Raw genomic sequence first — 134,139 nt, forward strand, 5'->3', positions numbered from 1 at the left:
AGGACATGTACACCTTCGACGCCTCCGAAGAGGCGGCTCGGCAGACCTATGAGCTGGTGTGCGGCGCCTACCGCAGCCTCTTCGACCGCCTCGGCCTTCCCTTCGTCAGAGTGCAGGCGGCCACGGGCAGCATCGGCGGCACCGTGTCCCACGAGTTCCAGCTGCCGGCAGACATCGGCGAGGACAGGCTGGTGCTGTGCCCCACCGGACATTTTGCAGCCAACGTGGAAACGCTAAACGGGGAGCAAACGTCTTGCCCCACATGTGGGGAAAAACTGACCAAGACCAGAGGGATCGAAGTGGGGCACACGTTTTATCTGGGCACCAAGTACTCCTCCGTCTTCAACGCTGTCTTCTACTCCGCCGACAACAAGCCCCAGCTGGCAGAAATGGGCTGCTACGGCCTGGGCGTCACTCGCATCCTGGCAGCCTCCATCGAGGTGCTCTCTACGGAGGACAGCATCCGCTGGCCGAGCCTCATCGCGCCCTACCAGCTCTGCTTGATCCCCCCCAAGAGGGGCAGCAAGGAGGAGGAGGAGGGAGCGGCGCTGCTGGAGCGGGTGTACGACGAGCTGGCCGAAGCGCTGCCCCACCTCGACGGCGACTCGGTGCTGGATGACAGGACGCAGCTGACCATCGGCAAAAGGCTGAAGGACGCCAACAAGCTGGGTTACCCCTACGTGGTCGTCGCCGGGAAGAGGGTTTGCGAGGACCCGCCGGTCTTCGAGGTCTGGGATCAGAACGCTGGCCAGGTTTTGTTCCTCACCAAGGAAGGTGTCATTGAGTTGCTGAGTAAAGTGCGAGTCCCTTAAAATCCCCATCTCTGATCTCTCATCTTTGCTGCGCTGAGTTTATTGGAACGACCCCAGTTCCTTTATCAAGGGTGTGGAAGCTGTCGGCGATGGGTCTGGGCGAGCAGAGCCCAATCTGGCTCACGTCAGAGCCGGCCATGGTGTCTCGCAACTGCACCGGGGGCGAGCTGTGGTCAGCCCACATTCCCCCGTGGGTCCAGGGATGTTTTTCCCACTGGCTGCAGGCCCCGTGACCTGCCTTTGCTGGTGTGTGCGGCCTCCTGCAGCCGTGGGAGCTCTGGCAGGGCCGGGCCCTCACAGACCGGGCTGGCGACGGCCTCCGTCGAGCGCCCGCAGCAGCAGAGGCTGCAGGAGCGGGGATGGGAGGGCTCCCTCGCCCTTTTAAGGCGCTGAGTTCTCAGCATGGGGGATTTTCAGAGGAAGGAAGGTGCCATTCCTCCATTTGCATCTTCTCTTTGGAGACACCCAGGTTCCGTGAAGCTTAATCTTGATTAAAGCAAAGTGGTGAACTGGAGAGCCATGTTCACCGTAGCGCTGCAGATCTGCGGGAACTGAGGCGAAGAGCGGCGTCGGCCACCCGCGTCCCAGTCCTGCAGGTCAGTCCAGCTGGCGAGACTTGGGAGGTGACCGCGTGGTTCCAGGTGGTAGAAGATGGAGAGGGACTTTACACAAGGGTGTGCAGTGATCGGACAAGGGGGAATGGCTGTAAACTAAAAGAGGGCAGATTTAGATTAGATATTGGGAAGAAATTCTTCACCATGAGGGTGGTGAAACACCGGCCCAGGTTGCCCAGAGAAGCTGTGGCTGCCCCCTCCCTGGCAGTGTTCAAGGCCAGGTTGGATGGAGCTCTGAGCACCCTGGTCTGGTGGAGGATGTCCCTGCCCATGGCAGGGGGGTTGGAACCAGATGATCTTCAAGGTCCCTTCCAACCCAGACCATTCTATGATTCTGTGATGCTAAGATCTTTGTGAAAAAAATAACCAAGAAACGTGGCAATCTGGGGACCCGCAAAGCCCGGGCGTGAAAACGTCCAGGCCGTGTTGTTGCTGATGGGGTGCGAGTGGCCCCGTCGCGCGGGGTGCTGGCACCCGCCCGCACGCGGCCGCTGCGGTGTGGGGCTCGCAGCTCCCCGCCATGCCAGCGGCACCGGCCGGTGCCATCGCCCCCGGGGCCGTCCTGCCCTGGGCAGCGAGCCCACTGGGGCAGCGCCGGGCTCGGAGATCAGAGGCACCGCAGGGTGTTGTGCGGGGCCCGGCCCGGGGACGCCACCGGGCCCAATGGCCGCTGTCCCGTGCAGCACCCGCGCCGCCCGCCAGCCCCGGGGCTGGGGCCCGCCCCCGGGGGCGGGGCCTGGGGGTGCCGGGGCGGGGCTTCGGGGTGCTGGGGCCGGGCCTGAGGCGGTGGGGCGGGGCCAGAGGACTCTGGGGCCAGGAGTGAGGGCGCTGGGGCGGGGCCTGGGGGCGCCAGGGGAGGGCTTGGGAGAGCTGGGGCGGGGCCTGGAGGCGATGGGGGCCGGGCGTGAGGGGGGCGGGGCGGGGCCTTGGGGTTCTGCGGCCGGGCCTGAGGCGGCGGGGCTGGGCCTGGGGGCGCCGGGACGGGGCGTGGGGGCGGCGGGGGCCGGGCCTGAGGGTTCTGGGGCCGGGCCTGAGGCGCCGGGGCGGGGCCGCAGGCGCGGGGCGGCCGGGCGGAAGGCCCGGAGTAGCAGCATGGCGGAGGCCGGGCCGGGCGGCAGCGTGCCGCGGTACCGGGGCGCTCTCCACCCCGACAGCTGGGAGGAGGTGAGGCGGCGGGGCCGGGGCTGCGGGGGGCGGGCCGAGCCGGGCCGGGCCGGGCCGGGCTGAGGTGTGTGTCCGCCCGCAGGAGCTGGAGGCCATCCCCATGTTCATGAAGCGGTGCCCGGCCGAGATCGACGCGGCGCGGCAGCCCGAGCTGGCCTGTCTGCAGTCCCTGCTCTTCGACGAAGATCAGGGCCCCGCAGGTGGGCGGCGGGGCGGGCCGGGGGGGGGGTCTGCCCGCCTGCCCCTCGCTCAGGCCCTGCCCCCCCCCTTCCCCTGCAGAGCTGGCCAGGATGTACAAGAACGAAGGGAACGCGTACTTCGGGGAGAGGGACTACGGGAGAGCCGTGGTCGCCTACACCGAGGGGCTGAAGAAGAAGTGCGAGGACCCGGAGATGAACGCCGTCCTGCTCGCCAACCGAGCGGCCGCACAGTTTCACCTGGGTGAGGGGACGTGCGCCGTCCTGCCCCGCACCGGGGCTCGCTCTCCCTCCCCGCTTTGGGCTTGCCTTTACTGTTTTTGTGATACGGCAGACTAAATAGCTTATTCGTGGGAAAAAGAGACCTCGAGCCGCGAAGGCCTGGCTCACAGCAGAGCACGGCTGCACGCAGGGTTTGTGCTTCCTTCCGTGCAACGCTCACCTGCTGCTGGAGCCTTGGCTCCGGGAGCGGGTGAAGCCGGTGGCTTTTGGTGCTGAACAGATTCACAGGGTGACTGGAACCACAGGGGAATGCCCTGGCCCCAAAAATCTGTCGAAGCGACACATTCTGTCGCTCCTTCCGGGCTGTGTCCTCCTCCAGCTACCACCCCTCCTGCCAACAGCATCCGCGCAGCGGGGAGGGTGCTCTTGGCCTTTTCATGCTGGTGGGTGTTGCAGCTGGCGGGTGCTTTGCTCGCACTTTTGTTACTGACCCCTTACCTGTCCGATGGATTCCTGCCCTTTCACCTCTTGCTCTTAATTTGCTCTTTCTTCCTCCACTCGCCTCACAGTGACTGCAGCAATAGTGAATTAAGCTGGTTTGTCACCTCGGGATCTGCTTGGATTTTAAATACAAATGAAAGATTCTGAGCAGTTTTGCTTTCTTCGTAGGTAACTACCGCTCCGCTCTCAATGATGCCGTCCAAGCGAAAAAGCTGAAGCCCACCCACCTCAAAGCAATCGTAAGAGGTAAGAGGTAAAGCCCCTGTTACTGTGTGGAGAGCAAGGAATGCTGTTTCAAAACAGCTTTGCACATGTTAGTTTGACTTTCTGTGCTGTTACTGTTACAAGCCCTGGAACCGACCGTTGTTGGCCGCTGCTGTGTTTCTCTGCCTGTTTCTGTGTGTCAAGTAACAGTGTTTATAAACTTAAATTACTCACAGTGTGCGTTCATACTTTGTTTCAGGACAGCACTTCTTGCAGAAAATGAAAGCTGTTGCTGTACCAGATCTCTTCTCCTGTTTTGTTATTGCTGTTTCTCCCTAAAACAGAGCTCTGTGCTTCGCTTTGGGTTTTCAGTCACAACACTGTCTTTCTGCTCTTTGCTCTTCAGCTGCTGTGTGTGTCCAAGAGGCATTGGACCTGTTTCTGCAGAGCACAGCGTAACTTTCACTGTTTCCACAAATCTAGCTTTTGGGGTTTGGTTTGTTTTTTTCCCCCCCAGCCTTTCCCACTCCGTGGAAATGCCCACTTTATTTTTCCTTATGAGACAAGCACTGAAATGTTAATGATGATGATAAAATTTTGCTTGTAACGGACACTTCTAGCATCATTCTGCTGATTTCCGTGACTAGACGAGCAAGTGATATGAGAGCTGCTGAAATATTTCAGATTTTCTTCTCAGCCAAAAGATCTGCTGGAAGTCCACGACTGGCCATGACCCCGCAAGAGAATAGCGCGTGCTGCTGTGTGTCCCTCTTCAGAGCACGAGGGCTAACGCTGTCTTCATAATCACCACTTTGCGTAGTGGTTGTGTACTGACTCCAATACTGGAAACTGAAAATCTTCATCCTTCCAGGAGCTCTCTGTCACATGGAGCTAAAGAATTTCTCTGAAGCAATAGCATGGTGTGAGGAGGGCTTGCAAATAGATTCCAAAGAGAAAAAGCTTGTGGAAACGAGAGTCAAAGCGGACAGATTAAAGGTAAATATTGAGACAGTCGAGCATCTACGATGCTTGTTGCCTGCTTAGTGTCAAGAAGCACGTTGGGATCCTGGGTTGGAGAGTGCTCCGTGCAAGTTCCTGCACAGTGTAGTAGCCCCAGACAGAAGGGAGCGGTGGTTCCGCGTAGCGTGTGCTGTTGCGATGAGTTGGGGAAGGAGCTGGCGGGAACCCTTGGGAGAGCTGAGCGGGTTTCTGCGCTCGTTGGCAGCGTGGAGCGGTGGTGGGCATTGTGTGTGACCGTGGCGCAACCTTTGCTTACATGTAGCGAGCTGAGGAGCGGGATGCCAGGAAAGCAAAGGTGATGGAGAGGAGAGAACAGTGTCGGAAGGAAACTCTGCTTGCAGCGATAAAGGTGGGTCAGTGAGGGGGGCTGGTTGTGTGTGGTTTGTTTTGTTGGCGTTTTTTTAAGAGCGCTCTTGTTTGTCTCTAAGAGGTTGTTCTCATACACAGGCTTTTGGGGGCTAGAGCCAAAAAATTTGCTTAAAACCATGATTCTTCTTAGCTGTGTGGCTCTAGCCTGAGCCCCCAGGCCTGTTTCCATATTTTAGGTAAGAGCTAATGCAGAACACGAAGCCAGTGTTAGGAGATGGCCTGAGCATCCAAGAGAATGCTCTGGCTGCTGGGCTGTAGCGTCACACTGGCCCAGTGAACCTTGCTTTCTTCGCTGCTGGCGGGCATCACGTCAGTGGAAGGATAGAAGATAACCATCCAGTAGGGTGGAGGAGAGAATCAATCCCGGATCCTCTCCTTCCTCAGCAAATGTTTGGGCTGTGTTAAAATGTTCTGGGCTGTTGCACGAAATCTGATCTCGTATTCTGCAGCTGTCTGTCCAAAGGAAAGGGTGAGCTTTCTGCAGTTCTCCGAAAGAGTGGAGGTTCTCGGGAGCTGGTGCATGTAGTTACACCCTGAAGTTACGCCTGCTAGGTCCCAAAGAGCAGGATTTCAGATGCATCCCTTTCCCCACGTTTTCTCAGGCTCCTCTGGATTCCCACCTCTCCTCATCCGTTTCATGAGGAGTCTGGGTGTCTGGCTGAGGTTCTGGATTCTACTGGGAAGGCCAGTCACCCGAGTTTGACACTGTAGGAAGGCTTTTGATGGCATGTTTAAGAACTGATTTATTAATACAAATGACGTAGTTTGTCCTTTCACTGACTGCTAATTTTTTTGCTCTTATTCTTCCCACCATACCCGTTTGGTTTTTGGTTGGGTGTTTTTTAACTTCCTCCCCTCCAGGAGAGAAATATCAAGCTGGTTCTTGAGCCTTCAAATGAAGAAGAGGAAATATCAGATGGCCTGGCTGAGATATCCCTGGATGGGTTCCACCCTGACAACGCTACGGGGGCAAAGGTGCACTTAGATGCTGATGGCAACTTGAACTGGCCTGTCCTCTTCCTGTACCCCGAGCACGAGCAGACAGACTTCGTTGCGGCTTTTCATGAGAACTCCAGGTAAACGCACGGTCAGCAGCGTTCTTGCGTGTAGGAGATGTTTGGGTAGATGAGAACAGACAGCAAGTGAAACGCTGCCATGCTGAGGAAGCAGTTCCATGTTTCTAATCTAGTAGCTGACCCTGCTTTTGAGCGGCACGTTGCGCTGGGTGACCTCCTGAGGTCGTTTCCAACCAGAGTTACTCTATGATTTGCAAGTGCTGCTTTAAAATATGAGGGCTGAAGTCTCAACGTTACGTAAATGTGTAGCGCAGAGAAACACATCGTATTTAGCCAGTGTGATTAAAGGGGCTTGCAGTGCAAGCTTGGACCGGTGACCAGTAATACCAGTGACCCATCTGCATGCGTGGGTTTTAGAGGTTCATTGAGGCGCTGTTTCGAAGCGCTCCAAACCTGGGGTCTCGGAAAGAGGATTAATCTTAAAAATTATAAAAAGCTTCCGAAGGGGACCTCTTGTAACAGCCAGTGACCCCGTAGTTTTGCTTAGGGCTTACAGCAGGGCTGACTGAGGTGCTGCAGACCTTTCAGACCAGAAGCAAGTGACGGGCAAGGTGGGAATCCTGCTTTTCTTGATATTGACTTTAGTTTCTGGTCTTGCAATGTTAAATAAACTTGGAATTTGTAACTTTTTTTTTGTGCATATTCCCCAGGTCTACCAAGAAGTTTAGGACTTAAAATTGCAGTGCAAGCAGATTAGTAAAGTTGTGGTTGTTACATGGTAGCGTTCACTACAGCTTTTCATGACCAAAGGAAGTGAAAACGGGTTTGCCACCAGCACTCCTGAAGTACCAAAATAAACAAGCCTCTGACACACAAGCAGATCCTGGCACTCTGATCTGATGAAGCGTGGCGCTGGTGGGACCGTGTAGCAGGAAAATCAATTTTAGACGAAATGCGGGGTGTTTGTTTTGACATCTTTTTTTCAGTGTGAAAATGAAAAGTTAAAAATAGTTTGCTGTTGGACTGCTCAAGTTTGAAACCAACAGCAGGAGTTACATCGAGGCCTTGGTCTCATTGGGAAGGCAGTGAGTTTGAAGGGAAGAAACTATTAGAGATCTAAACTTGCTTTCTGGTGTATTTTCACCATCGTTCAAATGCAACTGTACAAAACGTTGAAGCTGAACACTGCACCTAAGCTAACCAAGTCTTTTTTGGCTTTTAGGTTTATTGATCATTTAATGGTGATGTTTGCTGAGTTGCCTCCCTGGGATTTGGAAAGAAAATACCTGCCCAGCAATCTTGAGGTGAGAAGTTTGATTTTCCTGCTATTTCAGGATTGTTGTGTTGTGGGTTGGTTTTTTTTTTTCTGGAATGAGAAAATACGCAGCGTTGAATGTCCGAAAGCAGTGGCATCGTTACCTTTTCACCGTACATGGGTGTGAAATAAGGGTTTGGAGAGCTACATTCACTTCTAAACACAAACATTTTCCAGATGCGCTGACATGGACACACAATTCATTAACGAAAACGAAATTTCTTTTGTCTTCCACATATGCTGTATTTGATAGAAGGTATTTATAGATATTGCTTACATTCGCGTCTTCATAACGATAATTAAGATTTAGACCATCAAGCTGGTTCGGCTGTTGGGTTTTTTAACCGCGTTGTTGTGAAGTTGCTCAACACAAATGAGAAAATGTTATTAAAAAAATAGGCTGTTTGCAGAGCTAACTGGAGGTACTTAAACACTTGATGCCATCAAGACAACATATATCAATTAAGACTGTAGCAAAGGTGGGGTGCCAGTTGGTTGGGGCTGCAGCAGGTTTGGAGAGTGTTTCTGAAATTGTGCACAGAAGGGTACAGATGTTTATTTTTCATTTTCCACTTCAGTGTCACGTGCACCAGGCAACAGTGCAGCCCTGACTGCAGTCGGCAGAGATGTCCAAAAGGACAGTGGCTGTGTACTTCACCAGAGTAAAAACTTGGATTATAGCTCTGTGTATGTGCAGTCTAAGGCGCTGTTGCTGGATTCAAGTCTCTTAAATCTCTTCTTATTTTATTCAAGTATCTTTAAGCCTGCTCAGTTTAGCTCATACCATTGCTGCATTTCACCTGTTAAAAAGCAGCCCTTACATTTGGAATGCTTCTCTGTAAAGCGTGGGAATAGCCACTGTGTTTTGCCTTGCTGCTGCCACTGCCAGCAGAAGCTGAGCTGGTTTGTACAGGGAGGATCTGGGATTTGCGCACAACAGTTCCTACGTTACTGAAGTTAGCGTCTGACACAGTCAGTTCAAGGTACAGAAGTTTGATAAACCTCTAGTGTTTATATATATATATCTATATATGGTGTGCTGTTACTGGCCTTTCAACAGCTCAGTAGTTTGCTTAGATTAAGTATTTAATAACCCTCCCAATTTTTTTCTCAGCTCTACTTTGAAGATGAGGAAAGAGCAGAAATGCACGAGCTGAACCCGGAGCACACGCTGCTACAAGTGCTGCAGCACCAAAGGTGAGGCGGTCCTGTTCACGTCCAGGGAGAGCACGAAGGCAAGAAGTATGAGCTTGGGGCTTGAAGTGCAGTTTGTTCTCTGATTTAATAGTCCTAACACTTGGTAACTCTTCCCTGATCTAATAATCCTAACTCTTGAAGGTGTAAGGCAGTGCGACTACATGGATTTTGTGCCTGGCTTTAGCGACTTATGTTTTTTCCCCACCCAAAAAAATGAACAACTCTTTCCAGGACTGGATGGAGATGGGAAGGGGAGTCGGGCTGCACACAAGCCACAGCACAAAAAGCCACAGCTGTTTCAGATCCCATGTACGAGTAGATGTAGTGCTACTTTCAGAAAATTAAAAAAAGGCAGCAGCATATAAAGAGAACATGTTGAAGGTTAACAACGCTCTCGCTGTTACTGATGCTGCGTGAGCAGCCCCCAGCACAGCACGCAGCGCAGTTTCACTCTGAAACCGACTTTGAAGTGTTGTGCTGGTATTCAGAGAGAAGAATTTGCTGTTTGCTAAGCCAAAAAATTGCTGTCAAGCCCGTGCTATTGACTTGCACCAGCTTGTAGCTGGCTGGAGAAGGCCTGCTGCGCCGCGCTCGTGGCGTGGTCTGCGGCGTGGGAGCAGAGCTGCGGGCCCACGGCTGCGGGCTGTGCCTGAACTGCCGCTCCGTAAAACTTGGCAGCGGGCGTGAGCCCTCAGGTTTCAGGCTGTAAGGGCAGCCATGAGAGGAACCTCCTTCCAGAGGGAGAGTAACGGCTGTTTTAGAAGTAGCTGCTGGGAGAAGAGTTGGTTCATAAACCGCTCCTCCTCGGGTGCGTGTAACCCCGGCCACGAAAGGCTCTGCTGACCAGCGCAAAAGCTCGTCGTCGGCTGCGGGGAGGTCGGTCTCGATGGAGCTGGGTGGACGTTGCTCGCTTTGCGTGACGCTTGGCCAGCTACAGGGAAGCCAAAGGACTCCTTTTAATCTTCGCAGGTATTTTGTAAAGGCTGGGACTCCAACGGTTTTGGCATTTGTAAAGCGTTCTCGTTTCTCTAAGAAGTACTTCTCTGGCAAGAAGGTCCATCGACTGTAAGGAGCAGGAGTGAAACAGGAGGAATGCGGTGCAGGAGGCTGCTGCTTGTTACCCCAGCTACAGACTGCGAACTTCTGCCGGAGCAGAAAGACCTCGCACGCTTCAGGGGAGCGATAATCTTGGCACGCAGGGAAACTTCCAGGAAAGTGGCGCAGGAGAACGAAGGGCTTGCAAGAGGGGTTTATTTGTTTAAAAAGAAATCCAGCTGGCTCGCAGAAGGTCTCCTCTGTGATAGGCTGCATGTGGTTTTGAAATAAGCCTGAAGCAGTGCCAGACACTGGCTGCAGTTTGAAGCAACGGCAGCTGGGGATGTTCTTACTTACCTGTGAAAAATGGCTGGTTTCCCTGGAGGGGGGCTGTAGCTGCTGGGGTTTAACAGCAGTGGTCTGGGGAGGTTCCCGCCTGTTGCCGCGGGCTGGGTGCAGTCAGATTCCTGCCTGCAATTCAGCAGCTGCTGGGTTTTTTTCACCGCTTGGCTCTGCTGCTGGCCAGGGTGAAGCAGAGCTCGCTGTTCAGAGCAGTGTGTTTTACTGACCCTTTTGCTGCCTTACTGATCGTCCTATATAACCTGGAAATAAATATGTCTCTTTTAAGTAGACTGACTTCTGCCTAAGAAATGAGACAATAATTCTTCTCGCCTCGTGAAATACTACAAGAGAATAACAAACAGTAATTCTAAACCTGAACGTAACGACCTTACCCACCACCCTGCCTGGTAAAGCCAACACACAGGGTCTTCTGCACTTCTGTGTTCGCTTTCAGCATTTAATTAAAAGTAATTCTAAATCTCTCGTTTCTTCTGCAGTATCTCAGTGACTGCAGAAATACGCTGCAGTTTTAGACACGTCGAATGCACGGGGCGTTAAAAAGCTGTTCAGCCATAAACGCTTCTGCTTAGACCACGGAGGATTTTTCTCACTCCAGAGCTGGATTCCGACAGCTCTAAAGAAAGAATTTCCGCTGCGCTGTTCCTAAATCTCTGCGCTGTGCACAAAGACAGTAAGCGCATCTCCAGCTGAGGGTGCTGAAATTTAATCTCCGAAGCTCGGGGTCGCTGGACAAGGCGGCGGGACGGCTCGCTTTCCCCGGAGCGTTGGCTGCATGCAGCCAGCCCTCGCCCCGCAGCGCCCTGCTCTCACAGGGCGCGGAGACGGGCAGCCAGGCGGTACAAGGTGAAGCCGTTGCACGCGATGCAGCAGAGGTTGCAGAGGGAGGACAGAGCGTGGTAGAGGGCGAACTGCCGGGACAGCCGCCCGTAGCTGGGGTCGGAGGCGCGCAGCTGCCTGCGGGAGCTGCTGCTGGACACCCCGACCTCCTGGCCGAGGCCGTGCCTGTGCTCGATGAGGTGCACGTCTGCCACGAGGTCGGCGGTGACCTTCCCGAACCACTGCGTGTTCAGCACAGAGGCAGCGACGCAGACAAAGAGGACGATGATCTGCAGGGGAGCAATGCCCGCCGTGAGCGTTTCACATGCGCGGTGGGTTAGATATCTCCCCCAGCCCCTCTTCCACACAAGGCTCGCTGCAACCTGGATTCTCCCCAGTTCAGGAAAGATGAGGAGCAACTGGAGAGAGTCCAGCGGAGGGCTATGAGGACAGTGAGGGGACTGGAGCACCTCTCCTAGGAGGAAAGGCTGAGGGAGCTGGGCTTGTTTAGCCTGAAGAAGAGAAGGCTGAGAGGGGACCCAATAAATGTCTATAAATATCTGCAGGGTGGGTGTCAGGAGGATGGGGCCAGACTCTTTTCAGTGGTGTCCAGTGACAGGACCAGGGGCAACGGGCACAAACTGAAGCTTAGGAAGTTCTACCTGAACACGAGGAAGAACTTCCCTCTGAGGGTGACGGAGCACTGGCACAGGCTGCCCAGGGAGGTTGTGGAGTCTCCTTCTCTGGAGATATTCAAGACCCGCCTGGACAAGGTCCTGTGCAGCTTGCTGTAGGTGACCCTGCTTCGGCAGGAGGGTTGGACTAGATGACCCACAGAGGTCCCTTCCAAACCCTACTATGCTGGGATTCTGTGGATGCTAACTGCTCTTTTAACCAGAGCCATGTGCAGATCTCGTCATTGTTTGCAAACCACCCTCGGCGGAGCAGAGCGGAGCGGGACCCCGCAGCAGGAGGGATTTGGGCGACGGCCAGCTCGCGTTTGAAAGCGGGAGGCTACCTGGGTCGCCTCTTCATCGCTGAGCAGCTCGCTGGGGTGGTGCATGGCAAACAGCGTCAGGTTGAGGAAGGCGCAAGCGGAGCCGATGTGGAAGTAGTAGGGGAAGAGCTCGCGCTGGATGAAGCCGAAGGTGTGGCGAGGGAGGCGGCTGCTCATCACGAACCCTGCAAGGGGGGAAGAACGGGTCGGTCGTGGGGCAAAGCCCCCTCCCCTGGGCAGAGAGCCACGGCGATGTGCACGGACCACAACCTACCAGCCACGAAGGTCACCCAGACCTGCATTCCCCAGGAGGTGGAGAGGAAAACCAGGTGCAGCAGTTTGATGGCGTTGGAGGGCTCTGCGTTGGTCGGTGTGGTGTCCTGGCCGGGGATGGGTCCCTCCATGTCAGTCACGCTGCCACCAGAGTCTGCGCCGAGCTGCCGCTGCTGCCGTCGCCTTGCTGGACCCGGCAAACGTGGTTTAGCTTCACAAGGCGCCTGGTTTGGGAAGAGCTTCAGAGCTGGCGCAGCCCCAGCCCCTTCCCAGCCGCCCACTGCACACCCAACCAGGCTGCAAACCCAATTTTCAGTCCCCTTATATCTGAGGGGCAGGGCCCTGCGTCAGCCCCTGGTAACCGACCGCTGCGGGTGGACTTTCGGCAAAGTCCAGCCAAAGCCCCATCTGACCCCTGGGAGCGGGAACAAGCAGAAAGTCAACAGAAAGGGGAAAAGCAAGAGCCCTGGCAAAAGTGCTGCGGGCATCAAAGAGGCCTCTTGGCCAGCAAAAAGTCTGCCTGTTTAAAAAGAGCAATGGCTTCTGCAGACCTTAACCAAGAAGCCCGGGGGCTCGAAGAAGCTGCCCAGCTCCGGGGCTCACCCCACCGCCTGGGGCCCCACGCTGGCACAAGCCCCGGAGCCCGGGCAGCGGCGGGTGGAAGGAGGCCCTGAAGGAGCTGCCTGCTCCGCTACAAGGAGCGCTTTGGAAATTAATGAAAACAAAGCTGCTGGGAGCAGCCCATCAATTCCACCGCCTGCTTTATTCCTCCTGCTCCCCTTGGCCGGCGGCCTCAGGGCCTGAATTACAGCAGGGAGAGCCTGGAGAGAGGCGCTGCCGTCTAATTACATCCTGCTCCCCCTGCGAAACGGATAAATGTGTGCCGTGGGTTTGTGTATCAATTCCAGGTATTTGTTTAGGCATCTAGAAAATCAGGGCCTTGGAACCTCATCGTGGACTGGAGGAGGTGCTCCGCTCCCGCCTGGAGTGCTGGCCCCTAAATCCCCAGGAATCTTCAAGGTCTCTTTGCCGAAAGCTTCTTGGCGTTTCTGGGATGCTGAACTGGCACCGGCGCGGTGCATCTTGAGGGGCTCAAACAGGGGTCTCTGGGAACGGCTGGCAAGGGCAGGCTGCTCCCCGCGGGCTCCGGTGCACCCACGGCCAGGTCCCTCCTCCCCTGGGAGCTGGCTGCGGCAGACGGGGGCTCCGGCGATGCTCCGAGCCGCCCGGTCCCGCGCTCCACGCTGCCCCGTGCCCCAGGGCCGGCGGACGCTGCGGGGCTGCGGTTTTTCTCCCGCACGCCCGTAAGCCGCGAGATGCTTCACACCATCGCAGCTCTGTCGTGCTCCCGGGTCGCTCCCGCTCCGTCGCCCCGCACCCCAGGGACCCGGCCGGGTCGGGCGAGGGCTGACCACGGCCTCGCAGCGGGGAAAAGCACGATACTTAAGGGGAGGTCAGTTAAAGTTTAACGTTCGGGCGAATACGTCATTCCCTGTGCTGAATCAAGCAGCAGCAGTTCCTAACGACGAGTAGAAAGGGTGGCTCGCATCCCGGTGATAAAAAGGCAGGATTGCTCCGGGTTTTGGGAGATAAGAGGGCTCTAGAAAACTTCAACGTTTCGTGCCACGCTCAGCTGGAGGCGGCTTTATCCGGTGGCGATGGCCTTGCGTGGAGATGTGTCCGATCGGAGATGCGGTGGAGATGAGGAGTTTATGGCAGGAGGCTCCTGCTGCCTACAGACCTGGTGGGGAATTTGGGTGGCAAACTGCCTTTCTAGGGACTGGGTGTTGCAGAGAGGGGAGAAACACGCTGGGTGCCTGGAAAAGACCCCGTGCTCGCTTCTGGTACCCCACAGCCTGATCTCGGCAGTGCTGCTGCTTGCTCAGGGTTAAGCTCTGCAAAAGCCTTGCTGGGGGGGGGGTTAAAATCCCGCCGTGCCCAAGGGGTTCATCCCTTCCCAGCAGGCAGCAAGCCTTTCACAATCCTCAACGCCATCAGCCAGCCTCCGGCTCTGTCAGCCGGGAAAGCCTGGGAGGGGGCTCCCAGCCAGCCTGCGGCCGAGGGCAGAGGTCCCCTGGGGCGGGACGGGTGGGTAGCACTGCCACTGTCACCCACCCTGCGCTGGGGTGGCTTTCCCGGAGCATCCAGCGGAGAGGCAGGCTGGCGGCGAGGTCTTTGCTGTGGTCCTAACCCCATCCTCTGCTGCTGGGGACCTCAGAGGAACTGGGGGGGAGGCAACCCTGGAGGTACTCGGGTCGTTAGCGCTCGGGGCAATTAGAGACAGCCTTCAAGGGTCCTGCACCTGGGGAGGAACAACCCCATGCACCAGTACAGGCTTGGGGCGGACCTGCTGGAGAGCAGCTCTGTGGAGAGGGACCTGGGTGTGCTGGTGGATGACAGGTTGACCATGAGCCAGCAGTGTGCCCTGGCTGCCAAGAAGGGCAGTGGGATCCTGGGGTGCATTAGGAGGAGCGTGGCAGCAGGTCGAGGGAGGTTCTCCTCCCCCTCAACTCTGCCCTGGTGAGGCCCCATCTGCAGGGCTGCGTCCAGTTCTGGGCTCCCCAGTTCAAGAAAGATGAGGAGCTACTGGAGAGAGTCCAGCGGAGGGCTACGGGGATGATGAGGGGACTGGAGCATCTCTCCTGCGAGGAAAGGCTGAGGGAGCTGGGCTTGTTCAGCCTGAAGAAGAGAAGGCTGAGAGGGGACCTTAGAAATGCTTTTAAATATCTGCAGGGTGGGTGTCAGGAGGACAGGGCCAGACTCTTTCCAGTGGTGCCCAGCAACAGGACAAGGGGCAACGGGCAGCCTGCTGTAGGTGACCCTGCTTCGGCAGGAGGGTTGGACTGGATGACCCACAGAGGTCCCTTCCAACCCCTGCCATGCTGGGATTCTGTGACGCTGTGGTTCAAATGAAGCCTTTGAGGCTCTGGGCTCCGGCAGCTCCCTGCCACTGCTCCATGTCCTCAGCAGCCCTGCACATACTTAGGGAAGCAAAGCGTGGCTGTGGTTTTTTGCTGTTGCAGTGCCCCTGGGCAGTTTGGGGGTCACACTCGAGGTGTTGGTGCACCTGACGGATGGGGACGAGGTGCAGCCCCCCGGGTCTGCCCCTGCCGACGTGGCAACGCCTCCGGGCAGTCCCCCAAAGCCCCCGCGAACGGCTGACACCCCCTGCCCACAGCATGCAGCCCGGCCTCGCAGGACCCCCCGCGTCCGCCTGAGCCCCCCAGCAGCAGCTCTTGGGGGGGTGACCCTGCGCAGCCCATCCCCCTCCTCGCCCGGGGGACGCGACCCCTGCCCGGGGCGTGCTGCGGCTGTGGGACCCCCCGCCCCGCGCTCGCCGGTGAACCCCCGGGGCAGACACTCACCCCGAGCACAGAGATTTATTTTTTCCTTTTAATGCACTTCTGTTGTCACTCCTTCCACGGCCCCGCGGGGCGGGAGCGCAGCCCTGCCGGGGAGCGGGATGCGACGAGCGGGGTACGGCACCGTCCCCGCATCACTGCCCCCCTCCCCCTTCGCTGCCCAGAGGGGAACCAGTTTCCCCCATAAATAAACAGTAAAAAAAAAAAAAAACCCGGAAAAATCTATTTTAGGAAGACTTTGGATCGTAGGAAGATTCATGTAGCGTTATGTGAACTAGAAAACCAAGTCCTGTACATCAGCTTATAAAATTTCTAAATTAAAAAAAAAAAAAACAAAAACAAAAAAGGAAGAGGAAAAGGCACGATGTGTCAGTGCAAAGAGCGAGGCGGTGGAGTGATCCCCCTCCACCCCGGCCCCTGGGACCTCCCTCGGGCCAAAGTCCCTTGGGGGCGGGTGCCACCATCCCGTGTCCCCTTCTGTCGCCGAGGTGGCCCCTTGTCCATCCGTCCATCGGCAGGCTCGCTGCGGTTCTGGAGGTCCTACAGCCGCACGATCAGCTCCTCCTTGTTCTTCAGCAGGAACTGCTCGCAGGCTTTGAAGGTGGCGCAGAAGTTGGAGGACAGTCCCGCCACGTTGGTGGTGACATAGTTGAGGTACCCTGGCGTAGCCTGGTTGTAGTAAGCCACCTGTGTGGCACAGGAGATGGTTAGCAGGGGTGCATGGGGATGGGGGAGCCTCCCGGATGGGGTGCGGGCGGCACAGCCCCACGGCACGGCCGCAGCATCCCACCTTGCTCGTCTCCTCCGACTCCGGCCAAATGCAGAAGCCCGAGCACAGCGTCTCCCCCCGTGTGAAGCTGGCGCTGGCGGGGTGGGTGGGCAGCGTCACCGACCGAAAGGCCACCACGTAGGGGTCCCTGGGGACGAGAGAGCCCGGTGAGCCGCCGCAGCCCCGACGGCGGGGAGCAGGGGGTCGGGGACGGGGACGTTACCCCTTGCTACAGGGTTTCCGTCGGGATGCCAGGATGACGAAGTCCTGCGGCTTGTTCTCACAGCTGACCGTCTGGCTCACCACGTGGTAGATCATGTCGTCGTCGTCAACTTGCTGGACCAGCTCGGCGCTCCTGCGAGGCAGGGTGGGACTGGTCAGAGACTGTGACTCCCAAGCCCCGGGGCTTACATATTTACAGCCCACCACCACACCCAAAATATTCTGGAGGACCCAAAATCGATGTTTTCTGCAGCAGAGCGCAGCCACCAGCCCAGGCGGAGCTGGGAGAGGGGCTCTTGGAGCTCTCTAGGAGCTATCACGGCTCCGGGGCAACACTGACTCCCAGGAAAGCCCAAAGGGACGTTCTCCATCCTTACGTTGAAGGTCGCGGGTTTGGGAAGGGCCGGGTGCCCCCGGGGAGCCCCGCAGCACTCACGCGTAGTGGCTGTCCCACTCCGGCCGGCGCCGCAGGTCGGAGAGCAGCGAGAAGGCTCGCCCGGCGGCGATGAGGACCGACATCTCGATGCGGAAGGAGAGGAACTTGTCCTCCTCCAGCGTGTACATCCGCACCTGGGGGAGCGCAGGGCACAGGCTGGGACGCGCTCGGCCACCGCCGAGCCCCGGGTTGCAACGCTCTGGGGGCGAGAGGCAGCTCGGGGGGACGGGGCAGGGTTGGGCACCTTCTCCTGCTCCCTGGCGAGTGCCCAGTTCGCTTTGGCCACCAGCGTCTTCAGCGCAGAGACGTTGTTGTAGCTCAGATAAACCTGGGGCAGGGGCAGCACGTCAGGGGCAGGAAGGGGGGGCCGGAGGCGGCGACCACCCCCGCGGGGCAGCACCCACCTTGTTGCTTTGGTCCCAGGGCACAGAGAGCGGCACCTCGGTCTGTTTGCAGGAGACGACGTATTTTCTGCGGGAAAGGAAGGATTTCCCTTATGGTGGGACACAAAGCACCCACAGACTGTCCCCGTAGTCCAGTGCCGAGCCCCCCTCTCCTCCCTCCTCCATCTCTGCGTCCCGCTTGCTTTCTCCACTCACCGGTCCAGCCGAATTTTTTTCCTGGCGCTGGCTTCTCTGTACCTCCTCTCTCCTTCCTGAGAAATGGGAAAAGCACATGAGGTTAACAGGAAAAGGAAGGGGGGGAAAAGATATCTTTTGGGGAGTGGTCAAAATTTCTTCAATATTGGGATCCGAGCGAACTGTGGATCAGGGCACTTTGAAAGGCGGAAACAACCCAGGAGGTTTGCATTCTTTCCCCTAAATTACAGAGAAGATGAGCTCAAACTTGCAGGCAATATTACATTAAGCCTTGCATGGCCAATACATCTCCATCTCTGCACGGGCAAGTGGTTTCTTTTGTTATTAGTTATAGGGAGCAGTCAGTTTAATTCACTCGCTATCGAGCAATTTGATTGCCATCATCATAAGATGGCTTTTGTTTTGCCTTCCAGGGCCAAGCAGGATTCCTGGGGGTCCCAGGCCACCGCGGCGAGGAGAAGACAGCCCGGCCTGTCCCGTCCTTACCCCCGGCTCGGGTGCCACCATCGGCAAGGTGCAGGTCTGGCCCTCCTCGTCCAGCACCACGAAGGTCATGAAGGCGCTGTTGATGTGCCTTCGGCTGATGGACATCTCCTGGCCGTACGCCTCGGCGCAGACCCCCACCTCCATGCTGGGGGGAGAGGTGGAGGAGAAGGGGTGAGGACGCGGAGAGCTGCCAGAGGGTGGGATGGGGACCCCCCGCCCGCCAGCACCCACCTGTTCTTGAAGGCGTTGTTGACGATGGCTTTGAGCACCAGGCGGTCCCCGACTTGCGACGGTCCCCGAAAGTGGAACATCTCGATGGTCCTCAGCGTGGGGTGGGCATGGCACAGCCGGCTGCGGAGGGCAGGGGTCACCCCCAGGCCGCAGCACCCCGACAGCCCCAAGCACCCTCCCTGCCCCCACCAGAGCTGAGAAGACCCCCAAAAAAGTCACCTCTGGCTTTCAACTGCCAAAACCAGCCATGAGAAGGGACAAGAAGCAGCGTGACGAGTGCGAACCCCTCCCCGGGCTCCTCGAGCACCGTGCTCCCGTGGGACTCCCTGTACAGCATCACCCGGGGTGGATGTGCCGGGGACCTTTGGAGGGTCCCTACAACCCAGCTGTGGCCCGACCCGGCTGGACACTGCTCCGGCCGTGTGTCCCCTCCAGGCACGCCATGCCCCCCCCCCAGCCCCGAATCCCCGTCGGGTCACCTGGCTGCAATGGTGGCCACGTTCTCCATCCAGGCCATGATTTGCCCACCAAAGGTGTTGCCCTGATGGTTGGCGTGCGGGGGCAGCACCAGCTCCACGCTCTCCACCCGTGTCTTCTCTGCCGGCACTGCCACGCTGCCGTCCCGCGTCTCCAGTTCTGGCATGGCGGGAGGATGGGGCTCAGCGAGCCGGGTGGTGGGACACCCCGCTGCTGGCGTCCTGCCAGCCCTCAGCTCCCCTCCCCACAGCCACCCCCCTGGCACCAACCCTCCTGCACCTCCCAGCTTGGGGGTGTGGGGCGGTGGGGCTGACCCCCCTCCATGGCAACCACCACCCTCCCTGCCAGCAGCCCGCCAGGGAAGGAGGGTGTCACCGGTGGGGCTGTTTTGGGGATGGAAGCCCAGCCCGCAGGAGACGGTACCGGTTTCACGGGGGCTGCGGGTGAGGAGGTCCTTGAGGGTGTCCTTGTGGACCAGGCGCATGCGTCGGCGCTCGGCGGCGATGCTGTGCTCTATCTTCTCCTCCTCCGTCTGCGGGGTCAGCGGCCGCAGCTTCACCTGCGAAGCGGGCGCGGGCAGGGTGAGTCCCGCAGGTGGGCACCGATGCTGAGGAGCCATCCCTGCCCACCCTGCAGCAGCGTGCCCCGAGCAGGGCCGAGAGCCCAGCACCCTGCCGTGCACCCCACAGACGGGGCGGGTAAGGGACCACCGACCCGGCCGTGTGTGGAGAGCCACGAAGCCGTGGTGGATGGCCAGACCCAGCCCAGCCAGGGGCCGCTCACCTTGCTGCCGGAGGGTCCCTGTGCCACGAAGGTGGCATACGCCTTGCAGATGCTGCGGTGCTTCCCGCTGCGCAGGTCCTCGTAGCTCACCTGGATGCCCACCTGGGAGAGGGGGCACCGCTGAGAGCCGGCTCTGCTCCCCGGGGACCCGCGTCCCGCCAAGGACCCCCGGGCCAAGACCCAGCAGGAGGGGATCGAAGCTGGGAGCCGCGGGAGGGTTTGGGTGTTTGGCTGCGGCGAGCGGGCGTGCGTGGCTGGCGGGGCTGGGGGGGGAAGGCAGGGGGGTGGCACACCGACCTCCATGCTGGAGTTGAAGGCTCGGTTCACTTTGGCTTTGATGTTGACAACGTGCCCAACGCTGAAAAACAGAAAGAGGAGAAAGCGTGCGGGGGGTTACCGGGGGACGACGGCCGAGCGGCTCCACACCAAGGTGCCACAGCGTCGCGGCTCACCGCCCGCCATGGCTGCCCGGGACGGCGGGGACATGCCAGGATGGCTGGCAGGACGTGGGGACAGCTTCCCCCCAGCCGTGGGAGCCCACGGGTCTCCAGCCTGGCGGCAAGACATCACCCCAAGCATCCGCGTGCCAACAGGTCCCCGGGTCCGGGGTGCTGCCGGGACACCGGAGGGCTGCCGAGGTGCCCGGGGCTCGCTTGGCACCCCCGGCCATGCAGGCATGCAGGCTCCTGCCAGAGCAAACGGCTCCTCCAGCCTCGCACGCACTGTCCTGCGCGACGGCAGCATCCATGGGGCTCCCCACGGGCCTTGGGCAGCCCCGAAGCTGCAGGCACCTTGACTGCTCCCCTCACTCCTCCTCTCCAGGGCCTCCCAGCAAGAGACACCTTGGGATACTGGGAGGTGGGAGGAGGTGGGATCCAGCCAGGGGCATTTTGCACCGTCTCTCACACGAAGCATCTGCTGGCAGCAAACTGCTGCTTGCAGAGTCCAGGAGCTCTCCTCTGCGCCTTCAGTAGGCTTCAGAGTAAACACACAGACAGCTTCAGCTCTGCAGCCTAACCTACCCCAGGCTGGTGACGACCAAAATGAGTAAATGCAGCTTACTGGCGATATCACCAGCAAAGAGAGTCTTTAACAAATGTATTATTCAATCAGGAGTATTCCTCATCCCCTAAAAAAGGCCAGTGCTAGGAAATATCTGAAGGGTGGGTGTCAGGAGGATGGGGCCAGACTCTTTTCAGTAGTGCCCAGCGACAGGACAAGGGGCAATGGGCATAAACTGAAGCACAGGAAGTTCCATCTGAACATGAGGAAGAACTTCTTCCCTCTGAGGGTGACAGAGCACTGGAACAGGCTGCCCAGGGAGGTTGTGGAGTCTCCTTCTCTGGAGATATTCAAGACCCGCCTGGACAAGGTCCTGTGCAGCCTGCTCTGGGTGACCCTGCTTTGGCAGGGGGGTTGGACTAGATGACCCACAGAGGTCCCTTCCAACCCCTGCCATGCTGGGATTCTGTGATTCTGTGAAACTCCATGGAAAAACGAACCCTGGGACCACCAGCACAGGTTTGCACCGCAGAGGGCTCAAAACCAGAAGCGAGGAAGAGTCAGCGCGTGCTTCAGCGCTGCACCTTCCCCCTTGCCCCCCATGCACGGCTTCTGGCTTCAAACGACCGTAACTATCTCAGCGACTCGACGCGCTTCGCACGTTGGCTCTGGCTGGAGCAGGCGCGGCGGGAGGCTGGGACGGTGCCTCCGGCCGTCCCCCGGCACGGACCCTGAGCCTGGGCATGCCGAAACGTTAGCGGGGTTAGGCGAGCAGCCGCGCCGCGTCAGTGGGGTTAACGCTCCCGACTCGCGGCAGCGCTGCGTTAGGGCTGCAAACCTCCGTACCGGACACCGCTCCTCCCGTCCCGCTGCCCAGGAGGGTTTACGCACGGCTGGCTGGGGCAGAGAGAAAAAAGCAAGATGGAGGGAGAGGGTTAGAGGCGATGGAAGCAGACGCTCCGGCTGGGTTTGCAGCGAGGGGCGGGCAAGGGCAAGGGCAAGCCCTGGCTGTCTACGTTACAGCCCCCAAAATATTTTATCTCCTCTCTCCTTATCAAATGGCACAAGTGGGTGCCATAAAGGCCACGTGAACCTACGTGAAATCCTCCAGGGAGGCTGCGCTTCCACGCAGCGGGGCTGAGGGACGGGGAGCATCCGATGCCCAGACAGTGAGTTTTTAAGTCAGTGATGCTCTGGGGGCTCCTCGGTGCCCCCCGCCACCCCCAGCACTTCCCGAGGGGGTCTCTTCCTCTCGGCAGGAGGGTGGCAGAAAGCACAAAGAGCCGGGCTGGGGGGAGAGGGGATGGCAAACAGCACGAGCCGGGAGCAGCACGAACCCCCCGGCCCCTGGGAGCCGTGCCCCGCTCACCCCCGCGGCGGGGCGAATGCCTCGCGGGGTTCGATGTGAAGCTCGGGAGCGGGCGCAGCGTCGACCCCGACGTGCCACCCGATGGGGACCCCAGCCTCTGCCACCAGCACCGCGGCGTCTGGTGGGACATGGAGGAAGGGGGAGCTGGACTTTTCCTGGAGACGACGGTGAAACCCAAGAGTGAGTCGGACTTCTCAGAACCAAACAACCCAGCCTGGGACCCCCGCGCCAGCCCTGGGTGCCCGCATCCCCTCTACCAGTCCCCCGCAACGCGGCCGTCCGGGGCTGTGCGTCCGGGTGGGCACCTCTGCGGGGGCAGTGACCGAGGGGACGCCGGGGCAGGATTGGGAGGGGGTTTTGGCCCGGCAGAGCTCAGCCTGGTGCATCTCACGGGGCCATGTGCAGGGAGGTCCTGCTCCCTGCCCGGCCGATTCGCGAGATTGGAGCTTTGCAGAGCACCAAGTCGGAGCCGTTTCTTGAACCAAGCCAGGGAGGAGCTGGGGTCAGGGGGAATACCGGGAATCCATCCCAGCAGGAGCTCCCCAGGCCACCAGACAGCGGATAAATCAGCGCAGAGAGCCGGACCCTCAACCCCTGGCTGCCCCGTGAGACTGGCATCTCCGCCACGTCTCCTCCCCTCCCACACCCACTGCTCCCTGCCCCGGCTCCAGCCCCACCGCCCGCGTCGCACCCAGCAGACCGGGAAAACCCCCCTGGTTGCACCTGCCCCGCTGGGATTTACCTAATGGTGTGCTCAAAATAGATATCGTCCATGGAGGCCGTGACGCACGGGCAGCCGGCGTGTCTCTCGGCTGCGAAGGAAAAACAAGCCCCGTCAGGCAGGTTCCTCCGCCCCGCAGCGGCGAGGGTTTGCGGGTGCTCGGGGGGTTTGGAGGGTGCGCGGTTACGAGGAGGCGCGCTGCCCCGTCGTTTGCCTGCCCTCGGTGCGTCCAGCCGCTGCGGGGACGCACGGGCAGCCGATACCATCTCCCCGCACGCAGCGAGTATTTCAAAGCCGTCTTGTCGTTCCGGCTTTCCCTTGGGACTCTGGGAACCTCGTGCTCGGACCTCACCAAACCACACTACGGCGCCTGCTCCCCTTTCCCCGCGCTTGGAGACGGTACGGGGTTTGGGTGGCCGGGTGTCGGTAGCGGGGGGACCGCAGGGGTGGTGTCTGCGAGAAGCTGCTGGAAGCTTCCCCCGTGTCCGACAGAGCCGATGCCAGCGGCTCCATGAGGCACCCGCTGCTGGCCAAGGTTACGGTGGTAGCACCTCTGGGATAACATAGTCAAAACGGGGAGACCTTACAGCAGCTGCCAGTGCCTGGAGGGTCCTACACGAGAGCTGGAGAGGGGCTGTGACAAGGGCATGGAGTGACAGGACAAGGCGTGATGGCTTTAAACTGACAGAGGGGAGACTGAGGTTAGACACAAGGAAGAAATTCTTCACCATGAGGGTGGTGAAACACTGGCCCAGGTTGCCCAGAGAAGCTGTGGCTGCCCCCTCCCTGGCAGTGTGCAAGGCCAGGTTGGATGGAGCTCTGGGCAACCTGGGCTGGTGGAAGGTGTCCCTGCCCATGGCAGGGGGTTGGAACTGGGTGATCTATAAGGTCCCTTCCAACCCAAAGCTTTCTATGGATGAATCTATGAAAAAAAAACCAACCCTGCACAAATTGCAGCAGGGTAGAGGAGTGAGATGATGTGAGAGCAACACCTCTGCAGACTGCATGGGGGGTGCAGAAGGAGGGCAGGACGTGCTCCAGACGCTGGAGCAGATTCCCCTGCAGCCCATGGAGCAGCCCATGGTGAGGCAGGCTGTCCCCTGCAGCCATGGAGGCCCACAGAGGAGCAGATCCCCACCTGCACCCTGTGGAAGACCCCACAGCAGAGCAGGGGGATGCCCAAAGGAGGTTGTGACCCCATGGGGAGCCCCGTGTTGGAGCAGGCTCCTGGCAGGACCTGTGGCTCTGTGGGGAGAGGAGCCCACGGTGGAGCAGGCTCCTGGCAGGACTTGTGATCCCGTGGGGGACCCAGAGTGGAGCAGCCTGTTCTGAGGGGCTGCACCCCGCAGGAGGGACCCCACGCTGGGGCAGTTCATGAATAACGGCAGCCCATGGGAAGGACCCCACGCTGGAGCCAGGGTAGAGAGTGAGGGGGAAGGAGCGGCAGAGACAACGCGGTGAACTGGCCGCAGCCCCCGTCCCCCGTCCCCGTGCGCCGCTCGGGGGGAGGAGGCAGAGAATATGGGGGTGAAGCTGAGCCTGGGCAGAAGGGAGGGGTGGGGGGAAGGGGTTTTTAAGATTTGGTTTTATTTCTCGTTATCCTACTCCAATCTGATTGGTGATAAATTAAACTAATTCCCCCAAGCCGAGCCTGTTCTGCCGGTGACAGTAACCGGTGAGTGATCCCTCCCTGCCCTTCTCTCCACCCAGGAGCCTTGCGTGATGTTTGCTCCCCCTGTCCCGCTGAGGGAGGGACAGAGCCGCTTCGGTGGGCACCCGGCGTCCAGCCAGGGTCAGCCCCCCCACCGTGACCCATGGCCGTGGGTCCCCATCCAGCAGAGCTCTGGGGACGTCACCAGCCGGGCCTCGCCGTGCCCCGCACCCCGGGCAAGGAGAAGGGCAGCGTCTGGGACAGAGCAGGCGTCGATTCCGATCTGCCCCCGAGCGAGCGCGCGTGCCGCAGCACACGTCTTCTCCTCCCTCTCCCATCCCGCTCCGGTTTGCTCTCTGCTTACTCAGCAAACCAGCACGACGCGGGTCCCCGGCTGGCGTCAGCTCCGAGGGACTGGACCATGGGACACGTCGCCCGCGAGCCGGCTCCCGGCCCGGCAGGACGATGGCTGCGGCGGGAGAGGACGGCTTACCGGAGAGGCAGGCGGCCGTGTCGATCCACTTGAGCAGCTGGCCGGCGCTGAGCTCGCCGCGGTGGTTGGTGTGGCAGGGCAGCACCAGCTGGCTCATCTGCACCTCGGTGGGGTTGCGGGTGGGCGAGGGGCTCGCCATGGCCCCTGGCACCTCCTCCCGCTCCCCTGGATCCCGGGCGCGCGGCGGAGAGGTCGAGCCCTGCGGGGATGAGAGCTCCGTTTACCCAAACGGGAGGAAAATCCCCTGAGAACACGGTGACCCACGCAGCCCCCCTCCCCGTGCAGAGCCCGCGAGACCCCCCCAGCCCTGCCCGGCCCCGGGCACCACCGAAACCCAGCCAGCCCTTGCCAAAGACCTGATGCCCGGACTCAAAATGAAAAAACAAATCCCTGTAAAAAGAGTTCCGTGGGTGACGGCTGCAGGTTTCCAGGACGTTTATCACCCAGCCTTGCTGCTGTCTCCCAAAAACCGTGCGAACCCCCCTCCCAAAGTCAGCCAGTTCTCGGGGAAGGAGTTTTGCAGCCCTGACGGCTCCATTTCCAGCGTGCCGCGGCAAAGCCTGGTTTTGCCCTCCCAGGGCAGCGATGCTCCACACCCTCCGCCAACACCCGCGCTGCCGAAGGAAATGCCGAAAGCGTTTTTCCTGGCAGGTCCAAGCAGGGGAGGGGGAAGCACCCTCGGCTTGGGGTTGTTGGCGCAGTCGGCTCTGTTCCTCACGGGCTTCTGCCGGGCACGGAGCCGCTCCTGCCCGCCGCCGCGGCGGGAGGCGGTTGGGAGAGGGAGGGTGTTGTTGCGACCGTGCCGGGGAAAAAAAAAATATAGCTGATTCGATGTCAAGTGAGCCGTGTTACACAAGGGGTGAACTCGGTCAGCCCGGTGAGTAATGGAGGAGACACGAGGAGCCGTCTGGGCTTCGTCACAGCCCTTCCTTCCGCTTTCTGCTCCTGCTCGCAGCACTTGTTGCGAGGGCCCCGCTGCAGCTGCGTCTGCGCCCCTCGGTTTGCCCAGCTTCTTTTAAAGCCGGGTTTATGCTGAAAACTCCGCTTTCCCGACTGCCTCACCGCCTCTCGGAGCAGCGCATTCCTCCAGCGGGTCTACCCTCTGTTTCCATAGCTACTGGTGCACCACATCCCAGGAACGGCACCAACCTCGGCGTAGCCGAACGTGGCGAGCAGAGCCCATGGCAAAGGGCCCCCCCCCCGCGGTGAGACGGACCCCCGGCCGTCGCCGCCCCTCCAGCGGGCTCCGAGCCCCTTTGCGAGCCTCCCGGGCTGCTCGCCAGCGTGCCGAGGCGCCCGGACAAGCTCTGCGGAGCTATTTCGGGAAGCCGGCAGGCTCCGGGGTGCGAGCCAGCAACGCGCGGAGCTCCAAAGCCGCCGGCCGCAAGGCGAGCAGCCGGCCCGGCCGCAGCTCCTGCCGGTCATTTTCCCTTTTCTAAATTTTAGGGAAAAAAGCAGCGCTGGGCAGGAAGAGCCGTGACCTGGCGGCAGCCAGCGGGAGGACGGGGACGCTGACGGGGAGCCGGTGCCGGGCTGGGAGCAGCTCCCGGCGCGGCCGTGGTTAGTAGGCACCGGCACAACGGGGAGCCCTGGGGTTAGCTGCACGGCACGGGGGGTACCTGGAGGCCATTGCAGCAGAAGCTCAAGATCTCTTCAGGGGCTACAATACTCTCCTTCACCATTTTTAAGAGACACCTGGAAAGCAGAAGAGTGGCTGTGGTTATGGCAGCCCCGGTCAGGGTGGAGGGTGCCCGCAACCGTCTCCCGGCCGTGTGTGTCGGGTGCCGCGGAGCCGCCGTCTGCCGCAGCCGCCTGCGCATCCAGTTGTCACACCCTGCCCCCGTGCCCCTCGCTGACGTCCCTCCCCACGCCACCGGCACCCGGCGCCTGCCATTCCTCGGGGGGTCAGGTCCGGTGCTCACTCCCAGCTATTTTGGGGTGCAGGATGGAGCCCTGGTCGCGGGGCGGCGCGGTGACCCATCCCTCGGCCGGTGACGCTGTGTCAATACTTTCCATGTCACTACATGTGACAGAGGGCCGTGTCTCGATGCTCCCCCGGCCAGCGAGGTGACACTGCCATGGTCACAAGACAGCTGGGAACGCATTTTTGGCGGCGGGCAGGACTCACGCTGCGCACGGGTGGTACCGGGGACAGCAAATGGGAAGCAGCCGTCACCGGCAACGCCTCTGCACCCTGCACCGGCCCCTCTGCCTGCGACGCCCCGGCATCCCCCAAGGGCATCAGGTGCCCTTGGGTGCCCGCAGGCCCCCTGGCCACTCGCACTGCGAGCGGGTCCCGGCTGGTCGCAGCGGTGGCACGGGGGTCTGGAGGCGGCAGCTCCCTCCTCACGGCGCGGGACCGACCCATTTCGGCAGGGGGTCAAAAAAGTGGAAGCTGCAGATTTGCCTCCCACTCCATCAGCCCTTCGCGGGAGCTGGTGTTGAGGCACGGCACGGCGCGCACCGATGGCAGTGATACGAGGGTGCTCAGAGCACCAGGGCACGCAAGCAGCACCGCAGAGCCTTCCCAACACCTTCCCAATGCCTTCCCAATGCCTTCCCAACACCTTCCCAACGCCTTCCCAACACCTTCCCAACTCCTTCCCAATGCCTTCCCAACACCTTCCCAACTCCTTCCCAACTCCTTCCCAACACCTTCCCAACTCCTTCCCAATGCCTCCCCAACACCTTCCCAATGCCTTCCCAACACCTTCCCAATGCCTTCCCAACACCTTCCCAACTGCTTCCCAATGCTTTCCCAACACCTTCCCAACACCTTTCCAATGCCTTCCCAATGCCTTCCCAACTCCTTCCCAACATCTTCCCAGCTGCTTCCCAACACCTTCCCAATGCCTTCCCAACTCCTTCTCAACACCTTCTCAACTGCTTCCCAACTCCTTCCCAACACTTTCCCAACTCCTTCCCAACACCTTCCCAACTCCTTCCCAACTCCTTCCCAACACCTTCCCAACTCCTTCCCAATGCCTTCCCGCCTTCCCCAACGCCTCCCCAATGCCTTCCCAATGCCTTCCCAACGCCTTTCTGACTCCTTCCCAACACCTTCCCAACACCTTCCCAACTCCTTCCCAACACCTTCCCACTCCTTCCCAATGCCTTCTCAACTCCTTCCCAACTCCTTCCCAAGCCATCCCAATGCCTGCCTCAGCAGCACCGGGCTTTGCTTTCCCCAGTCCCACAACATCTCTGTGTTTGCCATGGAGGGCTGGGAGCTCTCACAGCTCACCCACCCGCTGCAGGAGTTAATCTCCTCTTTAGCAAGCTGTGTTTGCTCCCCGGGCTCGCTTTATTGCAGGCACAGGGCGGTGGCCAGGGGTGACCCTGTCACACCCCACGGCCACGGCAGCCAACGCCGGGTGGAACGCGGCTCCGGCTGAACCTCGGAAACCCAAACCTGCTCCTGGCTCTGCGCTCTCTGATCACGACCGTGTCACCTTGTCCCCCGCGTTGGGTTAGCGGGTGGGGGAAACAACCCAAGCCATCTGCTTTGCATCCAGCCCCCCCCTCCGTTCTTTCCAAGGCAGCTCCAGACCAAGCTCCCAGCCTGGGGTGCAGGGTCTGCCCGGGGAAGGGGAGCGCCCCGGCCATGCGTCCGGAGACCCGAAGCCATGCAGCCGGTGGGTGTTTATAGTGTTCGGTTATCGAAACGAAGCGAGCAAGCGTCTGTCCTCATTAAAACCTTCAGCCTCACTCAACTGTCACATTTTTAAAGCTGTTGACTGATGCAGCCCTCAGGTCACCATGGCAACGGGATGCAGTACCCAGGCGATGCTGCTCTTACTCTGTCACCCCTCGAGTGACCCACTTCTACCCCAAAAAAACCCAAAGTTTGCCTTCGATAAAAACCACCCTTCCAGCAGAATATTTCTCTTGCCTCCCGCCACGCTTGCTTCCTGCGCTGCCGAAGGCGCAAGGAGCCCTCAGAGCAAACCGGGGGGGCGGCGCGGAGGGGGAGACGCCCCAACGGCTCCCCAGATACTGGGGGGCAGAGACCCCGCGGCCGCCCACCGCTCTCCCATACCCCGGCAGGGGGATGTCCTGCAGCACTGAAGCACCCACGAGCTCTGGGGGTGGTCCCTGCTGCCGGGCTGGGTGCTGGCCTCTCGGGAAAGCACCGGGGGACCACCGGCCCGGGGGACCCTCCGCTGCTGAACCCCCTCAGGTCACGCAGCCCCCGGACCGATGCCGGGTGGGGGATGCAGCAGAGCGGTCGTTCCCCCAAATCCTTGGGCCTGCTGAAAGTGGGGCGTTTGCTTTGGCCACCCCCAAGCAGCAGAATGGAGGGATGGGAGAGGGGGAAGCCGGGATGGGGGTCCCAGGCGCCGGGCTGTGGGGGGGCTGTGGGCAGAGTGGGGCAGCCCCACGCCTCGAGCCGCTCCCACCTGCCCCCCAGAGCTCTCCCACCGCCCCACCGCCTCCTCCCGAACCCCAAACCCTGCTTTCCCTCGCCTGGCTCCGGTCTCCTATCCCTGCCCCAGCCCCTCGGCGCACCCCCACCCCTCCCTGGGAATACGTCAAGAAAAACCGGGGGAGAGGGGTGGGGAGGAAAGCGGCGACAACGAAGTTCTCATGGGGGATTATTGGTGTATAATTGAGCGATATCCATGGTAACAAGCAAATCTGCAAGCGTTAAAAAAAATGAACCTGACCTACTTTGGGAGATTCTGCCATCTTGGCAGGGCAGCGAGGGCTCCCCTTCCCCCGAGACCCGGCCCACCAGTCCCACCGCCAGCAGCAGCCAAGCCCCAGCGCTGCTGGAGACGGGGCGGGCAGGCTGTGTGCAAGGAGGGATGTCCCCTCCAGCGGGACCCCCACCACGGAGCGGTGGCGGCGATGCCCAGCTCCGTCACCCCACGTCAGCCAGGTCGGAGCGGGGTCCCCAGGACGAGCCCCGCGGCGCTTGCTCGGGTGCGGGGTACGGGGTGCCAGCTCCTTCGTGGGGCTGTGGGGATGGTGGCCCTGCTGGGACGGGGGGGGCTGAATCACCGGGTCTCGGTGGGAACCTGGGAGAGCAGCCAGCCCAGCAGAAAGGCCAGGGCACCTTGTGAGGGTATTTTTGGGACCGCGCGTCATGCTTTCCCTAGGGCTTCATGGAGCAAAGCCAGGCGCTGGGCCAGGAAAGTGCAAACCAAGGGCCAAAGGCATCGGGGGGCTGCGAGGGGCTGCCAGTTCTCCATCCACCACCCATGGGAAGCCTGCACTCACGGCGAGCGCGGCGGGGACCCTTCCAGCCCCCTCGCAACCCTCTCCACCGCTTGCTTCAATGCTGGGTGAAGCATCCCCAGCCCTGGCCATTCCCACAGCCCCCAGCCCCATCCATACCCCTGCCCAGCCGCGCCCTGCAGCTCCCGGGAAGGTCGGCACCAGTTTGCTGACATGGGGGGCAAAGTCCCCCCCCTCAAGGGAGCGTCCCAGGGGACAAAAGTCCCCTGATACTGCTGCCTCCAAGCCAGGGGTAGAGCGAGGACACACATCACCTTGTTACAGCTGCAAACACCGCCAGGCCAAAATTCATGAGCGTGGGGACACCCAAGAGCATAGCCCAGCCTGGGCACCTTTTCCCTGCCGCCCACGGCTTCCCAGGGGAGGAGACTGCCATAGCATCAAGACCACCACAGTCAAAACCACTACGGTTGAGGCCACCAAGTTGGAGACAACCACAGTGGAGATCGCCGTGGTTGACCCCACCACAGTGGAGACTACCATGGTGGAGACCATGACGGCGCGGTGGTCTCCAGCGTGGTGGTCTCAACCCCAGTGGTCTCGACTGTGGTGACCACCATGGTGCAGACCACCAGGGCAGAAACCACTGCACCACCATGTTGTCCACCTTGGTGGTCTCGACCGCTGTGGTCTCAACTGTGGTGACCACCACAGTACAGACCACCAGGGCAGAAACCACTGCACCACCATGTTGTCCACCTTGGTGGTCTTGACCATGGTGGTCTCGACCATGGTGACCACCATGGTGCAGACCACCAGAGTGGAGACCACTGAACCACCATGTTGTCCACCTTGGTGGTCTCGACCACGGTGGTCTCGACCGTGGTGACCACCACGGTGCAGACCACCAAGGTGGAGACCACCACAGCATCGTGCCACCCGCCCCGTCCAGCCACCCACGCTGCCGCAGCCATCCCCAGCACATCCCTCTGCCCTCCCCACCACACTGTCATTCCTGGAAGCCCTGTGCCCACGCTTCCCAAATATCTGACCCCCTCCTTTTAAGTCAAAAAAGGCTGATTCAATCCAACCCCCCCCCCCCGGCTCTCACCCGCTATCCCCATCGCAGTAGAGCCGCAGTAAGGCTCGCCGCAAAGCCCAAGGGCAAGAGGGCATCAAAGTGGGGGGACACGAGGCGCTTCCACCCCAAAGCCCCCCAGCACCGAGGGAAGCCGGGACAAGCCACCACTCTGGTGCGGAAGCCACCGCAGCAGTGCTGGACACTGGCTCCCGCTCACCCAGCCCGGGGGGAAGGTTCCCCCCTCCTCATCCCCATCGTCCCCAGCCCTCCCCGGTCCCCTCACCTCAGCCAGAAGAAGCTGAGCATTTGCGGGCAGCGGCGAGGAGGCGACGGCGGGCTCGGAGGAGAAGTGGCCGGACACATGCACGCGTGGCCGGCTCCGGGCGCAGGCGTCGAGGCCAAGGCTGGCGCGGGGCCCTGGGACGGGGCCAGCGAGCGCACATACCACCCCCCCCCCGCTTCCTTAAATATAATCACGCATAACTTCTCTTAAGGTAGCGCTTGGCGGATCGGTTCGTGTCTGGAAAATGGCCGGTGCCACGGAGGCTTGCGCGTCGGCCGATGCTCCGCGGCGGGAGGCACCGGCACGCTGCCGGCTTCCTTCCGTCTCTCTCGGGGAGCAGCCCCCGAGACCGGGTCCTGGGTCCCCTCCCCAGCCCCATGCATCACCCCCCTTCTCCACCCAGCGAGGGGTACGGGGGTACCCGGCTGCTCCCCCAGCCCGCTCAGCACCCCAACACCCAAACCTGCCTGAAAATATTTGGGTTTTCCGCGGAGCCGCAGGTGCCGACGCTGGGCTCGCCGGCCAGAAAAACCTCGGCAAACTTTTCCGGAGCGGCTCCGATCGGCACAGCTGCTCCCTGGCCCTGCTGCCTTCGAACAGTGCTTGTGATAAAAACCTTTTTTTTTTTTTTATTAATAACAAGGAAACAGAATGCAGATCGCCGTGTCACCGCGCTAAGCCTCCAGCCTACCGGGGAGGTGTTGTTCCGTTTGTCTTTTATTTACGCACTTTCATAAGCGAGTCTCGGTAATCAGCGTACCAGAGCTTGATCAAAGCTCCTCGCAGGCACGGGCACCACAAGCGCTGCTGCTGGAAATTCCGCCGGTGAAATAATTCAATAAATTCAACAGGAGAGAAAGCCTCACTTATATTTTTAGTAAATCAGCATAATGAAGCGCTGGAATGGGGCAAACACTTGTGGCAGGCGCCGAGCGCCGGTGGCTGATGCGGCGGGTGACCTGTCCCAGCACGGTGACGGAGATTCCCTCCGGAAGAAGGGACCTGGCCTCTGACTGAGGACCTTCACCCCACGGAGCGTTCTCCAATGCTCCATCGGCTTCCTCAGAGCGGGGAGGGAGCGCCTGCTCCACTTCCCCCACCCCACAACCTCCTCCAAGCCTCACAGGTAACTTTGCACACCCAGAAATGCCATTAACTCCAAAAAAACCACCATTTCCTTTACACTTTCCCTTTCGGAGGGCAGAGATTATGGTTATTTTTCGGCGGGATGGTTTTTCTCCCCGCTCGCAGCAGCCCAGGCGCCCTGTGAGCCAGGCTGCGACACGCGTCCCCCCGCCGATCCCCCCACCGCCAGCGCAGAGGCCCCTCGGCACGCCGCGGCGCGAAGCCGAGCTCACCCCGTCGTCGGGGACCTCCCGCTCCCTCCGTGGGACCGCTTCTCTCCGCACCCAGCCATCACGACCGGCGGGAGGTTCGCTCCTCGCGGGCAAAGCGCTTCGTCCCCCTCCCCGAGCCGGGGGGAGCGGCACAGCCAGAAATACTCCGGACGCTTGACCCCGCGCTCGAGCCTCCCAACGAAAGGCGCCGGGAGAGGGTTGATGGTTTCCAGGCCCAATTAGCACAAAGCTGTAATTGTGGCCGTGCCCCCTCCCCGGCACGCTTCGCCCCGGCACACGCCGGCTCCTCCCTCCCGACCCACCGCCATATGCCCGTCTTTTACAGCTCTTCGGTGCGTGATGCTCGGAGAGCGGATAATTAGCTAAATGAATTAATTGACTTTCATACTCGTCATTAGCAAACGGTGGCAAGCAGCGATTCTCCGTGGGACGACTAAAATTTCTTGGGGACCGGGGTTAAAATACTGCGGAGTCGCTAAGAGTAAATAGGGAGGCCTGTGCGCAGTGCAGGCGGACGGCGCCCGGTTCCTTCCCTCGGCCGTAAGAGCCGCCCCGCCATTAACACCAACAGCGAAATGGGCGGGAAACAGGGAGGAGGAGGAGGAGGAGAAGCTTCCAGCTCGGGATGAAGTCACAGAATCACAGATTCCCAGCATGGTAGGGGTTGGAAGGGACCTCTGTGAGTCATCTAGTCCAACCCCCCTGCCAAAGCAGGGTCACCTACAGCAGGCTGCATAGGACCTTGTCCAGGCGGGTCTTGAATATCTCCAGAGAAGGAGACTCCACAACCTCCCTGGGCAGCCTATGCCAGGGCTCCGTCACCCTCAGAGTGAAGAAGTTCTTCCTCATGTTCAGATGGAACTTCCTCTGCTTCAGTTTGTGCCCATTGCCCCTTGTCCTGTCGCTGGGCACCACTGAAAAGAGTCTGGCCCCATCCTCCTGACACCCACCCTTAAGATATTTATAAGCATTTATGAGGTCCCCTCTCAGCCTTCTCTTCTTCAGGCCGAACAAGCCCAGCTCCCTCAGCCTCTCCTCATAGGAGAGATGCTCCAGTCCCCTCATCATCCTCATAGCCCTCCGCTGGACTGTCTCCAGTAGCTCCTCATCTTTCTTGAACTGGGGAGCCCAGAACTGGACACAGTGCTCCAGATGGGGACTCACTAGGGCAGAGTAGAGGGGGAGGAGAACCTCCCTCGACCTGCTGGCCATGCTCGGGAACAGACGGGTGGCCTCCAGCCGGCCCCCCTAACTCTTTCTGCACCCGGTTACCGGAGGGCTTGTGGCGGGGAGGCTGCTCGCAATCGGAATTGGATGTTGTGAGTGTTAATTAAACCATTAATTACCGCCGAGCACAAACAAGAAACCCAAGTGACCTCTTGGTTTCACGGCTCCTTGGAAGGACGAATCTCTCGCTGGCTGGCGCTGGGAGAACGGGGCCGCGGCCCAAGTCCGGTTGTCGCTGGAACTCTAGTTCTTCACCCGTCGGATCCTGGTGGAAAGCAGCACCCGGGGTGCTCTGCCCCAAACCGCCCTCCTGCTGCGGGACGGGGCAGCAGCACCGCGACATGGGGACCCCCCCTTCGAGGGGGTTGCGGGGCTCTGCCGGGAGCCCCCGTTCACGGTGCGTGGGGCACCCGCGCAGCACCTGGCCGTGATGGGGACCAGCGGGGGGGGGGGGGGGGAGGGACAGGACTCCCTGGAGAAGGACCATGGGGGGGTCCATGGGGACAGGGACAGCTTGGGGGGGGGCACAAAGGGACGGGGACAAGGAGGGGGGAGCTGTGGGGTACTGGCGCCGGCCGCTCCGCCGCGCGCCGCCAGGGGGCGCCGTTGTTCCGAGCGGCCGCGCTGCGGCCCCCGCTCCGGTTCCCCTCCCCCGCCCGCGGCCGCCCCGGCCCGGCTCGGTTCGGCTCGGCCCGGCTCGGCTCGGCCCGGCTCGGCCCGGCCCGGCCCGGCTCGGCTCGGCTCGGCTCGGCTCGGCTCGGTTCGGCCCGGCTCGGCTCGGCCCGGCCCGGCCCGGCTCGGTTCGGCCCGGCTCGGCTCGGCCCGGCCCGGCTCGGTTCGGCCCGGCTCGGTTCGGCCCGGCTCGACTCGGCTCGGCTCGGTTCGGCCCGGCTCGGCCCGGCCCGGCTCGCTTCGGCTCGGCTCGGCTCGGCTCGCTTCGGCTCGGCTCGGTTTGGCTCGGTTCGGCCCGGCCCGGCTCGGTTCGGCCAGGCCCGGCTCCGCTCGGCGTCCCGCCCGGGCGCACAGGCGCGGCCTTTCCGGCGCTCGCTCCCGCCCCGCCGACGGGGCCCGAGGGCCGGAGGAGGGCGGGGGAGAGCGCGGGGCGGGGGGACACACGGAACCCTCCGGCACCCCCGGGCCCCTCCGCGGGAAGGAGGCGGGAGGGGCAGGGCGAGCGCTCCGCCAATCAGCGCGCGGCGGTTTCAAGAGGCCCCTTCCGCGCCCCGCCCACCCCGGCGCGCTGCTCGGTGCCGGCGGGGGGGGGGGGGGGGGGGGGGCGGCCGCGGGGGTCCCGGTACGGCCCCGCCCGGCCTCGGTCGGCCCCGCCCGGCCCCCTGCACACCCCGGCAGCCCAGCGGGGGGGGGATCCCACCGCATCCCACCCGGGCCCGTGCCCGGGCCCGGGCCCGTGGGGCTTCGGGCTGGGGTGGTTCTCACCCCTTGCTTACGGCCGGGGCATCCCCCAGCCCTTTATAAATAATGCAATGTTATTAATTATGCAATTTAATTAATTACGCGCACGCAGCGCCTACCAGCAGATCGCTGCCGCCTGCCTTCGCAGAGAGCTTTCTGCTGGCGGGGCCAGGGAACGGCCGCGAGCCCCGCGCGGGGCCACGGCGGCGGCGATGGCTTCGGCATGGCAGCCAGCGGGCCCTGGCCTCCCCCCAGCCCAACCGGTGGCGGAGCTGCGCGGGGAGACGGGAACCCCCGAACCCTGGGTGGGCGAGGCGGGCGCCTTCCGAAAAATAACGGGCAGCCGTGGGGCCGGGAGGCGGGTGGCAGCACCCGCCGCCGCGGACGACAGACGGACAGACGGACGGATGGATGGATGGATGGACGGACAGATGGATGGATGGATGGATGGATGGATGGATGGACAGATGGATGGATGGATGGATGGACGGCGCTGGGTTCATTTGGATGCGAGCCATGCGGAGTGCATGAAAATCTCGCCCCGCCAAGGAGGGGTTTCTTGCTGCTGGCTGGTTTGGGGAGGGGGGGGAAATAAAAGCCTTATTGGAAATTTCCGACGCCGAATCTGGCCCCTCTCGTGGCTGCTTTGCGCTCCGGGAAGGCTGTGGAATGGCGGAGTTATTTTCAGGGGGGTACGGGGAGCCTGTGGTGCTGGGACCCCTTCTCCCATCTTCGCCGCCGGCAGCTGTCACGCCCCAGGGTTTGGCTTTCCCATGGGAAAAGGCAACGCCGGGCTGGTGACGACCTGGAAGTGAAAAAAAAAAATCCGTAGTTTGGTCAAAATGAAAAATCAGAATGCAAAGTGCAGCCAGGCAGGGGCTGCGTGGCCCTCGTCGGCTGCTCCGGGAGCTCGTGGGGCCGTGGCAGCTGAACGTTTGCTAATGAGCAGACCCGTGCGCGAGTGCAGGGCGAAACGAAGGATGGATGGGGTTGGTTTTTTTTTTTCAGTTTATTTATTTTTACAGGTGGTGTTCCAGCAGAATGCTCCCCGTGGGCATCGTCGCCAGCGATGAACACCTGAAACAGCCCCGGGTGGGAGCCGGCGGGCAGCGATGGGCCGGCGGTTTGGGGAAGGGGCCGGGAGAAGGGGAGCTGCTCGGGGAGGTCGGGAGAGGCCAGCTAACCGCCCCAGCCTTCTGGCACCATCGCGAGCCCCAGCGGCTTGAGGGGGCTGAGGGGTCCCTTCGGCCCCCGGGCAGCCGGGGCTGGGTGCGGGGCTGTCGCTGGCCCAGGCCAGAGGCAATAAAGCGCCTGGAGTGATGCAGCAAAACAGGCTGGAGTCGCGTGTCGAAATAAATCATCCACGGAGGCAAGGCGGGGAGGAGGAGGAGGAGGCTTTCTGCTCTCGCGCCTCCCTGCATCGAACAAAGCCCCAGAAACCCCGGGCGGGCGGCGGGAGCCAGGCAGGACACGGCCGCCCCGTGGTCCCGGCCGCCCCAGAGCGGAGCCGGCCCTGGCCACGCTCCCGGGAGCTGCTTTCCCATCCCTCCCCAGCTCCCTTGGCTTCGCCTTCTGGCAGGCAACGCGCAGAGCTGCCAGGAGTGATAAAATGGCTGTCCCCCAAATTTATGGAGTTTATCTGTGAATAACTCTCGGAGGTGAAGCGGCCGTCGAGCCGGGGAGGAGGAGGGCGTTATTTCAGGATAAACTCCCCCAGGAGCGATGCGGGGGTGTCCGGGCACCGGCAGGGACGTGCCACCTTCCCCCCAGCCCCCTGAGCTCACAGGGATGGAGCCCCGCCGGGGTGAGCTCCCTGCTCGCCCGCGCTGGGGGAAGCCGAGGGCTCGTTCCCCGTCCGCGGCGTGTTTATTAGGAGCTAAGACACCAAGAGGCTTGGGCACGTCTCCGTCGCTCCCGCGGAGCGTGTTTCGCGCGGCGGAGATCACTGCGTTTTCCAGCCGCACGTGCGTGCCCGGGATTTCCACGGCCGGGCGTTCCATTCCCGTGGCGAGCTCATCTTCCCCCCCCCCCCCCCAAAAAAAAAAAAAGGCTGCACGGGTGGGCTGTGGAGCAGCACCCCGACCTCTGGGGAAGCACAGCTGAGGCTGAGCGGGCTGGAGCCTTCCTCCCCCCCCGCTCTGCTGCAGTGACATCCATCCCGAGCTCCTGAGCCTCTTCTAATTTTGGAGGCCGTCAGCAAAGCGGGCGGTGTTGCAGCCAAACGAGACTGCCAATGTTTCCTTTAAAAAGCTGCTCTCGCTCCAAAGGACTCTTCTAGACAGTTTGGCTTTTAATAGCGGGGTGCAACGTCGGCCCAGCTCGCGGCCGGGGCTCTCCCAGCGTCGCGGGGTGCAGGAGCCAGGCGCACCCGGCGTGGGCCACGGCCGTGCACCGCGTGGAGCCCCTTCCCAGCTCAAAGCGCTCGACGCCCTCGCAGAGCTGAGCCCCGCCGTCCCCGCAGCCCTTCCCTCCCGTCCCTCGCCCGCTCTCCGGGGGGAAATATTTGAGGCAGAGGCGGGTTGGGTTCAGCCCCGCGTTGTGCAAAGAGCTCGGGGGAGAAGCAGGGGCCAGAGGAGCTGGTGGAGAAACGGGAGCCGGCGAGGTCAGCGCGCCGGTGGGTGCGAGCGCTTTGAAACACCCGATGGCTGCTTCGGTGTCACCAGATTCGGGAAAATGAAGTGTGAAAAATGAAAGCGAAAAGATAGGAACCAACCCACGGCTATTTATTCTAAAAATACTGACCTAAATACTTAAGCGCAGATATAAAAGTGGTTGTCTTTGCCGATTTCCTTTATGAGACTCTCCCGGTTTGGTTATTATCTCGCTGAGAAACCAAGAGACGAGGCTTTTCGGAGACACCGATGCCGTGTCGCAGCCTGGCACGCCCGAAACTCGCCTGAAAGCCCAGCTTTGGAATCCATTCATTAAGCTAACGAGGCCCTGCGGTTAGCAGCCCACGCCTCCGCGCTCCAAACGGGCGAGGCTTCGGCTGGGTCTCTGCGACGGCTCCCGCGTTTCTCCCCGGGGTGGGAGGACGGCGGCGGGGGGGGGCACACCACGGGCACTGCGACGCCTGTCTCCCTCTCTAAAGAGATTTGGGGGCGGGGGGGGGCATTGGGGCAGTGGCCCTGGCACGAAGCATCCCTTGGCTTGTGGCGTGGGCACAGCTGGGCTATAGTTCCATCCGGGCTGCTGTTCCCATCCGGGCTGCTGTTCCCATCCAGGCTGCTGTTCACATCTGGGCTGCTGTTCACATCTGGGCTGTTTTCCCCCCCCCTCTGAGCTGTTGTTTCAGGCAGTCGCGAGCCCCTGCCTCCTCCCTGACGGTCCGGCAGCGGGCAGGGCAGGGGTGCGAGGAGGCTGCCGGCAGTGCGACGGTCCCCGGGGCCAGCGAGGCGGCCGGCGTCACGGAGGAGCATCGCTGTCCCGTGGGCAGACCCCCAGTCAGATATTTCGGGGTTTCCCACATCGCTGCGGATGGTGGGGCCAGGTACCGGGGTGGACCGCGAGGAAAACTGAATTGAGGGGTGCACGGGCCGGCGTGTGGGGACCCCTGCGCAGCCACGGCCCCCGACGTGGCACCGGGACCCCGCTCTGTGCATCCTTCCCAGGGGAGGCTGCGGAGGTGCGTTAGGCGCGGAGGCAGAGCGGGTGGAGGAGCAGGCAGGAGTGCTGGGTCAGCAAGTCGTGCAGGCCAGACGCGAACGGTGAGCGCTCGAAGGGAGAAGGAAGAGACCACGCTCAGAACAGCAGAGGTGAAAGCCGGGGGGTGGGGGGGGGAAGAGCTGGTCACAGCGTTTCCATGCGACAAGGCAAAGGTGCAGGCCAGGAAAACACAGGCTTGGTGACAAGGTGCCCTTTCTGAGTTAGGAAAAGGGGTGCTCAGCGCAGCAAGGGTGCACAGGGGCGAGCCCGATGGGCGCTGCATTGCGGCGTCACAGCGAAGCAGTCCTGTGCCCGAGGACGGGTGGCCCAGCGCGGAGGCCATCCCTGCAGGGCAGCGGGCAGCCCGTAGAGGAGGGAACCCCGAGATGGGCACCATCCTGCTGCCTGCACAGGCAGGTCTGCTGGGACCCCCGGGAAGGTCTCTGCTGCCCCGTCGCCGCAGGGGACCCGCGGGCTGCCGGCGGGGAAGCGAGCCGGCCGCGCATGGCCGGGCGTGCGAGCGGAGCCAGGGCACGGCCTCCGAGCAGCAGGAGCTGGCTCTGAGCCCTCGGGGGATGCCGCAGAGGCGAGTGTCCCCCAGGACGCTGGCTGCTGCCTAGGAAGCGTCTCCTCCAGCTCCGGAGAGAGATCCCCCTTCCTCCCAGAGAGCTCCCGGGAGGAAACCCTCGTGGGCAGCGGAGCCAGCTGGACCACAGCTCACCCCGCAGCGGCTTTTTGCCGAAAATCAGGCTGCTGAAATAAGTACGTGACCTGCCACCGTGCTCACAGGGGTTTGCAGCTCCACACGCGCCGCCGGCACCCGTCCACCCCGGCGTGGGAGCCCCGGTGGGGCCGGTGGCAGCGGGGGGGACGTCTGCTCCCAAAGCCAAGGTCACCCTCCGGCCGGCTCCGCGCAGCAGCCCCGGGAAGCGGAGCCGGAGAGACGCTGGCGCCCGTTGCAGGGTGCTGGTGGGGGGCTGGCTCGGGGCTCTGCCGGCCGCGGGTATCAGGCAAGGACAGATGGGAGCAGGGACAGATAAGGGACTGGGTCTGGAGAGGGAACGGGAGCGATAAGGGCCCAAGGCACTGCCCCAGCGGGGCGAGGAGGCTCGAGGCTGGACCCGGCAGAGCTGGATTTAGATCCTGCAACGCAGCCAGCTGCCCGCTCCCCAACAAACCCCCTCCCCACTGAGGGGTGAGGAAACCACTGACGTTAAATGCAGATACTCGGGGCAGTGGGGCTTCTGCCCGGCTCCCGAGGCAGCCGACAACCGCTGCTACCCCGGCAAGGCTGCGACCCTGTGCCCGAGGCCTGCTGACGCCGGCGGCGGGTGGCCCAGCGCAGAGGCCATCCCTGCAGGGTGGCGAGCAGCCCGTAGAGGAGGGAACCCCCAGACAGGCACCATCCTGTTGTCTGCAGGGGCCGCGGGCACAGGCAGCTCTGCTGGGACCCCCCGGGAAGGTCTCTGCTGCCCCGTCGCCGCAGGAGATGCGGGCAGCACTTCTCCGTGAGCCCTGCAGCGGCCTCGCCCCACGCCCGTGCTCTGCTTGGCCCCACGGAGCTGCCACCGGGAACGGGCAGGGCCAGGCACAGCCCAGCACGGCGATGCCGCCGTCACCGGTAGGAGCCAGGCTGGGGGTTGTCACCATGCGGGACAGGGCCGCAGCTCCTGCCTGCTGGTTTGCTTGGGGAGGGGGTGTTTGACTGCAAAACCTCCCTTGCAGGAGATGCGGGCTAGCAGCAGGGTGGGTGGGCACCAGGAGGACCTGGCAGCGGCAGGCGGTGGGCAGAGGCGACGTTTTGTCAGGGCTGCAGGGTGACAGGGCTCCGACATTTTGGGGTTTGCCTTTGAGCAGCCCTGCCCGTCCCTCGGGAGTCCATCGCACCCCGGAGCGCGAGTCCGGGGCTCGCCCGTCGCCCGTGCTCGTCCGACGGGGAAGTCCTGCGCCCCGGCTGTTCTCTTTGGTGCTTTCTCCTTTCGAGCCTTCTACCTCCGTTTGCCTCCTCTGCGGCGACGGGCACCGGCGGAGCTGAAATCCCGGGAGTGCCAGCTCTGGGAAGGCAGCGTCGTGTCCCAGCCTTCCCAGCGATGGAGCCGCGTCTCCCATGGGTGCTCCGGCTGCCGGCAGCCCGGGCTGGCGCGGGTACTGCGGGTGAGGAGTGGGAGCCGCCACGCAGGGAGCTGCTGGGGAATCGCTGCCGCGCTTTACATTCACGGCCCATCTATTTTGCAATAACTACACCGCGATGTTCCCACGTAGGCAAGCCTAAGCTAGCATAGATAATGAAATGGGTTAAAGGAGACAGGCGGAGGGAGAGGAGAGGAGCCAGCAACTGGTAGTAAATCAGGGAGAGAACGGGGTTACTTGAAATTCAAGGGCTCAGTGGCAGGGCGAGTTTGGTTTATGCCGAGAGGCACGGGGTTTAGAGGAGGAGACGCGGTTCGGGGAGACAGAAGTGTCCCCAACCTGTCTGTGTCCCCGTCACCCCCGGCCTGCTCCCCCCCGGCCCCCCGTGCCAGCGGATCAAGCACAGCCGAGGGCACCCGCCCCGGGTGGGTAAGGGGCGGTGGGAGGATCCTCGGGGAGCTGCTGGGTGCTCTGCTCCACGGGGAGAGGTCCCGCCGACCCTTGTCAAGCTCGTGCCCGGGGGGACCCAGCCGCTGAGACTCCCCCACCTTTGGCACGGGTTTCGAGGCAGTCCAAACAAGCTAATTAAATCCTGCTCTGCTTAATCAGAGCCATTGAACACCAGTCAGGAGAAATTAATCCCGTGTTTTATTAGACGCTGTCTGAAGCCGCGTTTGGCACCTCATCCTCGGTTCTCATCTCCTTCTGGGGAAGGAAGAAGGACATCTGCGGGGAAGAGCGAGGGTGCAGCAGATGGCAGCAGGGATGATTCAGGGGCTCGAGGAAGGAGCTGTGACTCCAGCGGTGTCCGGGGGGGGGGGGGGGAGGACAGGGGGGACGAGGTACTCCTCCCCGCATCCCACAGCCCTTCCCCAGGGGCCGAGAGCCTGCGAGCCAGGCAGGCATCCCAAAAATACGTGTTCCTCCGCATTGCATGCTAATGGCTCCGCGCGATAGGTCCCGCCGCAATGAAAGCACGCGGAGCGTTAATACGCAACGTGGAGAGGCCACTCTTCCCACAGCTGCTCCCTCCCAAACCCGTCCTTCCTGCTGCGCATCCCTGCCCGCGGGGATCCCACCGGGCAGCGCCCGGTGCCTTCGTGCCTTCCCCTTGCCGTGCCCAGGGGACGCTGCCGTTATCCCCCGGCACCTTCTCCTGCCGTCGGGCGCGGCGGAGCGGGCTCTGTTCGGTGCCCACCAGGCGGGAGCTGCGCGACGTGGCCCCGGCCAGGGAGGCACCCGGCAGCTGGGAGAAACCCGCAGGCGGGTGGTTCAAACAACCAGCCGGGCTCCTGCTTTGGCGTTTTTAATCAATTCTGGCGCCTTAATTACTGCAGCCCAAGAAAAACTCCCGATCAAGAGAAAGCCCGGCCGAGTAAGGTAGCCCACAGGTCGCTCCCCGAGCGCTCGGTAGCCTCAGGACGTCGTCCTGCGACTCGGCGAGACGGAGCTGCTGGCTTCGGGTGTGGGGATTTCGTTCTTTTCCTAAATTTCTTGTCGTAACTTGCGTGAAGACTTTGCAGAGCCATTTAATTGCATTCTGCGGTGGTGATGATATGAAATTAGTCTCCCTTCTGATCTTTAGCTAAGCTGGTCCAAGGCACCGGCTTATAATTTGCTCTAATCGTCAGGTCACGGACGATGCGAAGGCAGGGGCTGGTACCCAGTGAATTCACACGGGCCGGGAGTTTCTGCCCTCGCCGTGCCGGCGTTTGCGGCTGGCAGGTCGGGCTCTGCCGCCCTGGGATGCCAACACTGGTACTTTCTTTTGGTGCCGGTTATGGGAAGCTTTCCATCCACTGCTCTTCTCCATCTCCCCTAGCAACAGCCAAGAACCAGAGCTGGTCCGGAGGAGAGGAGGGAGAGCAGAGGCAGCTTCCCGGCCCCCCCAGGCTGCTCTCTCCTCCGGCGGTCTTGGAGACGTCTCCCCGGCTGGGGACCTGCAACCGGATCGCTGAAGGCACCTAGGGAGGCAGAGACCCCGGCTCCCGAGGTGTTTCCCTGGGTTAGTTTCACCTCCCAGACAACCCCCGGGGTCCGGGAAAGGAGGTGGCTGGGTTTTGCCTACTCGCCTATCCTAGAAAACAAATCAGTGAGTTAAAGGAGAACAAGCTCCCGACGGAGAGGAGTGGGGCAGGGCGAGTTTGGCCCTGCTCGGGCAGGCCCCGTGGCTACGGGCGCTCAAGTTGGCAAAGGCGGGGGGGGGGGTCGGTTCCCCTCAGGGCTCCTCACAGCCTGGCTCTGAGGTAACCGCTCGCAGCGGCGGGGCTGCCGTGCGCGGCGCCGGGCGGGACCCGTCGGGGCCGGGTTCGGAGGCGGTGGCTCCGAACCCGGCCCCGACGGGTCCCGCCCGGCGCCGCGGCCAGAGGCAGAGCCCGCCCGGGCGCAGCGCCGCGCTCCCCCTCCCTCCATCCCTCCTTCCCTCCCTCCCCTCAGCCGCCCGGCGGGCGGTTTCAAGGCTCCCCCCCCCCCCCCTCCCCGTTCCGAGGTCTCCGCGGCGCCGACCAATCAGCGGGCGCTGCGCTCCGCGGCCCGCCGCCTTAAAGAGCCACGGCGCGGCGGCCGCCTGCCCGCGGGCTGAGCCGGGAGCGGGGTCGGGGAGGGGCTCTAGGACCGCGCAACCGCCGCTTTCCCTCCCCGCCGCGGGAGGCCGCCCGCCGCCTCCGGAGGGGAGGGGAGGGGAGGGCGTGGGGACGCGTCGGCCCCGCCCTTGCAGGGCGCTGATTGGCTGGAGCGAACGCCCGTCGGCGGTGGAAGCGGGGGGGGGGCGGGGAGGCGGTGCCCGGCGCGGCCACGTTCGGGTGCGCGGCGAGCGGCGGGCGCAGCGATGGGGGCGCGGCGGCGGCCGGCGCTCTGACAGCCCCCCCGGCGCTCCTTCCGCGGCGGGCGCAGCGGCGGAGGCAGCGGAGGAGGCGGCCGCCCCCCCCTCTCCCTCCTCTTCCTCCTCTTCCTCCTCCTCGGCGCGGACCATGTTCGCCAAAGGGAAGGGCTCGGCGGTGCCCTCGGACGGACAGGCGCGGGAGAAGTAAGCGCGGCCGAGCCGGGGAGGGGGGGGGGAGCGGGGCGGCTTTGTGCTGGGGGGGGAGGGGGAGGGGTGTGTGTGTGGGGGGGGGTCGTGCTCTGTGTCCCCCCCGCCACCCACCCGCCGCTCGGCTGTTGCAGGCTGGCGCTGTACGTCTACGAGTACCTGCTGCACGTCGGCGCGCAGAAGTCGGCGCAGACCTTCCTGTCCGAGGTGAGACCCCCCACCCCCCAAACCCCCCACCCCCACCCCCAAAATCCCCCCCCTCCCTCAAACACCCCCCCCCCGCGCCCTTTGTGCGCCGCCGCCGCGCGCACGCCCGCCCTCCATCTTGGCGCCGGGGGGTCGCCGCGCGCGGGGGGGGGGGGGGCCCACGCCCACCCGTGACCAACCCCCCCCCCCCCCCTCCATCCCCTCGCAGATCCGGTGGGAGAAGAACATCACGCTGGGCGAACCCCCCGGCTTCCTGCACTCCTGGTGGTGGTGAGTACCGGGGGGGGCGAGGGGAGCACCCCCGTGGGGGGGGGGAACGGAGGGGGGGGGGGGTGCAGCGGCCCCGCGGGGTGAAGCCCCGACGGGAGGCAGCAGCGGGGCGGCCCCGGGGGAGCGGGCGGGCTGGGGAAGCAGCCGTCGGGGGAGGCTGGGGGGGGGGGTGTAGCGAGGCCTGGAGAAGCCCCCCCAGCGCCGCGCCTGTTGCCCTTTCGACGCCTCCTACCCCCCCCCCCTCGACGTGGCCCACCCGGGGGCAGCTCGGGCACCCCCAGCGCCGGTTTGCCCGCTGCCGTCCCGGCGGGGCGGGGAGCCGCTCGCCTCCCATGACCCCCCCAAGTTAGTGACTGCCTTCCCCCCCCCCCATCTCCCCGGCCCGCAGCGTGTTCTGGGACCTGTACTGCGCAGCGCCCGAGAGGCGAGACACTTGCGAGCACTCGAGCGAAGCGAAAGCCTTCCATGACTACGTGAGTAACAAGTTTCTGATCCCCGCGGTCACGGCGCGGCGCGCCGGGAGACGACGGAACCCCCTGCCAAAAGCATGGGTGTTGTGTTTTTTATTTTAACCAACGACGTTCTGATTTGACTGAACGGTATTTCATAATGTTGCAATTATGTAAATGAGCTCAGATGCTTATCTTAAGCACTGGAAGGCGTGCGGGCTGCTGGTGGGGTGAAGGAGTTTCGCGTAGCGATGGACGACGAAGCGTTTGCCGGAGGATGGACGGTGTTTCACGCCTCGCCGGGTGGGCAGGGGTTGGGTCGCGGTGGGGAGCGGGAGGGAAATCCCCCCCCCCCAGACACCGTGGGGATTTCCAAAGGCCAAAACGTTCCCCCAGTGAACATCTCCCAACCTTGGGCAAGGCTGGGGGCTTCTGAGCCCTCCCCTGCGCCCGGCGAGGCGAAGGCTGGCGGTGGGGCTGCAGACCCCCTTGGCTGGCAGCGCGCCTCTCGCCTGTCGGTCTTTCGGGTCGTTCTCCGCAGAGGCGGCGGCATGACCCAGGGACGACGCTCCCGGGGCTGGAGGTGCCTCCCGAAAAGATTTTTCTCGGCGAGGGCGCGCGTGGCGTGTCGGCTCCGGTGGGCGATGGGCGGGCTGCCCGCTCCCCGTCCCGCGCGCGTCGCCCGCGTCCGCAGGGATTTGCGTCGAAGGATTAGTCACCTGGCCGCGGGCTTGGACCCCAGTCAACTGCGTTCAAACCCTGTAGCAGGAGCTGGTTTTGTCTGCTCCGGGGAGCCTGTGGTATGGAAACCATTTTTCCTCCCTTCCCGAGTGCCTCGTTGCCTCAACATGCCTGGGTTGGGGTGCACGAGGGTTTGCTGGCGAGCAGCGCCGGGCAAGTGTCTCAGGGACTTTGCGGCTGGGTCATGGGGGAAAGTGAGGTCTGTCTGTCTGTCCGTCTCTCCCTGCAGCCGCTTTCTGCATCGCTCGGTTTTACTGGGTCGGATTAAGATGGTGAACTCCTGAACCGAGGGTCAGCGCTGACAGCCAGCGGCACGTCCACCAGCGCTTGGCTCTGCGTGGGCAGCTGCTCGCTTGCGGGGCGTTTCGGGCCAAATTCTCCCATTTTTGGAGCCCGGTTGGGACAGCGGGCTCGTCAGGAGCAAGGCGGAGGTAGATGTGCCAGGGGGCAGAGCCACAGGTGAAGATGACATGAGCAACCAGGAGGTGGTAACGCTCCATTCACAGCAGCCTCCTCATCGTGTCGGAGGATTTAGTGTATTTAGAGAAATTAATCTTTTTTTAGCTTGGTAATAGTTCTGACAATAGGCCTGAGTGCATTAGATGATTCGCATAAACTTCTTTAATACGTGTTGCTTTAAGGTTACAGTAAATAGACACAATCCTGATTGTTCTTAATTCTCGGTGTAACGCAGTTTTGTAACAGCCCCAAGTGCTTTTACCTTTTGGGTTTTGCTGCGAAAACGCGCGAGAGGACTTTCCCTCCGCTGTGCCTTGGCTTGGCGGCACCGGTTTGGTTTCCCGGGGCGTGTTTGGGCCCCCAAACAGGGGTTGTGCTTCTCCTCCCCGGCGTGGCCGGTGGCGGATGCCCACGGCACAGTCCCGCTCCGAGGAGCCGTGTTTCCCCGGCTCGGCGTGTACTTTACAGGGCGAGGGACCTGCCCGGCCAAAACTTAAATATTGACCAAAGAAGCGAATGATAACCGGGGGAGTGTGAGTAGCGCCTTGTTTCTCGCCAGCGTCCGTGCCGGGGCGGGGTGCCGGCGAGCGCCGCAGCCAAAATGTGGGTTTTTATCGAGCGCCAAGCCCCACAACCTGTCAGTGGCGCGTGGCAGCTGAAACGGGGTACGAGCCCCGAATGGGGCTGGACCAGTGAGTCAGGAACCGCTTCAGTGGTGGTTGTGGTTCAAAATAGCCCGATGCAAGTCCTGCCCCAGGTTGGTAGAGCGTCTTATTTACACTTGGCCAAGGATGGGCAACCTCAGCGCGGTGTAGCCCCAAAATACGCTGTTTATTTACCCAGAGGTGATGTATTCACCGTCCCGCTCTACGGACAAAGCCGGGATGCTCCGGGAGCGGCGCGGCGGTGCCGGGCCAGCCGGGGTTTGGCGCGTCGGCGGCGCTGGAGGGGTGCTCGCCCGGGAGACGCGGCGTGGGGAGAGCCGTGCGCCTGGTTAGCGGAGTGCTGGCGGCGGGATTGCCGTGCTGCGTCATTCCCAGCGTAACCGTGTGAAAACGGGAGCAGCGGGACAAATCGCCGATTTCCCCCTCCAGTTTTTAATATTGAACTCTTTTTGTTGGGGGGGGGGAAGGAGAAATCCCACCTCTCTTTTTTGGAAGGACCCTTGAAAGTCATGTGTTCTTCCCGTGGCTGAGGAATACTGCTTTTTACCTTTCCCCCCCCAAGGTTTTTCTCCTGAGCTGGGACAAAAGGCTGTTGGGACTTGGTAGAAAGGCGCTTGTTGGGAGCGGGGATTCAGCTGGCGCGGGCGGGAGGAAAGCCGTGCTTCTCTTTCCTTCCGTCTCCGGTACGGCTGCGAGCCTGTTAATGCAGCTAACGAGTTGTGCTGGTCGGAGGGTTGTTCGTCGGCCTCTCCCATCTGTACCAAAAGAGTTTATCCCAGCCAACAGCATCTGTTGACTCTTCGAACTCAACCCATAGCCGTTGACTGGGGCTCCTCTGCCCGGCGAAGCCCCGTGGTGAGCGTGCTGGCGTTACGGCGCGCTCCCGGCGCCGGCGAGCTTGCAACGGGATCGCTCGGCATGACAGGGGATTTCAGCCGCCGCGTTATCTGGGAATTGGCCGATGGCTGGTCGCAGTTGAGCATTTCAACGCCGTGAAAGCCAATACAATTTGAGTTAGCGGTGATGACTGCCAGTTTAAATACCGCAGTGAATTTCTGTCAAAGAGCTAATACACAGGAAGGGGAATTGCAGAAAACTTGATCACCAGAACCACTTCAGTCGATTTTGGCCTCGAGCTACAGAAAATGAACTTAAATCTAGTTGACTGTTGCTACATACTTTTTGCGGTATTGCTCTGCCTGCGCGGCCAGCTCGGAGCATCAGTGTGCAGGAGAGAAAAATCAGGGTAGCCTTTGGCTGCTGGAGACTTTGACTTCATCCTTTCCCCTCCCCTGCTCCCTCCTGAGAAGGATCCGCGCTTGGGAGCCTTTGAAATGAGGTTTTCTTTGCAGTGCAAGATCTAGGGAGCGGTGGCTTCAGCTTGCCGTTGGAGCAAAGCGTTGATTTATTTTATTTAACTTTGGGAAGCTGCTGCAGTCCTTTCTAACTTGGGTCTGGAAGGATGCTGTGCTGCAGTGAGGGAGGTGGCGGTTGGTCTGGGAAAAGATGGGACGGTTGGGGCTTGTGTCCTCCCATCCTGGTTGGGGACAAGCAGGGCTCCTCGTTTTTCGCCACTGAAACGGTTCCCCTTGGATTGAGATCTCGGCGAGGGGGTTTCTGAAGCCCCTGGAGATGGATGGATGTAGCATCCAGGCTTGCTGGCGCTGGCATGCAAGACGTTGCTCCGTGGGGTGCGTGGTGACACCCAAGGGGCTGGGAGGGTTTGGCTGGTGGGGTGTCACCCAGACACTGGAGTGCAAACCCCAAACCCAGCCGTTTCCCCGCTGTAAGTGCGCTCCCAGCCACGCTTTGGAGGTGAGGTGTGGGAGGTGGTCCTCTTCTGCCCGTGGTGTCCCAGTTGGCTGCAGGATGGGTGCCCTGTCCCAGCATCGCTGCCTGGGCATCCCCGGGCTGCAGGGGTGCATCTCCTCGTGTTCACAGCATCTTCTGCTCGCCGGGGTCTGTGTGGCCACCTCATGGTTTGACACCTAGGCAGGCAAGATGGCCATGTGGGAACCCTCCTGGGAGGAGATGCTCTGCATGCATGATGGGTTTGGTGTGACTGTCGCCTCTGCTGTGCCAGGCTGTCTTCTTGCTCCAGGGCTAGCAAAAGCTGCGAGACTCCTGCTCCAAGCACTCATGGCTGAGTGGGTGGGTGTGGGACAAGCGAGTGTGGTGGTGGTGGTCCAGGAGTGCCTCTGCGGGTGTGGTGGGACTGGTGGTCCAAGAGTGCCTCTGCGGGTGTGGTGGAGCTGGTGGTCTACGCGTACTTCTGCAGTGGTGGAAGTCCATGCGTGCCTCTGTGCACATGGTGGTGGTGGTGGTGGTCCATGCATGCCTCTGCATGTGGTGGTGGAGGTCCATGCGTGCCTCTGCGTGCGTGGTGGTGGTGGTGGAGGTCCACGCGTGCCTCTGCAGTGTGCCCTGTGCAGTCCATATATTAGCAATGTATTGCATAGGAGAGCAGGCTTTTTTTGGGGCAGATTTGTCACGACGCAGGGACAGGGGGTGGGAACAGCTCTGCATGGTCCCTGGGCACATGCGGCTCTGTCCCATCTCCGTCTGGGACCGTGCTCCGTCTGGGCTCCATCCAGCTCCGCTCTGCAGGGACAGGGTTCCCCAGTAGGTAACCGGAGAGAGGAGTTTCCTTCGGGAGTGGCAAGCTGCCAGGAGCAGCTGCAAAACTCCACATCACTTCAAAAAAAAAAAAAAAAAGAAGAAAGAATAAATACAGAAATTCCCTTTCCCAGCAGCGCACTGGGCTCAGCCTTTCCTCCCAGTTCGTGGTACTGGTGTGTCCATCCCGCCTGCGAGCCCAAATGTCCCTAAACCCTGCTTTTTACTGGATTAGTTTGACTTTGTGTTTTAAATAATATCGGCTGTCGTGATGGAGCAACCTCCGCTTCCCGCTGTCCGGTGACGGGACCGGGGCGTTGCGGAGCGGCACCTTTCCATGGGAGATGCCGGCGGAGAAGCTGCCGGCGCGAAACCGGAGGTCAGAGCCCAGAGCTTGTGCCTTAGTCTTTGACTGGGGAGCCTAAATATTTATCCTGTTCTGTCCCTAATGAAAACAAATTGTCAACAGTTGTTCAGTAACTGACTAAATTAAAATCTGTAATTAGTCAATTAGATTAAAGAGTTGGCACAACCTGATTGTATCATGCTGGTTAGGTTATTAAGAGAAAGGGTGTGATTTTTAATTACTGAATGCTAATTTTGACAGTTTCAAATGGAAACAGACGTTCCCCCCCCCTCCACCCCACCCCGAGTGCCTCTGCAAAAGTAAGGCAGGGGATGGGTTTTATATCAACAAATGGTGTGAGGATGCAAAGTTTCTCCAGCTCCGATCCGGAGGGGTTTCTGCGGAAGAGCCGGGGCTGGGATGGGAGGGGAGGATTGCTTCAATCCTGGCTGGCGACGGGAGGGCGGGCGGGGGGTTGTGCCACGGCCGGGACCCCCCCTGGGTGCTGGGGTGGGTGCCTGGGTGCTCCCTGGGGAGGTCCCTGCTCTGCCGTCCCCATCGCCCATCTTGGTGCCTGTGGGCCAGCGTGCCCTCCCCTCCAAAAAACCGATGTGCGGCCACCAGGCAGACCTGAATTTCTTTTTTTTTTTTTTTTTTTTCCATTTTCAGTGGGGGTTTTTTGTGTTGTTATTTTTTTTTTTAACCCCACCCCCAGAGCTTGAACGGGGCCAGCTCCCCGGTGGCAGGCGAAGCCCCCGGTGAGGAGGAGGAGGAAGGCCACGCGCGGCAGCCCGCGCCATCCCATTGTTTGCCCCGCCGGCGCTGCGGCCACGTGGGCGAGCGCGCTGAGGCCGGCGAGGGGACCCGGCGTGCCGGGAACGGCCGCCCACGGCAGATGCTCGGCTCCGGGGCGAGCACAAAGCAAACCCCCCGCTTTCCGGGGTCCCCGCGGAGGAACAAAGAGGGCGAGGGGCCCATGCTGTACCGGGGACGCTGGCCGGTGGTCCGGCGTGGGGGGGCTGCGCATCCCGCGGTGGTGGTGGGGAGGTTCGTTAGGTCAGGGCGCCGCGTGTTGGGTACGAGTGAGGCTTTCCTGTTCTCCTGATCATTTCCTTCCTCACCTTGGAAACTTGGATTTTCTCCTACCTTTTGTTCCCTATTTTTCTCTTGTAAAGCCGTCCCTGGATCTATTGGAAACAGCTGCCAGAGCGGGCGAGGGGCTCCGGCTCTTTCTCCTCTTCCCGCGGCAGAGCAGGCATCGCCTCAGTGGCACCCGGCCGGGCAAAGCCCTCACTGCCGGGGGCTGCTCGGGAGCTGCTGCAGCAGCGTTTGGGCCTGGGTTTCCTTGTGAGCGGGGCAGCTCGTGCTCCCCCAGTGCATCCCGCCTGGGGGTCTGCGCCGGCTGCCCCCCACGAGCATCGCACGGCCGCCTCGCCAGCATCCCGCTCCTGCGTCGGGCTGTGAAGCTCCTGCTCAACCCACCAGCACGTCCCACCTTGTCTCCCAGCAGCTTCTCCCTCCGAGCCCTGACCCTGTCGGGTCCCCTGCGAGACCCCCCCCCTGAGGCTGGGGGGCTCGGCGGGACGGAAGCAGCGCTTTCCTCCGGGCTGGCGGGGAGCGAAAACGGCTCTTTGCCAGCAAACAAACACCTCGCCTCCGCCTTGCTTTGGGCTTGGTGGTTGGGGTTTTTGTTTTCTTTGCTTCTCTCGAAACTCTTGCGGGAGCCGAGTTCAAAGCTCCAGCTGCGCAGTCAAGGGGGGGGAGTTTCCAAAATACGGGGTGGCTGCTTGTGGGTGCCGCTTCCCACGCGTGGTGGGACCCAACCGAGCCCCCGCCACCTCCCTGCTCCTGTCCCCGCATCCTGCGGTGGTGACACCCGTGCCCGGCTGGGGCGAGGTGGGCACCCGGGGGGGCTTGGGGTGAGGTGTGGGGGTGATGGGGCACAGATTCCCCCACGGTAAGGCTGCCTTTTCCTTTGCCTCAGGTTTGTGTGGTTAAATCGTAGAATTTTTTGGAGAAGAGGAGAAATGCCCACTCTCCTGCATGAGTTTAGTGCTGTGTGTGTGGAGGCTGTTAATGTCAGAATTAAACAAAATATATATGTGTATGTGTGTATATAAGCAATTATATTTGTGTAATACGAAAAATTAAGATATATATATGGATATAGATAGATAGAAGTACGTGTGTCTATGTATTTGGCACGTGGTTGGGGCGGCGGGGCAGAGTAGTGCTTCCCTCCTGCCATACTCTTCCTCCTCCATGGCCATCGCCGCCACGACCGGTGGCTTTTCCCGAGGTGATTTTTCCTCTCCACATTCCCCAGCCATGCAGGCAGCTGCGGGGTCCGTCCGTCCGTCCGTCCATATGTGAGGCAGCGCCGCTGCAGCCTGCTGCCTCGAGATAAAGTCCAAAGGAAGACCTCTGGCTGTGTCTTAAGCTAACATTTTTCTTTTTAATTTTTTTTTTTCCCCCCCCCCTTAATGTTTCTGCGTCAACCCTTGAGCATTTGATCTGGTGTCTCTCCTTCCCGGGGTGCGGCAGCTTTCTGTAGTGAAAATGAGCTCTCGCCGCCCCTCCTGCCTCAAGCAGGGCCTGGGGTGGGGGTTTTTCCCTTCCCTTTTTCCCTGGATTTGGGCTGGTTTCTTCTGACCTCGCAGGGCTGAGCTCACGCCTATAATTGGGATTTTTCAGCTACAAACCGAGGCAGAGGATGCGCTGCTGCGGCTCAGCTTTGCCGGTGAGCGTGACCTGCCCAGCACGGCTGGGGTGCCGGCGTCCCATGGCGTTCCCGCTGGGCACGCCAGCCCTGAGCCGGTCCCGCTTACCTGACGTGGGATTTCCCCCGTGTCCCCGTCCTGCCCCAGCTCCCCCCCGTGCGGCTGCCATCGCGCCCGGTCCAGCGCCCATGGGCGCCCGCCAAGGCAAGCAGCCAGCTGGCCCCCCCTTTTCTCCCCAAACAGGCTGCTGCGAGGGTGTCCCAAGCCTTGGCTTCGATTATTTATTAATTTTTGGCAACTGTGAGGGGAGAAAAGCCCCTGCCTCCCCCCCCGGGCAGCTGGCGGTGCCCGGCTCAGCCCCCCCGGGCAGGCAGGGAGCTGCTGCCTGCCCTGAGCTGTGCCTTGCAGCTGGGCTTCTGCGCTGGGGAGGGGCTGGGAGCGGGGTTTGTTGCTTTGGGGTTTGTTGCTTTTTTATTTTAAGTGGAAAAAAAAAAAAAAAGGTGGTGTACGCCGAGGAAGGGGGCAGGGCGCTTCCTCGCTGGGCGCCCTGGTTTGGGGTGGGCAGATAAGGCTGCGGCGTCCCGCTTGGCTCCGCTCCCCTGCCAGAGCCTCGCGGAGCGTCCTCCTGGCCCTCCCCGGGGGCTCATCCCTGGGTTTTGGGGGACCCCCGGCTGGGATAAGGGCAGCCTGTGGGGTGTGGGGGCTGCTCAAGCCCACACGTCCCCCCGCCCGGGAGCGATGCTCGAAGCGAGGAGGAGGAGGGAGAGGTGCTTCCCTCCCGTCGGCTCCTTTCTGCGGGAGAGCCGTGCAGCTGGCGGGGTGTAAATCACACCCGGCCTCCCCCCGCGCCGCTGCCCGTCTGCCCGCCGGGAGGTGACGGCTGGTGGCAGCGTTGGGGTGACTCCACCGCTGCTTCGGCCCCCTCCGGCGTCCCCGGGGGCTCTGGGAGGGGGTCTGCTGCCCCCAAGCAGCCGAACCTGGGGCTGGTGATGGAGACTCTTCTGCTGTTGGGGTCTTCCTCGGCGAGGCGTGAGCCCGGGAGGTTGGGTCTGGTTTTGTAAGACCCTGGTGGGGTTTGGTTTGAGGCAGGGACGGCCACGCTTGGTCTCATCGTAGGGGGGGTATTTTGGCAGGGCTGGGCTTGGTGGGGCATTGCTGGGGATGGAGGTGGGAGCTCGCAAGTAGGCAAAGCCTGGGTCCACGTTGCCCGTGGGCATCCTCAGCCCGTCTCGAGGGCTATTTTCCATGAAAAAACCCCAACCAGCTGGTTTTGTTTTATCCTGGGCATCGCAGCACCGAAGCATGGGTGCTTCACGCCTTTGCTCATCTCCTCTGGAGATAAGGTCCAGGCTGGGGCTCCCAGGGCTCATTCCATTGTTGAAAACGCGTTCACTTGCTTGTCCTGGAGCCCTTCAGGGTGTGGTGGCACGTCCGGACAGCTTGTCCGTCCTTACCTGCAGTCATCAAGGAGTTTTCAGCATGACTTATATAAAGCCTTTGTACTTGGATTGCTCCACCATGCTGCACAATGGCTTCTTTGTCATCCTGCCAGCTAATTAATTTTAACTTTTACCGTTGCTCCAGCGCGGTGCACCGTCCGCCTGGTCCATTTGAAGCTTCCCCGTCCCCCCCTTAAGTGTTTTCCAAGCAGTTTGACTTGTTGCTGCTGAACATGGGAGGAATCGTCTGGCCCCGCTGGTGCTCATCTTCTGGAGAAGGAGCTGCCCTCGCGCTGCTGCCAGGGCCAGGGGTGGTGAAGAAAAAGCCATTAGGAGGCTCAGGTTTTCTCCGGTGGCTTGTTTCTCCTGGCTGGCAGCTGAAGGTGCCCCTGGAGAACATCTTCTGATGAAAATAACAGGCTCTCGCTCCCCGGCTGGTGATTGGCACCGCGTGCATCTCGCAGCCGGAGGTGAAAGCCTTGGCTGCGTCTTCAGGACAAAAGATCTCACGCTCGGGAATGTCCGTGCGCTGGGACGTGACGGTGATTATTTCTGGAGGGTCGGGCTCAGGCTGAGTGCTGGAAACCAGATGTTTTTCCCTTGCACCCTGTGAGCAAACATCTGCAGCGGGTACCACCGCAGCATCCCTGGGGCGGGGGGGAGCTCGCCGTTGGTACCCTGGGGATGCTCACGGGGCAGCCGAGCATCTCCCCGGTGCTCCCAGAGAAGGCCCAGGAGGGATGTGACACCAGCTGGGCGTCCCCAGCCCGGTGGGGTGGGACGAGCCGGGGCATCGCCTTTCCCAGGGAGGAGGGATGGGGATCGCCGCGTGCGTGAACACCGGCCGAGTTGGCAGCGATGGGGTTCGGGCGAGCGGCGCTGCGGTGGAGAGGAGCTCCGCTCCGCTCGGGGTGGGGACGGTGGTGGGTCAGGGACTGTGGAGCTGCCACCTTTGTCTTTAATCTGGTTATGAGGACGGCTATTAGAGATAATGAGTTTTGCCTGTCCCCGCCGTTGTAATACAAGAACCCAACTGTCTTTCACCACCGCGAAGGTCACTCATCTTTATTTCTGGTTGTAAATTTTGCTGGTTACAGATGTTTGGGGTTGACGGACATGGCTAATTAAGTTTCTCCCGCCAATGAGTTGGCAAGGCGCAGGGGTGCGGGGGTGAGGTCGGAGGGCAGGACCGGAGCCGGGTGGCAATGCCAGCAGCCCTTCGGCACGGTGGCCTGGCCGTGAGCCCGTCTCACCGCAGCCCCGGAGCAACGCGGGGCTGGGTTTGCACGGACCCTTGCGCCTCTCTTGGTGATGATTTTGGAGCAGGCTGGTGGGAAGAAGGCGGCTTTGGGAGCAAGTTGCCACCTTGCTGCCCTCATCTGAGAGGATTTCAGCAGGAATTGTCACACCTGCTGTCCCCACCCTGACCCGAGGGTGGGAAGGAGGGGGGATGCCGAATGAGGGATCCCCAATATTTTTCCCATCGAGCATCTTTTGCACCAGCGGAGGCTTTTTCTTTCCCAAAGAGGTTTTTGATGGAGGGATCGATGGTGTGCTGGGTGGCACAGCCGATACCCCGCACCGAATCAGCACACCGGTGGGGGGGTGGGAGCCCCTTTCCCTGGGGCACGATGCTGGTTTGCTGCCCGGTGCAAACCCCAGCAGGCAGGAGCCGGCTGCGTGCGCTGCCCGCACGCTTGGAACGCAGCACGTGCTGCCGTGCCTCCCCAGCTCCGCTCCCCCCGCGCGCCTGATTTATGCCGCTCCACATTTTCTCCTCGTTTCCATGCCTCTTTCTCCCCTCCCTCCTTTTTTTTTTTTCATTCCCCTTGTGCTGCCTGTGCATTGCCTTGCTCCTTTTTTCTTTCCCTTATTGCTCGCAGGCCTCCCCGTTATCCCAGAAAGCTGTGATTTTTTGGGGCTCCCTGCTTCAGTGCATTCAAAATGGGCGTTTATCCCCCCAGAGGAGGGGACCGTGGTCCCCATCACACCCTGCTGGGACATGGTCCCTGGGTGGCGAGGGGGGTATTTTTATTTTTATTTTTATTTGATTTTATGGTCGCGGAGCGCAAGCTGGGTGTTCACGCTGGGGATGCTCCTGGCCCTTGGTAGCTGCAAAACCAGTGGGGTGGCCACGGGTGCCCATCGCCTCCGTCCCGACGCCGCTGCCGGGCGCAGCGCCGGCCATCTGTCCCCTCCTGCGCGGCGCCGGCCTGCCGGCCGCTTGCCCGGCGTCTGCAGGGCCGCGAGGGCTGGTATTTACCGCAAAAAAAAAATTGAAAAAGTCCCAGTTTTGCTTTGTTTGCCCCCGTTTCATATGTATAACCTGAGTTTTGGTGGGGTTTTTTTTGGTTTTGTGTTGTGTTTGGTTTTTTTCCCCCCTCCCCGCTTGCCGTGCCAGGCGCATCGAAAGTTTGCTGGGTCTTGCGTGCGTGTGCGGATGCCGAATAATTTTATTAGCCGCCTGGAAGGGAGCCAGCGCGGCGTGCATCGCGCGGGAGGCGGCTGCTGGGGCGCTTGTTCTTTTATTTCCCTTTCCCAGCTGCCCCCCCCCCTTTGCCTCCCCTGGTCTCCCGCAGGTCGCCGCATCGGCGTTATCCTTTTATTTTATTTTTTTTACATGCATTTCTTTTCTTTTTTGCTTTCTTTTTTTTTTTTTTTTGCTCCTTAAAGGGTTAAAAACGATGGGGAAGTTCAGCTAGCACTTGCAAGATATGGTTGCCTTAGCAACAGGCCTCCTAATCTGGTAGGTGACCTGAGAGACTGTGGAAGATGCAGGGGTTGGTTTGGCATTTCATTATTTCATGAGGCTGCGGCTCTCCAGCTGGTTCCCTTCCCAGCGCCGCCGCCGCGGCTGCTCCCCCCGCCGCCGCCCCCGGCATTCCTCGGCAAAGCCCGGGGAGGGGGGGTCCGACAGCACCCGGTCTCCTCCCCGGGCGCTGGTGGGTCCCAGGAGCTGGTGCCCGGGGAGGGGGAGAGGGCTTCCCGCAGCCCAGGTGCTGATTATTCAACTTTGGGGTTGCAAAGATGGTTTCCTGCCTTGCCTTCCCTCCTTCCGAAGGATTCGCCGTCGCGAGCTGGTGAAATAATCCGTGCGTCCCTTGGTCCCGCTCTGGAGAGCTTCCCAACCCCAGATTTCAGGGTCTGCGCTGCTCGGTCGGGGCGAAGCCCGGCCGTGGGGCTCTCGCATGGGGAGCAGGGGCTCCAGCGACGCGCTGGTGGGGCTCGGGCAGGGCAGCGCGGGTTGGAAAAGGGGATGGGGATGAGGTGCAGGGGTCCCACAGGCGTTTTGGGGAAGGAGGGGTGGGTTTGGGAGGAGCGTGGCAGCCCTGCTCCAGCTGCTTTAGGCTGCTCTGAGCTCACGAGGCCAGGCGAGGACAACCGGCACGTACCCTCATATGGGTGGGCCAAGACCTGGGTGTTCCGGTGCCGCAGCCATGGCTGCCTTCTCTTTTTTTTTTGCTTGGAAACATCCCCAAGTTGGCATTTCCCAGCGCACTCCCTTTTCCCTCGCTGTCGTGACTGCTCCGTGCGACGCGTCGGTGGGTGCCCACCACTCCTTGTTGTCTAAATTAAGAAACCACATCAGAAAACTTCCCTGCCAAATATTTGACCTCACCGAATCTCCAGGTGCCGTCGGGCGGGCATTCAGGCTCTCCCGCTGGCTCAGTCCCACGTGGGATTCATGCTTACATATAAATGCTTACAAATATCTCAAGGGTGGGTGTCAGGAGGATGGGGCCAGACTCTTTTCAGTGGTGCCAAGTGACAGGACAAGGGGCAACGGGCACAAACTGAGGCACAGGAAGTTCCAGCTGGACACAAGGAAGAACTTCTTCCCTCTGAGGGTGACGGAGCACTGGCACAGGCTGCCCAGGGAGGTTGTGGAGTCTCCTTCTCTGGAGGTATTCAAGACCCGCCTGGACAAGGTCCTATGCAGCCTGCTGTAGGTGACCCTGCTTCGGCAGGGGGTTGGACTGGGTGACCCACAGAGGTCCCTTCCAACCCCTGCCATGCTGGGATTCTGTGATTCTGTGGGATTCGGACGGGCGTCTCTCCCGCCCTGCAGCGCCCGTCGGCACAAAACCGCCGCAGCCTGGTCCCAGCCGTCGCTGAGCTCTTTGCCGGGACGGCCGAGCCGCGCTCTGTGCACGAAACGGGGACGTTCTCCTCCTCGCCGCGCGATGCCGAGGGGTAACCACTGCCCTTGGCACGCAGCCTCGGCGGCTGGGCAAGGAGACCCCCGGGGAAGGGAGGTGTCCGAGGGGCCGAGCTCCCTGCGGGCACCAGCGGGATAACGGGGCCGGGATAACGCCGGGAGCATCCCGTTCTTTTGTTTTCCCCCCTCCCGCTGCTGCGCGGTGGCAGCTGCCTGCGGACGCCGGGGAGAGCCGCCTTTGTTTATCCGCCTCTCCGGCGGAGCGAGGGCAGGGATGCGCTTGGATCGAGGTGCCGATCTGTCATCGCCCGGGTTTTATGCATCCCCAGGCAAGGAATCAGCGGCGCAACGCGCAGACTTTTTGTTACTTATCGCCGAGCTCTGTGCGGAGCGCGGCTGCTGAAAGCAATCTGGTGTCTGCGATGCCCAGATTTATGGTTTCCCAGCCTCATGCTAGGTGTTGGCTTCCACCGGGAAGCGAAAAAACCTGGTTTGAGCCATTGGTGGAGGATGAGAGGACCGCGGCGTGCCGCAGCGTCGGACCTGGGCAGGTCTGGTCCCCAAGCTGGCGAGTGCCCCCAAACCCATCATTGCCCCAGGTGGGACAGCATCTCCCCTGCTCCGTCGTAGCTGGTGGACACAGGAGGACCGATGTCCCAGGGAGCCGAAGACCAGTTTGGCTTTCCCTCCGGGTCTCCTCCACTCAGGACACGTTTCTCTGACCCCCTGCCTGCCCCACCGGGGTGGCAGAGACAGGAGCTGCCCCTCGGTGGGCGGGGGACGAGCCATCGAAAGGGAGCAAATCCAGGTGAGCCAGCAGAATCCCTAGAAAGCATTTTTTTTTTTCATCGCTTCATCCCTTTTTTGCCACCCACCCCGCATCTCTGCTTTGTGAGGCTTTCCAGGATTCGTGCCTCTCGGCGCGGATTTCGGGCAGTCGGCCGGTTCCCCAGGGATGGACAGACGGACAGACTGCCGGTCAGCGGGCACGCACCGCCCGTCCGCAGAGCACCACACTCTGCCTTGCCAGGAGCTCCCCGGTCTCAAGCACAGGATTATACTTTTTTTTTTTTTTTTTAAAGAAAATCAAAAATTCCCAGGGAAAATTTAAAAAAAAAAAAAAGTGCCGTCTCCCCCCCCCGCCTCCGCCCTGCTGAGAAGCGGCTCTGCGATGGCGGCTGGAAAGCGGAGCCGTAAGTGTTGCGCGTGCCATCTGCTCCGCTTGGATCGCGGGAGCGGCTGGAGCCGGCGCAGCCTCGCGGGGAGAGGCGGGGGGGGGCACAGCGCTTGCTGGGGTGAAGATGGGGTCCCCCCTGCCCCAGCGGAGAGCTCAGTGGTTCTCTGGGTAGGTTTGAAGCCCGGGCTGGGTCTGGTCGGAGGCGTCATGTGGAGGTTGGACCCCTGGGAGGGTCCTCAGCCCCCTCCTTTGCACCCAGGAGGAGCTCTGTGGGTCATCCCTGGGATGAAGATGGTCGTGAGGTGGGATGAGGCCTCTCAGAAGGAAATGGGCAGGGTCTGGGTGCTCAAAACCTGGGGGTTTTTTAAGCATTTGCAGCTTCGCTGGCTGCCTGAGTTGGAAGCGTGTGCTGGTGACCGGGTGTTCTGCAGCTTGGGGTGCATCTCGTGGGGACCCCGGGCGATCACTGTCATGAGAGCAGCTCGGCATGACACATCTGGTCCTCCCAAAGGACCTGCCAAAGGAAAGCTCCCTCCTCAGTACGGGAAAACTTCAGCCATCTCTAAAAAGACAGAAATGCATTTATTTGTGGGTTTGCTATGGGAGCGTCTCTGGGTTCCCACACAGGTTCCTCCACAGCTGGCTCTTCAGCTGGGGCCGCTGGAACAGTTGGCTTTCCCTCTGCTTTACCTGTTTTTTACAAAATCGGTGGTTTTTTGAGACCTCCCAACGGGTCAAGCTGGCGGATGCAGAAGTGGGGTGCAGAGGGAGCCTGGGCTTGCTCCCTCCGAAGGCAGCAGGGCTTGCTGCCTGTCCTTGGCGGCCGTGCCGGAGGCTCTCGCCTGCCCGGGGGGCTCATGCTGGTCTGTGGGTGTTGGGTTGTTCTTTACGAGGTCGTCAAGAGATGAACATCTCCAAAATGTGTGATATCCAACCTGGGAGATCAGTTTTGACTGCAGGTACGGCGACTGTGCTGCATGCAGCCATGAATTGCCCCTTGGCTTGGCTCCACCACCAGCATTTTTGGTGTATATATGTAATTTTTTATGTGTGTTAGGAAAGGTGCTCAGAGGTAGGAGACTCGGAGCGGGCGCCCGGCGCTTTCCCCCTCTTCCCATGTAAAACATGGTCGCTCCTCTTTGCCTGCTTTCGGTGCTGATAGAAAAGGCAGCGGCGGCGTGGGTGGGTTGAGCTGAGGGAGAAGGAAAAAAACTCCCCAGACACAACCGGAGGGCTTGGAAGGAGACATGGGAAGCCAAGGAGCAGCTGAAACAGCTGGGGAAGGCGTCTAGGCCAGCGGTGAGCCTTGCTGGTGGTGCAGAAGGCTTTTGGTCTCGCTGGGCTTCAGGGCAGGGTGGAAGGAACCCAATTCAGCGTTTCCCTGTGCGTGGTCAGACCTTTACGGGGGGGTTCTGCGGTTCAGCCCAGGCTGCGGCGAGACCTCGTTAGAGCCCAGCGCTTTATCGGGGAACCTGTTTGGAGCCCCAGCTCAGTCCCGTGAAGGTTACGTTCATGAGACGCGTCCTCCTCACCGAAACCCGGCGTCTGGGTAGCACCGCCGTGCCGACAGCGCGCCGGCTCTGCGGAGACGCCCGCTGCCGTAAGCCATCCCACCTTGCCGGGCGCTAATCGCCAGCGGTTCGAGGTGCGGTGCTCCGGTGGCTACCCCTGAGCTGAGTGCTCGGAAATTCGGTAATTGGGCTGGAACAATTATTTTTGGCTTTTGCAGAGGGAGAGGCTATAAATAATCACCCTGTGAGCTGGTGCCGTGACTCTGCAGCCTCCGTGGGGGGGTTGCGTTGGGTTTTTTTGTTGGGTTTTTTTTTTGTTGTTGTTTCTTTGCTGCCGTCCGGCTGGCTTTTTCTTGGCGGCTGAGAGTGGGAGACTTATCTGCAGAAAATGCCATTTGAGTTGATTAAAGGAACTCCTGCCATTGGCCAGAGCTGCCAAACTTTCTGCAGAAACGGTTACGCGTTCTGAGAAAACCACCCCCGGGGACCTGGCTCCCCGGGCTGCAGCCGGGCCCTGGGGCGGTGGTGGGGGGGAGGAGGAGGAGGAGGAGGGCTGCCCAGGCTCGCTGAAGGAAAACAAAGTGGAAAGCAAAGGATGCCGGTCTCAGCAGCATCGTACCGAGGAGGACCTGCTGAGAAGAGGTGCGGAGGAGGCAGCAGTGGTGGGCACGCTGCTGTTCTTGCACCTCTCCGATGGCAGCAGCTTGCACAGCCTTCAGACTGAGGGCTTTTGGTCATTATGGAGCCAATGATGAACCCGTTATGGGTTTCAGGCAGGGACTGATCCGAAAACCTCTGCGTCCTGGTACCCGTCCCGCAAGCTCCATCCCAACACCCATCCGACGCACATGGGAGCCAAATCACAACAGCCTTAGCAGAAGCAAACAGCATCTAGTGCACCTTCTTTTCTAAGCCCTCTGTCACATCTAAAATAAATTTGCATCTAAATTGACAGGCTGGTTTTAATGTCTTCTGGCTATGTAGCGCTTAAAGGCCCAGGCTTCCCTCGTAGGTGGGCGCGGGGCATCGTCCCCGCTCGTGCAGGGTGCTGGCGTGGTGGTACGGAGCAGTCCCGAGGCAGAGGAGGGAGAGGCATGGGGTGACTGCTCGCAGGGAAGCAGGAGATTAGTTTTTCCCTTTTTTTTTAAACATATTATTGAAAGGATTGAGACTGATAGGCTGGTGGGTGAGGGTGGCCGGCGCTGGGCAAGCCGGGCTTCCCTCCGGGGATGCTGCTCTGTGCCGGGCTGCTGGCACCCTGCGCACCGTGCAGTGCCCTGGGTTGGTAGGAGCGCGTCCCACAGCCCTCTCCTTGCCTGCCGGCGATGAAAACGTGTCCCCGTTGTACGTGCAGGCTGCCAAAGACAACAGGCGTAAGGCACCGATGTCCTGGTACCGGGGTTTGGGGAGCATCGCTGGGGCTGGAGCTCCACCAGGGACCAGAAGACTGAGCGTATCGGGAAGGGCTGCGTAGAGCCAAGCATCTCCCGAGCAGTCTCGCTGTGGCAGCTCTTCTTCGCCATCCATTATTTATTTGATCCTCTGCAAAACAAATTCGCTCCTCGGCACTGATTCTGATGACAGTGCTCATTTGACAAAAGAGGTAAAAGCAACTGGTTTTGTTCCCAGTCTAGAAGACTTTACCGTAAAGGTGTGTTTCCCTGCCGCCTTCTCCTGCAGCCCCTTTCGGTGTCAGTGAGATAAATCCGCGGGGTTTTAGGGCGGTGATGGAAATTTTGGAGTCTCAAATACCGAAACGTCGAGTGATGCGCTTCCCTCTTGATCCCCGTCTTCCCAGGACCCGCGAGGGTGGTTGCTGTGGCTGGACCAGGGCTGACCAAGGTGCTTGCCTTGCCTCGTAGCTCACAGCTGAGAGTTTCTCGAGAGCAGAGCCGCCTGGACAAGGTCCTCTACAGCCTACTGTAGGTGACCCTGCTTCGGCAGGAGGGTTGGACTAGATGACCCACAGAGGTCCCTTCCAACCCTGAACATTCTGTGATTCTGTGAAAAGGGGCTTTGTGGGGTGCGTTTCCTCGCCGCGCACGCTGTAGGAGGGCAGCTCTGCTTTGCGGGTGCACCAAGAAGTACGGGATTGGGGTTTGGGGCCGGCAGGCTGCTTTTGGCAGGGTTACTGGGGGTGACCTCGGTCACGCCAGTGGGCGAGCCAGCTCCGCTTGGCTTGCACCGAACAAGCTGGAGCGGTGGGCTGAACGCCGCGCCGGGAAGTTTGGAGGGAGGAGACGGCGCGTCGGAGCCGCGTTCGTCAGGATGGAAATAACTGTCAGCCCCATTCAATCTGTCGCCTTGTTCCCAGGGGACAATTGCAAAACAGGATTACTGGTACTTAAAAATTCATAGAAAACGTTTCTTATCACAACGTCATAATTGTTATGACTCAGAAGAGTAGAATTGCCATTTTCCTGTGCCTTTTTCCCCCTTCACTTTTCTTGCACGCCGAGTCCCTCACTGCAGCTGCGGAATCGTCAAAAAATAAAATAAAATGAAAAAAAAAAAGCCCCACGAACCAGGGCGATGCTTTATTTTATGCTAACTGCTGCATTTGACTTGAAAATGATGTCCCACTGGGTCTCGTGGTCAGCATATTACGGCGTGATGGATGGCTGTCAGAGCGGCGGTGGCTGGCAGATTGCGATGGGTGGAGGAGAACAGATGCCCGGTGACTTCAGGGGCTTTAGCGGAGCCCAGCACTGAAGACTGGAAAACAAAAGCAGATGGGAGGGCTCTGCTTGGGCTGACTATTCTTCTCCGGCCGCGTGTCGGGGAGGAGGGCGCGTCGGGCGGCCGTGTCCCTTCTGTGCTGCTCTCCGCGCTGGGCTGGGCCGCCCGATGAAGCCATGGGTGAGCCCCACTTGACCCGAGGCCTGAGTGCACGTGTGAACCATCACTGCAGATCTCCAAAGGGCAACCTTCCCCTGAAGGAAAGCTTGCCTTCATGGAGTTCGCACTCTGTTTGGCAGTTCCTGTGAACCCTTGGCCCTACTGATGGATCCGAGGTGAGAGCCGGGCAGGCTCTGGTGGTTCCCCTTCCAGAGGGTGGCTGCTGGCATGTCTTGTCTTCTGCATCGTGTTTGTCTTCGGAGTTGGGCAGGACCACATGAATTTGAGCCAAGGAGGTGGAAGGAGAAGAGTTGAGCCTTCTCCGCTAAACCGTGTTTTGGATAAAGCCCTTTGCAAGTGCTATTCTGCAGCCCCTCGTCTACTCCCTGTCCTGTCTCTCCTGCAAACTTTCCTATGCTTTCTACCCCTGCAAAGGGCTTAGAAAAGATCCCACCTTGCCCTGTTCCTCCCCTCACGTCCATATTTCTTCATCTTTCATCCCGTTGCTCTCCTCCCACCCCTCCGGTCCATCCAAACTCGGGCAAGCGGCTGCCGCCTTCCCAGCTGGTGCTTGCCGGGGTTTGCAGGGTTAATGGTAAAATTAAATTTCACTGCTGTTTTGAAATTAATTGAATCATCAGCGTGGGTAACGGGAAACAGTGGTATTGTAATGTATTTGATATGGGTCTTTAAGTCAGCGTTTGCTGCAAAATCTAGAGCGCTAGATCTTGGTGGAAGCGATGGCTGGCTGATACATCGCAGTTGCGTCCACAGTACCACGGCTCCTGCTACATTCGGGTCATAAAGTTGAGTTGGTTTTATGATATGGCCGTTTCCCCTGGGCACTTCCCACGGTGCTCCGAGATCGTACTTGGAAAAACCCTGCCCTTGGCAGAAGCCAGTGGTACCCCCGGCTTGTCCCTCTGGGCAAGCACCAAAGGTGTTATGAAGATGCTCTTCTGGGTGGCAGAGCAGCATCTGGGTTTTGCTCCCAGGACTTTCTGAGGTTTTTTTCTGCTGAAAGAAGCAGCCACAGGGGAAAACATGCCTTTTCCTCAAAGAAAACAGCAGGAAGACTTGTACTGATTTGCAGCAACATCTGGGCTTTCCATACTCAGTGGCCCTGAGGTGGCTTCAGGACCCACCTTGGAGAGAAGCTGCCCAGGCTGAGGGCCAGCATCCCCACACAACGTCCCCACCATGCTGGGGGACAGAGACCCCATGCAGGCCGTCACAGGGGCTCCCCTTCGCTTGTCCAGCGTGGTGAGACTGTGTTGCAGCATGGTGGGACTGCATCACAGCATGGTGCTTTGTGGTGGATGGTGGCATGCTGCTGGGTTCATGCCTGGGTTGTTCGCCAGCACCAACAGAGGGCTGGTGTTAATTAAGAAGTGGAAGAAAGTATTTTTTTGGCGTATGTGTTGTGGAGCTGCTTGCAGGTTTCCACCCGTGCATGGTTCCTGCAGCCTACCCCAGCAGCCTGGGACTCCTTCTCGTCAGCTCCTTGCTCTGGAGATCGCAGTTTTGTAGATGAGCCCCGAGTGCACCCGGACAGCGTACAGCAGTGCTGCCTTTCATGACCAGAATCTAAACGCTACTTAACCAACTGAAACCTCTTAGAAACTGCTTCCGTGTGGACGTTGTTCTTCACATTTAACTCTGCTTTGCCCAACTGGTGTTGCCCAAGCCGCAGCTGTGGGGCACGAGCACGCTGCAGGACCGCGGCTGGCTTTAGGAGCAGCGTTTTGGGGGGACACCAAAAAACCTTGGTGCCGAAGAGCTCGTTCTAGCGCATTAGTTTAGATTTTGTGTGAAGACTTGCTGATGATCTCTGCTAGTTATGTCTCTAATGAGGTGAGACGTGCCATATGCTGTCCGTAGGGAGGGAGCGCCGCAGGTGGGGCGGGGGCTGGCCTGGTGGGTAGACACTATGTGGAAGAACCTCAAATTGCTCCTCCAAGTGAGCCAAAGTGCCAGCCGATCCGGCCGTGCCGCGGGCAGTGGTGCCCACGTCATGCCACGGAGCCAGCCACCCGCTCTTGTCTTCTCCAGCTCCCAGCAATTTTTTCCTGCCATTCCTCCTTCCCTTCTCTTACCCCCAACAGGTTTTTGCTCCAAAAGAGCACGGTTTTGGGGCTGGCTGTGCGGCTCGTGAGCCCCCGAGCAGCCCAGGCTGGCTGCTCCGAGCAGGAGTTTGAAACTAAACTGTATCACGGTAAAGAAATATTTATTGGCGAGTCCTGAACTTAATTTGAACAGGGCTCTGCTGTTTAAACAATTGCTGGAGCCATAAACCAGAAGCCCTTAATTATGGCTAATTATTTTCTGCGGTGAATCTATATGCAAGCTCATCAGCGTGAGGTCTCCTCTGAAAGGCGCCGGTTGCGTGTTCGGGCGTCCTCCAGCCCGAATGTCCCTAATAAAATCAGAGGCGGGAGCGCTGCCGCTGGCCCGGCTGCCGGAGCGGGCAGGAGCCTGCCTGCCGTTCCTGGGAATCTCGGGGCGTCGGGGCAGGGTGCTGGGTGCTGGAGGCTCGCCGGGCGGGCGGCTGGGGACCCGAGGGCAGGCGAGAGCGAGACGGGAGCTGTTGGGGCCATGGACTTTAAACTCTCAGGCATTTGGGGTTTTTGTTTTAAAAAAAAAACAGTTGGGTAAATATTTGTGAAGGAGCCAGGATCTGGCTGCGGGGTCGGGCGGCGCGGCTGCAGCCGTGTGGGTTGGTCTCTGGCGTCCCGCGGACCTCATCCTTCTCGCGGCGGGAGGGACGTCCATCGTCAGCCCCGTCGAGGAGACGGCGGAGGCGATGCCGGGCCCTTGGCGTCGCCGCGTGGGCCTCGCTTCCCTAGGGTTTGGGGTAAAAATGGGTGCCTAGGGGTCTGTCCTTTGGGACGTGCTGGTGTGGTGCTTCAGTGGGAGATCCTCGGGGCAGATCTCCTGGTGAGGCTGCGCCGCGCGTCCTGGGGACGTCCCTTCAGTGCCACCCGCGGCACCTTTCGGGGTTGGCAGTGGCCTCGTCCGCCGAACCTGGACCTCCTGCCCCGTGCACCCCTGCGGGAGGGCGGCTGCTGGGGGGTCCCGCTGGGCACCTATAGCACATGCTAGGGTGGGCGCCAACAGGGTGGCAGGGATGGCAGGGCACTGGGATGGCAGGGCAGGGATGGCAGGGCAGAAAGATGGCAGGGATGGCAGGGCGGGGATGGCAGGGCGGGAGGATGACAGGGCAGGGGTGGCAGGGCAGGAGGGTGGCAGGGATGGCAGGGCAGGGATGGCAGGGCAGGGATGGCAGGGCAGGAGGATGGCAGGGATGGCAGGGCAGGGATGGCAGGGCAGGAGGGTGGCAGGGATGGCAGGGCAGGGATGGCAGGGCAGGAAGATGGCACAGCACGGCATGGCAGGGCGCGGGGGGAGCGGTCCAGGCTGCCTGTACACAGCAGCTGTCAGCGCTGCTGCCTGCGCCTGCCCGGCCCCAGCCTCTTCCTCATGGCACAGATGGTTTTAACACTTTCCTGGGCCTTTTTTTTCTATAATTAACTCTTGTTTGCAAGTGGGAAGACACTTCTTTCCTTTTGGCAGAGCCATCAAACTCTCCTCGGCGGTGCACTTTTTTAAAGCCATCGCGTATCTATCCCCCAGCCGCAGTCTGTTGTTTTTACCAGGCTCTTTTATGGCTGTGGGCTGCTACCCACCCCCCTACTCTTCCCCCCCCCCCCCCCCCCCCCCCTTTGCTCTTGCCCGGAGGTAAAATCCGCAGGGATTGCAGGCGGAGGAGGCCCCAGCTCCAGGAGGGGAGTTAACGAATCCGGCCAAGGCGATACAAAAGCCGGTGGCTGGGGAGGGGGGGGTGGGAAGATGGAGGGGGGCCCTTCTCTGCACCAGGAGCCTTTGCACCCCCCCGTCCCCAGCTTTGTGCGGCGTAGCTGCAGGGTGCTGCCTGCACAAAGGCCCCTCGTCCCTCACACCGCTTCCATGCCGCGGCCGGGATGAGTTTTCCCAGGAGGGGCCAGTGCCCAGCGAAACGCTGGTGGGTGTGGGGGGCTGCTGCGGTGGGTGCCCCGTCCCGGGGCGGGGAGAAACCCCACGGACCACCGGAGCTTCGCCGTCACGGCTTGGGGGTCCACAGGGTGCCCCGGGAAGGGTGGGTATGGGAAAGGTGTCCTCTCCAGCTTAGAAAAGCTGGCTGGAGTGCCATGGGGCGTGCTCTGCCTCTCAGGGAGCTCCCGGGGGGGGTTGGGGGTGTTCTGTTCCCAGGGAAGCGAGGGGCCGGGGGGGTGTGGGATGCTCGGCTTTGGGGACCCAGGAGGGTTCGCCACAGGGGTGGGGTCACAACCTGGCGCCCATGGGCATGTCGAGGAGGGTGCTGTGGGCCATGGCACCGGTGCAGAGCCGCTGGCGGGGTGCACGTGGGCTGGCATCGGGGTGCTGCGAGAGCGGCTCTGGCTACGGGGAGCAGAGGAAGCTGCTCTTACCTATGGCTACCAAATGGTGGGTGGAGAAAGAGAAAAAGCCCACCGGGAAGTTTCCGTCAGCGGTTCACGGCCGTGACCACCGTGCCCGTTCCCTCTCTCCGCTCACCATCCCATCCATCCCTTGGACTCTGCCCAACCACGCTCTAACCAGGTTTTCCCCAGCTCTGCCAGTCTAAACAAGACCTTGCAGTGATGCTCCGTGCTCTCACGTCGCTCCCTCCCCCCCCTCTGCTGTCTGAAAGCTTGTGGCTAAATCTTGGGTTTTTTTTTTCCCCTTGCTCTCAAGACTTTAAGTTTTCCTGCCTCACGTACTAGTTTATTGCTGGGTCAGGGGGCAGGGGTTTGCACGCTGGTTTTATAGGGTCCCTCCAGAGCCAGCTTCAAAAAGCTCCCAGTTCATAAATGGTGGGTTTGTATTAACCGCCTTATTCTGGTGGGGAGAGGTGCCCTTAGAAGTGAAATAATTAACATTTTGCAAGCTTCAAGGGTGACACAGTTTGGAGTTCCATCTAACCAAACCGCTCTGTAAGCATGCAAAAAAGTGACTAATTTAAAAAAAACAGAACACATTTTTATCAGAAATCCTCCCCTAGTGCAACGTGCACCTTGTCAGCTCTACAGCTCCGGAGGGGCATTTCCACAGGGAAGCCCCGTGGCTCGGCTGTACCCGAGCGGCCGCTGCCAGCGGTGCCGAAGCAATGCAGAGAGCTGGCGTGAAGGTAAATAAAGCTGGAGGCCACTTTGGAGCGGTGTTTCCTATTCCAGGCAGGGGTGTAGGTGAGAGAAAGCAGGGCGGGAGGCAGGGTGGTACAGTGAATTCCCTCCCATCCCGTGGATATGCACCTCTTCTCCAGAATATGGCATAATATTTAAAATGCTCTGGAAATCAAGCTTTTTCCCATTCACCCTCCTCCTCCTGAAAAATCCCAGCCTACCGGGGAAGATCTGCACCCCCTCCAAGCTAGCTTAGCCCCTGGCTTTTGCCGGGTGTGGAGAAAACCACCAGTTCTTGGGAAGGGCGCTGAATTACATGCTGGCTGACGTCAGATTTACTCCTCATGTCCTTTCTCTAGCTGCTCTATTAATTTTCGAATGCCTCGAGCAATTACCGAACCTGGGAAACAGTGTTTTTGGGGGAAGCACCCACGAATAACTGCAATAAATAAACGCTGCTGTTAAGAAAGGGGGGGAAACGGACACAGGCACTGTGCTTACCTGGGTTTAAAGAGGTTTGTTAGTGTGAGTTTTCAACAGAAACCATGCATGCCCAAACTGCTGGGGGGCTGCTGGAGGGGAGCATCTGCGGGGGGGCTCGCACCCTTTCCCCACCCATACACCACTTTTGAGGTCCAAAGCGCTGCTCCCGGGGGAAAACGGGGTGCGGAGGGGCAGCAGCGGATGCTTCCTGGGGGCAGGTTTGGGATGCGAGGGCTCCATATGGCTGGAAGGGATTAGCCCGGAGGATTAGATGAGCGAAGAGGAGGGGAAAGTTGCTGCAATCCCCCCCCCTCCCCAAAACCCCCCATCGCTGACCCCTGGCAGATGCGCAGGGGTGATTTCTGGGGACGGTTAGCGCTGCTTTGGTTTTGGCTGTGGCCCCCGGAGCCACGGCTCAGTCTCTGTGCTGCAGTGGGAGAGCGATGGCCATGGCCCAGGGTGGGATCCTGCGCCGGAGGGCGATGAGGAAAGCTGGGATTTTCCTGCCGCCGCCTCGCACCCACGTGTTGCGTCTTCCCTCGAGCTCAATGCGTTTCAAACCCGAGCTCTTTGCTTAAGCCTTAAGCTCGCCTGGAGAGAGCATCAGTGGTGCTGCACCGTGCTGCTCGGACAAACCCGCTTCCGAGGGACCAGCGACGGGTGAGCCTGGGATGCGGCACTCGGGAGGTCGCGCGCCGTGTGACCTGGGCGGTGGCCGTCCGGGGCTCGGGGAGGACCGGCACCACTGCTGCGGGCTGCGGGCTGCTCTGCGGCTCCGTACCTGGGCAGCGCTTGCGTGTAAGGCAGAATATTTTTAACATCTTTAAAACATCACCCTGGCAATGGTAGGAATGGTGCTGAGGCGTGACGGCTCTTCTCCATGCACACCGGCGAGGGCATCACTCAACCTCAAGACCCATCTTGCTTGGGGTTGACATTTGCCAACAGCTTGCCTTGTGCCATCACAGTGTTGCTGTCCCACCAAAGGCTCATCAAGGGCTGGGTTGACTCTCAGAGCACAACAGCAGCTTCGCGAAGGACTTCCAAGCCCATACTTGCTTCTTGGGACACACCAAGGGTGCAGAAACCCAATGGGCTCGTCGTGGTAACTCTCCCTGGAGGTTGGGTGCGATAGAGTGGGTGCTGTTTGGATGATGGAGAGGACGAAAGCCCGTAGCCATCATTGCTACCGAATACAGGAGTCTTCAAAACTGGCACTAAGTCCATCCTTCCCGGTTAATTTAGGGCTTTCCCGGTGCCGGCTGCTCCCGTGCAAAGTCCACCGCCTTCCTCGCCATCCGCCTCGCCGGGGTTTATGTGAGGTGCTGGACTTTGTACCCACGCAGCAAGTCACAGCCCTTTTTGTAAGTCAGCTGCCACCTCCGCCTCAATTTAAGGCATTTCCATTCCCCCCCAAAATATTTAATAAAAAGTGCTATGCAGAGAAGATGCATCTTCAAACATCGACGAACCCACTTTTACCAAAAAGAGTATTTTTGTTCTGTTAACTTGCTGCTTTCTCAGAGGAAGGGATTTGATTATTTTTTTATTACTGCATTTTTTTAAAAAATTGGTTTATTTAAAGGCTCATTGTGGAAAAACTTCTCACAGATCAGCAGGCACATCCGTCAGGGGCCGCTGCGAGCCGGGACGGACGCTCAGCCGCCTCCGTAGGTACACAAAACACGTTTGAACGCCTGCGAAAGGTTACGGCGGCGCTTTTCAAGCGCCGCCGTAACCTTTCGCAGGCGTTCAAACGGGCTTTGTGTTATTACACGAATATGGTGGCCGGCAGCGTCTTGTCGGGGACGGGCAGATGGCGTTCACCTGCTCCGGACCAACTTCTTTCGCCCTTTGCCTTTGGTGTCGGGGAATAATACCGGGGCAGCTGCTAGCAGTAAAATAGGCTTAAGCAAATGCGATATTTTGGCATTCAAGTGCACGACAAGAATGGGAGTATTTGCATTAATTCCCTCCTCTCTTTTCCCTGCGGCGGGAGGTGGTGGAGAAAACGGGGATGTTTTCCCGCGGGGTCCTGGTCGTCTCTGGCTGGAGCAGGGGTGGGAAGCGCTGGATGCTGTGCCCGGGGTGTTGGTGCTCCATCCCGCTGCCCAAACAGTGGGAATGGATGTTTTTCCAGGGAGGTCGCGGTGTTTCCCACTGCGCCGCGAAGGCAGGCGCCGAGGGAAGGGTCTCACCCCCTTCCCTGGATCCGAGTGGGGGTTAGGGACCGGACTGCATGGGCTCCCCGTGCAAACTCACAGCTTCTTTTGTGTTATTTTTGATTGCCAAGAGCAACTGATGAGATTGGCTAGCTGAAGCACAAGGGGGCAAAAATGAAAATAAAAATTGGAAAAAAAAATAATACTTCTGATCTGCACCCATCTTTAATGGGGAAATCGCTGCCGGGCGCTGGATGCCCTCGGGGCGTTTTGCGGTGCGCCGGCTAGCCGACGGGATCAGCAATATCCTCGTTAGTTGCTAGTAAATCCTTTGGACAAGTTAAAACTACGTTCTTTTCGAATGCACGTGGTGCAATGGCACAGTGTTTTTCTAAAGCCATGCATTATATATATATTTTTTTCTCTTTTAAATTAGATTACCAATTTAAATCTGGTTTTTCTTAACAACCTCTTCCAAAATTTGCTTGGCCATTTCAGTCTGGGAGAAGGCAGAAGGCAGAGGAGCGGCGATAGGCGCAGGCGCTGGGAAGCAGAAGTCCAGCTGCCAACGCCAGCAGCCTCCCTTGCGCCTCATCGCCAAATTATTCCTATTTTTTGGAGAGGGAGGCTGTGTTTTTCCTTAATCTGAGCTTTTCAGAGGCCGCTAAAGGAGAGGACTTGATTTCAGCTGTGATGCTTGAGGCGAGGATGGAGGGCGAGCCGGTGCGCGTGCCGACGAACATCCAGCCATGCAACCCCACGTAGTTACACCCCGACAGCACCCGTGCGAAGCGAGGGGCATCGCGGGGAGTAAACTCCCATCTGCTTTAACCATCACAACTTTGTGGAAAACTCCGGCAAATTAACGTCTCCTGGCAGCTTTTCTTGCTGGGGCTATTTCCTTTTTGGTTTTAAAAATAATAGTCATTTTTTAAAAAACTGTAATTAATCCATAAGCTTTGCGTAAAGCTTGTGTAGGTACATCGGGAGCAAATCCAGGGGGAACCACCAAGCGTCGGGTGTAGGAAATACAGGTTGTAGGTGCGAGGAGCTGCGCCGTGGCGGTGGCCGGGCGGCCGCTGGTCGGGCCGAGCGTCCCGGGCTGGTAGACGAACGGTAGATTAATAGTCCTGAGCAATTGCATTATCTAATGAAAATTTTATATAATTATTTTATATAACTTTTTTGGCAGGTGGACCCTGAAATGGATGGTATTGATCGCTGGAAAGGAGCCTGGCCTGTCAGCTGCTAGAATTATTAGAGGAGAACTGATAGTAATTAATACCCGTGTATTTACAGCGTTTTCCAGGCTGCTAATTGCACGAGATCCATTTGAGCCCTTTGGCAGCGGGGAGGGTTCGTACCCTGGGTTTGAGATGTGGGTCTGGTGCTGGGGAAGACGCCGGCGGTGGGAGAGCTGGGACCCTTGGCTTCACCTCCCAGGCTGGGGCTGGGGGAGCTCGGGGTGCCTGTGGCGAAGCATCCCTCAGTGCTGGGGACGGGCGCAGCCGTGCACGCGGCGTGAGGCGCCGGCCGGAGCGCTCTCCTCTCCAAAGCTCTTCCTAAGTCCGGGGAAGCACTGCCGGCCAGCCTGGCTTAACTCCCCAGAAGTTTCCCTTAGTAAACCGTTCCGTAGACACGCGCCTGTAAAACCGAGCCTAATTGCGTTTAGTCCGTTATCCACCTCCCGTGCTTATCCCTTCCCCCCCCCCCCCTTTAATTCGGTTGCTGTGAAATTTTTGCAGCCCTGCCAAGTTATTTCCTTGGGATATATTTAGAGAACGCCAGCTCAGCAGAGCGCGCTGGGTGTTTGCGTAAGGATGTTTGTAAATGTTAGCGGGAGCGCTGGCGGGCTGGCGGAGCAGATGTCCGCGAGATGCTACCAAGAGCCTTATTTACAAACTTGTAAATGACTGAAGGGGTTTCCTTCCCGGGGATAAGGGGGATGCCGACTTAAGAGATTAAAATCCTATTGTTTCGTGGCCGGAGCTGCTGTCTCAGATTATCCTTTACAAGGAAAGGGGGGGGGGAAAAAAAGAAAGCTCCGTATTAGCTTGAAACACCATTCAACTGTTTTGCCTTTTTTCTTTTAAAGCTCAAGGAAAATACGGGGTTGGGGGTTGTTTCTTTCTTTAGAAAGGAGGGGAGAAAAGTGGCCGAGCGTGGCTGCTGCCGGCCGGGGCGTACGCCGGCGCTTTGTGTGCCGGGCGGCTCGCAGGTGATGCCTTTAAAATAAGCACAAAAAGCTCGCGCTGTCCTGGAAGTATAATTCAGCTGAACTCGTATGCACAGCTTGGTGTCCCACGGGAGCGCGGTGAGGTGTTTGGGTGGTATGGTGATACCTCTACGAGCCTGTTTCATCTTTATTTTATAGATCTGCCTCTTGCCAATATGCAAAGCTTCATCCCAACCTCCTTTTACCTTCTCTTACCATAAAATAAACCAAAACCGGTTTGCTTTGTCTGCTGGAGCACCCAGCCAAGTGGCTTGCACTGGAGGAAGCGGGACAGTCTGTGGTGTACCCCGGCCGGGGAGCACGGCGTGCCCCAAAACCACCCCGAGCCCACCTGAGAGGCTCGGCGAGCACCGTGCTTGCGAAGTGGGAGCCACGTCGGGTGCTCGCCGGCGATCGCACTCGCATCAGCTGCAACAGGCCGGTGTTTTATTTATTTTGGTGCACGTTGATGCAACGCAGATGGTGGCACCGACCCGTGGAGGGGACTGATACAGGAGAGCATCTGAGGGCTCGGTCCGGAGGAAGCGGTCGGCGTGCCGTCCTCCCCAGCGTTAATCGGGTTACTGCGAGGTGTGGGAGGATTCTATTATTAAATTTAAAACCTGGCTATGCAAGATGAAGGCAGCTTTAATGAGATGAAAAGGCTTAACTGGAGTCCAATTAAATTCCGCATTACCTGTTTACGCAGCCTGCTTAAGTCCTGACCTGCACGCTGATTTCTTCCTTGGGCTCCAAAGCCTGTGCTCTAGGCAAACAAATAAAATCAAAGGAGACGGATAGATACCAGATCACTGACATGCCCCGAGCATCCCCGCACGCTCGTACCGGAGGCAGCTGCCCTCGAGTGCCTTGTGCTGCTCCCGCCGCGGCTGCGAGGTGTGAGATGCAGCTGAAATCCTCCGGTCCGCTCTTCTGGAGAGGAGAGCGAGGGCAAAACCATCCTGAGCCAAAACAGCAAACGCCTGGCCATCCTTCGTGTGGTTTTAGTCTGTGCCTTGGAGACATTTTTGCTCTCCCCGTCTCGCTGCCGGGTTGATGGAGGCTGGGGCTGGCCGAGCGGCCGGTGCTGGTGGTGCTTCCTGTGGAGGGAGCATCCTCTGCGCTGCCTGCCAGCGCCTTGCACCGCTGTTCAGAGGTTATTTTTATTAAAATGAAAATAGCGTTTGGTGAAAGCCCGCTGCGGGATGCTGGGCGAGCTGCTCAGCTGCCCGCACGGCCCACAGCGTGCGGTGGGGACACCGGCTCGCGTTTAACGGCGGAGTGAATACCGCCGATGGGAACCTGGTTTTCATCGGTAACAGAAACCATCGCAGACGTTGGCGGAGCGCGGGCGGAGGCTGGGCTGGGCCGATGCCCTGCCGCCCCGCGGGGTATCGGCTCAGCGCGAGATGCGTCGGGGTGCAGCGCCTTAGCCCGCCTTCGAGATGCTCGTGCAGGCAGCTCAGCGATGGGGACGAGGAGGAAGAACCCCGCTGCGGCATCCCGAGGGCTGCCGTGAGGACGAGGATCCGGAAAGCTCCCCAGCATCCCAAAGCTTCCCTTGCTGGGTGCCCTGGGGCCGGGGGCAGCAGCGATTTCAGCCCGCCAGCCCTGCTGCACTGGCTGCTCTGGTTTTGAAATTCAGCCCCCGAAACCCTCTCGCCTCGGTGGTGCCTCACAGCTCCCTCGGGGCGGGCGACAGGAAACCGCTCGCCGCACCCTGCTCGCAGCAAACCTTCACGCCTAGCGCAGACCTCGGCTCGGCGTTAAAGAAACGAAATAAATAAAAAGCACCCGTCCGCAGCGCCCGCCGGGGCTGTGGGGCGAGCGGAGGCGAGTTGTGTTCCTGGCTCTGCCAGCCTGGGAAAGCAAATCTGGATGAGAGCGAAACGCTGGCGGGGCAGCTCGCACTGCTCCGGGGGCCGGTGCCGCTTCCCTGCCGCTCTTAAATGCAATTAATAAGTGGAATAACCTGGTTTCTTCCTAAGGATTAGGTTAAGAAAACAAGACGGTTTTAATAGACCTTTTACATCCTGCGTAGGTTTTGGTTGGAAAACCCAACTGGTTTGGCAGCGCAGCCAAACAGCACATCTTTTCTTTTTCTTTTTCTTCCTCTGTTTCTCGCCCCTAACCTGATGCCAGGGGTGCTGTGCAAGCGGGCTCCTACCGATAATTCAAGCGCCCAGCTCCTGGCTGTGCTGTTTTGTCCGATTTTCCATTGCCTCCTGACCTCCATCCTTCTTTATTTGCAAAGCTATACTCGCAGGCAGCGGTAATAAATCAATTAATGACTCTGATGAATCGTTTAATGGCTGACAAAATAACACTACAGTCAACAGCTTGGATCTCTACAGCAGTACCAGAAGACGCTGGTTGACTTAGGGTAGGGAGACGAAACAGAGACTGTTAGCTCAATTAGTGCAATTAGTGTGCGATTTAAAGGCTTAGACGGCATCTGCTGGCGTACCGAGCCGGTGTGTTAACTGAGAGCTTCGCTTTGGAAGCGAAACGCGGCGATCCAGATTGTCATCGCTCCGCTCGCTTCCACCGAAAGCGGGGAGCATATCCAGCCTACGTGGGGAAAAAAAGAAAATTTTTAAAAAGTATATATATATGTCTATAGCTGTATGTGCATGGCCCAGCAACTGCATTTTGCTTTCAGCACGGGGCAAATTTACCTTCTAATAACTGGCAAGCGAGCCGGCGTGCTGGCTGTGCCGCAGGTGTCCTTGCTCGTCCCCGGCAGCGTGCTTTGGTGGAGGGAAATCCGGGGCGTCGCGCGCCGACGGGGACCTGCGTGCGGCCGGGCGTGCTGTCGGTGCAGCCCCGGCTTGGCCGTGGTGGCACAGCGGGCTTCGTGCTCCCGCCCCAGGCCGGCGCTGCCAGTCTCCTGCCTGGCCCTTCGGCATCTCTGCCTTGCCCGTACCTGTGCCGGTGGGTTTTGGCGGGGCTCAGAAACTCACCCAGCAGAAGGGGAAAACTCCAGCCAAAAACCTCCAGAGTCCCTCAAGATAGCTTCTTAACCAAAATGGTGGAAATAAACCAGGTGGGAGGAAGCTGGAGGGCAAAAAAGTCCTGTTTGTTTGGAAATTGGTGCTGGAAAGCCCTTGGGGTTCAGGTGCTGACCCTTTGGGTTCGGGTGCTGACCCTCGGAGTTTGGGTGCTCCCGCTTGGGGTCTGGCTGCTGACCCTTGGGGTTTGGGTGATGACCCCTGGGGTTCAGGTGCTGACCCTTTGGGTTTGGCTGCTGACCCTTGGGGTTCGGGTGCTGACCCTCAGGGTTTGGCTGCTGACCCTTGGGCTTTGGGTGATGACCCTTTGGGTTTGGGTGCTGACCCTTGGTGTTCGGGTGCTCACCCTTTGGGTTTGGCTGCTGACCCTCAGGGTTTGGCTGCTGACCCTCAGAGTTTGGGTGCTGACCCTTGGGATTTGGGTGCTGACCCTTTGGGTTTGGGTGCTGACCCTTGGGGTTTGGGATATTTGTTCCCCCTTTTTCCTCCCTTTTTGGCACATCCCAAGGGTTTTGCAGAGCTGTTCCAGCTGTGGCTGCGCTCCCGTCGCTTCTGTGGGGCTAAAGGTGCCTCCGTGTTTACCTTAGCGGCGGCGATGGGGAGGGGAATAAAAAAGAAATAAAATGTCACTTCGCAGCCTTGTAAATCATTCATCAAGGGCTGACCAATTTGGCTCCCATCCTACAATATGCTCAGGGCACTTGTGGGTTTTTAATTACCGAGTTCTGCCAAGCGCCACATGTGCGAGGAACTTTAAATCCCCGTTTATGCCGTGGAGGCATAGGTGAGGTTTCAGGGTGTTTAACGTGGAAAAATACTCTGCGGTTTTGTGGAAAAATGGGCATTTGCTGCAAGGTTTTCTTTGGCTGCTTTGCCCTCCTCCCGCCGCTCCCTGTTGCAGAGGGAAGGAGGAGGGCAGCGTGCTTTCCCCCTGGATCCCCAAATACGTGCCCGGCCTCACTCCCCACCGCTTCGGGATCCGTTTCGCTTTGGGAGATTCCCCCAGCAAAGGACTGTGGCGTGCTGGAAATCTCTTGAAACCATAAAATATCACCTTGGCAGCTTTATTGCAGCGCTCGCTGCCTTGGGAGAGAAGCGTTTTGCGTGATAGAGGGTTTAATAAAGGAAATTCCAAATGGGCTCGCTGCAGTTTGGGGCTCGGTCTTATATATTTTTGCATTAAGAACCGTCATCTGCTTTGCAGAGAAACTGCAATATGTTCATGGCCTTGGATTAAGATTTGGTTTTACTTTTATAGCTGACCCACTTGGGGGGATGGAGGGAGGGGGAGAACTGGGTTCACTCCCTCTCCCGTCTATTTTTGCTGCCGTCTGATGTATAAAAAGAGCCTGGAATGGGCAGGCTTATTTTTCCTGCCAGGATTCTTTTTTTTATTAACTGTAAAAACACTCAGATCTGGCCTTTGCTGTTGCTGTGGGGAAGGCTGCTTGGGATGCCGTGTTCGGGGGCACAGGGAGAGTGTGGCGTGGGCTGTGCGCGGGGCCGCAGAGCCCTGGAGCCTCGGGGGGACCCCGGGTGTCTCGCCGAGGGGGTCTCTTTTTGGGGAGTCGTCCTGCGCTGTCATCTCCGGCGCCTGCAGCTCTGAGGTGCTGGGGTGGGAAAAGCAACCGCTCATCCGGCATGGTCCTGACCTTCATCCCGCATCCCGCACCCCAGCTCCTGCCGGAGGGCGTGATGGAGGGGGGCTCGAGGGATGGCCCCCGGGAAGGCTCGAGGCAGCGGTTAGCCCAGTGCTCCCCGGCCTCTGCAGAGCTTTCTGGTCTGGAATAGCGAGATTCCCAACCAAACATGGGGGTCCCACCTTGGTAAGCCTTAGTCCTTAATGGTAATCCTTAATTTTCTGGGCTGCCCCAGTCGTGACAGCCCGGCTTTCCCCCTCTGCTCACATCTCACGGTTATCGGATGCAGTCAGGGGCCGGGGCTGGCTCGGCTGCTGGCGGGATGCCGTGTTTGGTGGGATTGGGGTGCTCCAGGTGTTGGGGTAAAACCAAGCCTGAGCAGGCTCACGTGTACCCCGTCTGCTCGTGAGATTTCTGCAGCAGGAAATTTTTCCACCAGTTTTTTTCACGGTGGATGGTTTCCCTCAGCCCTGCCATGTGGTTTGAGGTGGGTAAGTCCATCGTAAAAATTAGTGGAGGGAGTAGTTCAGCGATCCAAACGCCATTAATGTCACTGAGGCTCCCTTGTAACTGCCCTGGGAACGGGGGTTCGTTTGGCGATGGGTACGGCACAGGCACCCCCTAACCCGGCAGGGACGTGTGTCCGCAGGGGTCTTTGGGGAAAGAGCTTTTTCTCACTGTTTTCCTTCTGGATGGGAGCTGGTGCTTTCCCAAGGTGGTTTGGTGCATTCCCTCGGCACTGCCAACCCTGCTTCTTGCACTGGAAAAAACGCTTTTGTCTGTCAACGTGCGTCGCGGGGAGGGAGTAAATGCAAATAGAGGTGCTGAGCAGGAGCGAGCGGGGTGCCTGGGTACCCCGTCTCCGTCCCTGCCCCTCCTTTTTGGGGCTGGAGCCGCTCAGGGGGCTCGTCCTGGGGAGGCACGGGCAGGAGCGTGACCCCGCAGATTGGGTGCAGTGAAGTTGGAAATTCGTAACGAAAGCTCGGCGTGCTGGGGAGGTCAGGGGAGCGGCCTTTTCGGAGGACAGAACTGAACCGGCGCGCGTGCGGGGGGAGGTGGGGTAAGAAAAGCGCTTAAAAAGCCTTAAAACAGCTTCTGCCTGAAGTGATGCGTTGGATGAGGCTCCTCGGTGGATTAACGAGACGAAATGCCTGGGTAAATGAAGAAATAAGCCCCAGAATTATCCCCAGTTTTTGCGCGGCCATCTTCTCCATGGGTGAACTGCAGAGGCTGGTGCCCCTCTGTCTGCCAGCATCCTCTGCTCGTTCCATGGCGAGGGGAAGATGCTCGGGGCACGGGGAGCGATGCTCGGGGCAGGGGGAGCGATGCTCGGGGCACGGGGAGCGATGCTCGGGGCACGGGGAGCGATGCTCGGGGCACGGGGAGCGATGCTCGGGGCACGGGGAGCGATGCTCGGGGCACGGGGAGCGATGCTCGGAGCACGGGGAGCGATGCTCGGGGCACGGGGAGCGATGCTCGGAGCACGGGGAGCGATGCTCGGGGCACGGGGAGCGATGCTCGGGGCAGGGGGAGCGATGCTCGGGGCACGGGGAGCGATGCTCGGGGCACGGGGAGCGATGCTCGGGGCACGGGGAGCGATGCTCGGAGCACGGGGAGCGATGCTCGGGGCACGGGGAGCGATGCTCGGGGCTCTGGAGGCAACAGGCTAATCGACTCAGTGTGGTGTGGCAGGAGAGACTGCTTTTTTCATGTATTTTTTCCTTAACTCCGACTCAAACCCACCATGTTTCTCCTGGTTTTGTTCCCCGCAGAGCGCAGCTGCTGCCCCGAGTCCCGTGCTTGGAAACATTCCCCCGAACGACGGGATGCCCGGGGGCCCCATCCCGCCCGGTTTCTTCCAGGTAGGAACGCCGCTCCTCCCGACGCTCGCCTCCGCACCGTGCCCGTGGTCGCTTGCGTTCTGGGTGTCAGCGCTGTCGTGCCTGTGGTTTGATTTTTTTTCCGAGGGGATGCTAGGGAAGCAGCATGCCCGTGTAGCTGACCTGTGTAGAAATAACTCGTGTTCTGCCGTCCTCCACGTTTGCTTTCTGTTTTTTGTGGCCTTAAAGCGAATTTCTTTCTTCCTCGAAGAGGTTACTGTGTATTTACAACTGATGCTTTTTTCCAAAGCTGCTTGGTTTGTGTTTGGGTTGGGATTGTATTCGTTCTCCGGTCCTAACAGACGTGCATAATTGAAAACATTCTGGATTTTGATTCCTGAAACTTCCCCCCCACCCCCTGGTTAACCGCTTGATTTTTTCCAAATGCAATCACTGAGAGCATTAACGAACGCTGGCTGCGGCTGCAGGCAGGAGCCGGCTCCAGCCAAGTCCCCGGCTGCCGTGGAGGCACCTTGTAAGCAAATACCTCGCAAAGTCCCCAAAGTCCCCTCGCTCCTTCCTTCTCCCGTGCTGCGCTCGGACCGAGGAGGGGGTAACGTACGTTTGGAGTGACGCTGACGGAAAAGATCTCGACAAGCACACGGAAAACGAGTTTTCAGAACTTGAACCGTGAGGGTTTTTTGGGGTTTCTCTGGAATCTCTTTGCATGGCGTGAGCTGCACAGGTTTGCAGCGGCATAAGCATTAAAGTCTGCCTTCTTGAGGAAGAAACACTTGTTCCTGTAACAAGTGGGATAACAGTTGAAAGGAATATTTGTTTTGGCAAGGTGCTTTTTCATAATCTGGGCTTATGATTTGTATGTGGGAGAACTTCTTGGGCAGCAGACAGGCGGACTCGATAAGGCACTTGTGATTTATTGTGGCGATATCTGAGCCCGATACCGCCGTTTGCCTGTGTATGGGAAGGGGGAAGGAGGGTCCTGTCTTTTTTCTTTGGAGAGATCCCATTTCCTGAACATGCTTCTGACAAAGTGAGAATATCCGATGTTGATCGGGAACCCTAAAACAGGCGAATCTCGTAGCAGCGCTCGGCGGCGCGGGGTGAAGCCAAGAGCAGAGATGCTATCTCGCAGGTCATAGCTGCTGCCAGCAGCTCGAGTGCCAAGCTGCTGCTTCCAACAAATGTGTCTCCAAAAGTCCTGATCTCGCCCCGCGGCGAAGCTGACTGTCCTTTGGGGCTCCTGCTTCATGCAGAGCTGTGAGGGCTGCAAACTTGGCACCAAGTTAGGGCAAGGCTTCAAGAGCATGGGTTGGCTTTCCCAGAGAGGGGAAGGTGAGGAAGAGGAGCTGCGTCTCCCCAGACACGCTGTGCGTGCTCCCATCTCGACTCTTCCCGTTGACAGCCTCCAAGCTGTCCCCCCTGCTTTCCTTTCTGCCCTCCCGCAGGATTTTTGCGCTGCGGGTCCAATTCAGGAGCAGACAACCTGTCCCAGCTCCCAACCTCTCGTGCAGCTGGACCAGGAGCCGCTGGGGAAGAGGGGCTCGAAACAGCCCTGCTTGGTGGGGAGGGTCCTGAAAACCCATCAGGAGCAACGGCGCTGGTGCAGGTGTCGTGTGCGGGGACGCTGCCCGTCCCCAGAGCTGCCGGAGGGAAGAGAGGACGGGTACCGATGCATATGGCTCGCATGTGACATCTCAAGAGCCTGCCTTTCCTGAAAGCCCTCCAACATCTGGTTTCTCCTCCCAGCCCTGGGGACGGAGGGGAGGAGGGGAGAAGAAAAATCCCACCTTTTAACACAGTCTGAACATTGCCTCCATGAAAGCCCGTCTGATTTATTGCGGGCGCTGGAGCTCGTTCCAGCTTTGGGAGGTGCTGGAGACCAGCTCTTGCAGAGGGGGGCTGGAGGCTCGGCGGCGAGCCGGTCGCAGCTCGGGGGTAATTTCTTACCTCTGTGGGAAATTAAAGCGCTGAACTTAAGGGTGCAAAACCAAAAAGGTCACAGGAGGTGCAAGGGATGACTCCCTGACCCTTGGTGTGCCAGCTGCGGGAGTGGGTGAGGTTCCTGATGGTAGGACCCCAGCCAGTGCCTTCACCGTGCCTGGAGGGTGGAGAGGGCTCGGGGTTTTCAGCATCTTGCTCTTCTGCACCATACTGCAGGGGTATCCCTGAGGATAGCAGGCGTGGGTTTCTGAAGAGACTTTAGAGGGCCTGATCCTGTCCTGGCATGGTGGGGCATCATGCCAGGAGCTGAGAAGGGAGTCACCAGCCAAGCTCAGGTTGCAGAAACCCCACGCTGACACCCTGGGGGTGCATGAACCCCCCCCACCCCAGCGCGTTCGGATGTGCAGTGCTGTTTGGCAAAGGGAAAAAATGATAAGGATCATTCCTGGGAGCCAGCGGCCCCAAAACCCACGGGAGCGAGCTTGGAGGAGAAGTGACGCACCGGGAAGGGGAGAAGAGAGGAGGAGCCCAGGCTGCAGTGCCTGTCCGCAGCCGCCTTCTTGCAGGGAGAGTCCCTTCCCCGCGCTGGGGCTCAGCGGTGACCTTCGGGCTGGGGGCCAAGGGAAATGAACCCTGCGGAGTCTCCCAAAACCTTCCCAGAACGGTGGGAAAGGAGAGGCCGTGGGCACCCTTGCGTAGCCGGGGCATTGCGTGGTGCCAGCCGGTGGCACGGGATTGGGCTGCGCTCCGGACAAAAGGTGGCCGGGTGGACTGCCGGCGTGGGTAGATGCTTTTATTTAAATCTCTGTCTTTGTCCCTTTGAGATGAGCAAACAAACCCTCTGCTCATCCTTGTAAAGGTCATCGGAGGCGTTCCTGCTTTTGTTTTGAACGCTGGATTGATGCCGGGGTGCGGATCCCTCAACGAAGGGACAAGGGGGGTGCCAGGGAAATGCAGGAAGGGAAATTAAAAATTGAAAGCAATTAATACCACACCTTCCTACCAGTAAATAAAGGGGGGGGGGGGCAGTGAGCAGCCCCCCGCCTTGGCCGTGCCTCCTCTCCCCAGCGCGAGCTCCCCGCGCCGCCCCGTACCCCGCGCGCTGATGAAATGGAAAGTTGACCATAAATCAATGTCGGCAGCTGCGTTAGCTATGCATCAGCGGCTCGGCGCCGAGATGCACCAAAACAAAGCGCCGGCTGCTCGGTGTTCCCACACTGCCCCCTAATGCAGAGAGACCTCGGGAGATGGGGAGGACGGGGGGCTCCGGAACCCGGGGGGCTCCCCCCGAGACCCCCCGCCCTCCCTGCCTCGCCTCCCCGCATCCCCGGGCACAGCTCTTTGGGTAAGGTCGCTGATGGCCGGTGAGGATGGTAAAGCCAGGGGTCATGGAACGGGGTCCATGTTGTCCTGCTGCCTCCTTGGATGCCACCATTTTCCCCCTGCTTGGCTCCGTGGGCACCGGGTTGTAGCAGGAGCTGCCAGTGGCACGCTGCGGTCAACCAGCTCCGGCGAGGCGGCACGAGAGCCGCAAAACCAGGCTGCCCGTCCCGAAATCCCCGGGGAGAGCTCGGTGTGAGCCTCGCACCGGGCAGGGTTTGAAGGAAGGTGGCTTGCGAGCTGGGGGAAAGGAAGAGCAAGCATTGGAGAAAGTTTTTTTTCTGGAAGTTTAGTAGGATGCCCGAGGCTTTTGTGCCGAGCGTCTGGAGCATATGGTGGGATTTGCAGTCAACTTTCTCTCGGGTGCTCCAGCCAGATGGAGGTGACTGTTCTTGGCTCCGGCTGACACGGGTTTGTTTCCTGAAGAGCTTGTGTTTAACATATTCCTTAAAACCAGGCTTCTGCAGTTGGGAGCCCCAGCTGCAGGCGAGGCAGAGCTCCTGCCCACGGCTGCCTTCCACCGTCTGCGGGGGAACTTGGCCTGCCTCGCCTCGCCTCGCCTTCTCTTGCCCTGCCTTGCATCCCGTTCCCTTGCCTTGCCTTGTCTTGCCCTGCCTTGCCTTGTCTTGCCTTGCCTTGCCTTGCTTTGCCTTCCCTTCTTTCCCTCTCTCGGGAAGGTGCGGTTGAGTCTTCACCCGGCACCACGTGGTGCCATGGTCGAGGTGGCCATGGTCCTCCTCTCCGAGGGCACCCGGAGCATCTCTCCTAAAGGCTCCTTCAGCTTCATTTTTGTTGACGACTTGCAAAACTTTTCTCTCCTTCGATAGAAATAAAGCTCCTGTCTGATGAACCCAGGCACATCTTTAATTAATCGCCATCTAATTTTTTTTTTTTTTGGTATTTTCTAAGGTCAAAACCGGTAGGCAGGGACAGGTATTTGAAAACACAAGGTGCCTTCTGATTGCTAACTCTAAACTATTGGTATCTCATGGCAGCGATGCTTTGCCTGCTCGTACCATCCTGCGTTGTTCTGCCACCCCCAGAGGTGCTGGAAAATGTTCTTAAATAGAAAAACTCCCCCATTAGCTGAAAGTATGTAGCCCATAAAACATGATCCATTTGCGGTGAATTACGCTGGAAACATAAATTGACACACGCGGAGCTATGATCGCTCGTGCCATTTTCCATCTTTAATATTTCACAAGAAGTTTGAGGAGTCGAGCTCCTGAAAGACGGAGTGGAAATAACCCGATCGCCTGGAAGCTCCCGGTAGGAAGCAGCAGCAGCAAACTTCGGCCGTTGGACGGGCCAGGCTGGGCTTCTCATGTCCCCATCGTGGAGAGGGGACAGAAAAATGAAGCAGAGAGGAGGCTGGGGCACTGAGAGCTGTCGGAAACGGTTTCCTCTGATGCCGTTTTTGCTGTGTGGGGTTGGTTGCCGGGGTTTTTATGAGGCAGCTACAGGAAGGTGAAGAATAAGCCCCCATGTAAGGCTTATTTTGGGGGGAAAAAAAAAGAAAAAAGTTCAAATTTGAGAGATGATGGGGTTTCTGTGGTTGGGGAGAAGGTTGAAGAGCAGGTCCTGCTGGCCCGGCACGGCGTGTCGGATGGAGCTCTGCCGAGGGGATGCGACTGCGGGGCGGTTGGCAGGCGGAGGGAGCAGGGCTGCGTGCGTTCGGCCTCCGCTTGTAACAGCGCTGGTTAATAACTGCTAAATACGCGTTTTTCAAGAAAAAAAAAATAGGGTGGTTCTGTTGGTTGGAGCCCACATGTCAGCTCTGCAAAACACTTGTCTCGACCGCCGGGATCCAGCGGGATCGTCTGCCGCTCCCTCCGCCGCGGGGGAAACCCGTGCGAAAAGGCAGCCGATCCGGCAAGGCGTTCCCGGCCGAACGCGGGTCCCAGCCCCGAAACATCTGCAAATGTTTACGGAGATAACAACATCCAGAGGGTCTGCGTTCCTGACGGAGCGCAGCAGCGGGGGGCGGGAGGGGGCCCGCAGTGGTTTCGAGCGTTTCGGATGCTCATTGCTGTTTTGAAAAAGCAAGAAAAGAATCAGAAAGAAAAGAAAAGAGCCCCTTTCGGCTCCTCCCCGCCTGCCGAGATGTTGGCGTGAGCCGGGCGTTCGCAGTCACGTTATCCTGGGAGCGGCACCGCATGGGACAGCGCGACGGCCGAGCCGGGAGCATCCCGGGGAGCAGCCTCGGGGCAGGACCGCGCTCCGGGGCAGGCGTTCGGCAGCACGGACGACGGATGCTCTCCCGGTCCGATCGCCGCAGGGGGGGTTCTCGTGTCTCGAAGATGCTTTTTCTACAATAACGGAACGCTGCTTGCGCTGAAGCTCTGAAGGCAGACCCCAGCCGGGGCGCGTGTCGGTGGCCATGTTCCCCACGCGTCCGACACTGGTTAAGCCCGTACCCTCACATGCCGGGGGGTGCGAGAGGGAGGACATCAGGGGTTTAATCCAGGGTTGAATAACTTGGGTGGGGGGTCTGCGTGCCTGTCCAGTCAGTACCTGGGTAGCGGTGACCTCCTTGCGGCACAGCAAGGCCGGCGTTGTGGAGGACCTGTTGACTGTGGCCTTGATGGGGCTTGAGGCTTGGCCTCTGTGTGAGTCCTGTTTTTTCCCCTCTACTTGGTTTTGTCGCTCGTTCACCTCTGCTGATCCTTCCCTGCCCCAAATCCTGCAGCTGTGACGTGTAGGAAGGGCTTTGGTGGTGGCCAGACCTTCTTGGGGGATGCTGTCCTCCATGAACTGGCAGTGGGAGGTGGCTGCTGCCAGCGGTGCAGTTTGCACAGAGTTAGCCACCTCAGAAGCAAAAATAAGTCAAGTTTTGTGCACAGAGAGGACTTCTGCTGAAGGAGGTTGGACCACGGAGGTTTGTCTTCTCCGCTCTGGTGGGACGTGGATGGAGAAGGCAATGGTGTTGGCACGGGAAGGGTTGTCCTGAGGTGCTGTGACCTCTTCCAGCCAAGGTCTGCCAGGCAGTAGGGGCAGGAGCTGGTTGCCTTCAGCTCCAAGAGGATAAATGGTGGTGTAAACGGTGGGGCGTCATCTCCCCGGGCGCAGCGGCTGGAGCGGGGAGGCTGGCAGGAGGCTGGCGGTTGAAATCCGCTTGGCTCCATCTCGCCGCCGAACCGTTCAAATAAAGAAAAAGGAAAAAAAAAAAAAAAGAGGGGGGAAAAAACCCCACCCTCTTACTTTATTTACATTGCACTCAAGTTTCCGCCTTACAAAAGATTTGCAGGTGCAAATATGTCCTGCCTTCATTAACTTCCCCTCCCTTTTTAATTTATGTGATTTCAATTTTCCTTCCCTGTACTGTTAATTAGGGGACCCTCTAATCAGTACCATTATCACAGTGGTATTCATGTTTAGGAAAGCTGCTAAACAAATGCTTGCAAAATTGCTAAATGGCTAATTAATGTCTGTTAATTAAGAAAATTGCTCATGGTAACAAACCATGCCATTGCTGGCAGCAGCTAGAAGGCGAACACTTGTTGAAATTAGTAACGAGGCAGGTAGAGAACATCTGCTCCGGCGCCGGTCCTGGAGCCTGCCGCCGCTTCCCGTCACCTACTGACAAAGCTCGTTTGCTTGCTCTGCCGATTGCACCTCCTTCCACTCAAGAAATACTTTTTTTTCATTTTTTCTTCTTCCCCTTACGTTAACACGCACCGGTATATTCTTGCACTGAGCTCGTGGTTTTTCCAAGCAAATTTTCATTTCGTGCTTTTAAGGGAAATTTAAAAAATTAAAACCCAACACACACAAAGCGGGCGTTCGAGCCCAAAATGTCAGCGGCTGCTGCGTTGCCGCCTCAAACCTGCACCGACTAATCTCTCCCTTTTTCCCCTAGACATCCTTTCTTTGCTCCAAGCCGTTTTGCTCGCGCCTGTAGGGAATCCACCTCGAGGAAGGATGTTGCACCCGTACGGGCTGGCGATGCAGCCCCGGTTGTGCCGTACAAACGCTGCCCAGGCGCGAGCTGGGACGTGCTCCTCGTCCTCTGCGCTCGCTCCAGCACCTCCTCTGAACCACCGCCAAAACCCAAAAACCCAGAGGTGTCTCCAACCTTGGGGATGAGAGAGGGAAAAATGATCTTTTTTTTTTTTTGGTATGGGGATGTTTTTGTGTTTCCCCCAACCTCTCTGGTCCTCTCCTGCATATTTTTTTTCCTCGTTGCACGCCCTTGCAAAGTGTTTCCCTGTGTGTTTATCATTGCAGACTTGGTTGAACTGCCAGACCGTTTACCATCAATGTGGCTGCTGTATTTTGACAGATGTTCTGATTTTTAATTTTTTTTTTTTTGCATATATCATTATTCATCGTTCAGCTACAAATGACTAGAAACTCAATTAAAAAGAGGAAGAAAAAAAAAATTTAAAAAATGGGAGAACTGACTCCCCGACAAAACAGGTCCACCCGTCAATCCTTTTTTTAGCTCTTTTCTGCGCTTTCATGTGCTAATCTATAACCTCCTTCTACTGTCTGACCTCACAGGGACCGCCTGGGTCACAGCCCTCGCCACACGCACAGCCTCCACCCCACAACCCTAACAGCATGATGGGACCCCACAGTCAGGTAAAGACACTAGCGATGGGTAGGGCTGTGAACCGGGACGTGCGCTCGATTTGCTGCTTTTTTTTTCCTCCCCCCCCCTCTATAAGCATGCTGGGCAGCGGGTACCTGCTCCCCTGGGGAGCATCCCCCCGGGCACCCCAGCTCCGAAGCGAAATACTGGTTTTTTCCCCCTTTTTTTTCCTTTTTTCTTTTTTTTTTTTTTCGGATGTGCAGTTGTCAATGGACTGAGAAGTCAATCGTGGGTATCGGACTCAAGGTAGCCTGAGAAATGTAACTTGATGTGGGTTTTTAAGCTTCTGTTAGTAGCAGCAGTTGTAAAAAAAAGTAACTTTAAGCCTGTCTTCTTTTTTTTCCAGTACTTAGCATTGGGGTTTTTTTTGTGTGTGCGTGTCTGTATGTGCTTATTTGCCACTTTTTTTAATATATCTCTATATTTTTAAACTTGAACAGGATCTAACACTCAGGGTTTCCCATGCACTAATTTTAACAGCCTCACCTAGTATTGCCGATGTCAAACGCTCTCAAACAATAAATCTACAGGGAAAATGTTAAAAACGGACTCCGGACATCTTTTTTTTTCTTTTTTCTTTTTTTTTTTTTTTTCCCTTTTGAAACTTAACTTTTTAAAAAGGATATCTCCAGAAAAAACAAAAACCAACCAAACAGACCCAAAACGGTGTGTGCAGTCTAACCGGCGTGCGTGGGGAGCGTGCTGCCTCCCCGCAGCTCGGCCCTCACCCCCCTTTTGTGTCCCCGCAGCCGTTCATGTCGCCGCGCTACGCCGGAGGTCCCCGGCCCCCCATCAGGATGGGCAACCAGGTACTGCGCTCCCGGGCCGGGTTTCCTGGGGGTGGCTTTTGTCTGGGGTGGGGGGCGAGGGCCACGTGTCCTGCGGATGCTCCTTGGGTGCCGATGGCGAGCGTCACCCGTTTACTTGATGCTGGCGCATCGAGTGTCACGTAACCGTTTTATTTTGATTTTATTTGGAGGTTGGGGCGTATCAAGGGAGCTAATGGCGGTGGGGCGTGTGCCGCTTGTTTGTCTGTGGTGTTTCCAGCACGGCCGCGCCGCGTGCTCGCTGCCCGGCTGGATTTTCCCCTGCAATCGCAGAAAATTAAAGTGATGGAGATAATCCTGCTGCTGGGTTGACCGAGCGCTTAGATCAGCGGTGGGGTCAAGCGGGGCAGGTCACCGCTGAATTTTTGGGGTTGGGTTTATCCTCTTATCCCAGCTTAAACAAGGGCAGTTTGTTTCTGGCCTTACGGGCAGAGGCTCCCGCCCCACGCGCTGCCGGAACGCGTGGCCTGCGGTTGAGGGATTCGTCTCGTTCCCAGCGATGCCGTGCAGATCCGTAGGGTAATGCCTGAACCGGAGGTGACTTGTCATGAAAGGGAAATTAAAGGAAACCTGCAGTTCCTTGGAGTAGCAAAGGTGACTGCGCAAAAATTATCTTGGGAGCTTGTTTTTTGGCTAACAGTGTTATTCTTATATAGCTTTTACCAGCAGAAAGAGCAGGGCAGTCACAGAATCTCAGCATGCTAAGGGTTGGAAGGAACCTCTGTGGGTCATCTAGTCCAACCCCCCTGCCGAAGCAGGGTCACCCAGAGCAGGCTGCACAGGACCTTGTCCAGGCAGGTCTTGAATATCTCCAGAGAAGGAGACTCCACAGCCTCCCTGGGCAGCCTGTGCCAGGGCTCCGTCACCCTCAGAGGGAAGAAGTTCTTCCTCATGTTCAGGTAGAACTTCCTCTGCTTCAGTTTGTGCCCATTGCCCCTCCTCCTGTCACTGGGCACCACTGAAAAGAGTCTGGCCCCATCCTCCTGACAACCAACCCTTCAGATATTTCTAAGCATATATTAGGTTCCCTCTCAGCCTTCTCTTCTTCAGGCTGAACAAGCCCAGCTCCCTCAGCCTTTCCTCATAGGAGAGATGCTCCAGTCCCCTCATCATCCTCGTAGCCCTCCGCTGGACCCTCTCCAGTAGCTCCTCATCTTTCTTGAAGTGGGGAGCCCAGAACTGGACACAGTGCTCCAGATGGGGCCTCACTAGGGCAGAGTAGAGGGGAAAGGGGATGTAGCAGATTGCTTCGTGTTTGCGCTTGCTGGATCTGAGACTTGAGTCGCTGGAACCTGCAAAATGCTGGTGAGACAGCTGAGATGTAGCTGAGAAAATACTCGAGGCGGGGGGGGGCTGATGTAGCACCCCCCAAGCCCAGCTGGGCTGGAAGAACCTCTAACCCTGGGGCACCGGTGGCTGGTTTAGCAAGCAATTAATGAATGACCCCTTCCAACGGGTCCGTTTTAACAGGACCTCATCCTGCTGTGGTCCCGAGCTCCGCTGGAGGTGAGCATGCCTAGCTGGGGTAGGCAGGACAGGCACGGCACTGGTTCGGGGAGGCCACTCCTACAGCGGGGTTGAGCATCCAGGGAGTGGGTAAAGTTAATTGGAAGGATTTGGGGTTTTTTTCCCCCCAAACAGCACGTACGAAACACAGGTTTGTACCCACGCAGAGCTCGGTGAGGTTATGGTCGCATCCAGAGGGACAAGAGGAATAAATAGGCAGGCAGGAAGGTCAGGCAGCAGAAGTGTAAATACCCATCGCTACAACCCCCCTGGTTTCTCTTCCTCCTGCTGCCAGCTTCCAAGCTGAAAAAAAAAACAGTGGGATTGGGCAGATTCTGCCTTGGCACAGCCGCGTGGACCCGGTGCCTGCGCCATGCTCCGTCAGTGGGACCTGTCAGGCGTCGGCATCCAAATAAAAGGCAGTGCTGTAGCAAGACTGTTTACGGATGGCTTCCCCCAGGCAGATGGTATCTGCGTTTTTCCCCTCTTTATCTGTTCGGAGCAGCCTTTGAACTTTAAATAGCAGCGATGTGGCCGGAGCAGAGCTGGGTTTGGGGAGGAGGAGCGTCCGCTTTCCCCTCTGCCTGCGCGGGGACAGGTCCAAACGCTCATCCGCCCCAGCAGCTGATGAGTGTAGATCCATATATATGGCGCCTTGTTTGGGTTTTAGAGGGTGTTTGTGAAAGGAAAGGGGAGGCGGAAGCCCGGAGGCTGCAGGAAGATGCCCGGGATGCAGCGGGATGCTCGGGCAGCCGCAGGTTGTGCTGCGGCAGGAGGGGTGGTGCATCCCAAGGAGCCCCCCAAAAGCCTAAAGCCTCAACCCAAATCTATCTCTGTAGGCTGCATTCTAGCAATTATTTTTTTTTTTTAATCTTCCTCCCCTTGTTTTCACAGCCCCCGGGCGCCGTTCCCGGTACACAGCCGTTGCTGCCCAACTCGATGGATCCCACGCGACAGCAAGGTAGACCCAGCAGAGGAGGGCTGAACGTTAACGTTTCTCGTTAGCTCTTAATTTGGGACCTGAAGTGGCTGCCATGCCGTGTAACGCCGCTGCTTTCCTCCCCACAGGGCACCCCAACATGGGCGGCCCCATGCAAAGGATGAATCCTCCGCGAGGGATGGGCCCCATGGGTCCCGGTCCGCAGGTAAGCCCGGAGCCGAAGAGCATCGGAGAGCTGAGTTCACCCCCCCAGCCCTGTCCCCCCATTAGCCTTAATGCGTTTTACATTAGTCTCACGTCTGGAAATCCCTCCTTCTGACGCGAGCGACGTCTTCAGAGCTCGTTAAGGGTTATTGCAGCCTCGCTCCTGCCCTTGCATCCGAGGGGATGGCACTTAGCGCCGCGCCGGAGCAGCCTTGGAGTGCATTACACTGCCTGCCTGGGAAGCAGCTACAGCCCCGACAGCGAGAAGGGGAAAGGAGGCTTGCATTCAAAATAAATTAATAAAAAGAAACGGCAAAGATCCCTTTAGCAGGGGAATAAGGCTTTCCTCTGCGAGGTTCCCCTCTGCCTGCCCTTCCTGCTGTCTGCTCGAGCTCTCTGTTTCAGGAAAGGGGAGCAAACTTGTGAAATCAAGCAGATCTGGGTTAATATATGCTGTCTTTCCCTTGATTCACTTTACGGAGTGGCTTCTTGTTGACTCACTCCTGTTTGTTCCTTCTACGAGACTTCAAAACCACATTACCATATTTTGGTTGGAGGTTTATCCTCTCTGCGTCGTCGCCTACGTCGAGTTTGTAGCGTGAGGAGCGGAGTCTGTCAAGAGACGAGCGGGCGCGCTGGAGTTCTGTTTTGTTTTTTCTTCCCCCGGCGACTGTTGAGATAAGCGAAATGTTGTGTAAAGAGGGAGTTGTGTCATCTCTTTCACACCAGCCTGAGGATGCTGCTCAGGGATGCCCGGCCATCTCCGCGGGCACCCGGGGCTGTCCGAGGGCAGGGGATAAAAAACCTGCACGAGCATCATTTCACGGACGAGCCCTCCGACAGCAAAGCCGGGGATGCTTCGAGTGCTGCTGCTCTGCTGAAAAATCCTCCTTCCCCGGAGGACTGCACCCAAAAAAAAAATGGCATTTGTTAGCGTGGCCTGCGCCAAGGAGAGCGGCGGCGGCTTGCCCGGGGGAGGCTGCTCGCTTCCCACTTGCGAAGCTCGCCGCGAAACTTGGAAGCTGCGAGCGCGCGTTGAGCGCCGCGTGGGATGGCGGCGGCTCCGGGAGCCGGCGGGAGTTGTGAAATGTTCGGGGTTTTATTTTTGACTCCGCCGCTCCCTGTGTACCTACACTGGGGAGAGGTTTCTCGAGAGGCAGCCGGGCTTCCCAATCTGGCACCCGCCGGCCGCTGCCTCCCCGCAGCCATCCGGGAACCGGCGCCTGTGCGGGCAACCGCCGAAAATACCCAACCAAACCTCACGCCTCGTGGGCCCACGGCTTTTTTCTCTTTAAGCTTTGCATCAGGACCTTCCCAAATACTCCATAAATTATTCCAGAGGGGTGCAGAGCATCCAGCCGGGGCATCCCGGCATCCTGACAGCGGCTACCTATCACGCACCGATGATGGATCATCCCTTACAGCCGATCGCCGCTGCCTTTTTTCCTGTAATAGTTGCCATTTTAGCTCTGCAGAAGCCGGGCTTAGGTTTGCCGGTGCCTCTGTGAGGAGGGTTTGTAGCCGTTGGGTTTTGACGGCGTCTTGCCGGAGCCTGGCATCCAGGTCGCTCGGCACAGCTGCGTTCCCTCCCCACCCTCCCTGAGCAGCTTTCAGATGGCTTCTCGTTTTCCAGCCTTTCAGCTCTAATTAAAAACTCTGAGCTGCTTTTTCTTTCTGTTTTTCTTTTTTTTTCTTTTTTTCCTTTTCTTTTTTCTTTTTTTCTTTTTTTTCCTTTTTTTCTTTTTTTTCTTTTTTATCTTTTTTTTAAACAAGGGGTTTGATGCTGCTATTCAGTGTAAATGGCTGGAATTTCGATCAGTTAAGGACTTGCCAGTAATTTGTTTGGGGAAAAGCCTTTTCTGCCTCTTGAAAACAAACTTTGGCAGTGCCCTCAGCAGAGCACCCTGCTCTCTGCATCCGTAAATCCAGGGAAGAATCGACGGCACCAAAGTATTGCGCCTCAAATCCAGCTTGGACCACTCTGAGGGGCTGCAAAATAGGAAGCGGCCCACCATCCCCCCTCCTGCCCTAGCAATTTTTTCTCTAGAAACGGCAGAAATCCAGCCCAAAAAGATGCGTCGCGGGGGGGAAGGTGGGAGGGGAGGAGCGGCGGCGTGACCTAAATCCGGCTGCGCGTCGCCCGGAGGGCGCAGGCAGCGAAGCGCGGACCAAATGGAGCGCGGCATTCGGGGCATTCCTCTTCCTTTGCTGCCTTCAGCTTGGCTTTGTACTGGAGCTGGTTTGAGGAGGTGAGGGATGCAGATCTGAGGCTCCCGGTCCCGGCTGGAGGCTAAGCCGGGGTGGAATAAGCCGGGAGAGGAGCCCCAAGGGGCTGCCTGCCCTCACCCGCTCTGCGCGCTGCAGACCCTCGCCGCGGGATGCAGCAGGGAGCTGGGAAGCGCTGGGAAAACAAGCCTGGCTCGTTTTCCATTTTCCAGCCATCATCCTGGGAGCAGGGGATGCTCCATCTCGGGGAAGCCGGTGCAGCCTTTTCCCGTCCTTACGCTGCAGCAGTGGCTTTGGGGCTCAGCCTGGCTCCCTTCCGTATTCAGCTGCCTGGGTTTTATTATAAACACAATTGTTAATTGCCTCTATGTTCACCATCATCTAACATTTTGTTTTCAAGCTCATTTTGCAAACTGACCCTCCTGTTTGTTGGGGTTTTTTTCCCCTTCTCTTGCCTCCTCTGGTTTCCCTTCCCGCTACGGGAGACTGACCCTTCGTTATCGTTGCAGAACTACGGCAGCGGCATGAGACCTCCACCCAACTCCCTAGGTCCCGGCATGCCTGGAATTAACATGTAAGGCAAACCCCGCGCCGGGGACCCTCGTGTGGCCGCCGACTCGGGCTTTGCGGGACCGTGTGGATAAAAACACAACGTTTTCTTTTTTTCCTGTTTAATTTTGACCCCAGGGGGCCGGGAGCCGGCAGACCGTGGCCGAACCCCAGCAGTGCTAACTCAGTGAGTACCCCACGGTCCTTGGAGGAAGAGCGGGGCTGGGCGGGGACCGTCCCACAAACGGGGTGATTCCTCGTTAGCTGAACCCTGCTAACGAGAGGGGGTTCCCCAGCCTCTCGTTTAGGCGCTGCGGGGTCTGGTGGGCCCGGGGACGCCCGTCCTGCCTGGGCTGGGGTCAGCGGGGGGCTCTTGGCTGTGCCCTGCACCCCACCGCTGAACCCGGCTCTCTGCTCTCTGTAGATCCCATACTCTTCTTCATCGCCTGGTACATACGTGGTGAGTCCTCCCGCTCCGTCTGTCCGTCCTGGCGTCGGCGTGCAGAGATGTTGCGGCTCGGGGGGGCTCATGCGGTTTTGGGGGAGACGTGGTGCCGGGGTGGGGGGCCGGGCTGGGTTTGGGGGTGCTTGGTCCAGCTGGGGGGGGAGTTTGAAGGCATGGGGAGGTGGGCGATGCTCGTGTTCGCGTGGCTGAACCCCGCTTCGTCTCTCCGCAGGGCCCGCCCGGCGGCGGGGGTCCTCCAGGGACACCCATCATGCCCAGTCCCGCAGGTACGAGCCCCCCGAGACCCCCCCTCAGCCGGGGCCAGCTCTCCAGCGCTCCTGCCCCTTCCCCTGCCGGGAGACCCCCGTCCCTGGGGAGCACCGGCGAGAACCAATTGACATAGCTTTTGCCTTTCCGGGGAGCGAGCGGCGTGGGCTGCTTGGTGTCGGGTTGGCATCTGGGGGGGGTTCCTGTATCCCCGCGTGGATCCGGACGCTGCGGGGCTCGGGGAGGTGGGGAGTGCTACGCGGCCGGGAATTGCCTCCCCTCGCTTCCCAGCCAGGAGTCGAATTATTTTTCACAGTTGAATTTCTGTGATTAAAAACTTTGCGGATCTTCATTAAATACAAATTAGCCAGAAAATGGTGGTACTTAGGGGGAATTTTAGGTGATAAAATACAAAAGAATGAGTTCAAGTGGCATGAGTTTGTTTTAATTAAGAAATGAATTAATCACCCGACTTACTGGGCTTCACTGTTCCACAGATTCAACAAATTCAAGTGACAACATCTACACAATGATTAATCCAGTACCGCCCGCAGGCAGTCGATCGAATGTAAGTCTGCTTTCTAATAATTTACATATCAGATACCATAACAAATCATAATTAACTTCATCAGTTGAGAGTAAAGCAGTTTAATTGATTTCAGCCATTTGTTACAAAACAGAAATATAAAACAAACCATCAAAAAGCGATTAACTCTTCGGCGACTTTGTTAATTTTTTATGGTCATTAAGAGGGTGGCGGTCCTGCGGCTCCGGCCGAGGTGGGGAGACGCTCTGTTTCCCGGGACTTAAATCTCTTTAAATACTCACGGGAGGGAGCCCTCTGCGCTGCCGTGGGGGTCTGGGGCTGCCTGCACCCATCCGGCCAAATTTTGGCGGTGAACCCAGCGGAGCCCCGAGATGTGCCCAGCAGCATCAGGGGTGGATGCGTCCCGCTCTCATCCCGCTCCGGAGTGGTGGCTGCGGAAGGGATGGTCCCCAGGAGCCCCCGGGGCCGTGGCAGATGATTTCGGGGCTGATTTTGGTCTTGTCGCCTTTTTTCTTCCGCAGTTCCCGATGGGCCCCGGCTCCGACGGCCCGATGGGCGGCATGGGCGGCATGGAGCCCCATCACATGAACGGATCGTTAGGTGAGCGCCCGCGCCGCGGGCTGCGGCTCGGGGACGTCCTCCCCAGGGACGCTGGCAGAGCATCCCAGCGCCTGCTCCCGTCCCGGGGCCAGCCCCCAGTTTGGACCGGTGCTCGAAGCAGAGCGTTGTGCTGGAAGGGGGGGTCTGGGGCGGGGGGAGCAGGGCAGGGGGGCGCGGGGCCGTCGCTGCGTGCTCAGTAAGGCTGTTCTCCTTTTGTGTCCCCCGCCGCGCAGGGTCAGGAGACATAGATGGACTTCCAAAAGTAAGTGAGCCGCAGAGCGGGTGCGTGGGCCCCCCTTAGCCCAGTGCTGGGGTGCCGGTGTGGCCCCCACGGATGGGGACACGTTGGGGGGATGTGACCGGGGCAGGCAGGGCTGTGTCCTGCCCCCGTGGCGTTTCGGGGGGCGCAGGGACCTGCTCATCGCCTTCCCCCCATCTCCCGCAGAATTCTCCAAACAACATAAGTGGCATTAGCAATCCCCCGGGCACTCCAAGAGACGACGGGGAGCTGGGAGGCAACTTTCTCCATTCCTTCCAAAATGACAATGTGAGTGAGTGCCTCTCTGGGGACGGGGGGACGGTCCCCGGGGTGTCCCGGCTTGGAGCTGGCTGCTCTCGGCGGTGGGTGGCTTTGGGCCTGGGCTGTGCCGAGTCTGAGCTGCTTCAGGGCAGAAAACGGGGGAGGAAGAAATAGGCTGGTGGGTGCCAGCTTGGGTCCTCAGTGGGATGGGGTGTCCCGAGGGAGGGGAGAAGATCCCGCGGGGTGGAGCAGAGAGGATCCCACAGGATGGAAAGAGAGGATCCCACAGGATGGAGGGGAGAGGATCCAGCGGGATGGAGGGGAGAGGATCCCGCAGGATGGAGGGGAGAGGATCCCGTGGGATGAAGGGGGGAGGATCCCGCGGGATGGAGGGGAGAGGATCCTGCAGGATGGCAAGGAGAGGATCCTGCGGGATGGAGCAGAGAGGATCCTGCAGGATGGTGGGGAGAGGATCACGTGGGATGGAGGGGAGAGGATCCCACGAGATGGAGGGGAGAGAATACCGCGGGATGGAGGGGAGAGGATCCCACGGGATGGCGGGGAGAAGATCCTGCAGGATGGCGGGGAGAGGATCCCACGGGATGGTGGGGAGAAGATCCTGCAGGATGGCAGGGAGAGGATCCCACGGGATGGAGGGGAGAGGATCCCACGGGATGGAGGAGAGAGGATCCTGCAGGATGAAGAAGAGCCGGTGTGGATGCAGCCATGGCCTGGCCAAGTCGAGGCGCTGCGCCTGGCCGCAGACGTCCCTCCCCTTCTTCCCCTATTAGCGGCACATACACACATGCGTGTTAATTATTTGTTTTAAATTGCGTCTCACCCCATGCTGTTCTGCTGATTTTCTCCCCGGAAAGGCAAGTCACAGAGCAGATTATGCCCTGATGGATGCCAGTCTCCGGCATATCCTCTCCTCCCGATGCATTCGACCCCATTAGGTTGCTGTGTGGCTGTCATCAGCCTCCTTTCGCGTCCCCCTGCCGTGTCTGGGGGGCCTGGCCTGCCTGGTTTCTCACCCTGGCTCTGTCTCTCTTCCAGTATTCCCCCAGCATGACGATGAGTGTGTGATTTCCCTCCCCCTCCTCCTCTCCAGGATCAAGAGAGTCAGCTGCCGTACGGAGGATCTCAACAAATTATGCAAGAAGAAGAAGAAGAAGAAGCTAGGTGTATGGGCAGGGAGACGCGTGGCGGGGGCCAAAACCCCAGGTTTAGTTTCATGCAATAAAAAGGCTGAACTTTTTATTCCATAAAACATGAAGGACAAAACTTAAAATATTTCAAGACATGACAAGACCCTTCTTTGTGCGGAAGGGTTTATATATGTACATGACACTTCTTTTTGGAAACAAACGGAAGCCTCTAGCACCCAACTCCGATCTCTTTGCTTTGTTCTTTTAAATAAAGACAGAAACCGAACCTGTTGTATGTTTGTGCCGTGCGACACCAGGAAGCTAGTCTAGATATGAAATCTCATGTTGTCTCTGTTGTAGTCATTTTTTTAAATAAACTGGACAGTTTACAATGGTGGTTTTCGTTCAGAAGGCCTGGTTTGTTTTGTTTTGTTTTGTTTTGTTTTGGGTTTTTTTTTTTTCCCCCTTCTATTTTTGGGGTGGGTTTTTTTTGGTTCGTTTGCAGCACAACGCTTCCTCCTCCAGTTAACAGGATCTGCTTTGGGGAAGAGACTCCGCCACCTCGTTACAAACTTGTTAACGCAGGTGACCCCCTCCAGGATCACATCCTCGAATGAATGGTGATCTTGCTCTCTGTGGCTGTGGCATGCACTGTGTTAGTCTGTCCCCCCCTCTCCGAGTACAAGAAGGAATCTCCTGTCCCTCCCTTCCCCAGAGTCCTTCAGCTGGTTCACTGCAAAAATGGATTTTTTAAAATTTTTTTTGTTTTTTAAATCCATCGAAAGAAAGGGTTAATCTGACCTGGGACTTTGAAACCGTGATCTCCAGCTAAGTTTGGGGGTTTTCGGGGGTTTTATTTGCTTTGGGGATATTGGGGGAGGGGAGGTGAATTGTCTTTTCTTTCGAGATGTGCTCTTGTCAGGGTTTCACTTATCTATGGTTTGGAACTGGATGGAGATATTTTTTAAGGAATTCTTGTTGTTAAAATGTAACCTTGCTATTCTGTAGGCTCGCTCTGTAATAAGAAAATAAAAATTAATGGCAAGCATCGAAGGCCCTTCCTTCTGGCGGGAGAGGAAGGGACGAGCCGAGGCGGCGGGTTGGGATCTCTGTACATGACACTACCCTGTAGTTTGGTCTTTGTTTTTCTCCAAGCTCCCATTTCTGCTCCATGTATATCATATTCTGTAAAATATTCTCTCCCTTGGATTTGATCTTTGTGCGGATTATTGAAAGCATTGTATCTTGTTTCAGTGTTTTTTCTTACCTTGTAGTCTGGTTCGAAAATGACCGAGAGGGGAAAAAAAATAATTATTATACATTGTAGTTTGTGTACGATATTTGTTGATAATGTTTTATTAAAGGGATGTCTTTTTTCCGCACCCCTTCATTGAAATGTTTTTGGGGAACATTTGGCTTGTTTTTATTACTCTGACTGCAAAGACATGAGATGGCAAACTTTTTTTTTAGTAATACTTTTTTTTTTTTTTAACGTTTGCCTTCTTTTTCCTAGGCATTTTAATTGTGCTTTACCTGTAGAAAGTCGCTGGGGAGGGAGGGGTGGGTGGGACAGGGGGGGTCTGAGGGTGTCAGAGTTACAGTCAGGTGAATATTTTCCAAGGAATGCAGAGAAATAACCGAACGCGGATTTGGCGCATCGCAGACATACCCGGGGGCTCCCCACGGGGGTCAACTTTTTTCCTTTTCCACTTTCCATCTTGGGGTTCAGGTTCCCCCCCACCCCCCCTTTTTTTTTTTTTTTTGTTCTGACGTGAGAAAATGAAAGGACCGGTTTTAATGTATTTTAAAATGAATAGCTAAATTATTGTCTTCATTGGTATGGGACGGTTTTTTGAATGAAACGGTTCTCCCCCCTTGTCCCCCCCCCCCATGCTGTAATAAATACCAACATAAACATTTGATTTCGGTGCTCTGCAGTTTGTTCCTGGTGTTTGCTGCCAGATCCGGGGCGGGGGGGGGGGATTTTTTTCCGACCCTTCTTTATCGAGGCCCAGGCCCCAGGTCCGGGACGCGGGAGCGGAGGTACTGCAGAGCTGGGGGGTGGCCGGCGTTGGGGGTCTGGCTGAGGCTGGGAGGGTGAACGGGGTCCAGGACCCAGGGGGGCTGGGAGAGGTTTGGCTTAACAATGCTCGCTGGGTTTGTGAGGTTTTTTTTTTTTCCCACGTTTTGAAAATTCAGCTTTTAGCCTAAGAAAAATGGGCGTTCTCGCCCGCAGCAGGCTGAGGATGCGCTGTGCCAGACCCCCGCCCTCCCCACACCCAGCGTGCCTGGCTGCAGGTAGAGGGGGGGGGTTCTAGGGTTAAAAAAGGAGGGATTTTATTTTTTTTATACATTCTGTCCCCCCAGGGTTTCCCTGTTAGAGGCCGGAGGCGCTGGGATGCCGTGGCGATGGAGGATGGCATCCCCTGCTGCAGGTCACAGAGCAGGGATGCGCTGGCAGAGGAGCTGGGTCCTGCTGCCTCCGGTTGCCCGAGTGCTGCCCCACTGCGAGGGGAGGAAGGGAGGGAAGGCATGCATGTGTCACCTTCAAAAATACATAAATATATATATATATATATATATATATACACACACATGCAGGCTTGCAATGGGGTCTGCTGACCCCCCCCCCATACGCTGGAGGGAAGGGATGCCATCCAGAGGGACCTCGACAGGCTGGAGAGGTGGGCCTGCCTGAACCGCATGAAGTTCACCAAGGCCAAGTGCAAGGTCCTGCACGTGGGTCGGGGTAATCCCAAACACAAGTACAGGCTGGGTGGAGAGTGGCTCGAGAGCAGCCCCCAGGAGAAGGACTTGGGGGTACTGGTGGTGAAAAGCTCAACATGAGCCAGCAATGTGCGCTTGCAGCCCAGAAAGCCAACCGTACCCTGGGCTGCATCAAGAGCAGCATGGCCAGCAGGGTGAGGGAGGGGATTCTGCCCCTTTACTCTGCTCTCGTCAGACCCCACCTGGAGTCCTGTGTCCAGCTCTGGAGCCCCCAACACAAGAAGGACGTGGGTGTGTTGGAGCTATTCCAGAGGAGGGCCACGAAGATGATCCGAGGGCTGGAGCACCTCTCCTACGAGGACAGGCTGAGGGAGTTGGGGCTGTTCAGCCTGGAAAAGAGAAGGCTCCGGGGTGACCTTAGAGCAGCCTTCCAGTACCTGAAGGGTCCTACAGGAAGGATGGAGAGAGACTTTTCACAAGGATGTGTAGTGATCGGACAAGGGGGAATGGCTGTAAACTAAAAGAGGGCAGATTTAGATTAGATATTGGGAATAAATTCTTCACCATGAGGGTGGTGAGGCCCTGGCCCAGGTTGCCCAGAGAAGCTGTGGCTGCCCCCTCCCTGGCAGTGTTCAAGGCCAGGCTGGATGGAGCTCTGGGCAGCCTGGGCTGGTGGAAGATGTGCCTGCTCATGGCAGGGGGATTGGAACCAGATGATCTTTAAGGTCCCTTCCAACCCAAACCATTCTATGATTCTATGACTTCTCCTCGGGCAGGGGCTGGCTGCGGTGCAGGGTGGATTGCAGGATCCACCTCAGCTCCAGGCTCTGAAGTAGCTGCTGGAGATGGAGAAACCCGGGCGAGGCTGACCCAGCTCCCCAAGGGGCAGCGTCAGAGGCCGCTGAAGCACTTGGGGAGAGACTGGGGCTTTTTAGGTCTTCAGAGGGGTGGCTGCAAGCAGCGGGTGCCTGACATGCTCCTGGGAGTTGCTGTCCGAGACTTGTTCTCTGCCTTTGACTAGTTCAGGAGAGATACAGCTGGCTGCCATCGCGGAGCTCCTCTCCCTCTTTGAGGGACCGTTCAAGGGTGGGATGCGGGCTTGGGGTGCTGCGAGCCATCCTGGAGCTCTGCCGGTCCTGCGCCACGTCACGGCTGCAATTCCGGGAGCAAGAGCCGCGTGGTCACGGACGCTCATGGAGCAGAAGGGCGAGGGGACGACGCGTTGGATGTCTGCTGGGTTTGGGGAACCTCCCAGAAAAATCAGCCTGCCCGCAGAGCCCATTAACATGTAATTAACGGCGGGGCATGGAGCGGTGCAAACACCTCTGCCTCCAGGTGAACGCCGCAGATGTCCTCGCGCAGGGCCTGCGGCCGTGCCCCCACGCTGGTTTTTGGTCCAGGCAATCACGTCCCTCCGTGCTGTTCACCATTTGGAAACGTGACCTCCGAGGGTAATCAGCTGATGTCGATGAGGACCTCCGGCCCCCCGGCTCCTGCCCACGCTGCCCGGCCAGGCACCGCTCAGCTGGCCGGAGCAACGCGCAGCGCTTCTGCCTGTCGTGTTGTCATTGCGGGGCACAGAGAAACCCTTCCCGTTGGGTCTTAACGGGCTACGGGCTAATTGTACAAACGCCGCCACGAGAAACTGCCAAGTTCCCTCCTCGAAACGTCTCCGGAGCCCAGCCGGAGGGATAATCGTCTCCCCCATCGGCTTTCCTTAAATTAAATGCGGGAGGAGGATCTGAACAATGAGGGCTCCGGCGTGTTCTTGCTGGCACAGCCAGTGCCGCCCGCGGAGTCAGGTCTCGAGGGGAAGGTGGCTCGGGGGAGCCCAGACGGCACAGCTCGCACCGTCGCCAGCGCGGGCCGGGGGCTGCAGAGCTCTCCTGCGGGCAGCCAGCCACCGCCGGGTCTTCGTCTCGGGCTCCAGCCCCCCGTTCTCACGTGTTCTGCTTCCCCGGCTGCCATTCATGAAAAGTTAATGCCTGGCCCTGGGTCCGTGCGGAGGTAATGCCATTCATCTGCTGACGAGCATTTATAATTTATTGATGCCAACTCGGATGTGCCTCTGTGTCCTGCTCTCGGGCCCACCTCCTTCCGCTGGGCCAGTCCCAGCCGGCCATACCGGAGGAACGAGCGAGTGAACTGAACCACGCGCAGCGAGCTCGGGAAGAGCAGCGGGACACCACGCGCGCGTGCCCGGCTGTCCGTGGCGGGGGGCTGCTCTGCAGAGCTTCACAGACCCCACACCTCCACCACGCCTGAGCACTCATCCCAGGAGACGAGCTGGGAGCCCCACTCTGCCCGCCGTGAGTGCCCCTCCGGGACCTCAGAGGAGCTCACCCTGCACAAGGACAAGCTCCTTCTTCCAGCAACACGCGAGCATGGCTTCCCCATCACCACAGGCGAGACCAGCCGCGCCCTGAGGAAACCACGGACGTGGTCTGGGCTTGTGCATGGTCCCCTCATCTCGAGCGGCATCTGACGACTCTTGTAACCTGCTGAAGCTTCATCGCCCTGCTGACTGTGCCATGTCTTGTTGCCCTTTTTCAAAATGGCCTGTTCTGCCCTCATCCATCCCACCCTGTGCTTGTGCTTTGTCTTAGTTTCACTTAGTTTCTCCTCTTCTACTGCCTGTCCTAATCATAGGATCATTAAGGTTGGAAAAGACCTCTCAGATCATCAGGTCCAACCGTCACCCCAACACCGCCACGCCTGCTAAACCACTTCCCGAAGTGCCCCATCCACACATTTTTTGAACCCCTCCAGGGACGGGGACTCCACCGCTGCCCTGGGCAGCCTGGTCCCTAATAAACAGAGATGTCTTTGCTGAGAAGTAAAAGCACATGAAGGGACTTTGGCTTTTTCCCACCGTACACCATCTACACAGATTCCCACATTCATTTCTCCCTGTCCCCTCTTCACCGCAGCCGCTCTCCTACCACCCTTCCCCGGTAAAACCGCTCCGGTTGGGAACGCTGACGCGGTGGTTGGCTGCCCCGCGGGGTTCCCTCCCCAGGACAGGGAACAACCCAAAGCCGGCAGGGCCATGGAACGGCAGCGCTGCGAGGGCTGCTGCCTAGCGCTGGGCAGCAGAGTCCGTGTGACACAGCAGAGCCAGCAGCCCCAGAAAGACACACCTACTGCAACAGTCTCCACAGAGCACGGGCGTATGAAATATATTCCTAAATAACCGGGTGCAAATTACAGATCTGAAGAGATTTAAATAGATGAGCTGAATTAGGCATCCCTTGAGCAGGCAGAATTCACATGATTTAGCCCAACGCAACGCTGACTAGATTATTTCCCTTTCAAGCATCTTCTCCTCACTGCTGAGGGATTTGTTAATTGAACTTGCAGCCGATGCATCCCAATCTACCGGGTGCAACCGCTGGTCTCGAATCTGACTAGCGAAAGCCCGGTTTCTGAAACCTGTGGAGTGCAGCTGCCTGATGGATGGAGGCTGGAACACACAGCCAGATGGTCAGAGAAGATCACGAAGCACAGACCAGTCTCTGACACAAGACTCCGAAGTGAGATGAATTTCTTGGAAACGCGCTCTTCCACACCTTAAAATAGCGCAGGCTGTCCTGTTCCTTCCCATGTGCTGGAGGGTACCAGCACAGAATGGCAAAACATTCTGCATTTGGCTGGAGCTAATTTAGCCTTCGTTTTACAAAGCCCACACTAATCCCCCCACCTTTAAACGAATACGCTTCCTGCTCAGCTAACTCCGCGTGGCAGGAAGAAATTCTTCCTTTGTGTTTTCAGCAGCAAATGCCAGCTACCAGGCACCACCGTTTCACGCTACATTCTACACCACTTTCCCAAAACGGCTAGGTCTCTTCATCCGGGATTGTGGGGATGAAAGAACGGCGGTTCTATAGATCCAACAAAGCCATCTCACCGATCAAGTGCTTCGGGAACTAAGCGCAGGGGAGCACGACGCATCCCAGAGCAGCCAGGAGTAACGCGAAGCGAAAGCCAGGCAGAATGAAAAAGGCTGACGTCTGCGGCTCCCCCCTCGCAGCTTTGTCAGTCTCCTCCACACACGCTGCCTTCAGAGGTACTCAAAGCAACCTTGGAAAATAGGTTTGAGTCCGGCTCTGTGCAGAGCCCACCGCGAGCAGAACCCGCGCAGAGGAATAATGACTACTTTACGCTCTTTCTAGGCAATGACAGACGAGTGCGGGGGGATGCATTTGATGACTCTCTCTAACCCGAACGCAGAGATGAGCCCCAAAAATGAAAGAGTTTCTTCATGCAGAACTTAGTTTAAAAAAAAATATTTTACTTTCAGTAACTATATAATTTATTTTTGAAAGTAAATTAATCCACCTTTCTTTAATTATATGCTGGTTCTGGCAAAGAGAAGCAGCAGGTACAGTTGGTGAAGTATTTTGATTTGAGCTGAATTTCACACAGCTCCATGCAGATACAGTGCCAGAAACTTCTTGAATGTGTCTGGCTGAAAGCCATATATTCCGACGGGCTTCTGCAGAGAAAAAGACAGGGATGCTCAGTTCGCAGCGAAGCGATGAGCGTCGACAAACAACGGCTTTAAACACGCTTGAATACGACCCCAGGCGCGGCAGCATCCGAGCAGCGCTCTCCCTCCCCGGATTTCTGCGGGGGTACTTCCACCAGCACGCATCCGCCGGCAAAACCCCTGCGCCCACCAGCCCCAGGCACCCTCCCAGCACAACCAGGGCTGACAGCACCGGGCTCCGTTTACTCCGCAGCGCAGCTGACAGTTGCACGTAAGCAACTGCTTCATCAGAGCACGAGCCGAGTCCAAACAAGCGTACTGTGAGATGGCAGACTGCGGGCGGGGATGGCTTGCTGCAGGAGTTCAGACCGTGCTCGGCGTGCGGCTCGCGCGCCGTGCGGCACATCAGCACTACCGACACTCCCTGTCGGAAACCCCCACCCGACCAAGAGCGAGGCCAGCGCCCGCGTCGGGTCCCTTCAGCTGGTTCAAAACCCGCGCCACAGCTCTACGCCAGCGCTCAAACCTCCAGCGGAGGTGAAAGGCTCGGATTTTCAGGACCTTTTCCCAAGTTTTGCTTACCGTAACAACTCTCTTCTTCACTTCTGGAACATATTGGGCTTTTTCATACAGATTGTGATCAGAGTCAATCCACACTAGATTTTTTACGCCATCATTGGAGACAAGGTCTGTTGTGTTTAGCTGGAACACCATGAACTGGAAGAGCTGGCCATCCGTGCCAATGCTTTGCACCACTATTGGCTGCTCCAAAACCTTGGGATCATTCTAGGAAAGAAGTGAGCGGGGGGAAGAACGTGTAAAAAGCCAGTTACCACAGAAATTGTATGAGTACTTGCTGATTCTGCACCTTCTACTTGGTTTAAGGCCAAGATTTTAATAAATGCATTGTTACCTTGCCCAGAAAATTACTCTAGTCAAACAAGTTCTGAATGTAGATTTTGTCTTTTAATTAGAATTCCTCCTTCAGCCAGCAATGAAGAATCAATTTACACACTGAGCTGTGGGATGGGTTCGGGTTTTACAGCTGAACCCACTCCCTTGTTCCTACCCACTGCCACTCCAGTGCATGTTACATCACGAACACGCTCACTGCCAAGACGTCTTCTTCTGGATTAGCAGAACCGCACCTGAAGGTTAGAGTCAGACGTCTGGACTGGGAAGCTCAGATCTGAAAACTACTGCGACGTGCCACAGCAAGGGAATGTCATCACCCTTCCCCCTAGCTGCAGCCTTAGGGAAGGAACACAGGCCCAGCGAGTCGGCAGCGGTCTGCAATACGCACCCCGTACAGCGCCTTCGCCTTCGCCAGCGCGTTGCCGAAAGCAAACATCAGCATTTTAGCACGAAGCTGTTCTGGTCTGAACCTCTTCGGACGGATGTTGGCCGATTCCAGAAAGAACAGAGTGTGAGGATGAGAGTAAGGGTAACCATCTTTAAAACCTAAATGGCAGACAGCCACGTCAGGAATCACTCAGTTAAGAGACTACACAGCCAGTGTTTTCTCCCCTCTCTTCAGGAACTGTTAATTTGCCAGGATTTGCGCTCTTCTCCAGAGTCCTGCCTAGCCCACGATACACTCCCGGCAGGTTGGAGTACCTGCACTGCACACTCTGTGCCTGGGCCCCCAGCCCCCCGTTCCCATCCACCCCCCACCCACAGCTGTCCCGCAGAAGGCCAAGGACTCCAGGTTCACCTGAACACTTCGTCTGACAGAGAACCGTTATCAATGGCTAGATTTACCCGTGTCGTTGAGCTCTTTGTACACATTCACTTCCTGAAGATCAATCGTAGGAGAGATGGGATAGAAAGTCTCCAGAACATGGTCTTCGGTGGCCAGTATCTCCTCCTTGGAGGCTACTGGTGGTATTGGGGTCATAGAGTTCACAAGTATTCCATTCAGGCCACGGACCTGAAGGAGAATGGATTCTGGGGAGGGAAATCAGGCTACACTCACACACTGCCAAAATAACATAGGGCAAAGACGTACGATTCCTTTCAGACAGCAGCATTCCAGCAAGTCCTTGTTCTGCAGGGCTCATGCTCTGCCCCTGACCTCCAGACTAAACTTACAGCGTACTTCAGCTGTATGTTCTTTTAAAACACCAAAGTTAACTGCTAGTGTTTCTTAACTAAACATACGCATAAAAACAACGGTACAGATTTTGGACACAGGAAAATAAACAGTCAGTCCTAAGACACTGGTTCTCTTCTCCTGCCATCTTGCTGATGTTGTCTAAAGCCCTAAAAATCTCCTCAGGGCAAGTATCCTGCCATCTTCCAAGGCTGCCCATCCTTACAGCACTATTGAAAACTTTGGTTCCAGAAATTGTTTTGTCTTCTCCAAGTCCCCAGCCTTAAAGCTAGCGGCTTTGTTACCCTTCTTATGCTAAGGAAAGCAGCTAAATGCTTCCACCACGGCAGCAACTAACCTCTTTCCCACGTAGCTGCTATCCTGTAGTTTCTGGCCAACATTCTTTTAGTCAGAGAAGGATACTTCACACACATTAACCGACACAAATGTATCAAGTCTTCAAGCAGTACAGGGCTTTAGAAAGAGGAAAAAAAGAATAGTTACATAAAAAATGTGATCATAATGGCGAGCAGATGCTTCTGGGTCATGAATGCTGTAACATTACTGTATGTAAAACATATGATAGCGTAACACTTCCAAACAGCTAACCCAGATTTCAGATTAATATCCCACACACCAGCTCTGTTCCCAGTTGGCAGAGGTAATGCTTACTGTCGCTTATTTAAAAACTGACATTCTGCATCAGCTAGGAGGGGATCTCGCGTTGAAACACAGACCTTGGCCTGAAAGTAGCTCTAAGGCAGAGGGCGTGCTTACATTGGTACTACTGTTGACGTTCAGAACTGGGGCTTTCGGCTGTTGTATTGTTCCTTTTACAAGTCGCCAACCTGATACAAAGGGTCTAACGGCTTTGCAGGTAAAGTGAATCTCTCAACAACGTATGTATGAATTTTATTTGCAGCGTTAGAAACTCTGGTTCTGAAGTTACCTGCTTGACGCCCGGCTTACGCCAAAGCCCAAAGACCGAGGCCTTACCAATAGCGTTCTCTCCTGGGAGCGACTTCCGTCGTGTCCCAGATCCGGGCGCGCCACACCGCGCCCGTCACCCTCTCCTCGAGGTCCTCCAGCTGGCACGCCGGGCTGTCAACGATGCCGCGCACCGCGGCGGGCAGACCCTCCACCAGCTTCGTCTTGGTCAGCCACTGCGCCTGCCGAACCCCTGGGAAGGAGCAAAGGGAGAACAGGCGTTACAGGGCGGGCTGGGTTCTGCGCGGGTGCGAGGGACAGGGCCGCGGGCCCGCACCTTCCAGCATGCGGACGGCCTGGTGGCAGACGAAGCAGCCGCGCTCCCGGTAGAGCGGCATCTCCTCGTAGCGCGGCCCCGGGGAGTGCCACGGGTCGTGCCAGCCGCGGTCCCAGGGCGGGAAGCGCGGCCGGGCCAGGCCCGGTACGAAGTGCTGCCTCCCGGCGTAGGTGATGGTGTCCAGCTCCACCTGCTCCCGCACCGGCCGCCGCTCCGCCGCCCGCGCCAGCTCCTCCGGCGGCGGCCCGCGGGTGGTCCAGGGCGTGCGCGGCAGCGGCCCGCGGGGACGAGGCGGCCCCGGGCGGCTGAGGATGCCGCGGGCGGGGGGGGCGAGGAGGCCGCGGCCCCGCGCCGCCGCCCGCCTCAGCGCCGTCGCCATGCTGCTCCCGCCGCCGCCGCCTCAGGGCCGGCCCGCCGCCATCTTGGCGCGCGCGGCACGGCGGGAGCGCGGCGGGCGGACTCACACCCCTCCCACCCCCCCGTCCTCTCCCCGCGATGACTGACGGCGGCGGCGGCCAATGGCGGGCCGACGCCCCGCGGTAAGGGAGGGTCGGCAAATTGCCTTGGCGGTGGCGGGTGAAGGGCAGGTGTGGTGTTGGTAAGGCGGGAGGCGGGCGGGGAAGGCGCCTCCCTTCTCGTTAGGAGGGGGCAGTTGGGAGACGGGTCCTTGAGGGGTGCGGGTCAGGTCTGTGGAGCCGCTGTGCGGGGCCGGACCCGCTCTGCCCCCGGGGCCTGTCTGCCCCCGGGCCCGCTCTGCCCGAGCCCCCCGCCGCGCTCCGGGACCGCTCGAAACTCGAGAAGCGTGGCCAGCCCCGAGCCTGGGGGCCCGGGCTCCAGCCGCGGCCTGGTCGGCCTCCTCACAGCCCGCGGGGGAGCCCCAGGCTCGCGGTGGGGGCGCGGCACCGCTCGACTCGCGGTTCCCTCCTCTCCCCCCTGAAGTCCCTGAGAGGTCTGCGTGGTGGCTTTGGCGTGAGGAGCGATCGGTTTCCGTAGAGCTCTGTCTGGAGCGAGGGGTTTTTATCCCTTCATGGGTTTGCCCCGTGCTGCTGCCTGTGCTTCTTGCCCTCTCCTGCCTGTCGGCGTTCAAAGCCAGGCTCGGATCTGCTCATAACCACAGTGTTGGTTTGCCTGTGACTTGACCACATTTGCCTCTAGTCCCTTGGCTCTAAAACCCACTGTAGTCTCGCTGCCCTCCCCGTTTTAAAGCAGTCCTCCGGCAGCCCGCGTCTTAGCGGCTGGGGTTCGTTACCCATCCTCGCTGACGGAGCTGTGGATTTTTGAGATGTTTCTGCAATGGGTGACCAGGCTGCTCTTCCTTCAGAAATTGCCACAGCAGAAAGAGCGGGAGTAAGGGTGTGCCTGCTGCTGCGGGAGGTAGCTTGGACTGGGCAGCCAGGCTGGGAAGCGGAGCCTGAGGCCAGGCTGGGGTCTGCAGTGTCTGGCGTTCCCGCACCAGACAATGCAGAGGCAGCCAGCATTTGAAGGAAAACGGAGCGTTGCAGGCACCAGATAGGCTCGCAGGTTTTCGGTTTTCCGAGTCCCCCAAGATACACGTGCAAGATGCTCAAGAGAGATTTCTCAGTGCTTCTCCAAATGTTGCTCGGCTGACGTGCGCGTGCCGCTCTTCATCGTGCTGGTTTTGATGCAGGGCTCATGTTTTGCAGACAATGAGTGGAAATGAGGACGACTGGCTGGCTCTCAAACCTCAGGAACCTTCTCCATCCCAGTGCTGCGGCAGCGGCTGCAAGCCCTGCATCTATGATGTGTACGAGAAGGAGCTTGCACAATGGGAAAGGGCCAAAGCAAAGCAAGACAAAAGCCTCCTCGTGGAAAAGAAGGACCAGGTCAATTTATCTTCATCACATCCTAGAGCCAGCACTTTGATCGCACTTGTTAGCGTGTGGGGTTGTGGGGATGGGCGAGGGATGCAGCAATAGATTAAAGCGGTGTCTTAAGACAAGGCTGTAAACGCAATTCCCCAAACTCTGCCTTCACAGCCGCCCTCCCCCTCGCCCCTCTCTCCATGCTGTAATGTGATTTTCCAAGTGTCGAGTTCGCCCTGGTGTCGCGTTACAGCCCTGGGTCCGCACCTTCCCCTTGCTGGGATACCCCGGGCAGCCGGAGCCAGCCTCTCTGGAAAGGGGGACTAGGCGAAAGGTACAAAGAATCTCAATTCTCTCTGACGCTTTCCTCGGAGGAGCTCCATTTTCCTGACCTTTTCCATCTTTTCCTGTTTTTTAGAACCCTGTTTTGATGATTAAAAAAAAGCTGCATTGTGCGTGGTGGAGTAGTTGTCTTCAGAGCGTAATTTTAAGCCTGTCAGTGCCCTTTTACATAAGATTAACTGTGCTGGGTCAAGCAAAAATGATCAGTGCTGAAGCTGCTAACTGTATTTCCTATTCACAGTGGTCATCAGTCGGTTTCAAAGTTGCCCCCAAAGCAGCGCTCAGCTCTTTTGGCAGTATTATTTCTGTTTGTTCCCAGACATGAGAAAATGATTGCAGTGAGTCATAATAGGATGACCTTGCTGGAAGGTGTAAAAATGTAATTTAAAGGGCGGTGGGGTGGGGGGAATGTAAGATCCCAAAGTGTGTGCCGCAGAACATGATAATGAATCAGCAGAGAGCTGAAATTTGCGCTGGGCCTCAGCATTTAATACACGTTCTTCTGGAGTCCTGAGTATCTCTGGCACTAAATTAGCACACGCGTTTGCTTCCAAAGAAAAATGAAATAATAAAAGACACCATCTAACCAAGTAATTATTTATTGTTGTTCTTGCAGAGCAATAATTCAGAACTGAATCCAGATACATTTACTGCATTCAACATAAGCTCGGTGGAGCAGCTAACAGAGGACACCTACCAGTACAAATTTGAATTACCGGGAAATAGCAGTCTGCGATTGAGTTTAGGACAACATATCGTGTTAAGGTATTGTTCTCTGTGCTAGTTAAACAGTCTGCATTATGTAACCTAATACGTAGGTTTTTGTCAATAGACAAAGGCTTCATACCAGGCAAATCATAATTTCTATACCTCCGCAATGACACAGATGAAAGAACTTGTGAGCTCGCTGGCTCTGCTAATTTTATGGTAAAAGCCGTTCCAAAGCTGTATTTTTCTTCAGCATTATCCTTGCATTGGTGGGTCAGAAAGAACTAGGTGTGATTAAGAAAATCCATTTGCAGAAAGAAAGACTCAAAGAATAGATGTTACAACAGCTGATTTACTCCAGCGTGTTGGATTGAAAACCATGAGCAGCGCTTACCCCAGAGCTCGGTATTTTAGGTCCTGTATCTAGGGGTAACTCCACACCTGGGGTGTTACCCCAGGGGTCCAGGCGTTTCCTGACTGATTTCTAACAAAACAACCCTCCTGTGTAGTTTTTTGCTTGCCAGAAAAGGGCCTCTTGGGAAAAGTTTATGTCTCTCTCAGCCATCTGTGGTGATCATTGCCAGATAGAAGTCAGGTTATGATGCCATTGATCTGTATCTGTTAACGTTGTTTGTACGTTAACAGCTGATGTGTACAGCTGGCTGGCTGCTGACAGCACAGGCTTCTCCCTTCAGCCATCTCTCATAATGCAGCAGAGGAAAAGGTTCGGTCACTTCAATCAATTACCGTAGTCAGTAGTAAAGGGCAGGGTGGATATATTCTATGCAGGGAGAAGAGTTACAGGAAAATACAGTGTATATTGACAAGACCTCAGGTCAAGGCTGTGCCATGGCTTTCATTATTTAATTACCAGATGCTGCTCAAACACAGAAAGGGAAGCGGACCCCAGCCCAAAGGGGACAGCAAACTTAACCATGAAAGCATTTTCTCTCCCCTTTGCTGCTCTTATACATTTGGCTGTTTCTCACAAAACGGCTCCAACATCCTTCTGGGGATGTGTCCAAGAGCTGAATGTGCGGTACAGCTGAGGCCACCACCGGGAAAAGAAAAGGTGCATTTAGCTGTTATGTTCCTCCTGGATTTTTACCTGTGGAAGGGAAAGGTTTTGCATCTGTGCACGGGCTGGGCCGCTGGGAAGAGGACCTGCTGCCTCCCTCGTCTCCCCGCAGAGCTGCCGCAGTGTGGTAATACCAGCCAATGACCCCAGTCACAGTGGGTTCCTCTGTTTCTCTCCTCAGAGGAGTGGTGAACGGTTTGGAGGTCCAGCGAGCCTATACTCCAATTAGCCCAGGGAATGCAGAAGGGTACTTTGAAGTTTTAATGAAAGTAAGTAAGCCTGTACGATATGGATTACAGTCTAAGGTGCCGAGGACTGTGTTTTCTTTAGGAACCAAGCGCGCTGTCAGCAATTCAAGTGAGACTTTCTCAAATCCCTGATGGACTGTTTCTGTGTTGTTTTGAGGCAGTTGTGCTTTGCTGATAAAAATTGTGTTTTTTCCCACAAAACTGAAAGCAGAGGAAGGTGACACCCAAACAAGCTTTGCAGCGTAAGCCTTGGTAAGCACTTGGGAGAGCCTCTCCCTCTCGGGAGCCCTGCACTCCACAGCGCGGAAGGAGGTGCCCATTCTACTTCCCCGATTTCATTTTGCTTTTTCAGTGTCCTTGGAGTTGCACCCAGTTGTCAGCCCAGTTGAACCGCTGACTTTGGGAAGTCCGTGGCCAGCCATTACCCTCCCCGCGGTATTTTACTTTAAGAATGCTCCTCAGAAAAATTTTTCAGTTTGATTAAAATGTAGACGGAGAGTAGGCAGCCGTTCCTGGTTTGCAGGCAGGGCTCTGGAGCTGCCTGCAGTCGGAGATGGTCCCCGTGGCCCACGGGGCAGAGAGGTGGCCCACAGGCACAGGCTGCATCTATTGAGGTGCCTGGGGTGGCAGAGCCCTGTTTTGGATGAGTGTCCCGGCCCATCTGGAGGCCACCACAAAATGCTGGTCGAGGTCAAAAGGATTTTAAAGGAGAACTTGGCTGGAAATTTGTCTGAATAAAGTCTGCAGGGCCCTCATAGATGATTACTTTGTGTGGAGAACATTGAATTGAAGAAAATTTTTCCGATACTGCATTGGTACGTCACTAGCGATTCCTCAGGACAGACACAGGCTTCAGTATAGGTGTGAAATTCAGTGCTGGGCATCCCGGGTGGCTTGCGGAGAATGACCACTTGTCCCCTGCCTGTCTTCCAGGATTTCACTTTTTGGGGGTTTGTTATGCATTATACGTTCGAACACAAACCCTGTTCTTTAGAAAAGTGTACAGCTTCTATAGGACGCCTGTGGGAGGGTCATTTCACCATTCTTGTGGCAATTGGTGTGTGGTACGGGAGAGAAATGCTGCATTTGAGCTGCATTAATAGGATACGTTCAGAGGATGACTGTGAAATTTCATGTATACTTGCTTATTACTCACAGGTTTTGCATTTCAATAATAATAGTAATGATTGTAATGATACCTTTCCTTTATATAGAACCTTTCATCCCAAAGGGAGCTATAGTTATTCTCTGGCAGTGACAAAAGAGGTTGGTAACACCCAGTGTAAAGCAGCCATTTTTATAACTCACTCTGTAGGTTGTGGTATATTTCACACTATTCAGGCAATTTTGGAAAGTACTATATTATTATTATTACTATGCAATCCAAGCACTGTTCAAACCCTTCTGTCTCCTGTTATTATAGCGTTGCATTTGTGATACTACAGTTAAGAGTGAGGGAGTTGCCATTTACAGAGCATAACCCTCTTTTTGAGTGATTTTATAATGTTAGGGTTTCTCTCCGTGTAAAACTGGGTGTAGAAGTTTTCCCCCAGGAGATAATTATTTTTTTCCTTTTATTTAGGAAAAATAATTTTAAACCCACTCAGTCTCTTATCACTTCAATTTTTTGGAAATAATTTTGGTGAAAGTAGGATTGTTTTAGTATCCTTTACCCTGGTCCATTGGGAGTAGGCAGTAAGTGGGGCTGACTTTTCTGCTCTTGCCTTGGGTTTCTGTATATATTTGAAGAAGATCGGTGTGCAGTACTGCTCCTTTGGTGCAACTGGACACTCTTTGCATGAGAGTTAGTACCTGCCCACAGCTCTCTGAACGTAAAATGTTTCTGGCAGTAACTCAGAGCCTGGATGTGTGCAAGTTGTGCATTTACCTTTTGAATGTAACAACTGGCGCTAGTAGTTCTTAAAACTTCAGATACCTTCTTTCAGTGAGGTTGTTAGGAGGGAAGGAGCATCTGTGTTCTTTATTAGCTAACACTGCTTGCAAGCACAAGCGCACGCTCACTCACTCGCTTTTTCTTAGCTTCTTTGTGGTTCACCAGTTTTGCTTGCCTGCAGTGCAGCTTGGTGGCCAGCCAAGGCACTGGGGCGTGGAGCTGGGCTTCCGTCCAACGTGCGTGCAGAAAATACCCCAAAATACGTTGCTTTCACATGGGCTGGAGTCTCCGAAGGCTTATATCACATCTCGTCTCTTGACCTCTGTGCATTGCTCTTCCTCAGGCTTTATCAGTGGCATTGCCTCTGAGCGAGACCAGTTGCCTGCCGCAGCTGGTGGGCTCATCCGCTCTTGCTTTTTGGACCAGCCCTTGTCCTCCAGCCAGATCCCATGGACTGTGGCCGTTCTTCTGTGCACGTTTGTTCTCATTAACCGTAAAGAGGTCATGCGTATAGGACATACGTACACATGTAGCACATAGCAATGAGACTGCTTGGACGAGCCCTCGTTTTCCAGCCTCTCCTTGCCTCTCTGTTTCCAGCAAGCTCTGACCCTTCCTCATCAGTCACGAGCAAGGTTAGCATTCCTGCAGGCAAAATCCTAGATGATAATGTGTGTGCCTGGTAGAAAGTAAGGCAGATTTTGCTAATGTTTTTCTTCCGGGAGGCCCAAATTGACATAGTGTGAAGGTATCCCTTAGCATCCAGATGATCTGTTCTGAAAACAGGAGTTTTATAAATGAGAAACCTGACTTTGGGTGTCTCTAATTGTATCAACACGGCATCTGAGAGGCTGAAATGGAGCAAGAGCTATGCAGTGTTTGTAGAACTATTGGTACCCAGAGGGCGTTTCCAGACCCCGTACCCTGAGGTTTGGAGAACACTTGAAGGCTTGGACTGTGCTTTGCATTCAAGACACTCTTCTCTCTGTGCTTTGTAAGCAAGAACTCTGATAAGCTTTTTCCAGTTTTGGAAATTCAGACTGCATGAGAGTGGGCTGTGTTTACGCTATAGTGAAGCTGGAATGGATCCAATATGATTTAATTTAAATGTCTTTGTTTTGGGTATAACTTTGAGTTATTTTTCAAATAGAATGATCTTTCTTTCTTTTTAAAGGCAGAAAATGGTTTTTTGCCCCCTTCTTGTTTAAATGTAGATAACTTTATAATTGACTTTAAGCCGGGAAACTTTCCAACAGAGTATAATTATTCTTTTCTTTTGTGCAATGTTTTTTATTAGTGCTATGAAGCTGGGCTAATGTCACAATACATAAAAACTTGGAAAAAAGGAGACATGGTATTTTGGCGTGGGCCGTTTGGAGGCTTCCCATATCGACCTAATAAGGTTAGTTCCCTCAGAGACATAGGATGTTTCAGCTGTGGCAGCTAGTTTTGCTTAATACTCTAAAGGGAAGACATCAATTTGATTACTGTTTTCATGATTATTTTAGGGACTTCCTGGGTTACTGTACGGTGCTACAGCATTAGCAGTCAGTTGGAGAAATTATGCCTTATTGAACTGCAGAATATTTAAGAAGGAAGAGGAGACTGGAAAGTATTAGCCAGGCACTCTGTTCATCACTTGCATTAGAAGCTCCTGGTGTTTTTAACAAAAGGAACTCATTTTGCACCAGCAATGAGTACGGATCGGTTTTGGGCTTGTTAGAACCCCATTGCTGTTTTGTGACTGAGCACGAGCGAAGGAGAGGTGTTGATCTTTTTCTCTCTTGGGTATTCCCTGAACTGCAGCAGCTCCAGTGAGGTGTCTCGTCACCCAGCCACTCTGCAAATGTTGATCCCACCTGCTGATACCAGGCTCGCTGCAAAGAAAGGCAGATCCAGTTTCGTGGGAAGGCTTCTCACACATACTAATTTGGTTACTTAATTCTGACCTTTCAAATGAGGAGCAAAATTGAAACACTGGTTATTAAGAGCCCAATGCCTTGGTTTTTCTTCTCCACCCCACCCCCCAAAATAAGGCTGTACAATCCCCAGTGGCCAAACTCCATGCAGAGCAATTGTGTTCTGCTTCCTGAAATATGCTCGTTGCTGTTTTAGGCTACTGTTCCCTTCCAGACAATGATTTGGGACACAACATGGCAGTCATGCCTGGAAGTGGCTGTGTTCATGCAGTTTGCAAGGCACCTGAACAGTCTTTAAAACAACTTTCTGTAGAAGAACTGTTTGTTATTATAACAGAGGTCTCAAATATTAGTTTCATAGAAAAATGAAAATTTTCTTTTATCTCTATTTGCTGCCAGTAGAATAGGATTCAGATTCAGACGGATCAGATCATTCGCAATAAACTGCCCAGTCAAAGCAGAGCACAGGCAGCCTCTGGGCACTAAATAGGGGCTTAAGTCCCAGTTCTGGCATTGATATACTGGCTGGCAGCTGCAGAAAGCACTGGGAACCTTCTGTCCTCCTATGCACAGCACCTTACTGCCTGAAAATCCCTGCTGCGAGTAAAGTGGATCTTCCCCCCTTGCAGGTGGGAAGCTCTGTGTGCTGCTGGTAGCTCTTCGAGAGAAGTGAGGTAATGCACCAGGAAGATACGTGGATCGGGATGGAGAAGAAACCATTTCCTTCAGAGAACAGTCAGGATTGTACTTTGCAGCATCAAAGATAAACACAGGGAGCATTTTCAGTGGGAAAACAACACACAGTGGGTTAGCAAAGTGTGCTGCAGAATTGAAACTGAAATATAAATTAATTGAAATCAAGGCTAACGTTAGGATAAATGGTGGTACCTGGGTAAAATCCAGTTTCATTAGATTTAATATATATACCCTGAAAGTGTATTCTGTAATCCTTTGCAGAAAAATACATTCTGATATTTGAATTTACTAATTCGTGACCTTCTGATATGTTTTCTCTCAAGGCACGCTTTACCAGAGTGGCAGCAGGGAGGAACTGACCATGAGCACATCCGTTTCCAGTCACCACAGCTCACTCAAAATTCTCTGTTTTGTTGTTAGCATGGAGAGCTCCTCATGCTGGCATCTGGTACCGGCCTTGCACCAATGCTTCCCATCCTCCGGTCCATAACAGAGGACGAAGAGGATGAAACCTTTGTAACTCTTGTTGGCTGCTTCCGTACGTTTGACAAAATTTATTTGAAACCTCTTCTCCAGGATCTGGCTCGATACTGGAACATCAGAATATTTTATGTCCTCAGCCAGGTAAATGAATGGATAGGAAGCGAGTTTGTGTGAGGGTTCTGTGTGCTGGATGAGTCTCTACATCCTCTGCTTTTCCATCAGGTGATCTTAATTCTTTCCCAGTCCCTGAGGCTATTTTGTGATCCAGTAGCTGCTGTTCTTGAATCTGCTGCGTGTTCTCACACTGCTACCAGTCTGGAGAATCTCAGGGAAGCAGCCATCGCTGCTTGTCCCTCTTTACCTCCTTGGTAGCTGTTCTGTTGGCGTGGACCCTCTGATTCATAGTCGCTGTTACTCATTCCCTCCCGCTTCAGGTGGTGGTTGCTGCACCTAAACCTTTGTGAGAAGAAAACTTAGACTCTGGGAGACTCACAGCAAATAAACTATTTCTTCTTTTCTAATACCCGTGCCTTAATCTGTCCTTATTTTCCACTCATTGCTCGTGGCTAGAGCTCTCTTGTAGTGTGTTAGCACCAACTTCCCAGCAATTATCTTTCCCAGCTGACCCATTTTTAAACTTCTTAAAGTTGTTTCCCCCTCTGTAAAAGTTATCTTTTTCTGCCAAATCCCTGGGATGAGGGCATACCTCTCAGTGATCTTACATTTTGAGAAGTCTTTTTCATTTCCATTTGGTCCCAAAGTTGCCTGTGTTCTGCATGGATTTGGTAGTTGAAAATTATTTCCCTCAGAAAAGAGGATTCATTGCAGGGAGGATATAGAAAGAATTATTTATGCTAAGGGAATGAATCCCATTTCATTTTTAGTTTCTCAGATGAAACATTTTTTGTATCTCATGGTGGGTCTGCCTCATACATTGCGTTCCACATATGGCCTCAGCAAGGTGAGATTGGGTATAGAGAAAAATACTTGTGATTTAGGCACCTCCTCAGCTACATTATAGGAGCGTAACTGGCAATTGTCTCTGGTGACATAGCTTAAATACCCTTTTCAGGACAGTGCTGTCTCAAGAGTGTGAGGAGGTCTTGAAATTCAATCAGTGAAGGGCAAGAAACCCACCTGACCCCTGTCAGCACTGTCTGCCCCGCATGTACATCTCTCCCTTTCTTCTCTTCTCTTAGCAGGTTTGTTGTGGTCCAGCACTGACTCGTACATCATCCCTTTTAGGATTATATATCTGTCTGTCTCAGTATTTCACTCTGCTGCCTGTCACCACCGCATCTGAGCACCTTCTGGTTCCAATTAACAGCAGCAGGGGAGTCCCCGCTGGATCTAATGCCATGGGATCTGATACTTCTCGTGGGATGATGTGTTTGGAGCAGGGCTGTCTCCTTTCAGTTTTGGTTGAGGGAGATGGGACTGAAAGAGACTTGGGAATGGGAGAGGCAATAGAGAGGAACAGACTTGGGACTTAGGACTTGGGAGTAGAAAAGGCACACTGGGAAGTGGTTCTCAAAGGAGGAGGTTCTGCAGCATTTATTAGTGATGGTTGTGCTCTGATTTTGTTCAGTCCCCTCTGAGTGAGTGGCCAGGTCCTGGGGCAGGGAAGGATTTGGTCTGGGCTTTGGAAGAGGAACGCAGCTCTCGGGAAGGGTCAGTTCTACCCAGACAGAATCACAAGGGTGAAAACCGTCCTGTGCGGTGTTCTGAGGGGAGGAGGGAGTTTCGGCTGTAAGCAGTCGGTTGTCCTTTTTAACGTGGCACACTGCAAACCTTTTGCCTTTTCAGGAAACTTCACTGGAAAAACTTCCTTGGAGCTATCGGGAAAACACACACACCGGTCGTCTCGGTGAAGACTTGATGAAGACGATAGTAAATTCCTGTCGAAGGCGGCCGTTTGTATTAATCTGTGGCTCTTCTGCGTTCAGCGAAGATATGAGTAGATACTTGAAAGCTGCAGGAATTGAAGAAAATTCCTGTTTTGTCTTTTAGCAAGAGGAACCTTAGGCTGAGTATTGGACATCCTTGTTTCTCTGCAGACATTGCTCAAAATGGGTCATCTCAATAGACTGAGTTCCTTGTGCGTGTACTTTCATAGCCCTTTGGATCAAATGTTTGTATCTGGTATGAGTCTCCCTCTTGAGAGTGTTTTAAGGATCGGGTGCCGCTCCAGAGTGACTGCTACGATCACCGACCTCAGGGAGAAGCGTGGTCATGTTAGTGGAAGTCTTCTCAGGCAGTTTGGAGAGACATCTTCTAAGGCTACTAAAAAGCATCCAAGTACACAGCTCTGCTGTAATGTGAAGACCAGTGACTGGCTTTGCAATCCGTGCTAGTCTGCAGTGGTGGTGTGCCCTGTTAGCTGTCCAGAGAAGGGACTTAGTTCTCGAGGAGAAAAAATGGTGGCCAAAGGAACAGCAGAGCACTGGCCGGGCACTCTGGAGTCCACGGCATTCGCTTTGATACTGTCGTTACCTCGCTGGCTGGTGCCAGGCGAGTCACTGAACCTCTCTGTGCCTCGGTTGCCCCATTATACACCAGTCCAGAGAAGAAAGTACCAATCTCCTCTGGAAAGATCCTTTCCAGCCACATACAGCAAAGACTACACATGGGTATGGAATCGTATGTGATGCTCAGTGAGGACTTATGCACGCTGTCCTCCTGCCCTAGCACAGCCTGTATTGCCTACCCTGATCCTTAACCCTTGAAATGCTGCCTGGGGAGAGAAAGAGCGCGTCCTAAAACTCTGCGCGAGAGAGCATCCGGGTGGTAGCTGCTGCCTGTCAGGGAGGATGGTGGTTTGCTTTCCACGTCCCCCAGGTGTTGTATAACAGCCCTGGTTCATTAAATGGGACCTCTTTTCAAATAAAGAGCTGTTTCTTTTTGTCGCAGGACTCTCACGGGTGCCCAAGGGGTGCCCTCAGCCGGCGAGAACACCACCTGAGGAATGAAAGCCTCACAGGGCTTTGCTGGGCCCCCTTTGGGAATCCCGGCTTCGCGATGGCAGCCCTGCGGCTGCCCTGGCACAGCACCCGGCCTGGGCACCCGGGCCCCTTCCTCCTCTCCCAGTCCAAGATGCTGCTGTCTTTCCTCTGAGATATCTGCTGTCTGCTCTCTTACCTTCTTAGACCACTGTGTTTACTAACTACACCTGGAAATACAGCCTTCCTGCACACCTTTGTGTTTTTCTGTTCATTCCCAATTCATCCTGTGTTGGGGTTTCCCAGGCTGTGACAGATGATGTTATGTTATCATCCCTGTCTCATTTTTCACCTGTGTCAAATAGCACACCTTACACAAAGGAGATGTAGTTGAAGAATTGCTCAAAATATAAAATGACGGCTCTGATTCACATGCTGGGAGGAAGCGTAGGTTCCCCTCGCATCAATGAGATTTGTCTGCGGTTACCAAACGCCTGGAATTAATCCAGTGGAGCTGCAGCTTTTATGTTAAATTCATCAGAGCGAGGGCTGACAATAAAGCCATCTTCGTAACCCAAAATAGGGTTCTGGCTTTTAACGCGGAGAGCTCCAGGGAAGCTGTCCATCGCAGGTCCAAGGCCAGCTCTCAACTCCCGTCCAAACCGTGTTTCAGCTGCTGTAAGCCGCTGCGTAGTGGCGGTGGGAGGCTGGTAAGGTGAGGAGTTGCGTTCTCTGGTTGCTCTCCCTGCTTTGGCCTTAGCTGGGAGCATGGAGAAAATATTTTCCTCAGGTATCACATACTCTGAAAACCTTGCTTATGTACCTCTTGCTTTAAATACTCTGCCTTTCTGAGATTCTGCTAAAAATCCACCCAGCCTTTTTGCAAAGGCCTGAGGTAAAAACTTCACGCTCGCTTCGGAAAAAGCGACAACTTTCCGCGCGAAAGCCGGGGCTGTTCCTTTAAGCGCAACCCCAATATGTCTGGGTATTTCAGCACATATGGGCCACCATGGTTAAACCCTACCCAGCTGGTCTGGCCGTTCTGCCGCGAAGCCTCCCGTCTTTGTTCGTGGCTGAAAGGGAGGGTGGTGAGAGACGGCGCAGGCTGTGTGTGCTGCGGGTTGCAATCCTGCAAAGGCGGGCTGCGGGCTGAGCGGGAGGAGGTGATGTGTGCCGAGCCGGCAGCCTGGCTCGCCGCGCTGGAGGGGACGGGGGTCTCTGTGAGACGTTCTCCGTGGGGGAGACGATGTCCTTGAGCGTCTGAACTCGGAAGGGGCCTTAAAACCACGCGTGGGCACTTTGTTCTCTGTTTTCTGCGCTTCGCTCCCTTCTCCCTCCTGCCTTTTGTCATTTCTCAGGCTGCCTCTCGCACGAGTCCCCTCTTCCCGCCCTGTCCCCCTTTCAGAGGCTTGCGTGGTGCTTCTGCAAGGCAGGGACCTGGCGTGGAAACGCTCTCGGGCAGGATTTTCCCTACCGAGGGAAGAGGAGAGGTTTCCTTCCCTTTGGAGGCCTGGGAATCGCCCCGCGGCTGCGGTTTTGTAGGGAAGCGGTGGTGATGCTGTCGGTGATGGGGGGATCTGTGGAGCTGGGGGTGTGTGAGCTCCCCACAGGGGTGGGCGGCCGCTGCCGGGGCAGGGCTGGGGCTCGCACCCTGCCTCTCGGCCAGGGCAGCGGGCTGCTGGCAGGGTGCTCCGGCTCTCCGGCCACCCCCCGGGATGCCCCCGCCGCCCATGCAGCGTTGTGCTGGGGAGAGGGGCTTCACATCGCTGCCTTTCTTCTTCCTCGTGTGCAGCCTCAATACCTTCTTAATTTCATCTCATTATTTCCTGCCTAAATAATTCCCATTTCTCCTGGGGACCGCGTTTAAACCTTTGATCTTCTCTGAAGTCTCGAAGTCCTGATCACATCCTTTCTATTTAAATGAATCAAATGCCTTTTTGACTGATGATTTATAAATCTGCCCACAGAGGAACAGAGGGAGCTCCAATACAGCACACCTCAAAATCGCCCACCGTGTCTCTGGCCGGAGCCGAAGCACCCCGTGGGCTGATCCAGAGCACCTCAGGCCTGAGCTCCGTGCCTGGCTCCGCTTCCCTGCCGCGTCTCGTCCGCCCCTGCCTCCCTCCACCCGGCTCCGCTGGCTGACCAGCGGCATTGACCGGGCACAGGCCCAGCCGGGGAACGGCCGTCCCCAGGTCAGGAGAGGGTGAATGTGCCGGCGGTTGATGGATGCCGTCTCCCGGGAGCGGGACACAGCTGCTGCGCTGCACAGCCCCGGCCTCCCCGTCTCCTGGGGTATCGCCGGTGCGGAGCGCAGCTGGAGGGATGGAGAAGAGCGGCTGCGTAGGCACCGGTGTCCCGGGCGCTGGCTCCGTGCCGGGAGGTGCCTCGGCACTGGGGCTGGCGGTGGAAGGGCTGGAGGACGTGGGTGTTGCCGGAGATGGATGCGGCGAGGACGAACGTGTCGCTCTGTTGTGCGACGACGGAGAAACCAGGGAGCACGTTGTCCCCAAGCGTGGGGGATCGTGGCCAGGAGGGCTGAGCACTCCTGGCTGAGCCCGGGCGGTGGTTGTGGAAATACCCAGGAGAGGCCCCATGAGCTGTGGTGCCAGACCTTTCCTGCCACTGCTGCAGGCTCTGGCCCTGCGCGTGACAGACCTTCTCTCCGAGAGCCCATTAGCAAAGCAGCTAATTAAGCTCTGCAGCATCCCTGGGAGGTCAGCAGGAGATGCACCAGCATCACAGCCATGCCCAGAGCCTGCACCGGAGCAGGAGCTTTGCGCTGTGCGCTGGGACGGGGAGAGCTGCCTTGCATCTCCTCGTTCGAAGGTGCTCCTGGGGCGATACGGTGCCCAGTACCCCAGGACAGGTACCCTGATGTCCCCTGCCTTGGCTGGGCTCAGGACGGAGGGCTCCTGGTGGGACCACCCAGCGCTCCCACCAGCCCTCAGCTTGGCTTCAGCGAGGCCGCGCAGCAGGGAGAGAACCTGTACAAATATTATTGTTGTTATTATTGCCCATAAATATATGCAGGCACTTAACGACCTTGGCATGGAGCATTTCCTGGGGATTAATGACCAGTTGGCGTTAATGGTCCTTAGCTGCACCTCGGGCCATCAGCTCCTCCCAGCCCATCATTAATCCACAGGAAATGTCTCCGGCATCGATCCTCATTGCTTAATTAATAAATGCAACTTGTCTCCCTGCCTGAGATTTACAGATACTCGCTGCTTCTTTCCCCGCTGCATTGAAGGTGACTTTTTTCGCACAGGTCCCCCACGCCGGGTCGCCCTCGTGGGTTTTTGTTTCCTGGCGTTCGTCTGGGTGTGGGTTATGGCAGCAGGAAAGCCTTTTCTCTCCCGGGTGAGAGGGAAGGAAATGAAACACTGCTGGGTTTGGGGTTCCTTCAGCTAATGTGGCACAGCACGGGGAGCACATCTTTCCCACTGAACGCAAAGGCTTGGGTACCTTCAGCCGATTGCATCCTGGGCGAGAAGGAGCACGAGCCAGCATGGTAATTCTCCAGGGCCTTAGCAGGTTCTATAATAATCGATATTTTTCGCCTGTGAGTCACAATTCATCTCTAATCTTCCTCAGGGGAGGTGGGATTTGCTATCTTTAGTGCTCGCCACTGCCGCTTTCCCGGGCTGAGCATCCCGCCGAGCCTGGGCGCTTGCTGCAGGGGTGCTGACCTGACAGCCGAGGTGTAGGCGCAGCTGCCTTTAAACCCCGTTCCCCATTTCTCTGGCCTTTACCACCGGCTGGCTTTGTGCGGTGGGTGCCGCAGTATAAATCACGTTAATTCCTGAGGTGCTTTTCCGCGGTAAGTCTGAAATTCCCATTTTGGTTCGCTGGCTTGCCTGGCGAACTAAATTATTTTCACAGCCCCTTAAGGGCGTATTGTCAGCCCAGACTTACTGCCGTTATACAGCGTATCTGAAACATTAATATCTCTTCTAAATATGGTGTATTGACAAGGTATCTGGTATAGTGTAAATCCTTGGGACATTTGATCCAGATCATTAAAACTGAGTGAAGGAAGGGAGGAATAGATCAAGTTACCTTGCCGCTCTTAATTCAAACAAGAGATGAATTATTCATTCCGCTATTAATTCTACAGTCCGCCTGCTTTTTATTTATTTCTCTCTTTATTTATTTTTTTTCCTCCTGGATAGACAGCTCCAAAAGGATGCTCGGGCGCCGGTGAGGGGAGATTTGCCTGCCAGAGAATGGGGTGCGCAGGAGCGGGCTGCCTGGCAGCGCTGGCCGTGTTGTGCGGGGCTCTGGGGGATGCTCCCAGCCAAGGTAAGAGCCCGGTCCCAGCTCCCAGTGGGGACCGATGGCATCCATGGCCCCCAGGGAGGAAGAGGGCTGTTTGCGGGCGCTGCAGTGGCTCTGGGGTGCGAGCGGGTGCCGGCTCTCAGCCTGTGCAAGGGGCCCCATGGCTTGGCCTGGGGAAAGGAGCTGGGGTCTGCAGTTGGTGTGCACGGGACGCCGCTGCCCACTTGAGTTTCTGCTTCGTGCTTGTTTTAATCAAGGTTGCAGGTAGAGGTTGTCCTGTTGTGGTGTACGGGCACTTCGCTGAAGCCTGTGTTAACTTCTGGAGTTGCACGTGCCTATATAAATACACACACACACACACGTGTATATGTGAATGTATGTATGCATGTTGCTGTGCATGTAATAAACCCCTCACTTTACCTGGATAAAATGCCCCCGGGGCGCAGGGCAGGGTTAGCAGGCAGCATGGTCATTTGGGGGGCCGGGTGGGCCAGCTCAGCCCGGTAACTCGCCCAAGGGGCGATCCCCCTCGCCGAAAACGGCAGGGCCTTGCTCCCCAAAGGGCTGCGTCAGAAATAAAACCCCGTTCCTGGCCCCGGTGCGGGTGCTCCCAAGGGGCAAGCGGCCGCCCCGCTGCTGCCTGCACCTGCCCGGGCTGCCCAGAGCACCCCGAGGCTCCCAGCCCTTCATCCATCCAGCTGCCTGCCCCGTGGCTACTCACCCCTCCCGTGGGGTATTTATTTCAGTAACATTATTCCTTTAGTGCCACCCCCATATTATTTTATTGCCTCTCCCCAGTAATTAGCAAGGCGATTTTAGACCTGGCCAGCTTTGCTGCTTGTGCCAGCACACCCGCATGTACCCACCCCCCCCCCTCACCGGGAGGTCACCGCACCGGCGAGCCTGATGAAAAGCAACGCGCGCTGGCTGACTATTGATTTGCAATATACTTGGCCCAGATTGATGGCAGCGAGCGGCCCAGCCTTGCTTGGGAACCCGCACGTGTCCGCCGGGGGCTACGCGGGGTCTGCGTCCCTGCCGGACGTGATGTGTGTGCCCGCTGCGTCAGCCGCTTCACCTCGGCCCTAATCAGGCCCAGGGGCAGGTGGCAGCCGCCCCTCCTCTGCCCTATTTTACAATAACTGTGTCTCGGTGTAAGGATTTCATTAGAAAGTCGTTCCCTATGTACATAACTCATCGTTAAGCACATCGAGCCCTTCAGCCCTATTTGTCCCAGCTCGAATTCACCGATGCCGCCATTCCACGGAGGGAGCGTCGTCAGCGGGAGGCACAAAGCTGAAGGGCTGGGCAGCCGGGGCACCTGGAATCACTGAACGATTCAAACTCACTCTCTACTCTTTTTTGTTTCTCAGGAAAAAATGGATGGGGACATGGTGCCATCACCAGCAGAACAAGCTCGTGGGCACGGCCGAGCCCTGCTGCAGCCACGCTGGGGGTGGGGGGGCGGAAGGGGGTTACGTGGAGGGATGAACGGTGACGGAGGGGACACGTGTCCCGCGGGTAGAAGGGGCGGTCGAGCCCAGCGGAGGGCTGTAGGGCACTGGTGGGATGGAGCCGGTGCTGTGCACCCCATCTCCATCCTTTCAGGCTTCCCCTGGAATGGGGGCATCACATCCACCTCTGTGTCCCCCAGGCATCAAATGCGGCGGGGTGCTCTCGGCACCCTCCGGCAATTTCTCCAGCCCCAACTTCCCGGGGCCGTACCCCTACGAGACGGAGTGCACATGGCTGATCGTGGTGGCCGAGGGCTCCTCCGTCCTGCTCTCCTTCAGCCACTTCGAGCTGGAGTACCACGCTGCCTGCGCCTACGACTACCTCCAGGTCTACAACGGGGCCGCCCGGGACCGGGGCAACCTCCTGGGCACCTTCTGCGGCCGCAGCCCCCCGCCACCCTTCTCCTCCGCCTGGCACGTCATGGCCGTCGTCTTCCGCTCCGATCGCCACGTAGCCAAGCGTGGCTTCGCCGCCGCTTACCGGAAAGGTAGCGGGAAGGGATGGCAGTGGCAGAGCATCCGTCCGTCCGTCCATCCTCTGCCACCATCCTCATCGTCTGTGCCTCCCCGCAGATGCCTGCGGTGGGCAGCTGACGGGGCTGTCCGGGGAGATCACCAGCCCCCGCTACCCCGAGAGCTACCCCAACGACGCCGAGTGCCGCTGGAGCATCGGGGCGGCCGGCGGCAGCGGGCCCCTCACCCTGGTGTTCGCCGACTTCCAGATGGAGGGGGGCCAGGGCTGCGGCTTTGACTACGTGGCCCTTTTCGATGGCCCCACCGCCGCCTCCCCCCGCCTGGGACGCTACTGCGGCAGCGCCCGCCCGCCCCGCACCGTCTCCTCCGCCCCGCACCTCTTCATCCTCTTCAAGTCGGACTTCAACATCGGCGGCAGGGGCTTCAAGGCCCATTTCTACTCGGGTGCGGGGGTCTCGGGGTGGTGGGAAGGAGGTGGGGACGGGTCCCTGGGGTGGTGGTGACGCTCTCCCTCCCACAGCAGCAAGAGGAGGTGCGAGGGGAGGGGAGCCCTTTGGGGAGAGCTCATGAGATGGTGATGCGGATTGTAATTGGCCACACAACGCAAGTGGCTTCGCTGTGGTGCTCCCAGGCCCCAGGTTGTCTTTCTCCTGACCAAGAGCTGCCCTTCTCCCTCGCTACGCCATTCCCTGGGGATACGGGTTTTCCCTGTCTGCACTTGTAGGACTTTGGCCACATCGGGTGTTGCCATGCCCCAAAACCGATGGGTGTCCATCGGCCAAACTCAAGGCTGGGGAGCAGCGAGGTGGAGGGCAGAGCATGCTTTAGCAATAAAAGAATTGATGGCTCAGCCCCCAGCTCACCCACATGCACGGGGCCTCATGTTTGCTTTCATTTTTTCCTTTCCCCTTTTTCCCTGAGCAGGTGAGTGCCAGGAGGTGTTCACCGCCATCAAAGGGAATTTCTCCAGCCCTCGGTACCCCAACTTCTACCCCAACAACCTCAAGTGCCAGTGGAGCATCCAGCTGCCCCCGGGCTACCGGGTCAAGGTCTTCTTCTTGGACATGGAGCTGGAGGGCCGGAGCAGCCTGACGGGCGGCTGCGACTACGACCACGTGGCCGCCTTTGACGGCAGCACTGAGAATGGATCCCTGCTGGGGCGGTGGTGCGGGCGGGAGAGCCCGGTGCCCGTCACCTCCCGGCACAGCCAGCTGCTGCTGGTCCTCCACACCGACCGCAACACGGCCAAGAGGGGCTTCTCCATCGCCTACGTGGGAGGTAAGGCCTTGCTTGGGTGATCCGCAGCGCTTTATTTCCATCACGACCTGCCCAAGACCGTGTTATTTCTGGAAGGATCGTGCGGTGAAGTTAGAATCATAGAATCAAGGTTGGAAAAGACCAATAAGATCATCAAGTCCAAACGTCAACCCACCACCACCATGCCTGCTAAATATAGATACTCGTGAGCAGGAGCAGAGCGCATGGCTCTCTGGGGACGGGGTGGGTAAGATGTGGTGGGCGAGCCCCAGCTCTTGCAGACTGCGAGACACGCATGCTCCACATCGTGTTTAGTATTCAAGAGATGCTTCCTGGCTTCTCCTTGCATCTCTGCTGCTGCCATGCTCCTGCTTCTCTCTCAGGGCATGGAAGGGAGAAAACTCAAGGGGTTTTTAGGGGACCAAAACCCCGGGGAAGTGACCAGCTCAAGCATCCCAACCCTGTTCCCTGCTCCCCAGGATGCTCCGGCCCCACCAGCACAGGGCTCAGCAGCAGAAGTAGACCATGTCCTCTCCTCCACAGCAGCAGTGCTGGAGGGACGGGACCCCGGGGCACAGCGCTCCCGAATCCACCCGGCCAGTGCCACCGGTGTGCCCCGTGCCCCAGCCAGTGTATCCACAGCTGGCGGGAGGAGCCGTGCGTAACCTCCCTTGTCTATCTGCCAACACTTGCCCCTCAAAAGCCAGCGAATTGATGGCATTCGTTGTATTTCAGGATAATTACATCTGAGCTGACCTGTGTGTCAGGGATGATTCAGGCAGGGCAGCCTCGCCAGCGGGCTGGAGCCGGAACAGGGCTGCTGGACCGGTGGCACAGGAGCCGGGAATGGCCGGCCCTGGGTCTATAGGGTTTTATCCCTCAGCAGCAAAACCCTTCCTCACTTCCAGTGTAGCAGAAGGGATCTGGGGCTACATGCCTCTAGGAGTAAGAGATGGGATGGAGTCTTGTCCTGAGCCTCTGCAGCCTCTGGAGGGAGAGAGGTTGTAGAGCTTTAGTGTGCAGGACAGGTCTGTCCCTGTCCCTGTCCCTGTCCCTGTCCCGCTGAGTTCTTGCTGTTTTACAGCAGTGTGCAGGGAAAGAAACCTTGGCCTCGCTGTGTCTGGTCACGGAGAAACCCCCTTCCTGACGGAGGAGCTTGCAGACGGGTAGATGGGATAGTAGCTGAAGAGCAGGGGGAAGCCCCATCACGGAGAGGGATGTGACTTCTCCCAGCTGCCCGAGGCCCCTGCGTCCCCCAGTACACGCTGCCGACGCGTGCCAGGGGAGGACAGAGGCTTGGGCATCATGAAACCGAGCCTCCCTCCGTGGAGCTAAGGCTGCACGCTACGTTCGCCCGGCGGTTTGGGCGTCCGCTTGCAGTCAGCAGCCTGCGTGGTACGTCCGGCCGCAGCACCCTGCCCCGAGAGCGGCCGCTCGCACCCGGAGGCACCGGCCTCTCCCGCCACCGGCTTCCTTGGCAGCCCTCGGTGGCCAAGGGGCACCTCAGCCTCCACGTCCGCAGCCCTTCAGCCGTACAGATGCTTTCCTTTTGGGCCCACAAAAAGGCATGGCTTGGGCTGGGCGCGTGTGATTTATGGCCGTTCGAATGAAAGCCTTCATGCCAGGAGAGAGGATCCATTTTCTCCTCCTCCTGCTCTTGTTCTAATGCACTTGAGTTGTTTGGTAAATCTTCTAATGGTTTTATAATGCACTAAGTGGAGCAAAGTGACACTATTTTTGCGTATTGATTTTATTGCATCTCACCAGTTTCATAAGGCCAAGATTCAGAGGGAGCTGGAATAATTCAATAATTCATACTGCCCAAGTGGTTGGTTCTAGCTGAGCGAGGATGAACTTAGAAGAGGGGGAGTATTTTTCCTCCCTGCGTCTTTTCCTGCGTGGATGCTTTCTGCATCCAGAGGGCCCAAATACGGTGCCAGAGGGTGAGTGATGGAGAGGGGCTGGGTTCCCCGTTGCCTCACTCCTCGGCAACGTGGGCAGCTCAACAGCAGCTCCCTCCGAGCACTGTTCGCCGGCTCCCCATCAAAAATAATGTTCTGGGGCAGGAGGAGGGCTGCTGATGCTTAGGATGAGTCCTGGGCTGGGCCACCCCGCAGGAGGATGCCCCAGGGCCAGGGACCCGGCTCACCCTGCCCCGGGGACCGTGTGGCTGCCATGCAGCTGCATCAAGCTGGGATGGGCAGGCGTGGGGTCCCCCGCGATGCGTCTCCTCCATTTCCTCGCTGTGAGAGCATCTCTTGTAGCATGCAGGGGAGCTCTGTGACCGCGGCAAGCCATCAGCAAAGCTCTTGTGGTCTAAACCTGGGCTGCAACTCAGATGTTTTGCTGGCTTTGCAATGATGGAGAGCGGCTGCTCTCACAACATAAATCTTTCCTTGGTTGTGGCAGTGACAGCACGAGGATGTTGCCTGTGATGGCACTTGGGTGTTGCTTGGAAAGCAGGGAAGGAGGACGAGGGGCAACGAGCACAAACTGAAGCAGAGGAAGTTCCACCTGAACACGAGGAAGAACTTCTTCCCTCTGAGGGTGACGGAGCCCTGGCCCAGGCTGCCCAGGGAGGTTGTGGAGTCTCCTTCTCTGGAGATATTCAAGACCCGCGTGGACAAGGTCCTGTGCAGCCTGCTCTGGGTGACCCTGCTTCGGCAGAGGGGTTGGACTGGATGACCCACAGAGGTCCCTTCCAACCCCTGCCATGCTGGGATTCTGTGACTCTGTGATGAGGCTCGAGAGGGTTGGTGGTGGTGTCTCTCCCCAGGGCAGAAAGCAGGGCACTGCCTGGGAGCCAACCATGTCTGACCTCAGTGCGGGGGCTAAAATATGGATATATAAAATAATGGTCTCTGCAGTTCGGGTGTAGCTCCTTTTTGCCTGAAAACTCATCTCATCCCATGAGTCCTGTGGCAGCAACGCCAGGTACTGCAAGATGCACGGGGCAGACTCTGGAGGCCGATGTCCCTGCTGTTCCTTGGCCACCTGCGTCGTGTGTGGTGGGGACAGCGAGCTTTGGAGACGGCTGTGGCTCTGCGCTGAGCTACTGCGGTCACTGCAGCCTGGGGAGATCCCCGACCGACCGACCTTCGCCTGCACCTTGTTTTCTGTCCCGACAGTTGTGCCCATGAACGTCAGCTGCACCCGAACCGACTTCCACATCCAGATCCCCGTGCAGTCCCTGGCCCAGCTGGAGAGGAACAGGATTTACCTGGGGACCCCCTCCTGTGCAGCCCAGGTGGTTGGCAGGAACTTTAAAATACACACCAGGTTCGACACCTGCGGCACCGAGTCCCAGGTAAGTGGTGGGCAAACCTTTCTTTAAAGCGAGCTGAGTGGATGGTTAGCCCTGTGCCGGTTGTCATGGCTGCAGAGAGGAATTCCCAGTCCCTCTCCCGTTTTCCCAGTAGATGCTGGTGGGATTCGTGGCCACCTGCCCTCCAAAGCCCTGTGAAAATGAGCTGCACAAAGCCCCAGCGAGCCACCACCCTTGTCTTGCAGAAACGCAACAACACGTCCGTCATCGTCAGCACCCTCTACATCGACTTCTCAGCGGGGGACCAGGAGGACGTCCACCAGTACGAGGTGCAGTGTGAGCCGAAGAGGAAGGAAGCCTCGGTGACCCTCATCGCCGGCCCCGAGCCCTCCAGGCTCAGCCAGGCAGAAAACCTGGTGGATGCCCAGCAGCGGGAGGGGGGAGCGACGGACGCCCACGAAATCAAGAGCCAGGACACCAGCGACATCGTCTTCATCAGCATCTGCATCCTGGCCGGGCTCCTCATGGTCATCGCGGTGGTGGGGCTGGTGCTTCTGTAGGATGCTGCTCCCTGGATCCCCAGGGCTTGCGATCCCAGCCCTGCCCAGGGTGGAAACACACCCCAAAACCCACCTGCACCCACAGCTGCTCGGACGGAGACGCAGCTCCCAGGCCCCAAAACAGAGGCTGAACCCAACCTCCACCTCCTCCCAGCGCCTGAAAAATCTGGGCAATAGTCAGCTGTTTCCCTTCCCAATTTGTTTTCCTTTGTCTCAATCTGTCCGTTTGGCTCGGGAATGCAATTCTCGTGCTTCCTAACTCTTCCGGCACCTGCTTCAATTTGTTCTCCCTCTGGTGCTGCTGCTTTCGGGAAAGTAACGTTGTTTGCTGATGGCTGCAAATCATCCTGTCAGTCATTTCTAGCTGAGTTCTTCAAGGTACAAACCATCCCCAAATATAGCAATATTCCCAACAAACATTTTCCACGCTCCCACCCGTGCTTGGGGGCTACCGTAGAGCTGTGTTGTAGGTATCTCCGCTTGGCACTTACAGACGTAGCTCATGTAGGTGCTTCTAGGCGGTGTTTCTGGATGTCCGCGGGCGATGTGATGAGGCACATTTGCTGGGTGCCCTGCAGCTCCTCGTTTGATCATTGCTTGTTGTCTAACCCACCCATTGCTCGCAGGACTCACCTGAGCTCTTCAGCCACCAGCAGCTGGAGGGAAGGAGGATGATCTCTCTTCTCCTCCGTGTTTTCCTCCTTTCCAGCATGTCCAGCTGTCCTTCACTGTTATCTCTGTACCAGCATCGCTCCTGGAGTCTGAAACCATGGGCAAATCCTGCCGGGCCTTGGCAGGCTGCGGTGCTGTGGAGCCTGGGGAGACATCAGAGCGTGGAGGTTTGGGAGCCCTGTGAAGACGGCCTCGGCAGGAGGGGCTGGCTCCCCTGGGACCTCAGTGACACCGGACCCCCACCCTTGGTCCCTGCAGAGGGTGAGCTCGGGAGCCAAGAGCATGAAAACAGGAGTCCTGTGGTCACCTGCACCTCCAGAAAACTTGGGTTCCTCCCCAAGAGCCCTGCTGTGACTGACTGCCGGGTGGACAACAGCCCTGACCGCCCTCCTGTGCCATGCGAGCGCGAGGGGAATTCCCTGTCGGCATCACCCGGGGAGTGGCCACGGCAGAGCAGCCCGTGTTTGCCTGGGCAGGGGTTAGAGCCAGCGGATGGCGAAGCCAAGGTGAAGTCTCGCTGTGTGAGGTGGGTGAGTGCACCCCTGGGAGCCTGGCGTAGAGGCCACCCACCCCAGCCTGTATAAAACACACTGTGGTGCAGGGGGAGAGCTTAAAATGCCCGAATGTGGTCATTCAAGGGCAAGAAGCCGAACCTGAGGGCAGTGGGTAATCCAGGAGTCCTTTTTTTGGTAGTGCTACCTCCCAAGGGGAATCCATCCTACGGAGGGCACTGGCTGTTCCCGCAACAGCATCGCACCGCGTGGCAAACCCTTCTTGCTGCTGAATCCACCGGCAGGACTTTTGGCAGGGGCCAGCAGGACAGTCCCGTAGGCGAAAGGCTTTCCCAACCAGTGTCCTGCTTCCCACGCCCGCTGGGACAGGTCTGTACCTGCTGCTAAGCATCAGAGGAAGCAGCAGATTGAATGGATTAGATTGGATATTAGGAAAAATTTCTTTACTGAAAGAGTGGTCAGGCATTGGAACAGGCTGCCCAGGGCAGCAGTGGAGTCCCCATCCCTGGAGGTGTTCAAAAAACGTGTAGATGTAGCACTTCGGGACGTGGTTTAGCAGGCGTGGTGGTGTTGGGGTGACGGTTGGACTTGGTGGTCTTAGAGGTCTTTTCCAACCTTTATGATTCTATGAGTCTGAAAGGATGGTGACCAAGCGGCTTCTCCTCCTGGTTTGCACCAGCCCGTGGACACCTAAGAGGGTGTCCGGGGAGGGAAGCAGGCACAGACCTGTGCACGCCTCCTAACGAGGAGCCTTCGTTATCGGAGCCCTGAGTGATTCGGTGTTTGCTGGTGCAACACGGCGGCAAATGCGAGATTTCCAAGTGAAATATTTGCCGGCACTGTTAAGCTCCATTAAGGCAACGTTTTGAGAGCGTGTTGGGTACGTAGACGGGAAACAAGGCCAGACCCCCCTGCTGCCTGCAAAGCCTTGCTGCCAGTTAATTGCCAGGTACAGAACTGTCAGCTTGAGACGATAGTTACAAGATTTGACAACTGAAGACACATAAAGATATCTTT

The 134,139-nt window shown here is 57.8% G+C and overlaps 8 protein-coding genes across 15 annotated transcripts in view; 5 read left to right on the forward strand and 3 right to left on the reverse strand.

Annotated features, from left to right (window-relative positions):
* The window catches only part of PARS2 (prolyl-tRNA synthetase 2, mitochondrial), a 1,415-nt gene extending 601 nt beyond the window's left edge, over window positions 1–814 (forward strand). Inside the window, exon 1 of the mRNA XM_009932994.2 lies at window positions 1–814. This exon is cut by the window's left edge and continues 601 nt beyond it. Coding sequence (XP_009931296.2) covers window positions 1–812 — 812 coding nt within the window. The 3' untranslated portion in view covers window positions 813–814.
* A 1,652-nt stretch (window positions 815–2,466) lies between these two features.
* TTC4 (tetratricopeptide repeat domain 4) lies at window positions 2,467–10,302 on the forward strand. The gene is made up of 10 exons (XM_075424435.1): window positions 2,467–2,590; window positions 2,673–2,790; window positions 2,870–3,031; window positions 3,679–3,756; window positions 4,586–4,710; window positions 4,997–5,083; window positions 5,965–6,179; window positions 7,342–7,423; window positions 8,549–8,631; window positions 9,601–10,302. Exons 1-10 carry the CDS (start codon window positions 2,519–2,521, stop codon window positions 9,698–9,700), a joined length of 1,122 nt encoding a protein of 373 aa, XP_075280550.1. The 5' UTR covers window positions 2,467–2,518; the 3' UTR covers window positions 9,701–10,302.
* Window positions 10,303–10,444: 142 nt separating this feature from the next.
* Window positions 10,445–13,514, reverse strand: TMEM205 (transmembrane protein 205). Its single transcript, XM_075424436.1, has 4 exons — window positions 13,063–13,514; window positions 12,117–12,339; window positions 11,864–12,027; window positions 10,445–11,135 (listed from the first exon to the last, which is right to left on the reverse strand). Exons 1-4 carry the CDS (start codon window positions 13,195–13,197, stop codon window positions 10,836–10,838), a joined length of 822 nt encoding a protein of 273 aa, XP_075280551.1. The 5' UTR covers window positions 13,198–13,514; the 3' UTR covers window positions 10,445–10,835.
* Window positions 13,515–15,494: 1,980 nt separating this feature from the next.
* Window positions 15,495–31,356, reverse strand: ACOT11 (acyl-CoA thioesterase 11). Of its 3 annotated transcripts, XM_075424437.1 has the most exons (18): window positions 31,262–31,356; window positions 26,336–26,411; window positions 24,717–24,915; window positions 22,594–22,663; window positions 21,329–21,379; window positions 19,778–19,838; window positions 19,481–19,582; window positions 19,121–19,256; window positions 18,700–18,856; window positions 18,221–18,340; window positions 17,990–18,134; window positions 17,504–17,559; window positions 17,309–17,375; window positions 17,149–17,232; window positions 16,905–17,038; window positions 16,470–16,601; window positions 16,268–16,394; window positions 15,495–16,164 (listed from the first exon to the last, which is right to left on the reverse strand). In XM_075424437.1, exons 1-18 carry the CDS (start codon window positions 31,339–31,341, stop codon window positions 16,018–16,020), a joined length of 1,944 nt encoding a protein of 647 aa, XP_075280552.1. In that variant the 5' UTR covers window positions 31,342–31,356; the 3' UTR covers window positions 15,495–16,017. The 3 variants fall into 3 exon arrangements, with proteins under 3 accessions (XP_075280552.1, XP_075280555.1, XP_075280553.1); XM_075424440.1 differs by lacking the exon at window positions 31,262–31,356 and having other exon boundaries at window positions 26,336–26,551; XM_075424438.1 differs by lacking the exons at window positions 21,329–21,379; window positions 31,262–31,356 and having other exon boundaries at window positions 26,336–26,554.
* A 12,490-nt stretch (window positions 31,357–43,846) lies between these two features.
* On the forward strand, window positions 43,847–97,909 carry SSBP3 (single stranded DNA binding protein 3). 3 transcript variants are annotated; one of them, XM_075424441.1, is made up of 18 exons: window positions 43,847–44,059; window positions 44,197–44,269; window positions 44,478–44,539; window positions 44,928–45,012; window positions 80,123–80,212; window positions 88,016–88,096; window positions 88,856–88,915; window positions 91,334–91,400; window positions 91,508–91,584; window positions 94,319–94,383; window positions 94,497–94,545; window positions 94,783–94,818; window positions 95,036–95,090; window positions 95,568–95,638; window positions 96,139–96,217; window positions 96,451–96,479; window positions 96,663–96,764; window positions 97,794–97,909. In XM_075424441.1, exons 1-18 carry the CDS (start codon window positions 44,004–44,006, stop codon window positions 97,821–97,823), a joined length of 1,167 nt encoding a protein of 388 aa, XP_075280556.1. In that variant the 5' UTR covers window positions 43,847–44,003; the 3' UTR covers window positions 97,824–97,909. The 3 variants fall into 3 exon arrangements, with proteins under 3 accessions (XP_075280556.1, XP_075280557.1, XP_075280558.1); XM_075424442.1 differs by lacking the exon at window positions 88,016–88,096; XM_075424443.1 differs by lacking the exons at window positions 88,016–88,096; window positions 88,856–88,915.
* Window positions 97,910–104,882: 6,973 nt separating this feature from the next.
* MRPL37 (mitochondrial ribosomal protein L37) lies at window positions 104,883–108,851 on the reverse strand. Its single transcript, XM_009939770.2, has 7 exons — window positions 108,458–108,851; window positions 108,190–108,373; window positions 107,552–107,667; window positions 106,863–107,048; window positions 106,405–106,562; window positions 105,684–105,887; window positions 104,883–105,107 (listed from the first exon to the last, which is right to left on the reverse strand). The coding sequence occupies exons 1-7, from the start codon at window positions 108,834–108,836 to the stop codon at window positions 105,030–105,032; spliced, it is 1,305 nt and encodes a 434-aa protein (XP_009938072.2). The 5' UTR covers window positions 108,837–108,851; the 3' UTR covers window positions 104,883–105,029.
* Window positions 108,852–108,944: 93 nt separating this feature from the next.
* CYB5RL (cytochrome b5 reductase like) lies at window positions 108,945–120,810 on the forward strand. 4 transcript variants are annotated; one of them, XM_075424031.1, is made up of 7 exons: window positions 108,945–108,996; window positions 110,122–110,301; window positions 111,239–111,387; window positions 112,590–112,677; window positions 115,848–115,952; window positions 117,586–117,789; window positions 119,455–120,810. In XM_075424031.1, exons 1-7 carry the CDS (start codon window positions 108,976–108,978, stop codon window positions 119,656–119,658), a joined length of 951 nt encoding a protein of 316 aa, XP_075280146.1. In that variant the 5' UTR covers window positions 108,945–108,975; the 3' UTR covers window positions 119,659–120,810. The 4 variants fall into 4 exon arrangements, with proteins under 4 accessions (XP_075280146.1, XP_075280149.1, XP_075280148.1 ...); XM_075424034.1 differs by lacking the exon at window positions 119,455–120,810 and adding an exon at window positions 118,083–118,134; XM_075424033.1 differs by lacking the exon at window positions 108,945–108,996 and adding an exon at window positions 109,038–109,055.
* Window positions 120,811–124,816: 4,006 nt separating this feature from the next.
* On the forward strand, window positions 124,817–131,938 carry CDCP2 (CUB domain containing protein 2). The gene is made up of 6 exons (XM_075424183.1): window positions 124,817–124,892; window positions 126,523–126,870; window positions 126,956–127,300; window positions 127,781–128,134; window positions 131,242–131,420; window positions 131,624–131,938. Exons 1-6 carry the CDS (start codon window positions 124,817–124,819, stop codon window positions 131,936–131,938), a joined length of 1,617 nt encoding a protein of 538 aa, XP_075280298.1.
* Window positions 131,939–134,139: the final 2,201 nt, after the last annotated feature.

The sequence above is a fragment of the Opisthocomus hoazin genome, chromosome 6 (assembly GCF_030867145.1).
Source record: "Opisthocomus hoazin isolate bOpiHoa1 chromosome 6, bOpiHoa1.hap1, whole genome shotgun sequence".
Lineage (NCBI taxonomy): Eukaryota > Metazoa > Chordata > Aves > Opisthocomiformes > Opisthocomidae > Opisthocomus > Opisthocomus hoazin.

Excerpts from the sequence above, each read along its gene's own strand:
- TTC4 (XM_075424435.1), top strand. The coding sequence starts at position 2,519 with ATGGCGGAGGCCGGGCCGGGCGGCAGCGTGCCGCGGTACCGGGGCGCT. Across the intron at positions 2,591-2,672 it reads ACCCCGACAGCTGGGAGGAG|GAGCTGGAGGCCATCCCCAT; the intron begins GTGAGGCGGCGG and ends GTCCGCCCGCAG. Across the intron at positions 5,084-5,964 it reads CTCTGCTTGCAGCGATAAAG|GAGAGAAATATCAAGCTGGT; the intron begins GTGGGTCAGTGA and ends CCTCCCCTCCAG.
- TMEM205 (XM_075424436.1), bottom strand. The coding sequence starts at position 13,197 with ATGCACCGCGCCGGTGCCAGTTCAGCATCCCAGAAACGCCAAGAAGCT. Across the intron at positions 12,340-13,062 it reads CTCCTCCAGTCCACGATGAG|GCGCCTTGTGAAGCTAAACC; the intron begins GTTCCAAGGCCC and ends TTCCCAAACCAG. Across the intron at positions 11,136-11,863 it reads GCGATGAAGAGGCGACCCAG|ATCATCGTCCTCTTTGTCTG; the intron begins GTAGCCTCCCGC and ends GCTCCCCTGCAG.
- ACOT11 (XM_075424440.1), bottom strand. The coding sequence starts at position 26,536 with ATGCGCAGGCGGCTGCGGCAGACGGCGGCTCCGCGGCACCCGACACAC. Across the intron at positions 17,376-17,503 it reads AAAAAAATTCGGCTGGACCG|AAAATACGTCGTCTCCTGCA; the intron begins GTGAGTGGAGAA and ends CCTTTCCCGCAG. Across the intron at positions 16,165-16,267 it reads AGTCGGAGGAGACGAGCAAG|GTGGCTTACTACAACCAGGC; the intron begins GTGGGATGCTGC and ends TGTGCCACACAG.
- SSBP3 (XM_075424441.1), top strand. The coding sequence starts at position 44,004 with ATGTTCGCCAAAGGGAAGGGCTCGGCGGTGCCCTCGGACGGACAGGCG. Across the intron at positions 88,916-91,333 it reads CCATCAGGATGGGCAACCAG|CCCCCGGGCGCCGTTCCCGG; the intron begins GTACTGCGCTCC and ends TTGTTTTCACAG. Across the intron at positions 95,091-95,567 it reads CATCATGCCCAGTCCCGCAG|ATTCAACAAATTCAAGTGAC; the intron begins GTACGAGCCCCC and ends ACTGTTCCACAG.
- MRPL37 (XM_009939770.2), bottom strand. The coding sequence starts at position 108,836 with ATGGCGACGGCGCTGAGGCGGGCGGCGGCGCGGGGCCGCGGCCTCCTC. Across the intron at positions 107,049-107,551 it reads AGCAGCTACGTGGGAAAGAG|AATCCATTCTCCTTCAGGTC; the intron begins GTTAGTTGCTGC and ends TTCCCTCCCCAG. Across the intron at positions 106,563-106,862 it reads CAAAGAGCTCAACGACACGG|GTTTTAAAGATGGTTACCCT; the intron begins GTAAATCTAGCC and ends TCTGCCATTTAG.
- CYB5RL (XM_075424031.1), top strand. The coding sequence starts at position 108,976 with ATGGCGGGCCGACGCCCCGCG. Across the intron at positions 108,997-110,121 it reads TGGCGGGCCGACGCCCCGCG|ACAATGAGTGGAAATGAGGA; the intron begins GTAAGGGAGGGT and ends CATGTTTTGCAG. Across the intron at positions 111,388-112,589 it reads GGACAACATATCGTGTTAAG|AGGAGTGGTGAACGGTTTGG; the intron begins GTATTGTTCTCT and ends TTCTCTCCTCAG.
- CDCP2 (XM_075424183.1), top strand. The coding sequence starts at position 124,817 with ATGGGGTGCGCAGGAGCGGGCTGCCTGGCAGCGCTGGCCGTGTTGTGC. Across the intron at positions 126,871-126,955 it reads CGCCGCCGCTTACCGGAAAG|ATGCCTGCGGTGGGCAGCTG; the intron begins GTAGCGGGAAGG and ends GCCTCCCCGCAG. Across the intron at positions 128,135-131,241 it reads CTCCATCGCCTACGTGGGAG|TTGTGCCCATGAACGTCAGC; the intron begins GTAAGGCCTTGC and ends CTGTCCCGACAG.